Genomic DNA, 144,179 nt, shown 5'->3' on the forward strand with positions numbered 1-144,179 from the left:
GATGCTCAAGACCATTTGGATGGAGCCCTGAGCAATCTCTTCTGGTGGGTGGCATCCCTGCCCATGACAGTGAGATTAGAACTGGATGATCTGGGATTCCATGAGCCTGCTTGTGGTGTATATACACATAAACACACACACACACACACATATATGCTTCTGTATGTGTATGTGCATGTATATATCTGTGTGTACCTACATATCTCCTGCAGACTAGAAGGAAATTAGGAATAATGCCATTTTGGCTGCTGTCTCGCCTCATCAAATTCTGGCATTTTCAGCAGGCTGTTCACACTGAAAGCCTCTTGCCTTCTTTCTGCTTGTTCAAAACATGCATGCCTGTCCCCTTTATAGGAAGCCAGATGGGATACATCTCATCTGCAAAGGGCAGAACAGATTTTGTCTGATGTGTGGTACCATGTCTTTACAGTTATTTTTATAGTTTTCAAAGTCCTAGATTCCAACTAAGGCCTCTGGGTGGTTCCATAATATTAAGCATGTTGATATTAAAATAAGTCCTCTAGACCAAAGGAGAATAACAAGTAATTTGACAGATGTTTCTGGCAATATCCAACATGGGAAATTTTTATTTTAGGATCATATAAATATTACAAAAGTAGCCTAGTAAATTAGACTATGTTAAAATAATGTTTGCTTCATTTTCTTATGATAGAAAGAAGCTAATTGTTAAAATGGAATAATGGTAACTCCAAGCTTTCAAAACCCATGACAAGTCAAATCAGGAGTTATTATATCAGTAATGTACATGCAATCTTATGCCTACGATGTTTGCATCCTTAGCACTCAGGTTGATGCCAATTTCCAAATGTTTTTCACAACCATCAGGCTAAAGGCATTTTTTGGTTGAGGTAACTATTCTTGGATACTGACAAAACCCAATGCCATAAAAAATAATTCAAACATAATCAGGGCTGATGACCCTGAGAAGAGGAATAAAACTGGTTATCTGATCTCTAACCAACCAGCCTGTTCACATAACGGATCAATAATGATATCAAGCTCTAGCATGTGTGACTTTTAAAAGGCCAAGTTAATACAGTATCTTGAGCCAGAAAATCCTGTCGTTCCTTCTAGCCTTTTAGGTGGTGTCATACCTTAAGGCTCAGCTTTTAGTGGCCCAGGCTATCAAAGAGCTCACTAGGTATATTATCAGCATAAGTGATGCTTAGAACACCTCTCCTTTTTCAATTTTAGTCTTTGATCTGAAGAAAATGTGCACAGATAGAAAAAAGGAAAGGCTCTGGAGAGAGCTTGATATTCAAGAGATATTGGATATCAGAGGCTGGATTCAGGTTAATGGCAGGAGAAATAAGAGAGCAGATACCAAGCAAGATGCAGTGAGATGAATGATGCTCCGAAAAAGCTTTGTGACAACAAAGGAAGAGCTCCAGATAGGAAGGAGACATCAATGGGTGCAGGGAGTAATTAGAGCACAGAGCAATCCACAGACATCACCTGGGTTTAGTGCTTCACTCCAATCACCCTGAAAAACAGTAAAGAGTTCATATTTTAGTTTAGTAAGGAGTCCACATTTTAGTTCAGCCAAATCTAGTCTTTGGCTCCTCTGGCTTTTCAAAACAGTTTGCTTCTGTTTCTTAAGGGTGATACTTTGTAGGATCCATGCAACATCCAGTGATTTCAAGCCAATTTCCTTTCACCTCCTTTCCTCAAGAAGACTCCATAAAAAGGAGATGCAGGTGTACTGCAGTTGGCAACAAAAGCAACATACTTGTCCTTTTGTACTCAAAATCTAGAGCCAGACTTGTGCATGTGTATTTTGTATCAGCTGAAAGCTGAATTTGCTGCCTGCCTTCCACTTTTTCCCAATCTCACATACTTGGACTGTGTGGGCAGGGAGAGGTCAGATATGAGTTTAGATACAAATATTCATGCTTTCTCAAACCCTTTGTGCACAGTTTTATTTGCAAAAGGAAAGGAAGAACTAAATTCTTGGGAGTGTCTACATTGACAAATTTTTGGCCAGGAAAGCCTAACACTAGGTTTTAAAGGCTTTTTAAAGTAAGGTTAACTCTTGTTTTTATTTCTCATGAATTACATTTTGTCAGGTTTTAGTATAAATATCCAGAATTTTGGATATTTATTTGGATATTCTATAACTGCACAGAAAGCAGAGGGGTGACACATCCTTTCCTCATGGCACTGCCTTGCAATACTTTAGCTTGCCTGTATCAGTTAAAAAGCAGTTTACTAGCAACAGAGAAAGTCACAGTCAATGATACAAGAGGAGCTTTTTAGCTCTTAACCAGTGGGGTGTGGCATACTTTCTACATTTTTTTAGAGTGAAACTTTCCAAGAGTGGCACTTAACTCTGCCAATACCTACTCAAATACAAAGACTTTAAACTACTTTTAAATAAACAATTTAGCAAACAAATGCATAACTCTTCAGAGGCTCCCACTCAACTGTTTGTTATCTTTCTGCTGCTATATCTGTTTGTAAAACTCAGCTCATGTGAATTACATAAAAACTTTCAGCTGCTGTTCAATATCTTTAAGTTTCTTTTCTGTTGGTCAATTGCAGAAGAAATCTCATTAATGTGAATCCCAAGCACTCCAAAACTATGCAAGTAAAACAGGTTTTCAAGCGTAGCACACTGACTTAAAGACCGTTTCTTATAATTGTGGGATTGTAACTGACAATTTTGGAATACTTGGTGTCACAGGTTTGGCCAATACCACTAGGTGTAAGCAGAATTCATGCCAGGTTAGGCCCTCCAAACTTCCATAGGTATTTTCCTTAAACAAGAAGCTGAAGAGGAATGTGAAAATTGTCTTTTCTTATCTTGCCTTGAGCACTCTGTTTGAAAGTTTAATGTTACTACATATCTTCCCCTTAATTTGCTTTCAGTTACTGAAAATTTGCTGAATATGCAGTGCTAAACCTCATCTAGACACCATTTCTTGATGATTTACACACCACATTTTTATGTAGTGGACTCAGTGAATCAGCAACTGGCTTACTTCTCCCAGCACAGGCTCTCACTACTCCACAACACTGGTGTGTGCAGTGTCTTTCCACTCAGATATGCTGTACTCAAGCCATTTGTGAGTCACCTGGCATTGACAAAGATAGGAACAGTTTATTCGAAGAGGTGATGTGGTTTGACAAGAGAAAGGAATGAATATTACTGTTGCTTCTCCTCTAAACCGTAAATAAGTTGGAGGGCCATCTAGAGGAAAAAATGAAGTCTGAACAGTGCTCAGCTCGTGGAGGCCTGGGGTGAACCAGAGCCCCACAAAATAGTGGGTTGCAGAGACTGGCAGGCCAGTGGCAGAAAGTCCTGCAATTCACTTTTTGGAGTATCTGCTGCTGCCTGTAAGGAGCCTTTGGATCGGTGAAGCTCAGTTTATGGGAATATTGCACAATGATAAAATGTCCTCATCCAATTTCAGCATTTCCAAAGCACAGAAAAGGGATTATATCTTCATTCCAGTTTCCCCTTTAAGTTAACCCCAAGTATAAGCAAACAAACAAGCAACCAAAAGAAAACAAAAATACCCACAGAAAATTGAAATTGGGAGGGATTTTAAAATTTGTCTTATTTTTTCTCTTAACATTTTGTAGTTTTCCCTTATCAACAAAGGAGCGGACTTCGCAAAAACAAACAAACAAACAAACAAATAAACAAATAAATAAATAAATGAAAGAAAAAGGCCAATTTTCCCTTTCCCCCTTGCACTAACTCACTAAGTAAAACCTTGTTGTTTCTATATTCCAAGAGCTGAGAAACCCAGGAATTCCCTGCTAAGTTTGAAGTAGCATCAGAAAAGTAGACAGCAGGATTGGTAAAGGGTTTGTAGCTTCACACAGTACCAGTATCACATCATGTGCTGAACTAGCACTCACACAGTGCCTCAGAGCCTGAAAAGGGCTCATAATTAACCAGACACTTTAAAGAGCAATTACAAACACTGCAAATGGAAGAAGGAAGGATGAAAGCACAGCAGCACAATACAATCTGTGAGGCTTGGGTAATGGCCTTTACTTCTTGGTCTTCATGAAATTTGCCATGGCAGCATCTGAGCTGTGGGACCAGGTACTTTCCCAGAAAATGCCCCAGTCTTGTCCTGGCCTTGTATCAAGACTAGATGTTTGTGGCTGGTTTCTGTGACGACAAGAAACATGCTGACAGGTATGAAGGGCTTGCTTTTGTACTCATTATGATCCCACCTTGGGATATCACAGGATCAGGAACCAAGGGTTCCACCATTAAATGTGCTACAGGTTAGACACAGTCTGCAGAGACCCGTGGCATCCTTTCTGCTGCCTGCGGAATCCCGTATCCAAAGGGTCTGCTCTTAAATCCCTACCTAAAGTGATGCTGTAAAGACTCATGTCACACCTAGTAGCATCAATTTAATTATTCTCTTATTATTTGTTCTTTAAATCTCTGCATTTATTTACTACATTTGTTTACTTGTGATTTTAGACTAAATCTTTCAGTCTAAATTATCCATTGTGACGTGACCCACAATTGTGTCTTTCTCCAGAGAGTGCAGAGCGTAAACTACAGAGCAAGAGATTGGCATTTTCCAATCCTTGTGGTAAAACTTACGAGGAAATCGAAAAATCCAGCGAGGCGAACGTGCGTTAGAGCACACCGCTGCCAGGGCGTGTGCGGGGGTGGCAGTGCCTAATGCTTTCCATCGGAAACCTCATTTTTGTGGTTCCCACCTTTGGGGCTGTCCCAGGCACCACGGCCACCAGCAGACAGACGTGAGGAGCCGGGAGATGCTGCGCTCTAACTCCCAGGCTAAGCACGGGGATGGCTATAAACGTGGCACACGGATTCAGGCACAAAGTGGAGTGTTTCGCTGTGAGTCAGCTGTGAAAACTCCCACCAGCTGTTGCTGGGGCACCGTGGATAAAGGGCAGTGCGCAGCGCCGACGTTTCAGTGGGAATTTTCTCTTTCCCCGTTCGAACCTCTTTCCCCGTCCTACACGTCCCTCGGAGTCAAAAGCCGCCCGTGAAGTGTCCCGCGGGTCTGTAGGCCGTGGCTCGGGGCAGGCTGTGCGGGCAGGGCCGCTCCCGTCCCCCGCTCCGTCCCCCGCTCCCCGGCCCTGCCCGCGCCCCTCCGCGGGACGGCGGCCCCGCAACCCCCGCGTCGGGACGGGGAGAGGCCCGCGGGAGGAGGGCTCGGCTCCCCGCCTGCCCACGTCCCCTCCCCGGCCGGCAGGAGGAGGAGAAAGCGAGAGAGGTCCCGGCAGAGCGGCTAGGAGCGGGTTCGAGAGAGCCCTCCTCCCCTGCCCGCCCCCGGAGGGGAAGAGGAAAGGGCGCCGTGGCGGGCGGCGGAGGATGATAACTTAGGGCCGTGCCTGCCCGTGGGAGCTGCCCGCGCTGCCCGGGCGAGGCCAGCGGGGCGGCAGCGATGTCCCAGGGCACGGCAGGGGGAGAGGGAGCGCCCCAGGTGCTGCCGGAGGGGAAGGAGAGGCAGAGGAGGGGGAGGCGGAGGAAGAAGAAGGAGAGTAAGACGCGGCTGGTGCGCTCCAGCCTGCTGTTACCTGAGGCCGAGCCGGAGAAGTCCAAGAGGACGGTGCTGGCCTGCAACCAGCTCAAGACCACCAAGTACACGGCACTGTCCTTCCTGCCCAAGAACCTCTTTGAGCAGTTCCACCGCCTGGCCAATGTCTACTTTGTGTTTATCGCCCTCCTCAACTTCGTGCCAGCCGTCAATGCCTTCCAGCCGGAGCTGGCCTTGGCCCCCGTGCTCTTCATCTTGGCGGTCACGGCCATCAAGGACCTGTGGGAGGATTACAGCCGCTACCGCTCCGACAAGGAGATCAACCACATGGAGTGCCTGGTGTACAGCAGGTGAGGCAGGGCGGGTCAGGGCAGGGGACGTGGTGGCAGACAGCGCTGGGGTCCCGCCTGGCACCGGCACTCAGGACAGCCGAGCTGAGGACGCAGGTCCATTGTGGAGGGCTTTCGTTTCCACTTCAAGTGCAAAGAAACTTCCAGTAGCCCGTGGGACTGGTGTCTTCCCAACTCTTAACTCAGAACTTCGAGGGTTCATGCAGTTCTGTGCCTACAGGTGAAAGCGAGTCTGCTCTGACGGGTGGGGTCCCACAGTAAATCACTTCATGCAAACACTTCACAGTATGTGCAGTAAATTACACTCGTGTATAGTTTCAGGCATTCATTGTAATTTCATTATAATAATATGAGACCTCACACGTCTGCTATTAAATCTTCAATGAGTGAAGGAAGGCGAGAGGCCAGAGGTTTGTGAATTTCAGTTAGGTGTGTGGCTGCTTCATGATGTGAAATTAGCGAGCCCAAACTTTGCCTTTCTAAAGAATGAGCCAGGCTTTCCATTGAACGTTTACTTTTAAGTGAATGTTTTTTATTTATCAGCTCAAATGTCGTCATTCCCTGTGACTTTGCTATTTCCCAGTGCTTGTGATGGAGCATTAGGTCATTTATGTCTCTCAGAATTAGTTTTTCTAGTGATCTGGGCAATACGTTTAGAGCACTGCCTTGGGTTTGTAAATCAGATGAAATAACTTTTGCATCAACATTTATGTGCTTAGAAGACAGCTTTACAAAATATTTGTTTTGCTTTTCTCACAGTGCCAGTCATCTCTTAGTAGTCTAAGGCTAAGGTTTCCTTGGGAATGAGAGACGAATATATTTTCTGAGAAGGCAGATTTTAGTTTCATTTCTGATGCTTGTAAGTCTAAAAGAAATGAAACACGTGCCAAGAAACTTACACTCTGATTCCACAGACTGTCTGGGAGGGTCTTCTGAGCTGACGTAAACATGAGACACAGAGTAACTCTCCTATTGCAAGAAAAGCATGAGAAAAAGAATACACTGAAAAAAGAACTCAGAAAAGGTTGTATTTCCAACATCTGCAGATTCCACTTGTTGTTTCACAAAGTGATATCACGTAAGAAATCTCACCCAGGGATATTCTTCCACCAGTAGATATGTATGGATGAAAACATAAGTAAAACTGCCTTATTTGTGTAAACTAAACCAAAACTTGACTCAGTCAAGTCACGCACGTAGTTACTGCTTACCTGTGCCTGTGCCTAGAGCCTTGTTGTCTGTGGAAGTCTGACCACTTCTGGTGTTGAGGAAGGTGGATTGCAGGAGGTCTTGTGAGGGACTATTCATGCAGAAAGTAAAACAGAGCTAATAAGGATGGTTAATCTAACCATCCTTTTCCAAACAAAATCAGTTTAGAAATAAGCACTTGTGTCTTCTAGGCTGAAAAGCACTAAGTGCCCAGTGCAGAAGATGCTCAAAATATTAACAAATGCCAGTACTGGGATATTAATTCTGGAATGCTTTTCCCTCAGCAATTTTCCATATCCCTTTCTGCTGCCAAAAAAAAGTAGACATGACTATGAGAAAAGGTGTACCTTTGTTGTTAATATCACTTGTGGTGTTTTGTGAGTCCCAGCTAAGTGCACTACCCTTTGTCATGCCTATGCTTGTCACAGGCAAAGTCAGAATTGTTCCTTTTACTGCAGAGTTTAGATTGCTGCTGAGTGACACCCAGATTAATTTGGGAGTGGTTTTCCTTTGCATTGGCATCAAAAGCACATGTCAGCCAAATCCCTGTGGGGCAGCAAACATGGCAGTGTGAGAGCTCTGTCACCTATTCAGACACAGCTTTCTGACTGGATGCAGACTGAATGATGTGTGCCTACAGCCCACAACAGAAGCATGGTCTCGAGCAACAGCTCATCTATTTTCACCTTCCAGTAGTCCCTAGGGAAAGCTTCCCTTCCACAAGTAAAAAATACAATCAAAACATGCGGTTAAAGTAATTTGCTCACATGTTTTTAATCTACCCACTTTTTCTTCTTTTGTAGCTTTTTTTTAAACTTCACCAAGTCACCTTTTTAAACACCCTCCAGCTCCAGTGAGCAAGATGGGACTAGAAACTTGCTACTTCTGCAGATAAGAGCTCAGATTCTTGCTAACTCGAGTGACGGAGTACCAAGATTGAGAGATTTGTATCAAGGTCATTGAAGTTGCTGGGCGGGAGTTCAGAAAAGCTGTTTTCTTAGAGAGGTGTCATGCCAGGAGAAACACAAGGGATTGATCCTGACTTTTACTTTGTTTCCTTAGTCTCTTTGTTTCTGGTAAAATGTTGAAGCTGTCACATAAGGAAGTAATAAATGACAGCTTTCTCCTCACATGGATTTAATGCTGATCCCTTATCAGTTTTACTACCTTTTGAGTAAACCAGTCTCTCCCTCCCGCTACTTGCCACTTCCTTGTGGTAGGGGCAGACTGATGCAAATGTTGTCCTCGATAGAAATGCTGCTGTAGGTTAATGAACATTGCTGCAGTCCTTTGTTCCCCTCGGACTGTCAGGGAGCAATAACCCTTCTCTTACCGGTCAGTTGTTCACAGCTTGGAAGGAGGCCTTCTGCAAGGTGGGATGTATCTGAGTTCCAGGACTCTGTGCTGTGATGGGCTCCCTCTCCTGTCAGCCTTCCACCCAGCTGCTAGAGTCACCTCAAACACAGACTACAGTGTTCAAACACACTACAGCAAAATAACATTGAATTATAACAGTCAACAATATGAGACAGGGACTTTTGCTTCAGTAGTAGAGAAAAGCCCTCTGTCTCATGTTCCATGTTGTTTAGTGACCAATTAAAGATTTAAGTTGGATATTGCGTGTTCTGCCATGTATCCTTTTATGTATAATCCATACGTGCTTTCCTGTCTGCTGAAGTACCTTTCCTCTGTTAGATACAAGCAGCATTTAGTGATGCAAAAGCTGCAGGACAGAGAGAATGCAGGGTAGGCAGAACCTAGGAGGAGGTTCTGCATGACTCCTGCAGTGTCCACTGCCTGGTGCTCTGGCACAGCCTACACAGGCAGATCATGTCAAGAACTGCTCTGGGGGAAAATAATATTCTTCGGCTATGCTGACTGTTTGACAGGCTGGCCTTCTTCCTTCTGCCTGCTCAGTGGACTCAGATGACCCATTCTCATGCAGCCACTGCGGAATCAATGACTCTGTGGCTCAGAGTTGGCAACACTTATGAGACAAAAAAACAGCAAAGGATGATGCAACCTAAAGTAAGAAGTTGAAGGGAGATGCAGCTTGTTTTGACTGAAAGAGGACAACTTTCATTTAGAAATCCTGGATGTTGTGGAGAGTGGAAAGTACCTCCAAAGATTATTGCTTTCTAGTGTCAGATGGAAAGGGAAAAGACCTGATTCTTTGAATAAATTGAAAGAAGCTGTTGAGTTTGAATTGGCAGCTTATGTCGAGGAGTAAAGCACACAGGAGAATTGCAGATTTGTGATGAACTTTGCAGGTCTGTCTATAAGAGCAGGCAGAGTCTTGAGGAAGATTTCTTAGCCAAGAGGAGCTAATAGGGCCTCTGCTGAAGCCTTTAGTGCACCTCTCTCATATGGCAATACAGAGGAAATGAGGCACTTACTTTAGGAGGACAGCTTCACAGGTCACCTAGAATTTCAATTTTGTACAGGTGCTTAAGATGGGAATGCTGGATGACAGCCAAAACTCTTAGTTAATTTAAATGGAGGGAAGTTACAAAGGCATTAGAGCCTAGCCTGCAGAAAATTGTTTTTGCAAACCTGTAATTACCTTAGTCTCCTCTCTTTGTTCCTCTTCCTCATTTCTATCACCCAGGGATTGAGGTTGAAGACTGGAGATTACAAATTTGCAATCCTAACAGTGAAATCTGTACTACTATCTTGGACTTGGGAGGATGGAAGGGTGAATTTTTCTTTGCAGTTAGTGTTCTCCAGTGCTCACCTGCTCTCATTGGAGTTGTGGATAGCACATGCAAATGTCCATTGTTAAATATTTGATAGAACTAAATTTGTCACTGGGGCAGAAGCTTTGATTTCAGTGTGCTGAAATACAATATATGTTTACATGACATGTAAATAAAAAATGAATAGTGATAACTACAATCACAAGAAATAATGGTACTTGTCCATCAGGGAATTACATTTTATTGCTGTCTCAGGGCTATGCTGGTAAAATAATCTCTGCTAACATTTTTCTAGGAGCCATATGTTCAAAACCAAAGGGCTTCACTTTTTAAATCTACTCCCTTAACTCTTGCTGTGTCCAAGTATTGCTTAAGAGTGTAATGCCTATGCATACTGATCAGAGAGTGATAATGGCTTCTTGTGTCAACCAGTGACTTAGAAATTCCATAACAAATTGCAATTTATGACCAGATACTTGTCACCCCTGAGGTGTGGAAAATGTTTAATGGGGACTCAGCTATCAAAGCAGGCTGGTTTACATTAAATGTTAATTTCTTTCTGCAAAACTGAAGGAGCAGAGAGATGTGGGCAACACTTTCTATAATTTCAAAAATAAGCTCCCTTCTTCCCTTTGTCTACCCATCTGTGAAAGCAATTCTAGCCTTGGAGGACAAAGATACAGCAGTATTACCAAATCCTCACAAAGGCACAGTAGATCCCATTCCTGGCCTCAAAAACAGCCAGGTGATTACTTGCTTACAACCACTTCACTTCTTAGGTGCCTTATTATGTTGGCAATACCAGTCTCTGAAGAATTAGGTTGTGAATATCTCCCACTACTACCATAGTCAAGAGCAGCTTCTTGTCCCAAAGCATGCAGGTAGGTAAGACACTAGAAGAAACAAGCTTGTCCCCCTTTCAGAGCACAAATGTCACTGGATGTGATTCAAAAGGAAACTACCTGGGATTACTCAGTTTCCACTGTGAGTGATTTGGTGCACAAAGAGTTGAAAGCAGGAAGCAGTGGTCTGAATCTGTTGGTGAAGTCAGTGGTTCCTTCCTTGAGTTTCAGAAAGATGCATCTCTGTTCATCTTACTGTCTCTTTGTCCTTCACTTAAGTTTGGGCCAGGATGGCAGTGAGTAAACTCAGTGAGCAATGTAGTAGAGGCTCCTCTGTTAGACTGACAGGGAGCAGTTTTTTCATGCAGTAGAGTTTATCCAAGTAGCAAGGTATGTCTGTGCTAATCTTCTGAGATGTAGCCAGCTGGAATGCACAGGAGAATCCATCTCTCTGTCCAACTGTATGTATGCAGTTTATTTGCTATTCAGTGTAGGGTAAATTTTCTAAGTGCCTGAGCTTCTTTATTGGAAAAGAAAAATACTTGACTCTTGTTACTGAGCTCTTTCATTTGTATTGGATGTCATGAGAGCCGTGGTAGGCTGTTTCACATGCCTCTGGCTGACTGCCAAAGAAGATGCTGTTAATCTTCACTGAAAGACCTGGTGATATCCCCAAATCAATTTTCGCTGTTACACGCTGCCCTCCAGAGAGACACCATAATCTCTTGTGCTAAGCAGACCATAGCCCAGAATTATAGGTGGCCACCTTGTGTGCAGATCTCCTTGCTGTTGTGTGTCTTTATTAACTTGAGACCATGATTATTTTTAGAGATGGCCAAAAGAATAACAGCTCTATTTGATTCTGTCAGAGTTCATTTCCAAAGAAAATACACAAAAGAAAAGAATTGCATGTACTGTTCAGCTATGCCTGGCTTTGTGATTCCACCTTCCCTGTGTCACGTAGGCAGCAGAACTGAAAACCAGAACTGAAACCCATGACAGCCATGCAAAAATCAATATTTATGGAACCGCTCACTAGCTAGCATGGCATAACTTAGCTAGGACATTCCTCTCACAAGCAGATCAGTCCTCCAGAAGTACTAATTAGAGAAAGAAGGGTCCTTGTCACTGGGCAGGACTTTTGCAGGTAGCTCCTCCAGGTTTATACAGCCCTCACAGGTGGGCAGGTTGCTTACCTTGACACAGCACCAGGAGAAGCCCAAGTGCTGCATCGCCCTACTGTGTAATCCAGCATGCTTCCAATTTGTGGGAGAGTTACTCTGTGCAAGAGCAGTCTCAGGAGTACCTCTCCTCTTTCCCTGCAGCACCAGACCTTTTGGGAATGTGGTGCTTTTGTGGATGGATGCAGTAAGGCCAATGCAACTGGGAAGCCAAATGTACAGCTTCAGGATTACACCCAATTTGCAGGATTTGTGCTGTGCAGGCTTGGTTTTAGCAATTGCATATATTGAAAGCAATTAAGTTCATGAAAAGCAGAACAGTTTGTTTCACTTCACATAGTTGTGGAGGTGAACCAGTTTCCACGGCTTACCTTCAGCCTTAGTGTTCTCACTTTGGGAGTTGTCACTAACGTGGCTGTGGTAGCAGTCAGAAGAGATCCAGAGCAGAAACTTGATTTGTACCTGCCAGCACTGCCTCACTTTGTCTCATCAAAATGTGAGGAAGCAAGACAGATTCTCCATGCACTGGGCCAGGGAGAGTGCATTTCAGTGAATGGCATAAAGTGAGGGGCTGCTAAAAACCAGGACACTTGCCTCTCATGGGTAAATTTGTATAGTTATGGGCAACAGCTTCCTCTGTTGCACATCAAGCAGGAAAGTTGACTCGCTGCCAAAGTTCAGCCACAATGCATACTTGTGAAAGATGCTAGCTTGTAGCTTCTCCTAAGCAGGTGCTAGTGGTGGTGTGCAGAGGAGAAGAAATGTAAAGGAGGAGCTTGAATAGCCTTAATAATGAGATCCACTGAGAAAATTTACGCTTCCAAATGTATCTTTGATTCTGAAAAATCAGATAAAGCAGACCTCAGATTTAGCTGGAGATGAGCTGCATGTTTCTGAGTGAATTGGTTTAATCTTTGCTGTGTGTACAGGAAGTGGGAGTGAGGGGGCTTCAAAGTAAGAGCTTACGGTGTGTGTCATATGTGAACCGAGAGGAACATCTTTCTCTTTTTTGCTTTCAGGGATACACAGCCTGTCCACAGCAGATGAGCTACCTACCTAATAGAGTGTTCTGTCCTGTGGGCTGCTGGGGATAATCTAACCCTTTGGAGCTGGCAAAATACTATCTCATTCTTTGCTCCAACAGGAGCAATATTTTAACTCTGTTTTGCAGGTGAACATCTGCCATGGTCAGCCCACTTCCTTCAGGCCACATTGGTTAAAGGACAGTCCTGAACTGACAAGGCACGCATTTGCAAGGGTGGGAAACTTCTTCCATCTCCAGTACTATTTCCTTACAGTTTTATTCTTGTCTAACCACAATTTCTCAAGAATGACAAGTAGGCCACTGTCTTCAGTTCAGTGGCCAACATTTGCATCATGCCCAGTCATCTCATAAACCCGGACTCTGCAGGAGATTTGTTTTAACAGGCATGGAGGTCACTTGTTTTTTTTTTTTTTTTATTTTCTGATTGTCTGGAAATACTGACCTACTTCAAGGAAGAGTTTAACTCCTTGACTGACAACTGACTTCAGTTCTTACATGTCTGTGCTGCTACATCAGCACTGAGGGTGTGAACACTATTGCAGAATATTTAGCATTTCTGTATTTTCCATGGAGGTTTTAGTTTTGACTTTTTGAATAAAAAGAGAAGGTCCACTGTGAAATGACAGCTTTTGTAAGCAGAGGTCTTTTATCTTTGTGTATTATCTTATGCTTCCTGGGCTTTTTCTGGGTCTCACAGCTATCCCAAATATGCCTGTTTTGGCCATGTTGGCTGAGTTTGTATATTCACTAGCAAGTCACTGGGAGAGTTGTGAAATCTCCCAAAATACTGGTGCCAACACAGGAAGGTCAGAGCAGCAGTCACCTTAATATATCTGTGAGAATGTTCTCAATATCTAGACATGGAGTAAGATGCCTCAGAAAACTTGCCAGTGAACAAATTTTGAAATTTTAGCAGGCAGATTAGCAGCCAAACCCTTAGAGATGCAGAAAGTTCATTAACTATGTTGAAAAGATGTAATCTATTTTGGGGAAAGTAGATTATAAGAAATCAAGTATAATCCACCTATATTAGATCTCACAGTTGTAGTTCATTATTTTTGCATGGGCCTACACTTATATTTGAAGGTTTGGATGGTTCTTGTATTTTCTTTTTCTCTCTTTTTAGGATTCCCATGTTCTCATTGTCAGGTTCTCCTTGCTGTACTTTCCTCTGCTGTATAACTGCAGAACTGTGAAGCTAAAGCTTGATCTTAACGCCATTTACCAGAATAAAGACATAAACTGGCTTTATCCACATGTTTGAGAACATGTAGATCTTTCTTCCTTCACAGTCCTAGGTTCCAGTTTTATCAGAGAAGCATAGACTGGCATACATGTCTCTCAACAGAGCCACTGATTTGCATCTTGACTCTTCTGCAAATACCAGTAGTTGCTTTCCCAGTAAACAGTAGTGAGCCAATGGTTGTTACTCCCTTGCAAGAAGCCCTCTTAAATGCTGATTAGGTTCTCGCTGACCTGACAAGGGTCTTTCTTAAAGGAATGTATAATATTCTTTCTGGAACATGAGGTGAGATTTATTTCACATGTCATTAAAAAGGTACATGTCCAGTCTGATCAAATCATAAAAACTTGTGCCAAAATCAGTGGAGAGCATTGAATGGTTTGGAGGAGGAAGAGAAAAATCTTTCTAGCGTATTTGAGACACTTAGCTTGGGTAAGTTGGAATCAAGAGGTCCTTACCTCTCTCCAGTGATGACACAGGTGAAGCTGAACTAGATGGTCACTCACAAAGCTGAGTTCAGGTGAGATGAATCCCGTTAGTAAATTTAGGATAGATTTTACTTCCTGTCAATTAACATTCTATATGATTTTTTGACCATAGAAGAGTAGTAGCTTATCCTGCTCAATATACTTAATGATTTATTTAAGAACTATTATTGGAGACTCACAGATATCTGAGCACGTTCACCTGTCAGGTTAAGAGGATAACCAAATACCCACTGTTTCATCTCCTGCCACATTCTACCTTCAGCAAAGCCATTAAGTTAATGTTCATACTCGTGTAATGTATTTATATAATCTATTGCAGTGTTGAGAAACAATATAAGAGATTAGTTGTCAAGAAATAATTTTTTTCTTTGAATGACTGATTACATTTGCATTTCTGTGGAGTTTTCCAGACTGTCCTCATAATGTGGAGAATCTTGGTATTTTGGGGATCTTATTTGTTCTTTAACTTTGGAGATGGATGTTGAAACATAAGCTAAGAGGTTCCTCATTCTTTCTTCTGTTTGCCTGGATGTATCTAAATACTGGTTCAACTAAAGCCACTTTGCAAGCTGTGTGTCTAAAATGCAGAGGGCGGTTGTGTGTTTGACATAATCATGGATGTTACAAGAAAGAGGGGCTTCACTGTTAGGTGTCTCTTAAATACCAGATAGGGCTTCTGGGTTTTGCCCAGTAGATTCAGATGTTCAGACTTGCAGGTGATATTGCTAGGTGGTCAGGGATTGAATCAGAGGGATCAATGGTGAAAGTATTCTGCATATTTTGAGTACTGCTGATTTACCTGTGGTTACCAATTTCTATGCTGGAATTTTAGTGTCCACCCTTATGAGAGCACAGGCTCTTGCAGATATACCGTGCGGCAATATAAGAGGTGCAGCAACATAAGACATCATGCCACTGTTTGCTGTCTTCAGAATCCTGCAATCTGTTTATCTAATTGCAGCATTTGACACTCTGCTCTTCCTGATCCTTTTAGGCTTAAATCTACTGAATCCTATAAGGTTTTTCTTGCATATCTCTCTCATTTATTTTCAGTGTAGTTCCCTGCATGTCTGCTTGTTGTGGATCCTAGCTGTGTGTGGAAGCTCCTCTTGCTATCAGATCCCCTGGGACCTTTCTTAAATTCAGGCTCAACAGAAAAGGTGTGCCACAGCTGAGCCAACCATCAGTCTAGTAGTGCTGATGTATACCATGTTCCAAGAATGCAGTTTAAAGTCTGTAATAGCTTTTTACGGACTGAACAATCCATTATATATCTTCAATTTGAGAAGTACCGCAATGGAGTGGTATCTGCCAGCAGAAAAATGTCTGTGAGACCAGTAAGAGCCATCTGCAAAGAATATTGCAGTGTAGGACCCCCAGACTGACAGTGCATCTCTGCATGTAGAGCTAACAAAGCTAACGCTGAAATGTAGTCTAGGTTGAAAACCCAACAACCAGTGGATTATTTCTGTATTTACAAAGTGTTTGCTTGTTAATATGGTTTTTATTTTGCTGGTTTTGTGTGTGTGTGTGTATTTGTTTTTTCTTCCAGTTAATAAAAAGGTAGAAATTATAATTTAATACCCCAGTTTCAAAACTGTTGAAGAATCATCCTGATCTTTACCAATTTCACTAAAGATAAAACTAATGAGAAAATTTATGTCCAAAATACTTACTTCCTTTTAAACAGCAGTACTGAAGAAGAATCCAGCATGATTAATAGTGTTTTTGAAGTACAGTCTCTAACTTTTAAAGCCTTTGCTCTGCATTTAAGTTTGAGATTTCTCTAAAATTCCCTATGGTTATTCTAAATTCAATCCTCCTTGGAATGCAGGAGCAGAAAAGGGGGAGAGTTCCTGAGTTTATTTTCAATGGCATTTGGTTTGGCTCGGAGGATTTTTATAATGCTAATTTGGTCCTTCCATATTAATTCATGTTCTTCCTCTGCTGCTCTTAAATTGGAAACTTTCCATTTTACATCTGGCAGTCTTGTCCTCAGTTGTTTAACCTTTATGCTTTATCCCTAGAAATAGCTGTTTTGTGCGTGGAGTCCAGCCTCTTAGTCATAATAACATTCCCTTCAGCTGTCCGATCTGGCAATTTCTAGAAAGGTTTTCAAGTTTGGGTGTGGTTTTTTGGTTTTGCTTTTTTAACCACGATTTGCATTTGCAGAAAGCATGTCTGAGTTGACAGTGATGCACCCTACCAAAATGTTTTAAGCAAGAAAACTACAAGGAATACTGTTTACCACTGGGAGAAAGTATAGAAAGACAACCAAATGTAGACACAGAAGTGGTTAAGACCTGTGATCCATCATCCCTGCTAGTTCTGCAGTATTCAAATTATATGCAAACCTGATTGCTGAACAATTGGGAGCACAGTTCTTATTTTTTCAGTTACTGAACATACATCCCAGATGCCCAGGACATCTTTGGGATGTGTCCTCACTGAGGTCTAGCTCCATTCTGACCTGTTCTTGTAACTCATGAGTTCCAGTCAGATTCCACAGCAGTTCATTCCACCAAGAGCATAGACAAGATGAAAATACAGTCTGTGAAGGAGAAGTTCCCAGTGTTTTCTGTATTACAGTACTACACACCTGTACATGGTTAATGAGAGCTCTAAGGTGGTATGCAATATGCACCAAGTATTTAGAAAGCATAGTCTTTACATCTCTTTGCCCAAGTCTAGCTCAAGTAAGAGGCAAAAGCCAGAAAAAGAGGTTTGTTTCGTTTTTTTTTTAAGTGTGGCTTCCTATGCAGTTGGTTACATGAATGCTGGTTTTAAAACTCTTAGCTGTGAAAGGTGTGTTTATGTAACACACATTCAGCACGAATCACAGCTGTCCCAGTTGGTGCATCTCAACACCTTCAGAGCCCCATGCAGAGGTGTTGCTGCTCTGGAAGCAATTTGGGTCATTACTGCTGTCCTGTCTCTTAGCAGGGTTTGTCAGCTCAAACACAGCCAAGTTAACATGACTAACATTTCCTCTGTGTGGATGGGGCACAGTTCCTCTGATTTATTGGACTGATAAAACCCAGTAAAAAAAAAAAAAAAAAAAGTTCAGTAAATGCATATACAAATTACATGACTGCTTAATTTGGGGGGTTATTTCAGTTTGACGGTGGCTAAATGGATAGTAAAAGATAATTCTAACAGTTAATAAGCAGCACTATTTGCTTAATAACTTTGGATCAGAAAGTAAATTGTAAGAAATAAAATCTTTTTTTTTAATACTGCTATAGCTAATAAGTGTGATTTGCTACATCAGCGTAGATTAAATTATCAAGAGATTTACGATTAAGGGTTGAAAAGCAAGTGAAACAAGCTGGATGTAAGCTTAAAGATATTCAAGTGAAGCAGATGTAAGCAAGTGCTGCTGCAAGTTGTTATCCTTCTATCCTATTTCTGCCATCTCAATTAATTTCTAGTGAGAATTTAAGTGGAAAAGCTGCTGTTAAATTCTTAGGAAGAGAGTACAACATTCTTAAGAGTTTTACAAAGCTTCAAAAAAGTAGCCTCCATGTCTCACAGCAGTTCATGTTCCAGAGTAATGTTTACCTTGCAAGAAGTCTGCAGGAGAACTCTATTTAAGCCATGAGCTTTCACCTGGATTTCAGAATTAAGACGCTTTTTGCAAGTTCAGATCTCCCTTATGATTAGGATCACCTCGGATGTCCTTAAACATCACTGGCTTTCATACTAGACATTTGTATGCATCTGTCTCTGTTGTAAGGGCAGTCCCTGGTGATTTGTGTGGAGAGCTCATTCCACCCTGCAAGGTCTGCAGGGTGGTACAGCAGGCTACTGTGTTGGTGTGGGCACAGCCCTGCACAGAATGGCTCTGATGAGCATCTCTGAGCTGCTCAGTAAGAGCTGACAGCCAGCGTAAGGCACGTAATGCCTTGGCAGAGGCACACTGCTTGGAGAGGAAAGATCTCCGTACGGCACTTGGTTCAGAAGTCTCCAACTCGAGTTTCCAGATTATTTTGCACCTCAGAAGACTCTCTGAGTCTGGTTTACATACACCAATCAAGAAGAAATACTGAGGTTAAAATGTTTACAGCTGTGTAGTGTATACACCATGAAATCAACAGTCCTTGGACTGAGAAAGTATTAAAAATATGATTGGGAGTTGAGTAAGTCTTTAAATGAATATAAGTGGAGTCATAGCTGTTTCTCTGCAAGGAAGCAGAGGGTATTTTGTAAACATCAGTTGGGTGTTTACAACAGGGTAGGTGCAAGAGAAAATGGCTAGGGTGACAGTTTTACTGTCTTGTCAAGAGAAAATGTGGCTTCACACATAGCAAGTTAGCAGTTTGCATGCTGGGACAGCTGTCTTTTGGCATAGCTGTGCTGTATCAAGAAATCTCTGGGCAATAGACAGCAAACAGCCATTTTGGGGAGCCATGATAAAATAGCAGAGGTAGGTCTTTTTCAGCAGGCCTTCAGAGTCCAGAAACTGGTAGTTGAAATAGCCAGTGTTTTCATGGTACTGAAAATAGGCAACACACAACGACCAAGAAATTGGAAATTCGGTATTTTTGTCATGTCCTAGGATTATTCCTTGGCCAGCTCAAACTTTTGGTCCTGGTTTTACATTTCCAAGAGAGGCACTTTACTTCTGAAGTTGTGTTTTGAACTCTCTTGGCACAGAGAGGGCTGATGGTTAACAAAGAGATCAGTCTGCAGGGGTGGTACAGGCAGTCCTTAATTCAACCTGCTCGGAGAAGGAAGAACAGAGCCAAACTTCATGCATCAGTAGCACTGCCTCTGTCTCCTGTCTCAAGTTATTAAAATAACACTTCAGTAGTTTTTTAAAAGGCATTTTCCTAAATATTTTCTAATGCCCATAACAATTTTAGATGCTGAGAATTAAATATTTTTTGCTACCAGTAGATTTATTTTGTTTTTCCATCACTTGGCAAGCACTGGTATTTGTGGAGGGTTTGTATTTTGTTTTGGTTATTCTTCTACAGCATTTAGGATTAAATAGAAATTAGCTTTGCTACCAACACCTTGCAGATACACACACACAGAAACCTTGAACTTGCCAAAACAAGTTATTTTTTGCATCAGAATTCCTGAGTTTATTTTCTGCTTACATCTTTTCACAAACAGAATGCTTCTTCCCAGCTGCTGTGGACAAAACATTGTGTCTGCAAGACTGAAAAAACAGTGACTTTTTGGTTAGTACTGTAGAGATCAGCTATGGAAGTTGAAGAAAAATATGCAAAATTTGATTATTACAAGGCCACCCAAGACCGATGTTAAGCTAAAAAACAAGGAAAAGATAAATGTGGTTACAACCTCTAATATCAGTAAAACTAATTCTTATTGCTTTATAACTGGGTCTTGAAATGAGTCCTGGGAGTAAAGTAGGGCTCTGGGGTTTTGATTTGCATCCCATCCTTGGCTTCTTTTTTGGTAGACACTTGTCTATAGCATGACAAACTAATTTCACCTCAAGAGCATGTGAACTTTCCTTGCAGCAAGGTGAGAACATCAGCTGTATGTAAAAATCAGCAGTCCCAAGGCAAGCTATATCCTCCCCCAAAGTCAGAGCTTCAAGAGCATCAGTGAATGAATATGTGCTTACTGTTTCCTTCCTGTTCACCCAGAATACTTTTAAATAACCAATCTGTGCAAGAGATGTGTTCCCTCCTGCCCTTTTTTTCCCTTTTCTTGTTTGGTCTAGCGTCTTGCTGAATTGCTGAAAGAATTTGGCAATCATTATGGGAAAGAGGACAGTGTCAAATCTTAAAGTCTTAAAGCCACTTGCAGGGAGTCCCCAGGTCTCCACTCAGATCTTCAAAATGCAAGTTGCATGACCCTTTCTGTGTGTTGAAGTCATAGTCTTCAAAATGGGAAAGCTGTGATTTATTTCATGGAGTTTTTGCAGTTTGAGCCAGGACTTTTGAAAGAGGTCTTTGTTGTCATTTGATTCCCCTTAATGCTGAATGGGAGTTCAATGTTTTGATTTTCTCACTTCAGCAATCTTAGGTGAAAATGTCTTTTTTTTTTTTTTCTTGGAGTTTTGGTTTATTAGTGATCTGATTTCACAACCTTTTCAAATGGAGTAGCAAATATATTATGGAAAAATTACAGTTTTAGTTATAAAGAAATCTATATCTACCATCTGTAAGGGCCGGATGAGTCCCAACACTACTGTGGTAAATGGATTATCATTATTGTACTTCTACAATCCTCAGGGAAACTCTGGAATAAAAAAAAAAAATAAAATTAAAAGGCATTGTCAGTCACCCCAGAAAAAAAAGTTGAGCATTTAGTTAAGACAAAGCAAAACATTTGGAGGTGCCATGTGCAGAAATAACCACTTCAGAAATGCCTCTTTACTGAAGAAATGTTACTGCACAGTAACAGTTGCCAGCTCGTAGAGATAGAACACTTTGGAAGTGGAGGTGCAATTCAGAATAAAAACATATGTACAGTAACAAATTACAGGCAGAAAAAGAGAATATTTCAAGTTCTCCATCATGTTCCTTAGCTACAAATAATCCTGTGAAATATTTGTTCCAAAGGTCAAATAAAAAAAGACTTCAAAGCACAAAGGGTAATACAGAAACTGTCTCTAGAAGTTTTATTATGAAAATATTTCGGGAGTTCAGAAACTTTTCTCATGCAATAGTCTGTAACCTAGTTACAGGTTTTAACTGTAGGTAATGAGGAGTTCCGCAAACACCTGGGCATGAGGATCAGTTATGTCATCAGACTGAAAACAAGGGGGAGTGGCTTTGGAAAGCTTGTTTGAAGAAGATAAGTGAGGGAAGCGTTAAGTCAAATTCAGTGTTCGCTTACCTTCCCTAGGACTGGATTATGCAAGAGTTTTAAACTCAAAGATTGGATTGGACATTGAGAAGAGATTCTTTAAGGGTGATGAGGCCCTGGAACAGATTGCCTAGAGAAGCTGTGGATGCCCCATCCCTGGAAGTGTTCAAGCCAGGTTGGATGGGGTCTGAGCAACCTGGTTCAGTTGAAGGCATCCCTGCTCGTGGCTGAGATTGGACTAGGTTGTCTTTGGAGATCCCTTCCAGTCTGAGCTGTTCTCTAATTATATGAAGCAAAATAAAGGACTTGCACATGAATATCTGCTCAGAGGGAAAGCTGGGATTCTCAGAAAGAGTGAAATTAAGGCATAAATTAGCCTATATATTCATCACCCAAGCTTTGTTTATTCTGTTGAAATTGCCTGGTGTTCTCTGAAACCACTTCAATCAATTTCTCTTGCAAGTCTTAAGCCATTTGGATATTAGGCATCCAGTTCCACTAAACTTGCAGTCCTGCACACTATCCTGGGCAAAAAACATGGACATTTCTAGAGAGCTGCTAGTCCTTTCCATCTGCTAAGAAGAATCACCCACCAAAGGTGTCCTCCCCCTTCCTGCCATCTGCTATGGAAACATCTGAGCAAGTAGGATAGATGAGCTCCCTCACAACTGGACAGCTTGAATAAGGTGAAATCAAAACCTTGTGTCACATGGGGGGTAGATGTGGATGTGGATAAAGGTGGTCTTAACAGGATGGTATTTTACTTTTATACTGATGATTAGAATATTGAATCATACTAACAGATTCATGCCATGTTGTAAATATCAAACTTTGTTACCAGTTTTAACCTAAATATCAGCAAGTTTTAGGCCTAAATAGTGCTGTTCTGTTGCTTTATACAAGCTGGGATGTGCAGGTCTTCTCAAGTAGGTGCAAGTATCACTAAGATGCTTTTTAGTACTAAATCCTGTGCTCTGTTATAGGCCAAATTTTGCCAAAAACTCCTGTAATTTTGTTAGTGCACCTGCTGTTTTTCTAGCAATTGTCATGCGTCATTTTTCACTGGAGAGACCTTACTTTTCCTATCAAGTGTGATTGAAGCTAGCAACCGAGCAGCAAGTCCAGACCCAGCCTGCATCAGCATGGGGGAGCCCTCCAATGTCAACTTCGTGTTACAAGTGGATGGAGCCTTTCTGCCTGTGTACCTCTGCCACCATTCTCGTTGAAAAAGCACAGGCTTTCAAAAGCTGTGAGCATATCTGAGTGCTACCACACCTATAGAAGGGCTTTGGACCATAGCAATGCAGGTGTAGAAGTACTCGAATACAGGGACTCAGCAGTGTTAAAGTCTGTTCCCTTTCCCAGCTCTGACAGTCGGCCTGTGTGCTCTTGGATATCTCCTGAAATGCACCCAGCAGTAATTTTCCACCTGCATCTACACAAATCCCAGGAGATGCGGGAGGCATTACGCATAGGTTCCGTGAAAGAGAAAAACAAGCTTATTATCAGTAGGCTTGAAGTGCTGGATGTGTACTTCACAAGAAAAATGCTTGCACATAAAAAATAAGAGAAATCACAAAAACCTCTGCTCTCACTTATGCCAAGTAAGAGGGTAAATTTCCTGCTGTCTTGTCTTTGAGACTGCAACTGGGGACTGAACACTGCAAAGACCACAAAACAGTTGCCTTATTTGATCCTATCCAGTTCAGCTATTTTGATTCATCTCAGCGGAGTTGTTGCCCCAGCACCCTTTTGTGCAATTTTGGAACATTGCAAATATAACAAGTGGATAGAATCTAATTTAGTGTTCTACTGGAAAAAAACCAACCTGTACTCAATCATTCTGTTATCACACCTACTGCTGTCATGCTGTTGTTTATTTCCAGATAGGGCAGTGTTGAACAAAAGAGGTGTTTGGTGTTACTTCAGGCTGAGAAGCTCTAAGTTCATTCTATAAATACAACCTAAGCTGACTTGCACATTTTCTTTAAGGAGGGCTGTGTGGCATGCCTCAAATAGAGAAATCTTTACTCAACAGGTGAGGGTGATGAGTTAAGCCTCTTTACTCCAGAGACTTAATTGCTGTCTCAGGAGGAAAAAATTGCCAAACAAACAAATAAACAGAAAATGGAAGTGTTCCAACTATCTGTAAAAGTTTTGTTTTCACACTGTGCTTCAATCTCATTACAATTTTTGAGGAATAATATTGGTAGTCAGGCATTCCTCAGATGGGAAGTGATTAGAGTACGAATTGCTGTAGAAAAACACTGTTTCCAGTAATAACACAGCAGGTGTTTTGAAAAAAAGCTGCTCTAACCTTTCTGATTGCAGAGGCATCCCAGTAATTCTAAGAATCACAATCAACAAATGGCTGATTTCACTACTACTTTCGTAATTAAGAGGGGAAATGGTGTAAGGAAACTGAATTTTGAAAGATATTCTCCTACAAATTAGCAGTTTCCTATTTCTGATCTGTCACTAGAAATAAAGCATTTACATGTAGTTTCAAGACCTTCATGCTGGAACATATTGTAACATTGATGGGCACACCAGGTACAAGAACCTGTGTTTTAATCCAAGTCAAAAAAATATAAAGGCAGTGCACCATGAAAAACAGATTACAGTTAGTGATATCAAGATAATTGTTGTCTGATAATTATGTTGTCTTCAAGACACAGGATGCAACTTTTAAAAGAGACTTCAGCTAATGATGAGCTGCTTGATGCAGAAAATTTTGTCTTAAATATTACCACTGAATGCAAATCCTTTTGGAATCATCCTGATTGTACAATGAAAAACTTGCACATTGTTTCCTGTCTGAACTTTGTTTAGATTTAGGTCTTATCCAATGGACCTTGTGCTGATATAGAAATTTGGTATAATCCCCATTATGCACAAGGTCAAGGTGTAGTTAGATTTTCTTCCTATGTAGTTGCATATTATCTGTTAAGATTAAAAAACAAAGTTTTAATTTAACTGTTAATCTATTCTTGACAAGCCAAATTATGAATAGTCCCAAAAGAACCTAGAAGCTTGTCCTGCTAGGACTGAATAGCACAAATCTCAGTATTCCTAATGGATGTGGGATTAGTTTCCTCTTTTTGCATTGTAAAATTTTAAGCATCAGAAGTAATGTAAACAGTTAAAGTGAATTATTCTATTTGTCAGGTTTTAAGACCATAGATTACACATTACTTTGCACATGTTCTGTTTTTCACTACTATATTTTGCCTAATAGCCAGTCATCTATTAATGCAGGGGGAAATTTGCTGTGTCAGATATTGTGCAAGATATTCTGAGCACATTCCCACCCATAGCATAGGGGTTAGGTCAGAGACTTTTGCTTGACAGAAGTCTGAATGAAGCAGAGATCTGCTCCAAAGCACACAGAAATCACTGTGAAAAACCTCATTGACATCAGTGAGTTTGGGATAAAGCACTGGAATTTCCTGAAAGGAAAATAAATGGCAAATATTTCTAATTGTAAGTAATTTTAAAGCAGACCACTTTGTTCTCCAAAACTACTTTTAAGGAGCAGCTAGAGACGAAGTACATGTATAATTTGATTAGTTTGATGTCTAGGATATTTTTTTCCTGCCTACTCTTTTTAGTTGATGGAAAAAAATTTTTTCTTACAAGCTTACCCCTGATTGATCACAGATAAATTAAAGAGCTTTGATGTGGCCAGCAAAGCATACTTACTGATCTAATAACAAATAAAAATGTTTTTGGAAAATAAGCTCTTGGGCGTATACTGAAATTGCATGTTTGTTTTTCTCCCCTCTTTTGAATAATAAAAAAATTACATCTTTTTTTTTTTTCCCAAGGAATGTTTCCTCAAGCTGATTGTTCTGCTTCAGTTATGCACACACTCTATAGCAGAAATGATAAACAAGTGCAGCTTTGTACTTGTTCCAGAACAAGAAAACCTGCATTCAAAACTGTTTTTATAAAAGTCACTGAGAACTTAACCTGTCTTAGGTTGCTCTTGCTTGGCTTTTCTTGCATGTAAGGCTTTCTGGTACCAGGCCTATTTGCTCTTATAGTTTCCAGTTTTAGAGAAGAATATGTAGAGATTAGTAAATTTTCTTGTTTGTCCTAAAATTCAAGGGTAAGTGATCAAGTTTACATTCCTCAGGTTTTTGTTAGGCTCTGTTCTGTAGAGGGAGGATCTATGAATTGTAGCAATGCCAGATGATAAGCTCCTATGTGCTCTTCTAGTTGAACATTTTAAAATTGCTGGTGCTCAGCACATTGGAAAATAAGGTACTGGAAACACATAGATGTCAATGCCTTGCTGAGCTTAGTAAGGACAGAAACTTTCCTACCAGGAGAAGACCAGGGCTGTCTAGGGTTCTCTATAATGCCAGGGTCTTCATTTGCAGAAACTGTTACTGTGTGGCTGAGATGATGTGTCATGTCATGTGGCTCATGGCATCCTGTCCATGCTGCCTGTCAAATAACCTCCTTCATGAGTGCACCACACTCTGCCTTGAAGTGCCTGTGCACCCACTGCTATGAGAAGAGTGCCCTCCTGTACCATCTACCAGTCCTCAGAAATCCCATTTCCAGCCTTAGTTTTTTCATGGACACTTCTATACTTACTTGGTCTTATCCAAGGATTTTCCCCTTCGTGGTTAAACACCCGTTCTCTTCCTCTCAAATTTACTTTGATGGGAGTAATCAAGCGACTCACTTGGCTTTGTTTTGTTCCCCAAAAAAACCATAGTTAGTGGAAAAGAAGTGTTTCTTTGATTTACTTTTAGACAATTTTAAAAGGTCAAAATGAAACCAGAAGCTTTCTAATGAACACAAAATGATCACTAAAAAAACTTGAAGTTGTTCTTCATTCTGGATGAAGGCCAGGTTCATTCAAGGGCAGGTTGGATGGGGCCCTGAGCAACGTGATTTGATGAATGGCATCCCTGCCCATGGCAGGGCACTTGGAACAAGATGATTTTTAAGGGCCCTTCCAACCCAAAGCATTTTCTGATTCTGTGAGGAGCTAAAATCATTAGGGAACAGCAATTTGAAACAAAAATTGTTGTAAACCAGAAAAGCATCCAGCTTGTGAAAATGACAAATTTTCTGCCATCAGGCATCTTTGAGATTCACAGTGTACTGTGAAATAGCTTTCTCTTGAATTTTTTTGTTTTAAGATAATCACTGTTTTTCTTCTCTTAATAATTTCATGCCTCTCCTCTTGACTCTCTAATGCTTATTTTTTGCTGGCTTCTTTTTTCCCCCTACCCCCTGGGCCCTGTGTATATACAGCAGGGCCTTGTACCCTCAAAATATTGCTTCTCTACCTGTCTTTGGCACGACAGCTTTTGCAGCACTGGGCTTTGGAAGGATAAGGCCTCTCTAATATTCAATTTGTAGTAAATTATCAGTTGTTTTTGAAAATGCAAACTCCTCCCTTCCAGTGTTAAAGTTCCATTTGGAGAATTTTGGGTTTAATTTGATCCGATTGTCATTTTTGTTGGGGAAGTAACTTATCTGTGTGCTGAATGAACAGTGGCTGATTTTATTGAAAACTAGAAGCCCAAGTGAGATTTTTTGTTAATTTGGTGTTCCTTTTTTTTAATCCCCTGAAGCTATCTAGTTAATTTCTGTTGTGGCTGACTCCAGAACTCCTAATGAAAACCAGAAAAGAATGAAGTTTTTGGGAGACACATAAACCTAATATTAGTTTGGAAGAAGTAAATATTTATCCAGGCAGAAGGAGATGACTTATTTAAAGACTGACCTAATTTATTATTTAGGAAAACCACCTTTCTGTATCCACCCTGCAGCCAAGAATTGTCCTTTTTGGTTTTGGTTTTTTTTTTTTTTCTCCTAGGGAATATTTTTGTTTAAGAAATGAACCACACAACCCAGAATACACTGGCAGGGGCAGTCTCCCAGAATGGAACTACTCATTAAACTTATTTATCCTCCTAACAGAGCATTTTGAGTGTGTTGCAGTGCATTAGGGACAAAGCTGGATCACTGAAAGGTCACAGCTCTCAAAGCCAGTAGCTGTAGTGGAAGTCACTGGTCAGGGTTGAGTTTGTACTAACAGAGATGCTTGTCCATGACAGACGTCTTCATTTAGCAGTTCTGTTAAACACCTCATTTTTGAGCTATGTGCCAAGTAAACCTCCAGAAAAATAGCTCTTGGGGAATGTGGAGGGGTCAGGGAGGTTGTTTTTGTTTTCCTCATGTCACAGTTAAGGTAAAATAATAGATGAGGCAGGGTATCGTAAACAGGGTAGAGTTTCTTACTCGAGGCTGATTGTTTGGTTTTGTTTTAGGGTTTTTTTAATCCTCTGCAGTCTAGTAACAATAAGGAGCATTCCTTATTTGCTGTAATTGAAGCGATTGAAGTGTTGGATAGTTTGTGGTCCTATCTTAGTGAGCAGTGGACAGGCCACCACAGTTACTGGAAACTCTGATGCCTTCTCAGCTGAAAGGGCTTGCACAGACTCAGAGAAAGAATTGCTTGCCTCCAGCAGAAACATCCTCTGTGACATAAAGCAGGGGGCAGCAGTGTGGTTACACATCCTGTTCTAGTTGCAGATTCACTGTGTTCACTGCAGATCTGGTTGCCCCCAGGACCCCCTTCGACTCCATCTCCGCTGCTCAATTTCACTGCTTTTAAGGTTTCTTCCTAGCATAGTTCAGTCGAAATGATCCAGAAGAATTCCAGCACTTCTAATAGTGGGATTTTTTTTTTCCCTAACTGGCCTGACCTGAGAAGCAGCAGTTGTTCCAGCAATTGCAGTGATGATCAGTCACATCTTACAGGAAGGCAGTGGTGAGCTGTCTGCGGTGAGCTGCAGAGCCATTCAGTTTGCCTCAGCTGTGCTCAGGGCAGGCAAAGCCCTGTATTTCTAAAGCAGCACAAGGCAGACATGAAGTTCCACTGCTTCTGTTGTGCTAGTGCTCGGGATGAGCCGTGGAACTATCCAGCCTTCCCCTTTCTCAAGTGTGAATAAAGTTATCAGCATGTGTGGGTTGTAGTGCTGCTTGAGCACAATAGCAGTCCTGATCTAGTAGCCTCAGTCTAGTTTATGCCCAGAAGCAGCAGATGATCATCTGAATGGATTTTCATCCTTTTGCTCTGTCTACCACACTTAAAATGCTTTCCCTCTTTCACTTAACAGCTCCCAGTATCTGTAAGGCTATCACACCTCTGCAAATGATTTGAATGCACTGTGCAACATACTTAGTTATTTTTGTATTTCCTAATAAAGATCTTTTCGTGTTTATGTTCTCTGAACTCTGCCCAGATTCTCATCCCTTTCATTCCAGGGACTGCTGAGGTCCCTGGCAATATTTCAAACTGCAGAGCAGTCAGAGAAATAGAAATCCCTGCTATGATGGAATAATCTGTGTTTCACTACAAATTGTGCTGATCTTCAATTGCTGTGTTTAAAGGTAGCATTGCCATCCACACCCTCATCTTGTGTGAGTGGGACTCGTGCTTTGGTGTGTTCTCATGTCCTAATCTCTGTGTTATCTACATCTGTGACAGTGGATATCATAGCCCTCTTCCCCTCATAGTCTGCAAGTCCATGCTTATATGTTGTATTTAGGAGCTTATTTAATTTCTTCTTCATATGTGTAATTTTCAGAGGATTTTCAGGAGAGGGGTTCTTCAGAGCTGATGAAAATATTTGGAAGTCTTACACTTAACAAGTATGCATCTTGCATCTTTCTGCAAACACTGAATTAAGAACCCCTCTCTGAAATGAGAGAAGTGAAATGAGGGAGCTGTCTTAAAACCAGACTCAGTACAGCCTAGCACTAATAAAACCATCAGTTTAATTTAACATGGCTATGCCTGTGTAATAAAGCAGATAGAAGATAACTTACCTCAGTAGGTTCTGTATTTTGTATTTGATGGGTCTAGTTTACCATGATGCATGCACTGCCTACAGGTCATTAGCTTTAATGGTGACTAAAACTGGAGTTAGCAGGCATTCCTCTGTGACTCTCTCTCTTTCTGCTGCATATGCTGTCATTTATTATTAACCTGTGCCAACAGCCCTTCCAGTAATTTATAAGCCATATTACACTGCTCTTTACACCTGATGCTATTAAAAGTAACATTTTCAGAAAGCTTTTGTGAAATATTATCTTGATGACAGCACTTAGTCAGACTTTTATGTGCTGTCTTTTCTTTTTGTACTTCTAAGCTTTTGGAAATGTAATCACATTCAGAATTACATCCTTGCAGGTGTTTTTCTGTAGTTGTTTAATGCCAGAGAGGTCAGCCAAAAATCTGCAGTTGTCATCAGTGAGAATTTTTCATGAAACTCTTTGAGAAGTCTATGATTCTTTTGATGTTGTTATTCATTCTGACATTTAATGTACTTCTTCTTGTGTTTTACTATCACCCTAGAAATGTGATTGCAAGTTTTGAAACCCATAGTACCCAAGTCTTTTTTAAACTAAAAAAAAACCCCAACCAAACCCAAAATGAAAAGAGTGAAGATTTTGAATGTATCTGCATACTCTATTACTGGTAACAAAATCTAGACTCACATCTCTCATCATGTCACTTCAGTTCACACTTTGACCACCGTAATAGTTCACATCTTTACATAAACTCCAGTTTCTCAAAGACTGCAACAAATTTTTTTTTTAGTTAAAAATTGGCCAGACACTATCAAATAATAATCAGTACGAGACAATCAGTAGTTTTATTCACAGGGATTTATTAGTCTAGCCATAGACATACATGGTAACCTTGCTAAGTCATCTGCTTTTGGCACAGAGTTGAATGAGATGTTAACAGTTAAAATAGTCACAGTCTGCGGACAATTACATCTTTTCTCATTTTTCCACTAAGCTGTTTTTTAAAAAATAGCACATGATTCTGCTTGAAGAAAGGATTGAATATCTTTGTATAAAAAGGAGCCATATGTTTTTAGTGTGAAGAAATCAGAGAATTTACCTCCATAGATTGTAGACTTTATTATTAAATTTTGGCTAATTTCTTAGATTTGACCAAAGTAATTGATCAACCTCAGAGGAACACCTTTTGTATTTTCTGATTTATATGGAATAGGTTTTGTTAGAGAAGGAATAATAGAGCTAATGATACTTACTGATGGTATTCCTTCCTCTGTTGAAATACAGACGTGTTTTTCAGGAAGCCTTTAAAACAAGTTTCCATTAAAAGCAAAATGATGGCAAGGTCATTAAAATGTCCCGGGTTTTTTTTGACAGGGAGATCTGCCACCTGAATAGAATATACAAATCTACTTATGCAGATTTGTTTCAAGTGAGATTACATGATTTTAAAATACTTTGTTCCACTGTTTTATGATCTGGTAACTTTGATTATTTTCTACTATTTCTGCGCTTCTTGGTTGAGAACAAGGTGTCATCTTTGGTCATTTTCTCTGGATTTCAGATGATGATGGTTTTAGCCTTGTGCCAAACACAGCTTGTTCTGGTTTAGGCTAACCAGTCAATTCCAACCACAAACTGTCAGTACTTTGACAGTTCTGTAGCTGGTAGATGCTGGAATTTGGCTAAGGCTCTCTCAGCTTTAGTGCTCTGCTGGACAAATTCACAGTCTGTGATAGGCATAAGACTGCTGGAGTCCCACACTCATATTTGAAACCTTTCATTCTTAAGCAGTTTAAGTGTATGTTAGCTCAAATAAATTAACACAGTACAAGCAGGTTTTGCAGTCCAGTCTGGACTTGTGTGGCTTGAAATGTCTTGTAATGCTTTGCTGGGGAGTTACTGAATCCAGCCTGAGTGCCAAGTACCTGAGTCCAGCTATATACTGGGTAACTTTATGGGTAGCTGTCAGCTGATAGAGCCCTCCTGAACTCAGCACTGAAGTTTGAGGTGGTTAAGCTGAGTACAGAACACACTCCACTGCAAGGTTAAATCATTTGAGGCTTTCTAATTCAATGATAACTATCAGTATGCACATGTGAAAAGACAAAATATTTTAATCGAAGAATGGGATCCTGCTGGATTCCTGCTTTTCCATATACTGCCATGATTTACTTACATCTCTGTTAATGATTACAGGAGACACAGAGACTACTGTATCTGGGCTGATCAATTAGAATGATACAGCCTCATCTTGGTTTTGATTGCTGGATTTATTTACAAAAAAATTCACTCGAATAAGTTGTCTACTGATAAACCATATTAATTATAAAATCCCAGTCTATGGATTATATAATTTTACCTCTATCCTTTGGTAAGACTTTTTCTCATCATCATCAGTTTCCAGATGGATTAAAAATACATTCAAACTCATTCTAAATCAAAGCAGGAAAACTGGATGTATAAATTTTCTGTAATATTTCCCAATTGAACTGATATGGAAGTAAAGTGTGATTGATAACAAAGTATAATAGGATTTATTGTACATACTGGGCACAATTACTCCTGTTTCCTTCACTTTTATAGATCATTATATGTACAGAACTAAAGATGCTTTACTGATTTAACTAAGGCTGGCTGTGCACAAATAGAGAAAACCTTCCTGTGTTTCTTGAGAGTAACTGCACAAATCTCTCTGCTCCGAGGTGGATCTTTGCAACATTGACAGTAAAGTACATTTTGCTTTAGCCTCTCTCTGAAAACTAGTATGCCCTGTATATGAAACTGAATGTGAATAGTCCATTGAGATTGTCTTAAATGTCTCCTGTCAGCTTCGATGAAAGTCACTTCAAAAGTGCAGCCCTCAACATATATTCAGCATGTAAATGTATTTCACAGTCTACATCTCCAAAGACCATTGTGGCCCACAAAATGGTAGCATCTCAAAAACTAACAACAGATCCAGAAAACAGAGTTGCACAGTACTGCCCTGTTCTGCAGGCTTAGAAATATAGCTCAGAAGTCCCCAGCAAAAGTGGATTCACAGAGATAATATTTTATTACTAACCAGCCTTATTTCCTCCCCACTTTCAAACTGGACTGAATTTTTCCTAAACCAGAACTTCTGTGATCTTAAGTTAAATAATTTCTTTAATAGCCCTTCCTCTACGTTTTCAAGTGGCCAGTAGGTCTCTTTCTCTGATTTTAACCTTCTTTACACTTTCCTGCATGTATACCTCACACTTTTATCTTCTGTGTGTGTCTCATGTGCCTCTTCTCGATTCTCATACACTTCTCTTTTCTCTGTTCCCATCTAGCAGACTCTTCTGCTGTCTGTCTCCTCATCAGTGTCTGAGACTTGTGTGTAAAATCAGAGTTCTCCTAGAAAGATACCGATCTGTCCTGGAAGGGATCTGCTTATTGATGCAAAGATGGTAAGAAAGGAGAGAAAATCTTCATTCTTCCTAGTCAAGGGCTAAAGGTAGGATTAGAAACCCTCTTTCAGTCTGAATTGAAAAGTAGTTGCATTTTAACTGCTGGTTTGATTCCACAGGCACCTTTCCCAAAGGTGGTTTCATTGCACAAAGCATCAAATGGAGTCTCTTGCAGGACTCCCATTTGGTGCTGCCTCCGACTGCATTACGAACAATGCATTACAAACAATTACAAACCCTGCACTACAAACAATGGTCTGGTCTTCTCGAGTGGGTTGACAGCTGCAGTGGAGCAGCATGTGGGCAGTAGCACCAGCTGTAAAACCTCTTTGCTGGAGAATGCCTGCCTTTCCATTTGATAGTCTCCAGAATATAAATATTCCTGTCATTAATATGAAATTAATATGTATGCAAAATGCCCTTTAACTCTTTCAGAACTCAGTGGTTTGCTTTTGTTTTTAGAATTTATCAGGTTGGATTTTTTGAAGGCATGCTCTGTAGTCACAAGAGGAATTTGGAGCTGCCTACAGCATTTTCCACCCAGATTAAGATCATGTCACTGTTTCTGCTGTGTCTTGTTTGAAAAGATGAAGGAAAATGATGCTCTGTATGTAGAGCTCTCAAACAAGGTTTTGGGCCAACAGCAATCTTTTTTCCTCATCTTAAACAAAAAATAACTAAAATTCTTTCAAGTGCTTCATAAAACACTCTGCTTATTTTTATGCAGAATAAATGAATGTAAGTCTAAAAATGTCAAGGAAACGTACTTGTTTTGATTACATAAAAAAAATTTAGATAGCTTAACCCTGAAGAATTTGTACGTCTTTCTCATAGCATGCTCTTGCTCTGATGTCACAGCTTATATTAAGGCAGGGGTTTCTAAAGGTGCCATATGACTTTTGCCTCCATAGGCAGACCAAGCTGTAGGCAGCACACAAGCCAGTAGCATGCTGAAAGAGTGACCTGATATATTTTGGAACGTGTCTAGACTGGATTTATGTCCTGGTGGCAGAAGTAACTCTTGACGTATGTTTACACAAGAAATGGATTGTGTCGAGGATAGTCAGGAAAGCATTTTCAGAATTTGTGCTGTGCGTTTACAAAGCAGCTTGCTCTGAATTAGTGCCTACAGATAAAAAATTATTTTATTCTGATGAGTAAGATCCACATCACAAGGGGATTGCATGACTTTCAGTTTTAGGAATTTTACAAGCTGGGGTGTCTTCCTTACAAAGGCTTCTCCTTAATTAACCTCACAGTTATGGAGCTAAATGCAATCCACTTAATGTCTGGAAAAGTGTTTTATCCACTAGAGGACTCCTAAGAAAAGATACATAATCAATCATAAAGTGCTAACAAGATAAGATCACTGTACACAGACATATAGCGAACACTAGATAAGGAGGGAGGAAGGTGTTTTGGAAAGGATTTAGCACTCAGTTGGATGTAGCAACGAGGAGCCATTGCATTCAAATCTATTAATTGCTGCAGATAAAGAAGGAACAAACAAAATAATTATGGGAAAAGGATGGAGAAAATACTGGAAGTTTATATCTTGATAAGAATTTGCTTTAGAGAGAGAAAGAAAGGCCCACAGTTGTGGTTTTTTTTAGGATGGGGTTAGGAGTGGAAAATAACCCTCAGTTACAGTTCTGTGTAAAAAATATGAAAGCGGTCATATGCCAGCTCTAAAAAGTTGAGATTCAAATATTTTGATTTCTTTTGAATTTCTTTCAGACTGGTGGGTAAAAAATTCTTTCATTTGGTCCACAACTTTTATCTGCAGGACTAGACTGGTTTAATTCAGAATACCATATTGTGAGACCAGATTGAAGCTCAGTTTTAAAACTAGTACTCCAACCTTTAAACTAGCTTCTGCTTAGAGGTTGCGACACAAACATCTTGGTCTGTGTTTGCCAGGGTGCCAAATACTGGGTTTTCTCTGTCTGTCAGCAGGGTGGCTGCCACTTGCTGAGGTGCTTCAGGTCTCTGGAGCTCTTTAAGGCTGCTTGTTCCCCTTTCATTATTCAAATCCTTTCAATAGTCTATTTGAAATTGCTTACTCTAAGCCCAGTTTCTGGATGTTTCAAAAGTCAGTAATTTTCTTCTTCTGGCTGCAGTAAAGACCTTGAATTTTTTTTTTTTTTTTTTCTAGGATATTGAACTTCAGTGTTTTATCATTTTCCCCCAAGGAAGGTATGAATGTGAACTACAGAGTTGTCATTCTGGAGCTTGGCCAGAAAGAGTTCTTCTCTGCCCTGAATTTAGACATCTGTTTAGATGCATTTCTGAATTTCAGCCAAGATTTGTAGCCTGGTTTTGGAGTCCAGTGAACAATAAGTGAAAATCATGCATGAAAATTGTTTTTTTAAAACATCTCTGTAAATGTGGGAACAATATTTGCCAATAAATTATTCAGTCATTTCCGAGAAAGACTGAGCTTGATAAGTAACCTTTCATGTAAAAAGAAACAAAGAACAATATACATTCCTATTAGTTGGCCTGCCTAGATTTTAAATTCTTCAAAATTAATTTTAAAAGTTCCTTTGAAATAATGTTCACAAATGACACCATTTCTTTGCAATAGGGCAATAGTGAAGAAGAGGTTATATTTATAAGCTTTTTGTTTAAATATGTACAGATCTGTCAGCTAACAAACTCTTGAAAATATCTGGGTTATAACTGACAATGATTTTTAGAAGTGCAGATAATTACTGTGGGAATTATTATGGTAATATACACTTCATTTTGAAAATGTATTGTCTGGTAAAGTGATGGAAAGAGGCTATCAAAATTTGCACTGATGATGTGTTGTTCTTCATAAATTAGCTTTTTTATTGATGATAGTTCAGTAGTTGTGGACAAGTGGCAAAGATGACGTGCTTCCCTGCAGAACTCCATAATTATAAGGTCTCTAAAGAACTATGTTAACAGGTTGAGATGTACTGTCTGCGTGAGCTGACTGTATCTCATAATGCCATTGGAATTATGAGATGCATAATTCATAGTCATTTTGATTGTAAATTAGTGGGACAGGAAAGGACTACATTTCTCTGTGAAAACATTAGTGTGAAAAGTATTATTCTAGCTTAGTATTTCATATTCAACTACACTCATTGACTGGCTACAGTAAGTTTGGAATATTAATGAAATGAAGAGCATCATCTTTAATTCAGGGGAAGCAGCAGGTACTGTGAAAACACAGTCAAGTCGACATTAAAAGCTTTAAATGAATTTTTATCCTGATTTTTTAATATGTAGATACCTTCAGTATCAGTCTATTTGAATCAAATATTACTAAAGGCAACCCACATTTCCTTTAAATAGAAGAATTTTACATTTCCTGGTCCTCACTTCTTCAATAGCTCAATTATTTACTTTCACCAAGAATTCCAACATAAAATCTGCATCTCTAGGCATACTTGTTTTGATTCAAACCTTCAAGGATTCATGTCACTGCATACAATTTGCATGGAGTTTGGCCTCCTAATTCTTCTTTGATAGAAGTGAGAAGCATTTTCATATTCTGTGAATTTCTGTAAGATGGCCTTATATAAGGCTGAATTCAAATTTCATCTGGACTTACAGCACAGCAACTCAATTTCAATCAGCACACCCAGATTTCAATCTAATGTAGGAAGATCCAACCGTCTGTGTACTCAGGTAGGACTGTTGAGAAGCGCTCCCAGGACCCAGTTTAGATGGGACTTTAATGATAGTCATTAAGAAAGCATTTTTGGGAAATACTTTATTTTATACCAGAATTTTAGAGATATTCAGCTTTTTAAATTTTGTTTTGAGAACCATATGCTAATTTGAACACATCTTAGTGCTATGATGGAGCCTGAGGCTGTTTGCTTTTCCTTGCATTTGTATTCTTGTCTTGTTGGGGCAAGCAGTGATCCAGAAATGTATAGACAGGCTGTATAACCTATGAGAGCAGCTGAACACAGAGAAACTGGCTAGATACAGCTGAAGATAAATCACTACACTTAAGACTTCAACTGTGCTTCTCAGATCAGTCTGAGGTACAAGTTAAGCCCTATTCTCTGCCAGCTACATGGATAAATTAGGATTCTTCTGAGTTGTATTGCCTTTTACTGCTCCTTCCCTATTGCAAATGTACTGATGCTAAAGGTGTTTCTGCTTCAGATCAGGGGGTGACAGTGTCTATGCATCTGACCAGATATTCATCATAGAATCATTTAGGTTGGAAAATACCTCTAAGATTGTAGCACTGCCAAGTCTGTCATTAAAACATGTCCCCTAGTGCTGCATCTGCATGTCTTAAGCACCTCCAGGGGTGTTGATGCCACACTTCCCTGAGCGGCCTGTTCCAATGCCTAACCACCCTTTCAGTGGGCCACTCTTATTGAACAGCCAACCTTAGACTTCCATGGCACAGCTTGAGGCCATTTCCTCTTGTCCTGTCTCTGACTGCCTGGGAGAAGAGGACAACCCTCACTTGGCTACAACCTCCTTTCAGGGGGTTATAGAGAGCAATTAGTTTCCCCCTCAGCCTTAACAAACCCCAGCTCTCTCCGCATTCTCTCATCCTATCTGTGCTCCAGAGCCCACACCAGCTCCATTTACCTTCTCTGGACACACTCCAGAACCTCAGTGTTTTTCTTCTCACACAGCAACTTCAAGAAGCTAAATTTAAGATGTCAGGCAGCTCTCTGGCTACCAGTGCAAGCACGGCAGGAACCTACTGTTCTTCCATGTTTGGTTCAGTCAGCATGATACAGATGTCTCTTCTGAGAAGTCTCATAGCTCTTGTGTGCAAGAAACTGCATGGAAAAATAGGAGCAAAGAAGAGATAATAATAGTAAGTAATTTTAAAAAGCTTTAAAAGAAATCTTTATATTCATATTTTAGGTCCTTAGCCATCTGTTCTGTTTCTCCAGATTAGGAAGAGACTTCTGAGAACTCGGTTACCACAGGCTTGCTGCTCTGCTTTCTGCTGAGCCATAGCCAGTTAGGAGGACATTAGTATGATTGGGCAAGAGCAGTGACTCACAAGCAAAGTTTTACCTCACCCCACTGGGAATTCATCTTGGGGTGTAGAACAGCCAGTCATACCAGTGCCAGAGCTCTAAAAGCAGCATGCAGCATCTGATCAACTGAAGTTCAGCAGATACTGTTGTGATACACATTTTGGCTGACTTCTGACTATTCTGGGGCCTCTTCCATTTGCAAGTCGGCATTCGAGGTAAGGTCAGCATTTGCCTACAAATCCCGCCAAACCTTTCCTTCAATTACCATTAAAAGTGTCCCACTTTGCTTTGCCTGATAGCCAGTAAGCATCCACAACTGCCTGGTTAAACTGCCCCCTTTGTTGGACCTACCTGGAGGTGTTTGGTGCAATTCTCTAAGTGAATGGATGCAGAGATAGACCACAATTTTATCCAAGATAGCACCTTAAATGTCCCTTTATACGCTTCGGTGTCAACATAAGCATTCCAGAGTGTGCCCGAGTTGGAGGTTTTCCTGTTTATTCAGTCTGGATTAAATGTACGCCCTCATCAGACAGTGGAAAGGAATTCCTTAGTAACACCAGTTAAATATAATTCATATGAATTGAGAAAGTACTGCACCAAGACAGTCTTCTAATATATTTGAAAAATCAGTAACCCAAATATTACACAATCCCACACCTTTCTGCTATGAGTTTCACCTCACAGCAGAAAAAAACAAACAAAAAAACTGTTCTGTATATATATCATAGCATCCAGAATTTTCTTCTGCAGGATTCTTCCAGTAATATTACAGCCAAGAGTTTCTTTTTCTTTTTTTTTTTTAAACACAATATCAGTTCTTTAAGCAGTGTGGTACTGTAATAGCAAGGTCTGGTGTATGGGCTAAAGCTAACTTCTAAAACTGCTGCCAGAGGAAACTCTAAAGCAACAATATGGGAATGTATTCTCAGCTGTTCTGAGTGGTTCAGTATTGTATCCTGGAACCCACTGAGATCTCAGCTGGTACTGTCACAGCTAAGGTGAGACAACTAGGGTTAGCAACACCAATCAGCTGTTTCACTGGCATTCATTACTAGTCTTCACACACAAACTCTACATATTTTCATCTTCAGTCCTTATTCTCATACAACTCTGAACTTAACACATTTTCTTCCACAAACCTTTTTCTTACACAACACTGGCTCTTTTTCTCATAAGCCTCTCTGTTAGTTCTGTACAACTCTGGCCCCTCTCTTAATTTTGTACAACTCTGTCTCCTTATCTTACAGGCCTCTCTGTTAGTTCTGACTCCAGTCTCTTACCAGCAGCTTGTACTGGATTCCTTTACCTCTGAGCAGTTTCCATGGCTCTGGTTCCTTCTATCTTTCTCCATAGCTGGCTACCCCAAGCTATCCCTGTCCCAGCCACCTAACCCTGACTGTTCCTTACACAGCATCATCTTACAGTATCTGTCCCTTGCCTCCTCACAGCACAACTAGCAGTCTTCTGAAGCACCCACATCTCAAACTGCAAGTGCCTCTATGTGAGGTGGAAGCTGACCTACTCCTTTATATCCTGTAGGCAGATTGGCCAGGCACAGATGTTTCTTCTTTGGTAATCAGTACAGCTGCAAGTTATCGGGGAAGGTGCCCTCCTGCACTACCCTAGCTCTCCACAATACTCAGTATTTTTCTTGCCTTCTTTAGATGAAAACAGGTAAGAACATCTAAATGAGATAGATGGCATGGATGGATGTTGCCCAGACAAGAACAGAACTGGAAGGAAGATGTAGGACTTAATAGTTTTAGGAGAACCTGGAAAAGGTAAAACACTTACATAAGTCTGAGATGTTGGTTTTGCCTGTTAAATGTGAAAATGATTAATTATTAACCTTCTTGTTAATATTAAATGGCCAAACTGTGTTAACTTCTAAAGTGCTTTATTGCAGTGATTAGGTAAAGTGTGGCCTTTAGAGCTTTAAAGGAGATGTATGGCACAGTTGCCTACAGAAAAATAGCCTCCCCTACTCACTGTCAGTGAAGAACTCCCTCAGGACTGTGCACATAATTAGCATTGGTAAAAAATTCAATTTTTACACATTCATTTAAAAGAACTGGAATATTTTTTTCAAATGAAAACAGTTGCACTTCTTAAGAAGTACGTGTCTTTAGAAGCTCTTTACAAATGGTTTTTTGTGTATACCTAGTGAGTATATCAATGTGTTTTTTATATCCTGGGTCAAACTGTCCTCAGATCAAATGAGACAGATGTGCACAATAAGAGGAATGAGAAAGAATAAATTTTCCATTCAAGTGTCTGAAACTCTTAAAGAGTGGGATTTTCCTCAACAACTGTACAGAGCCATGCCTAATTTACCTTTTAAAATGTACCTTTAAGATATGAAGAGGTCCCTTGGAATGGTCACATGATTGCACTGCCTTAAATGTAGTGGATTTAGTCCACCAGATTTGTTCATCGTCTCGCACCTGAATTTTAGGCACTCAGACAGTACTCCTAAGTCTCCTCAAGCCATTAATTATTCATTTAGAGGACAAGGACCCTGGAAAGCTCCTGCACAGAGCTCATGTCTTACCAAAATTTGGCACCTAAGTTCTCCCTAGGAAGAGTTCCTGCTTTTTCTGTAATTGTTTAGGCAGTAGACACAGATTCAGGAAGTTTATGTTATTAGGTATCTACTATTTCAGTGGATTCCCTTCAGCAGGTTATTATTTCTTCTGTGTTTTCAGAGCACCAAGCTCTGCTGAATCTCTTTCAGTGGTTTGGAGCAGCACTTTAATGGAAATATTCAATGTTAATATCTGTGATGGCTCTGAAAATCAGGATGAGAATCTTACCCGGCTGTGAGCCAGGTCTCATCCAGGCTGTTCTTCCACTTCCACCTCCTTGTGTGATATCATTTAGAAAGCCTCAATACTAACCATGATCTATCTGTCCTGCTCTATATAAAGCAATTGATATGCTTCTCTCTCACAATATGTATGTTTACTGGAAGAGTGATAGGACTTTTTTTAGTATTTTTGGCAGCAAACATAAGAGGTTGAGAATCATACCACTTACAGAAACCTTAATACTAGATGTCTCTCTGCAGCAGTCTTGTTTTAAAATCAAGTTCTAAAAGACAGCTTTTTTCAGTTTGTATAAAGTTTCATTACATGTTCTACTTTTGTGTTCCATGTTGTTACCACAACAAGCTTTTTGGCTGAAAAATCGTTTATTCCAGGTAGTAAATGCTTCATTATAATTAACAATAGTGAGGTTTCTTTCAACATGAGATGTAATGGAGATAACACTGCCAAGAGAAGTTAAATTACTACTTCCACATTAAAAGCCTGAATTGTTGAGGTTTCCTGGGTACCTTTTCATAGCAAGTTTCACTAGTAACAGAAAAATTAGCAGTTTTCAGAAAGTATGAATTTGATAAAAGGCACCTTTATGCCTTATCATCACTATATATGCAGATTTGCTTCTAGCAGCTCTAACATACATTTGTGCATGCTAATCCTCCTCCAAAAAAAAAAAAAAAAAAAGAAAAAAAAAAGAAAAAAAAAGGATATTTGAAGTGCATGAAAATAGTGCCCCTAAAATAACGTGAAGATTACAGAGTCTATTTAGAAACTTCAGTAACTTCAGTTATGGAGAGATTTCATTTTCTTCAGTGTGTCTCAAAAATACACTCTACTAATCTGTTTTGTCTGATCAGTATCAGATTCAGAGTCTCTTCGTGATTTATTTTCATAGAAACAGATGTTATCATTTGTGGTGGAATGGAGACATATTCTGGGCGTTATGTAACCTCCTTTGGCATTAACTTAGGCTACATGTTTTCCCTTCGTTTTGCTGTAACATTGTAATTGTACCCAAATGGTTCTCAACATGTTTCCATAGATACTTGACATGTTCAGGCTTTGTGCGATGTATGCCTCGGTCTCACAGATAGCTCTTGTTTTTAAACTCTGAGGTCTGCTGCACCCATAGTTTTCAAGTCATAATTGATACTGGTTGTAACACAGCAGTTTTATTCACATACTTAGTGCTGTCCAGCAGCTCTTACTTTGTAGCTTGTGGTGAATTATTGCAACATCTCTGCTTGCCACTGAAGTGTTCACAGAGTGCTATGGGCTCCCTTAGTGGGAACTCATCTCCACACCAGCGCGTCTTGGGAAAAGAGGTGGGGGACTGAAGGTGAAGGCTCCAGATCAGGCAAAAGAACAGATCTCCAGGAAGGACAGATGATTTGGGAAAATTGTATGAGCATGAAGGACCTATGGAGAAATAGTTAGATGCTGGAGCCTCCCTAAAGATTGTCTGCCTGATGTGACACTTCTGTGTTTGGATTAGTTGAAGTTCTCCTTCAGAAGTTGCTCTGTTTGGGCCCTGCTAGTTAGATCCCAAGTTTTTTTAGTTACCTCATACCTAACCAGAAGATTTGTCACAGCACTTGTAAGCAATGGATTAGAACATATTTTAAATCACTGGGAGCAGAGATGTACCTGAATCATTCTTTTGTGCTACCCCAATCTATTTCTACCTTCTGAGATGAAAGGGAAGGACCTGGCTGACATCAAGAACAGTTACAAAGTATGCTGTGTGCATTTACAACAGCTCTTTGACTGTCTTTGGTGGAGGGCTTTTCCTCTTTCACAGGCTTAATTTCTGGCTGTTTCTTTAAAATCCTACTGGCCAACCTCAGCTGGCAGGGAAGGCAAAGGAGTCAGATTTCTTTTGAAGTAAAGACGATTGTTACTTCAAAAGCAAGTCAGCGGATGGGCTTGGACTGGGAAACAACATTTTATCTGGATGTTTTGAGAGGCTTGAAAACCTCTGGGTTGCAGCTGGAACATATGTAGGATGGGGTATGCTCTATAAGCCAGGTCAAACAATCTGAACACCCCAAAAAGTACAAGAGAACATCTTCCAGTCTTCTGGTACGTGTGTTTTACAGGCCCTGCTGAGGTGAATGTAGGAGCTTGTGCTGGGACTAAGCTGGGGCAGCACTGCATAGGAGCACTGGTGCCCCAGCCACTGGATCTGATGGAGCAAACCTGCATCAGCCATTCCCACTCATTAACTGTAATTTTTGTCAGTGGAGAAGTACAGGAAGTAAGAAATGACTATCCAGTAGTCCCTATTCTCTCAATTTAATGTATAAAATTTCTAATGTGCAAACCTTACACAAGTGGAACAGATTACAGCTGCATGGTCTTCGTGTTTCTTTGCCAAATTTTGGAGAAAAGACAAGACATATTTTATCTTAAGTTATTATTTTACACATATGCATATTTAAGTAATTTTTAATAATTCCTTATTATGCAAAAAAAAAATAAAATACATTCAAAACAAGTAAATAATTATTTTTGTAATTTCTGAATGGAGACAGTTTGAAAATCTTCAGCCTTTTGTAGATATCAAGTGGTATCTACATGTCCAGAGAGCAAAATTATGAGCACAATCTTCATCAACTCAGGTTGCAAAGGAGACCAGGAGAAGAAAAAGCATAACTGATATGAAAAGAAAATGTCATTTATGAGTTTTTGTGTTTCTAAATTGGAAACTGACATTTTTTGTAAACATCATCAATAGTTTTGGTTTGTTTAGTTTTTGCTGAACAAAGTAGCAGTTTTGCTGCTAACCAAAGTCAGTCTTAAATTTAGCACTCACCTGCAGGCTGTTCTGCTTCAAAACAGAGCATTTGCCAAATAAGCAATAGACTAACAGTAGATCAATACAAATTTTTAATAGTAAAGAAAATAGTTTTCTGTGTGTTCATATGCTTGAAAGGATGTTTCAGACTTTTTGTGTGTATATTCAAGAGCAGATATGACAGGATAATGGCATTTTATCATTGCAATTTGACTCCTTCCAGGGCCACATTTGCTGTTGGCTAACAAAAGTGTTGATGTCAATGCAGCTGTATCAGCTGACTTTTTAGCTATTCATCTTTAGATTTCTGTCAAGGTTTACCTCTAAAAATATGCTCAGAAAAATGAAAGCACTTGAAAATTTTACATCAAGTTTTGGCAGAGACAAGCATGAAGATTTACGTGACTGTGGGTTTAAACCACAGCTGACATACATTCTTTGCATGCAAGTGTGTTGATAAAAATTAGGTTGTGTGCAGGAGGATGCACATTTTTAATATTTGAACTCAACAGAATATGTTATAGTAGCTGGGCATAGCTGTCTGAAATTAATAGTTCATCAATGTGATTTAACTACAGAATAACAACAATATCTATTCCTTCTGCAGAATGGCATTAGTTCATGGCAGCATATTGATTTGTAGGACTTTTATCTAAAACTCCAAGCTTGAAAGATATATTATCTCTGACCTCTTCCTGTGGTTCATCATGGTTTGCAGCATTCATTTCTTGTAGCATCAGCCTTAAGCATATTGTGGGTAAAAAAAGGTATCTTCAGGCTCGTGATAAATGAGAGCAGGTAGAACTAGAGTTGTGGGGTTAGCTTCTGGGCTAGATATCCATGTCACAGTTTCCCATGATCATTGTAGGGAACTGGACTCACTGAGATGCTGCCTCCCATTCCTGTGTTCTTGCTGGAACTCTTTGAGCCGTTCAGCAAAATATTCCAGGAGGTTTGATTATGTTTAAGTAAACTTGCCAAAACATTTTGTTAACAAATCCCTTGCAAGCAGTGCCTGCAGCTGCCATGAATGAGTGACCACTTCAAGAGTAACAATCAAAGGTATTACCAAAAGCAGGTTTTAATATAAATTTGTGAAAGCATGACTTATAAAGAGTTTTATGGCAAGGTTCACTTTATTACAGAGTTGAAGCATACAGGAAAGTAGAATTTTAATTAATTTTGCATGATTTACATAAGGGCCAGAGTAGGGGTACATGGAGTAAGGGAGATTTCCCCATTGAGTCATAGAGTGGACCCCCTTGCTTTCTAAACTTCTGATGGAACCTAAGTGCAACTCAATCCAAACCTCATTTGGCCTTCATTCATGGGATATCTAAAGGATTTAATAGAGAAATTTGGCTATTGGGTCACAAAATTCAGGATGGACTGCCTTGCTTTCTAAACTTCAGATGCAGCCTAGGGTGCCTAGGTGTGGCTGAGTCCAGTCTTACCTTCACACCTGAGCAATGGTTCATGTCTGTAGGATTTAGCAGCACTCAGTAATTGACTAATTTAATATTTACAAAGTGATTAAATAGGATTAACCTTAAATCAAAATAGTAACTCAGTTATCTGTAGGGTGTTTAAATCAATTCTCACGTGCATGCACACAGACATGAAGATGTGTGTGTGTATATATTTATATATATGCACAAAGTTCCACTTTGTTTTACTGGCGTGTCAGTGAATTACTCACATTGAATGTCTTGGCATTTCTCAGTGGGAGAGGCTTGAGTGTCAAGGACTGGGGGTGTTGGCCCAGGCCAACTCATCAGCTTTTGGTGACAGTCCTCTGAGTACTGCAGCTTGATAGTTTGCAAGCTCTGAGTGGCATCCCACTCTGAGGGACATGCTGGTACAGCCTGCCCTGGTCTGGTAGAACTCAAAGAGCCTCACTAAGGACCAGTGTTTATAGGGTCACAAGATAACTGGCATTTTTTTCATTAGTCCATTTCCATCCTGACTGTAACCCAAGTGAAAATTACTGAAATTATTCAAAAGTCCAGTTTCACTGGGATTATGATTCAGGTGGGTAGTGTTCCAAGGCTATTTGGGGATGACTGATTATTTCTCTTTGCCCTGCTTGGTCAGACAGCACGTGTCTCTGATATAAACGGTGCCACTCCACCCTAGCCATGCAAGGGTTCCTGGTGTGGTCAAGGGACATTTCACTGCCCAACTCATTACACAAAAAACAAGGCCTAATGAGAATTATTGAAATCGTAGAACAGACTTGAGGAGGTACAGCAGACCTCAGGAGGGGTAGGGAATGCACCACCACAGAAGCCCTGTACTGAGACTGCAGAGGTCTGCCATCCTTTTGAGCTCCTTCTCCTATAGAAAGTCTGGTTTTTCTAACTCTCTTTATTATATAACTTTACTGGCACAATATAACAGCAAGAATAAACATTTAGTAGGTAATATAAAACTTGGACAACAAAGTCCTGTCTCTGCAGAATCAATGGAAAAAGCTTAACCTTATAAGTGGGGTCACTTGGAGTATTTCTACTGGCTGCAGAATATGATGGCTGTCTGGAGATGAGTTAACCTGCATGTTCAGAGGACTAGGCTGAGCATGTTAAAGGAAAGCTTCATAGGCCCTGATATATTCATGGCCCAGATGGTTTCTGAACCACCTCATGTGAAGACAGTATCATGCCATATTCTGCAGAGAAGGCTTGCGGTGACCATTCACTGGCTGCACTGAGACATATCTTAGTTCAGAGCTGTGCTAGAGGACACAGAGCAGCCCAATCTAAAGAGGATTAGGAAGTAATTTTCCATGAAGACAGTAATTTTTCATCCATTATTGACCCTTGTTAGCAAAGAGCTGACCAAGTAGAATATGGGGCCAAATTGTTCCCATGTGCCTAATGAAGGGGGCTGTGCCCTGGGCCCTGGTGCGTGTCCAAGAGGTGTTCATAGATTTATTGAATTGTAGTATGGTTTAGCTTGATAAGAACCTTTAATGATTGATTAGTCCAGTACTCCTGCAGGGAACAGGGACACTCTTCAATATATCAAGCTGCGCAAAGTCCCATTGTGAACACTTCCAGGGAAGGGGCATCCATAGCTTCACTGGGCAACCTGTTCCAGTGTCCCAGCAGCCTCACCATAAGAAATTTCTCCCTTACGTTTCATCTAAACCTATATTTTTCCGTTTAAAACCATTACCCCTTGTCCTGTGGCTATCAGCACTGGTAATAATTGTCTTTTTTACAAATCCCCTTTTTATACTGAAAGACCACAATAAGGTCTCCCTGCAGCCTTCTCTTTCCCAGGTTGAGCTTCATTTATTCCAGCTATTTGGCCTTGTGTTGCTTGTTATCCACCCTTCCTGCCGCCGTGTATATAGTGGTGGCAGTTGCTAAGCATGTGAGGGATGAGGAAATGCTAAAATAGCAGTGCTTTTCAAACAATAGAAATTAAATAAAAAATAGTAGTGCTTATAGCATCGTATGGGACTGCTTGCTATTTTTATCCTGATCGTGCTTTTGTACTGCTGCTTCTTGTACATGCATTTGTACATCTCCCAGTTTCCCAGTTAAATAAAAAAGGATGAAAAACAACAGACACATGTAAAGGGATTTGGAGTTACAGATTGCAGAGCTAACAAACCCTTCAGATCTGCAGTGCCGTGATTTGTTCTGTATTATGGCACACTGGGTTTCTAAGCAATTCATACTCATTAGCAGAGAAAGCTAAATGTTTGTTTCAGCCTGATTATGAAGAAAATGCGTAATTTCAGCACCTAGTAGGTATATTACCTGCCTTTGTTAGATTATCATTATTTACACTTGGTTTGTACTAATCCTTTTCAGGTTTTATCCAAATAGAAATCACAGCCATATTTTTCATTCTTCCCCTTATAAACTGGATGTTTTGAAAAGACAATGAGGAAATTCTGGGGGATAAAACCTGATCTGATACCTGACCCTTTATTGTTCAGGATTTTGGCTAAATATATGAATAAATGCCAATTAAGTTATTAATTCCTCTAACACCAGTGAAGGCATAACTATCAGTAACTCCAAAGTAACAACATTTTCAGGATTTCCCTGTTTCCACTTTGTTACTAATTTATTCACATTACTGATGAAAGTGATGTTTTTTTTAAATAATGTACTTTAAACAACATAAAACAGCTGCCACTACCTCTCTCCACCCCTCATCAGAATCCCATTCTGCCAGTTAAAGTGCTGTTCCAGGAGATGGTTTCTGGTGACAGTGGTAGCATTGACAATTATCTTGGTCCTCACTGAGCAGAAGGCCTTCTAATGGCTTACAAAAGTATCAGCATGTTAGCTTTCCATTTTCAGGAGGTTTTTTAACAAGTCAATATTGGGGCTGTTTTGAAATTGATTTCTTTCAAAATCACAACAGAATAAATCACTTTCCACAAACGCCAAGAAAGCATGTGAGTCTGTGCCTGCTGTAAAACTAAAATCTGGAATTTTAGCTAAAATTAGTTAAACAGTCAATTAAGTTTTTTAAGTTAAAAACTAAGAAAGTAGCAAACTAGCATGGCCTTTAAAACTAGAGTGGTTTAGTGCTTATACTCCAAAATGAAAGGTTCAGGGTAACTAAGCAGGAGTCAGCCATGTAACAGCACTTCAGCTAGAATGGGAATAGCATAGAAATACTTGAAAGAAATTAGAGTGTCCTTTCCTAGTGGAGTAGTTAGGATTGCATTTTACCACACAGCATGTCCTTGTAAGTTTAGTGATGAATAGTGGAAATTCCTCTCAGTTAGGGATCTCTGTCTAGCTATGACATGCAGCAGTGTACAGAGTTTGTCCCTGTTGGAAGAAGGGAACAAGGGGAAGCTATGTGAGGGTGCATCAGAGGGTGGCACAGGAGGGAGAACATTCAGGAGCTATTCCAAGCAGGTATCCTGTGCCCAGATCTGTTCTCATTTTCTCTCTTGCCCTAAAAGTGACTCCTTTTCACAAGGTGTGGGCACCAGCCCTCTCTCCTTCTTGGGGTCATATGGGTGACTCAGAGCATAGAGGTGGAGAAAGAAGGTGTGAAGTTCCTGTTTACCCTGCTTAATCAAGTGTGACATCAACATATTTTCCTCTGGATCTTAAAAGAGGGTCTTGGTAACTCAGACCTGTTCTGAGTCAGTGGGAAATTGCCTCTTGGCACTCTGCATTGACTTTTCTCAGAGTAACTTGAGAATTCCTGAGAACCTTCCAAAGGCACTCCTGTAACAGGTGCTCCTGTTACAAATCAAACCACATTTATCAGAAGCATCTCAGTCTGTGAAAATTTTTCATTAAAAGTCTTGAGTATGTCCTTTTTTTTCTTTCAGAAATGAGAAGAAATATATAAGCAGATACTGGAAAGAAGTGAAAGTTGGAGACTTTGTGCAGCTCCGCTGTAATGAAATTATACCTGCTGACATATTGCTGCTCTCCTCAAGTGATCCTGATGGGCTGTGCCACATAGAAACAGCCAACCTGGATGGTGAAACTAACTTAAAACAAAGACAGGTGGTGAGGAGGTTCTTAGAGCTGGTAAGTCTCCATTCCTAACTCACATTTAAGATCAGAATTTCTTTCAAGTAAGTAGCTGGTTACCAATAAACTCCACACCAGCTACATCTGCTGGATCTAATAGTGCTAATGAACTACTGTTATGGTTGTCATTAAAATGCTAGCACTTGGCCAACAGCTGACCTCATCATAGTATCACAAGTTTTACAATCATTTTTCCCTGAATCTGAATAGGAATTATTTGGGGCAATTGTGTGTGGTTGGAAAGTGTTGCAGGATTTTAATGGCTTCTATTGTAGCTTGATTCTTGAAAACACATTTTAACTGCCCAAGGAGAAGATACTTAAATATGAACATGTACTTTTCCTGCCTGCAAACCAGATCAGTTTCAATTAGGAATCTGCCTAAAACTCTGTGTGGCAGAATATCCCTCCAGCACTTGGAGCATTAAAGCTTGTAAGATTTAGAAGAACAACAAGCATTCGTTCTGGAGATATCTGCACTCAAAAACTGTTTTACTGCTCTCTCACTGGGCTTATCTCTCCCCGACAGCACTATTTTGAAACAAAACATAATCCAGATCAGTTACTGTCAGCAGAATTAGAGGAAATTACCTGAAGTTTTACTTGCTTTAATGATGTTATTGAAATAGTATTTATTTGTATGCCCTCCTCTCCCATCCCTCTTACCAGCTAACACCAGCTTCCTGTATTTGTCAGGAAAAAGACCTATTTTTTTAAGACTCAACTACATTGGTTCTCCTAGTTACTCTTTTAATTTGAGGGATTTTGCAAACAATGGGAGCTGTTGCCCTTACCACTGTCATCAAAGGTGACTACAGAAGCCTGTGGTTGTACTGAGAAAGATCAGCATTAATGAAGCTATTATCCAACCAACAGGATAAAAGTCAGTGTGCATTCCAAATAATTGTTTATGGTAGGCAAACCTTTTCTCTAAATAGCTTGTAAAAATGTGAGCTAAGGACTTGTTTAATGATTTGTGATTTCCACAAAGAATTTAGACATGACATAGCACCTACCACTGTGGCAAAAAGCTCAATCAGCTATAGGCCAAATATTTCAAAAACTCTTACTGTTTCAAAGTTAATTGAATTGCTTCTCAAACCTCCCATCCTGTTCCTGCTGAGAGGAAATCTCTCCCAGTGGATAGAGCTTCAGGGAGGTGCTCAGATGATGTATCACAGTTTTCTGCCAACACAGACTTCTTACATGATACATTATGTAGGACAAAACCTGTAGATTTCAGTTAGGTAACTGAACACAGGTGTGTTTTTGCATTTATGAGTACGGTTATAAGCTAAGGACACATTCCAGCTCTGTCTCAAAGGGAAGGCACCAGGTCCTCCACTCATCCACAGCTGGTTGGATTTCTGTGATCTGACACCCCTGGATACACATCTCTAGGTGCTAGTAAGCATGGTGAAAGGAATCAATATATCCAACTACAAATTTCCAGAAAACTGGCTTTCAAGACTCTTGCTGCCCGAAGGAGTTCCTTATACTGTCTTGGAATCCCCAGCTCCCTTTAGCAGAGTAGTGATTCAACATTCCTGGAGGCTGTCAGGCTGAGGACACCTGCCAACCCTACAGACTGCCCTGCACCTGTGAGCTGTGGCACCTAGATGTGTGCCTGAGCCCATTAGTTGTGGAGTCACTTCTGTGTCTTCAACCAGCCATTCCATGCATGCACTAATACAGCAGGAAAACCAAAAGGGAGTATCCTGGCAACATTATGTTTGGCATACCCAATGAGGTTTAAGTTGCTGATCCAAACCAAGCAGTTAAAGAGTTCAGTTCTGGGGTTTGTGCAGTTGGCAAGACCTGTAACCTTTAGACTGTTGTGTGGAAGTGAGTGGCAGTGCCGTATCCTCCTCAAACAGGTCAAAAGTTATCAAAGACTGAATTGGGCCTCATTGAGGAGGAAGGCTGAGGAAACAGTTCCTGCCTAGGGAAGCATATATGCCAAGCACATCACAGTATATGTGGCATGGCTAGCTCAGCATACCCTGCTTTACTGAGGAAATTAGTTATCATGTAGATACTTGCAGTCAGCTTTGTAGACACCTAGCACACTTTGGATTTCCAGCCCATCCTCCTTCCATATCTTAGTTCTTTGTATCATAAGAAGATTATGGAACTTCTCTGTCTCAGAAGTGGGATCAGAAAAACGTGGATAAATATTTTTTAAAAATAAATTTCAGATCACAAGGTGCCAAGCTACAGTAGCTATGAGGTCCATAGTAAATTGTCAGGGGTTAAACTGAGGTCAGTGACAAAAAGCTCATTCATTACAATGAAAACAGGACTGGTCCTCAAGGAGTCAAGTATTGAAAGAGAACTTGTAAGAAAACCACATGTGATTACCTCCCCTCTCTTAAAATAGCTGAGAAAGCAGGAAATATTCAAGCCTGGGTTCCTACGTCAACTAAGTTGTAGTCAAAGTGCACACTTGCAAGTAAGAAGTCTTTAGCAGCTGCAGCATCACAGAACCTCTCTGTAACAGCACCCCATATGTTATCCAGCATAATACTTGCCATCCTCATGAAAATCCTGGCCAAAACCTCTCTAAGCATACTGTTAATTCATGCAGCAGCATTAGCTTTCACACTCTGTACTAGTAGGGATAGGCTCTTACTGATTCTTGAAGGTATTGCCTTGCTGAGAGACACTCAGCAGTGGGATAGAGGGAGGTGCTTGGAAAATGTTGGATGAATAGTGGGACCACAGCCAAGTGGCATGGAACAAGAAGGTGATGCCTGTTGGACTGAAGTTCAGTTCCTATCTGGATATGTCTTAAGCTGTCACAACTGGAGAGAGCTTATTGTTATATCTCATCAAATACTTCGCATGGCAAACATTTTCTTGCACCTAGTGTTAACCCTCCTTTTGCCAAGCCTCAGAGGAGCTTATTCCCAAGTCTCTTACAAGACCTACATCCCTACCTATTCATGCATTGTCTGAGAATGCTTTTATATTTTTATATTGACACTCTGCTCAGAACAACTCTGTTATATTTATAGCTGTTTGGTTCTGTGTCATTCTGCAGCCCTGTTGTTCAAGCAGGAAAACAAACAAATTATGTAGTTCTGACCCTCTCTTTCCCACACTGCTAAACACTTTCCCCACCTCCCTTACAGAATGACGTGCCTTGTCATGTGGCTTATCACAGGACAAAAAACTAGATATTTTGGAAGCTTCTTTTCAAAGTATCAGCTCTTAATAGCTGTCTTTGAATAATGTCTCTGTATCAGAATCTCAAGTTGTTTAAAAGAAACTTTTACAAAGGTTGACTTGTCTGTGCTTCATATATGAGCTAACTGATAACTTTGGAGCACATGCCTGTGAAGCAGGTCAATGAAGGATAGCTATTTCTATACCTGTCACTCAGCTGGGCATGGGAATGGAGTGGGGGTGGCAGTGGGAATTGTTGTTTTAAGATAATACTTTCTTCATTCTGTTCCTGCCCTGTGTGCACCCACACAATTTACAGCCCCATAGGTCTGTGCTGAGCTCTGAGAGAGCCTGGTTGCCAGTCTAGGTCACTGAAGTGGCATGTGCACTGGCCACTACATTTTGTCCAAAGGCCAGCAAGGCCAGCACTATTAAGTTAGGTACAACTGTCCTCTGGAAAGACCACTGTTCCTCCAGCATCCTCTGAAGGATCTTTGTGTGTTTCTTTTCAGCAGTAACAGCATATATATAAGTCTCAAAGAGAAAAAGACTTTATAGTCTCCCTCTTCCACACCTTTGTTGAGAAAAGTAGCATTCTGTTATCTTTTTAGCCTGACTCTTGAAGCAATAAGAAATTATAGAGGTTTTTCTGTATCCATGTCTCTGGTGCTTTGCAGGCATTATTGTACTCTGAATATAAGCTCAGAAGGTCCAGGATCAGCATTTTTGTGCTTGGATTGCATCTCCCCTCTTGTGAATTCCAGGAAACTGTTTTCCTTTATAGTGCAAGTGACCATAAATACTGCTTATTTTAGTGCTGCTTTGAATTGTCTGAGTAATTTATAGTAGACTGGGAACATACTGCTTGTTAAATTTGCATGTTTGTTAATGAATGCAATCTGTCAGACATGAGCCTGTACTTTGTGTACGTGATTCCACACCTTATCAGTGCACAAGGTGTGAGAAGAGTCACTGATATATTCCTCTGGCTGCCATGTCTGGAGACACCAGTTTGAATTATACCTTGTTGTTGTAGACTCAAAATAGTCAAGAAAAAAGAAAACCACTCAGTGAGTAGATTAAAAAATAATAAAAGAAAACAGGAGATTTTACCAAAGCCTTGACATTTTTTCCTCCAAGACTTTCAATACCGTGTTCTTGTTATTCTGCTACTACAGCAACAGGATGTGTTAGAAATGTTTAAAATAGCCAGAAACACACTTCTGCATGCTCTAAAAGGAGCAGGATAGTGGACTGTCTTCACCCTAAAATACTGATCAGGTTCATTTGTGCAGCATGACTCACTGGCAAGTGCAGCTAGGAGAAAGCAAGTACTAAACCTCACTGTTTGTGGTCTAACAGTGTTAGCCATGACCTGTAAACATCTCTTGGGAAAAAAAAAAAAAAAAAAAACACCAAAAAACCCAAAACAACTCTTGGTAGGTATTCTGCCTATTTCCTTCTAATTTGAAACCCACCCTCACTGCTGCCAAGTCACAGCAGCCATTTCTGGTGCACTGGGTCTAACAGGAGACACGGTAGGCAGGAGGAATCAATGTGTTTTCTGTGCTGCTCTGCAAGCTGCCGTGCCACCACACCCTCTGCAGTTGCTTATGGAATGTTTTCCATCCATCTGAGACGTCATGTCAGCCGCTCTTCAGAGAGTGGATAAGCAGATACAGCTCGGGCTGCGAGAGCTCAAAACTCCCTTTCAGATTTCATAAACTTGATTTAGGATATTTTGATAGTATGAATCTAGACTCATGAAAAACATTTACATTTCCGTGCTCCACTGTTTTTACTCAGTATGCCTTTTAACAAAATCCACAAAGACTCACTGTGGATTCTGGAGCAGCTTATGGTTTATTAACCACTGCCCCTGTCCTGGATGTTTATGTGGAAAGCTTCAGTTCAGCTGAAAGCTAAGCTAAATGTAGCAGCTGCCATCCCCTGTGAGAAGGTGCATGTATCCTTGTGGGGGCTGGTGGGGGTAGGAGATGCAATTTTTTTCTTCTCATTTTCTCCTAAAAGTAGAACTTCATTCAAAACAAACTTATTACTAGCATGGTTAAACAGGTTTAGATAAGCCTTGCAAATTACTTTGTGACTGCTTATTTACTTCGTCTGAAAAGCACATCTGAATTTGGTGTCTGCCTGTTTGGGAGGTTCATTTGCATGCAGACTAGCACCAAAATAAATGATGAATCTGATTTCCTCACAAGTCAGTTTGTGAACACTTCTGGAATATGTATAAATGCAGAGCCTGTAGGCTGCAGGCATATTTTTTCATCAGTCCCAGCGCAGAAATTGGGCTAAATTGACAGAGCCAGCTTTCATTCCAGCCCTTCCTGGTCTTGCGCTGTGCTGGAAATACATTGGATACAGCTGGACTTAGAAACTAACAGTCCTACAAGCTCCCTGTTCCAAGCATTAAGCCATTTATACCATTTCTTTTTTCCCCTGTGAGTCCCAGGCAGAAGCTGGCCCAGAAGAAAAGATGGTTTTCTAGTAGAGCTGCACTGTAAGCCTGACTTGGTAGCTCCAGACTGCTCTGTGTATGGGGTACTTTGGCAAGGGCAACTGATGCTGATTGTGTGTAAACAGCTCACAGGGCAGTCTTGGTATCTCAGTGTAGATGTTGATTTTGCATTCAATTTTTACTCACTCAAATTTAAAAAAAAAAAAAAGAAATATGTTCAAATGTTAGTTTAGCCTAAACTGAGCTACGATTTCTTGTGCAGCAATCTGCATTGTCTAAACGAGCCCAGTTTGAGTTGAGAGAACAGTTGAAGTTAAACCAGCTCAACTTACTGTTGACACGAGCTTCTTATCTCAAAGAGCCTGAATGAGTCTTCTAAAGCAAAACAAGAGAGGTATAGATATATTCTCCCTGTTGCTTCTTGTCTTACTAGTGTCCTCAGGCAATCATCCACTTGCAATTAGTGGGAATGGTACACTATTATGATCAAGTAGATGGGAATTAATCAGCATACTCACTGTAGTTTGACTCAGTGTTGTTTTGACTGTGAGTACTTTAATAAGATAGAATCAGGCCACAATAACAGCAACTGCCTCTCTGGCATCTTTTGGGGGTTATCCTGTGTGCATTTTTTTTTTTTTTGCAGTATTTTGAGAAGGTTCAGAAGGTGATGAAAATTGGCTTGAAAATTCCAGATATGCACATGTTAAAACATCAGATCAGTGCTCCATTCCACGGGTGTTTCCAAAATTAATTTTCCCAAGGGAAAAGAAAGTTTAAAAAAATGAACCAAACAAGCAAAAGGAAACAATGAGTTTTATTATGCACTACCAGAATATTAAATTAAAACCTATTGGTTTTCAGTTTTATAGTTTAGCTGAAGATTTTAGAGAAAAAAGTATTGTAAAAAGACTTGTGTTTGTCAGTGCAAAATGCAAGCATGTCATACCCTGAGAAGGACTTTTGTCTGAGGTAATACCTTGAACATTCAGTAGGTTTCTTTGATAGGCGTGAATTGTTACGAAAATCTCTACACCTATATTGTTGTATCTTCTTTTGGATAGTATCTGGTTCAGAGATGACTTGTGTGGAAACTGTGGACATGTCTGGTTAAAGAGGAAGCAACTACTGTCTCTCTAACAGAGAAACAAACATATAACAGATATGTGCAGAACGACCTGGTGCAGACAATGACCCAAGTTGGTGCTGTGGCAAACTCTGTCTGAGCTAAATGTGCTAAAGGAAGGCTAAGAACAATTTTTCACCCCACACCTAACTACAGCACATGGTCATCAGTCCCACGCTGGGAGGCATGGGGAAGTAAAAAAACTCAAGAATGATGGTTCACTTCCTTCTTGGTCAGCTTTGGGCATGGTTATCATCTCCTTCTAGTTTCCATTGCACAGGTGTCCAGGCCACAAGTTTGCATTTTGAGACAGCTTTATTAGAGAGACAAAGAATTTGAATAACTGTAAGAGAAAATTTTGTATCTAGTAACATAAGTAATAGCAGGGAGGGGGAGACTAGTGGAAGAGTCCTGCAAGTCTGAAGAGTGCTGAGTAGTTGACTTTTGCCATTGGCATTAGTTGTTTGGTTTTGTGTTTAAATGTAGGTTAAAGGGGCTAAATTGATGAATCTAACTTTGAGTGTCATGGCTGTGAAAGACCTCTCATCCCTAGGGTAATACTTCCAGCACTGGTGGAACAGTGGCAAATCCATGTAAGGAAATGTACTATGCCAGTGCTTGTGCTGCATCAAAGTTCTGTAGAGGCAGGAAATTTCATTCTCTGTATCATTAACCCAGGATTTCTCCATTTTGCCGTTTCTCTGAAAAAGTATTAGAAAACAAAAGGGCATTTCAGGTCCACAGAGAAAATAAAATGCTATACTGCTTTCCTGTTACTCACATTTAAAGCAAGTTAGGAAGAGATTTTCCTTTTTTTTTTTTTTTATTTTCTGATACAGCCTAATTCCATTTTACTGAACAAATGTTTATTTCTAGAACTGTTTATTCCTTAGGCATTAATTGGTCTGAGAACAGGAAATACCTGGAATATATGTTCTTGGAAAATGAGTGTTTGTAATGTAACACTGAGAACTCATGATTTTAGGGCCAGTATTTTCAAGCTGGAACCACATCATATTACACTGGTCTCTGAAACCATAACCCCAGATGGCAGTATCAGTGGTTAGGAAAGGATGGAAAGACCTTCTTTTCCAGAGCAGAAAGGTTTATAGTATTGAGCCATATATTACCCCAATTACATTTGTATGGTCTCACTTTCCTTTGAAACTTAGGTGGAGAAGGGGTCTGCTTTTCTGCCAGAAAAGGCAGAGGAACAGTATGAGGAACTCCTGTATTTATTTCAGCATCAAGGATGTGAACTCTCATCCCACTTCTCTTTTCTCCACCTGCTGCTACTCTCCAAGTCTTTTACGCAGTTTAGTGGTGATAAGCCATGGCGGTCATTAGAAATTTGCATGGGAAGTGGCTGGCTGTTTGTCTCAAAGCTGCTATTTCAATGAAATCATTAACATTTAAGTTAAGGTCGAGGTTCATTGGTTATACTTAGGTTCATACTTTCAAGCTCTGCTATGACTCTGTGATGCTTGGTATTTTCCATTACATGCATGTGCTCATGAGAGAGAGCTGTAGTTTTCCTGCAGGTGCATGACTGGACAAGCTACTGCTCTCCACACAGCATTATAATGCTTACACTTCTATTCAGTGTTGAATTAAAAACATCAGTAGTGCATGATTTATAGACAGCAATGCTAATAGCCTAATTCAGCCTTCTTAATGGTACAGAAGATAGACTGGTTTACATCAAAGCGGGGAACACAACCTTTTGGCTTCCCAGAGAAAGAGAATTTGATTAACATGCAACATGGTTCAAAAATGCATTTAAGTTGTCTTAAGCATCTTCCCTTCCTCTAATTACCTTTTCCAAGCTTCTCTACTTAACTATATTTTTGGTACAACTTGATTTAATACCAGACTGAAAACAATACCCCAAATGGCCTCATATACCTGTACAGCAGTGTGGCCTGTATGGCTGAGATAATGGGGATCTGACTTACAGGCTGCTGTAGGGAGGGGTAAAATGACTTAGTCCTGCTATTATCTACATGGAGGTGGGTCATGTCAGTTACTAAAAATCAAAATGCAATGGACTATCTCCTGGTACTTCGTAGGAAGCTTGTGATCTTTAGGTTAGATAACTGATAATGACGTGGAAGAAAAATTAAACAAACTATTTCATCAATTGATGTTCTCCCTGTTGGTCTTTTGCCTGTCATTTGTTCTCATTGTTGCCCTTCAACATCTCACATTTTTGAATACTTATAATAATGAATATATGCATAAGAATCATATAATCATGGAGTAATTTGGGTTCTAAGAGAACCTTTAAAAAATATTTAATCCAACACTCCTGCGAAAGGCGGGGACATCTTTCATTAGATCGGTGTTCTCAAAGCCCTGTTTAACTTCAACCTGAACACTTCAGTGATGGGATATCCACAGCTTCTCTAGGCAACCTGTTCCATTATCTTATCATCCTTTTAGTAAAAAATATATCTTTTACTCTAATCTAAATCTACTCTCAGTTTAAAAATGTTGCCCCTTGTTCTATCATTGCACACCTTAAAAAGTCTCTCTTGGTCTTTCTTATGAGCTGCTTTTATATATTGAAAGGTCATAATGAGGTCTCCTTGGAGCCTTCTCCAGGCTCAACCACAGCTCTCTCAACCTTCCTTCATAGGAGAAGTGTTCCAGCCCTCGGATCCTTTTTGTGGCTCTCCTCTGAGACCACTCTTACGTGTTACATGTCTTACTTACACCAGAGCTGAACAAAACACTCCAGGTGGGGTCTCATGAGAGTGGAGTAGTGGGGAAGAATCACCTCCCTCAAGTTGCTGGCCACACTTTTTTGATGCAACCCATGATACAGCTGGCTTTCTGGATTTGCCAGCACACAATTCCAGCTCATGTCCTATTTTTCATCCACTGGTATCTCCAGCGCTACTCCCCAGGGCTGCTGTCAATCCATTCATCCCCCAGTCTATATTGATATTGGTAATTGCCCCAACCCACATGCACATGGCCTTGTTGAACTTTATGAGGTTTGTATAGACCCACCTCTCAATCCTGTTAAGGTCTCTCTGGATGGCATCCTTTCCCTCGAGCATGTCAAAGGCACCACACAGCTTGGTGTCATTTGCAAACTTCTGAGAGTGCATTCATTCCCACTGTGTGTGTCACTGATGAATAGTGCTGGTCCCCAGAACAAACCCTTGAGGGTCACCATTCATTACTGGTTTCCATCTGGACAGCAAAACATTGACTGACATTGTCCACTCCTTGGACATGGTCATCCAGCCAGTTCCTTACTCATCTAACAGGCCAAATCAAAGCAGAAGCCCAAGTATTTGTCTTCTACACGAGGGCAAGACAGGTGGTGAGGAAAGCCTGCACAATAGTAATAGACTCTGTTGTGCTGCTGTGATCTATTTCAACAGGTCATATACATATACGTATATGCGTACTTGAATGTTTGATTTCCACACTTATCTGAACAAAGCTGAACACAAGACTATGCAGGAACTTGTAGATATTGTGCTTGCCTGAAGTATGAGGCTGTCTAGAGAGCTAAAAAAGGGAAGCAAACTTCAGTCTCTGCTATAATGATACATTTTTTGTTCCCCTCAGCTCATTTGCTAGATTTGGAAATGACAAGGCCGTTGTGAGTTTCCTTTCATAAGATTCATGCAATCAGCTGGTGTCTGAAAAATAAAACACCCTTGAATTCCTTGAGAAGGTGTTCATTTTGCTAGTGCTGGCTTTAACATGTTGGTTGCAAAGGAGCTTGTTCAGTAGAATAGATAGCAGTTGAAAATGGACCAGAGGGGAAGCTGCTAACTGAAGTGTTCTGCAGCCATCCCAACTTCCCCTCTGTTCTGTGTATGCCAACCGCAGCCTGCTGGCCTCAGACTGTTAAATCTTCACAGCTGCACCTCTGTCTTCTCCACAGAGCTAAGAGGCAAGAACAGAAACAGCTGGGATTAAGTGGAGAAGGTTCACTCTGAATGCCATGTTTGCAGTAGGGCAGACATGTGATGGTAAATATTGATAAAAAGGATGAATCCAAGTGAAGACAGTTTGCCAGTGTCCAGCTTGGGGAGTTTTTACTTGATTGTAACGCCATTTCATGCTGGACATGCTTGTGGAAAGGCTGACAAAATTGTGGTAAAAATTTGTGATAGTGCTGATATAAATGCTGCCCTGTAGTATTTGGAATAAAAAGCATCTTTTCATTAGAACTGCTTCTTTTCTCTGTGCTCCCCTGCAGTTGCAAGGGGCTGGAGTTTCTCAGTTCCCTAGGCAATTGCTGTGTGTTATGGATTTCCCTCACATCCTATAGACATTTTATAAACATGGTGCTTTGTAAGGTAAAGCTGCTTTTATCCAGATTCGCCGTCTTCAGGCTGAGGTAGGGTCATCAAGCTTTGGTGTGTTTAACTGCATCCTGACACTGCAGCTGCTACTGTTAGGTTTTACTTTTCACAAGAAAATCCCTGCATTACTAACCACTCTCTTTCCTGTCAGGACTCTGGTGTTTTGGGTTTTACTTGTGGAATGATGTAAGAGCAGTGCTTGGCATTTCTCTCTTCTGGGTGAAGGATCTTAGTCCTTCCCATCATCATTTCTTCTGGCAGAACTTCATCCCACGAGAAGTCAGACTGTCCAGCAGTCTGAACTAGAGCAGGAGCAGGACAAGGTGTATTCAGAAGGTGACCTAAGCTGTTGTGCTACTAACTTTAAAATGACTGTGTGATGTTTTTGCCACTAATCAACTGGAGTTTTCTTTCAGCACTTAAGAAATGGAGCAGAAAGACTGCTAGAAATCTTTCCAGAAAGGAGAAAGAACTAGAGAGTGGGGAGAGTTACATCTGTGAGCATGAAGCGAAAAGCCTCTGCAGGAGCAGGGTAGTATACAGAGTTTTGGGAGTCCTTGAGAGCTTTTGTTTGTGGTTTAGTTGAAGCGCTGAGCTAATACTGAGGTTGGCTCTTATAGACTATGCACCCATTCATTTATTTCAGTGACTGGCTTTTGGAACAGGCAGATACCGCTTTCTTAATTTTCCAGGTCGAGGTCTGTATTTCAGCCTTGACATACACTGTTCCTTTACCCCTCTCCAGCACCATTATAGTCCATAAATTAATGTATTCACACCACCTTAATTTTCAGTGCGTTGCTAAGGGTGGCCATCATCCTGAGGGACATTAAAACTTTCATGTGTGTGTTTTCAGTGTTGTTGACATATTTTTTTTGGTGTTTCTGTTCCATGATTGACTAACAGCAGTTCCTTCAGCTGGCTGTTACAGAATTACTGCAATCTTCCTAGGCCTTTCAAGCAACACATTTCCTGCAGCCTGGATACTGCACTGTTCCCTCATATGTTTTTTCTACAAAGAGGAAAACTTTGGTCATCCAGAGGAAGATCAGCTCCCTAAAATGTACTTGACATGCTCAGTTGTTCCAGTATTTCTGAACACTGAACACGTGTTACTTTTAAACAAACAATACTGAAAAAAAATCCAAGTATAGTAGCAATTTTAAGTGTGAAAAACAAAATAGTTGAGTTCTGATGTACAGATGGAGCTTCTTAGTTCCTAAACAGCGTAGATTCAACTGTTTCTTCCTTTTCTTGTGAATTAGAGCCACAGATAAATTGTGCCATAGAGACTAATGCAGTTTAGACATGAAAACATTTCAGTCCTTCAGTATATAAACAGTTCATATGCTTTGGATACATAACATCAGTATGTAATTCCAGTTGCATGTTAATAAAAGGTCAGATTAATTTTATATGGTAAAGGCAGGGTACTGCTATAAAAAGCAGTAACAGGATGGACCAGTGCATTAAGAGAATGACTTCTTAGTGTACTTGAAAGCTTTTAAACTGGAAAAGCTATTTTCCTGGCTGAGGCAGATTTTTGTCTATTAAATATTTTCTTTCAGTTGTCCCCATGACTCCATTTCTCCTTTTCTTGTTTCCTCCAGACATACACGCCAAAACAAATCTCAGAGCCCTCATCAGCCCTGCAGTGCAGGGAGAAGTCTGGGTAAGATCCCCAGCATCGTCAATAAACCCAATGTGATAAGCGGGTAGCTGTCACGGTCACCCAGGGGCATTTTTGGTACCCATTGCTGTCCTATTGGAAGGAAGGACTGAGCATCAAAGGTTTCTGCAACAGTAAAGTAGGGCAGATGAATAAAGGAAAACATTTTAATAACTATGCATTATTAATATCACTAGCAGGCTATTAAATCACCCGTACAACAGGCATTTAATGAAGGGAAATATGTTGTTTGAACATTGTGTAATTGTCAAACTGACTCATCTGGCATGCTTTGCTTCTTGAGCTATGACAGTTTCGTGAGGTTGCCAGCAGAACTGAAAAGGTTGGCATTTCACTGTGGAGATTCAGAATCATCTTACAGCTAAAGCTACAAAGTCATGTTGGAGACAGCTAAATTGGGTCTGCTTTTTTTGTGACAAATCTTTATACTGTCTTCATCTATCTACCTGTTGGTTTCCCACTCTCTAAAGGCATTGTAACATTTTCTTCCCCTCAACACTTCGTCTTTTTAGGGTGTAAGACATAGCCCAATTATTTCAGACCTAAGATATTGTTTTAAATTCAACCTTTTTCCAGCTAGTGTATTGTTAAAAGGCTAGTCACAAAACCCTTTGCAGCTGCAATTTAACTTTAATTTGAAATTCAACTTTGACGGAATCAATATTTAGCAGATTTTTGCAGTTTGACTAGGTCTGCTTATGTAAGGAAAACAAGCTTTCCCATTGCTGCATTTTGACTAAGAATGAATTTCCCAAGGTTTTAAGAAAGTGGGAGAAACAAGATTTATGTATAGGATGTTAAAAATCTTCCTAGTAAGAGGAGTCCTGAAGAAATTAAATACATTCCATAGAATCCATGAGTATATGAAATACCCAAGTATCGCCATGTGTCCTCTTGACAAGTTTCAAACTTTCAGAAAGACCTATGAAGGTATTTTGACTTCCTAAGAAGTCAGCATTTTTTTTTTTTTCCAAGAATAGCAGTGAACTAAAGCTACCTTGGCAAAATCAAAAAGTGAAGTCAGGGATTTGATGAAAGTCAGTGTTTTATTGAATCAAAGCCCTTCTTACATTTTTTTCTTTTCCTGTTTTGTTTTTTTTTTTCATTTTGATATGATATAATATGGCAGAAGAGTTGAGCAAGAAGTAGATTTTACTCCTGCAATGTATCTCAAGGATAATTTAATACTCTTCTGAGGCATAGTAAATTATTAGAGCATGGGTCTGGGCTCCAGGTTAAGCATGGTAGTAGCAAGTCATTTGCCTTGAGTGAAAGCAGTAAGTTTTGTATTTTATGGGGGCTTGTCCTTAGAAATAGTCATGGCAAGTAAAATACACATTGTAGCAAAAGTAGAACTGGTTGTTCAACAGAAATCATGTGACTGACATGAATGGAATTTAGCCCTGGCCTTTGCTACCCAACAGTTTTGTAAAATACTCTGGAGAACTTATGTGCAATCAGTGAATCTCTCCCCAGTTTTTATCAGCCAGAGTCAGTTGTCCAGATCAGTGGTGCACAAGGTGCAAGTTTGGGACATCTGCCGAGGTACCAGATAAAAAATGATACATTTGTTATGTATGCCTTCGGAAAATTAAACAAATGCCCCTTGCTGCTTTTTGTGTATGATCGAGCCTTGTTGATTTGCACAGAGGGATGATGACAACACCATAGAAGTCAAGATTTCAGGGAGATTAGGCACTGAAAAGCCTCAGATTGCACTCTGCCTAGGCATGGAGCTTTTCATCCCTCTTGGTACTGGGACAGCTTTAATGCCCAGCAGTTCTCTAAGTGGGAAGTAAGTTACACAAAATCAGGCACAGCACATAATTACTGCACAAAGGTCTGGGCCAGTTTGATGTTTGACCGTATTTTGATCTTGTTTCTCGTGTCTTAACAGTGATGCAGAAATTCAGTGTAAGAGAAAAATTAAAAGTTGTGGTGGAGTTTTTTTTTATGGACTTTTACCAAGAAAAAAGAGCAAATCTGTGCACTGTAAAAGCAACACTTCGGGCTTTAACTTCTGTCTAACTGCAGCTTCTCTTAGCTGCTAATACATGAGAATATCATCATAGTTTGTGTTTCAACTGCTGCCAAAGTGTGAGTATCAGCACTGAAAAGAGCAAAATTTTGATCATTGTGATATCTTACATTAAATTTGTGCTTCTTTGTAACCACTGAAAGCAGCCACACACCTGTTTACATATTTCTTCTTTCATTTACCAAAAGGTATTTTCACATCAAAACAGTGTCATCAGTTGTAATATACAGTGTATATCTGCCCTTCCATTTCACAGGGAAGAGATGGAGCAGTTTGATTTACTAATAAACCAAAGGGATTTTGCCATAAATCAGAATTCATCAGCTGTTTTTCCTTATGTAAACTACTATTCTAATTGGATTTGCACTTCCAGATATTATCTGGGTAAAGACCATGATCACATATTTCAAGTTAATTGTAACAGAACACAAATACACAGACAGATTTAATGATAAAGGACTTTTAGTTCCAAAACTGAGTCATAAAAGAAAAGAAATCAAAAAAGGAGGGAGAAAGACAATATTGCATGGTACTGATGGGGAGATGGGGTACATTTAGTCCTCTCTGAGCTTGACAAGATTTTTCTTTTTTTGTCAAGACTTTAGAAGCTTCTAGATTTAAGTTCCTTTTTTATTTTTATTTGTGGAATATAAACCTTGGTGGCAGGTTTTCTTAGCAGAAAGGGAATTCAGCTGTCCAACTACTCTAGAAGATAATGCATCCAACCACACTCTCTCTGCTGAGTTCAGCATCCATACAAAACCTGCATTTGATTACATTGGATTTTATTATTTGGTGTCTCTAGGATTCCCTCACATTCATGAAAGATTTTAGAATTTATTTCTTTTCTAAGACCACTGAATGAAAATTTGTACTAAATTAAATTTACTATATATATTTTGTTACAATAAGGAGAAAAGAAATGTTTCCCATTCCATCCAATTTATAAATGCAGTTTAAGCTACAGTGGTAAATGTTTGTAGATTATTTTTTCTATACCTTTTATTTTTTTTCTTCTGGCAAGGAACATACTGGGGCAAGGAAGGAAAAGATCATCCTTTGGGACAGTAGAGCAGGTGTTATTTCTTGCTAAGGCTCAGGTTCTTGACTGCCAACATTGATGTAATTTGGGGAGTCTGATTCTCAGCAAAGCAGTCTTTATTCAGAGCTTTCCTTTGTTTTTATTCCTTCCCCCCTGCCCCCTTGTTTACAAGCTGAATTCTGCACATCAAAATTTTTCTTTCCTCCAGTGTGCTGTAGCTGTCTCTAAGTGACAGCCCATTTTCACAGTTCTCTTTATCATCTCATGTTTCTTGAAAATACAGGAAAGGTTTACAAAAGTCTCAGGCGTGGGCGGTTTGAATTGTCACCTATATAGTGTAAGTCTGTCTTTCTTCCAGGTGTAACCAGTAGAAAAATGGAGGATGTTAGTTTTCATGCTGACATAGCCTCTAGTTTCTTTTATCTCTTACTCAAAATCTGATTTCTTTCACCTGAGTAGAGTCAACATCAAAAAAATCCCAGTGACACCTGTGTGTTTCAGAGAAACTGGCAATGAGATCGTGTCTGTCCTGTGATTACTGGTTCTCAGTCAACCATTCTCACAAGTTTACTTTAGAAAGTAATGGTTGGGGTCTCCAGCAGCTAGGCAAAACCATTATAAAACATAACATATGAAGTTCTGCCACTACTGAAAGCTTAATAACATGATAATTCACAATTAGTTCCTTTATTCAAATGGTATTCATAGCAGCTTTATAAAAGTAGTCCTCATTGATGGAGATAAACAGCCTTCTCAGCAGCACCAGGATCAGATGTGTCTACTCTCAGTGTGTAGTTTGATCTAACAAAGAAAGGAAATCCTTTCTTTTTATTTAACAAAATAAAGCAATTCTGCTGTGATACAATGTTTTTTTCCATACACAACAAGGTGCTAACTACAGGTAAACTTAAATAGTCAGCAACAATACCAGTTTCAGAGTAATGACCTAGACTATCAAGAAGGTTTTTAAGTGATAATTAAGAAAAAGTTACTCTGCTATATGTGTGTAATTTACTGTAGTAGATTAATTTATCTCTGTTGGCATAAAGCAATTAAGAAATCTTGCTAATATTTCAGAAGCTCATATTAGCGTTTTCCTAATTGGCAGTGTATTGACTTATATTGTCCTAAATTTTCACTGGCTTCACTGAATATGAAGGATAATGATAAGATTTTGAGATTTTCTAGGTAAATTTCATTTTCCGCTGCAGATCAAATTCATTTGGCATCTTCCAGTTGCAGAACAGAAGTCATCCTTGTAAGGATGATTTTGGGAGGCATCTTTGGATTTTTTTTCCCCAGGTGCCTTTGATTTTCAGTACCAACAGTCCGCATCTTTGCTTTCATTGCCTTTGGAAAAAAACTGGACTTCATTACATTACAAAGACTATAAAGGAAAGTGATTTTGGATGTAATTTTTAAGTCTTTGCTCTAAATAATGAACACTCTTATTATTCCAGGACTCAGAATTTGACCCCTTGAAGTTCACCAGTGTGATTGAATGTGAGAAGCCAAACAATGACTTAAGTAGGTTTCGAGGTTACATGTGAGTATTTCATACAGTATCCTTCAGTATACGCTCGTTTTCTCAAACATGGAATAAAATAAATGCTTGTTTGCTTTGGGCGGTCTTCTCTAAGTTGCATCATCATCACATCTAAACAGGGCTCTATATTTAATGTTCTTTTAGATGATCCTCATTCCAGGGTGAGATAAGAACCTCATGTTTCCATTCCTTAGGATGGATTTATTTGCTGTCTTCAAACATTTTATCCTACAGAAATGAATGTATGAAGCACTGCAATTATAGGCACTCTTCTCCTTTTCCTCCATGGATCAAAAAACCCCATCTGGAAATGGGAAGAAATAGAAAATAAGTCCAAGAGAGGCAACAAACAAACACAATCTGTTGTACACTTTCATGAAGATGGGTCTGTTGGATGTTTCTTTTAATATATGTGTCATTGAGGAAAATCAGAAGGCAAAACTGATATTTCTCCAGCTATGGCACTGTTCCTTTCTTCTCATTCAGCTAAAGTGAAATGATTGGCTCACACGATGGGTATGCTTGTGCATTACCACATCACCTATGCACACTTGACTTAATTCTAAACAAACAGAACTACATTAACAGGGTGCTCATCTCTGGCCAACCAGTCCTGCTCAGAAACAAATGTTTTAGGGTGTGCAAAGCACTTTGCTTCTTATGTAGCCTGGTCTGTAGTGTAAAGGTGTGTTGATTGTAGTGGCTTAGGATATGCACTCTTACATAACTTATTTTTCTAGTCTGTTAACCACGTGGAGAGTAGAGAGCCCAGGATACATAATTTTTGCCCAGATTTAATGGTGAGAGTTAAACTGACACTAATTCTGTTTCAAATACAATGATTTACAACCCATGTTGATTAGGAGTGATAAGCAGTATTAAATTGTGTAAATGTCACAATGTAAATTGCTGGAGCTTGGGGAGTGATGCCATTTACCACAAGAGTTACTACTCTCAGATGTCACAGATTGTGTAGGACGTACTGTCAACTGGTATAAATCAGGACAGTTTCTTTGAGACTACATCAAGTTGTAGTGTGGGAAAATGTGCTCCTTTATTTAGCAGCACAAAGCCCTACAGTTCATGGGAAGAAAAAAGTTTAGTATTAGACATTACTGCATGAGGGTGTGTAATAGAAGCCTGCTCTACTGCAGACATGCCATTTCCAGATATGGAAATGGAAAGCTTGGCAGCTTTTCTAGCACACTTTATGTGTGAATCTTAGTACCCAAAAAATTGGACAGAAAGATAGAAAATATGCATAAATTTTTCTTCCATTATATATTTACTTATTTACTCCATGTGGAAAAGACCTGTGGCATGTAAGTTACAGAACTATTTGAATTGCATAGCAGAAAACATGGTAATATGTTTTTTATGGCTATTGTTTAGTACTGATTATATTTGATCTTCTTTATATTTTATAGTGTCACAAATTATGTGAATATGTTTTGACAGAAATTTTGAATCTTGCAGAAAACATCAGGTGATTTCCAGCTCTCATCAGCTATGTTCCAAGAGATTTACAGCTAAAGGACACGGGCCATTAGAATTAGACAGTGGGGACCAACCTCTCAAGTAAATTCTCAGTCCCCTAATTTAAAACAGAGGAAGGCTTTTTTCCCCCACTTTTTACAGTTCCTTCATTAGTATAATGGAATCAGGAGTCAATTTTAAATCACACATTAACAAGATGAGTAGCAATTAACACATCTGCATTGAAACATGTCATTGTCAGATCAAACTCACATCTTAATTCTTGTCCAAATTTTTTGCCAGTAGTTGCTGCTTGAAATAATGAATCAGATAGCTACCAGCCAATAATAGCTCAACTGAAAAGAATTTATAACAAAATATTTAAATAGGAATCCCATTAAATAATGGACTTTCAACAGATCCATATGTAAAAGTAATGAAACATTACTGCCAAAGTTTCCTGGAAAATTTGACCACTTAGTAGGTTTCCAGTTTTGATACTGATTTTTTTCCTGTATGAAATGTAGTCTTTGGTTTTAATGTCTCTGCTGACAAATCTTTCAGGAAATAGAAATATTTCTGTACGTATGCTGTAAACTTGTAAAAAATTTGTTCCCCACAATTTTCCTGAAAGAAAATCACTATAGGTAGCCAGTGTAGCACAGGAAGGCCAGGATAAAAGGAGACATGATATTAAAAAAAAAAAAAGATACTGCAAAATTCAAAATGCAAAATTGAGATGGGCCTAGCCCTGTCCTAAATCTGAAAAAATGTAGCATGCACATTACTGCATCTGAATTCTTCACCTCTGTTGCCACAATCTACATTGAGCAGACTTGGAGTCTGCAGATGTACAGGGAGATTGCCAGTTCTATTCAGGTACTTGCTTTAATTCTCTTTTGCAGTTTCTGCACCCCCACACAACCCAAGCACATTCCCTCACTTTCATTTCCCCTATAAACATATTCTGTGTAAGAAGAATAGAACAAAACCTAACATGCCCCCTGCCCGTATGTGTCTAGCCAGATTATGTAGAGCATGCATGGCAAACATTCAAAAATTCAATTCCAGTTCCAAAAATAGCAATATTTGCTTTAAAATCTTGTTTGTACCTTTTTTGCGTGTATATGGGCAAGGGAAAAAGAGAAGCAGCAATTGGGATTCTGACTTTTCCGCTTTTTGAAAATATTAATTTTATTTTTAGACAAGAACATAAAATTTTATCTGATCATACCAAAATAAGTATACTTGGAATTGCAAAAAGAAAAAGAAGAAAAAAGAGATGAATACATGTGTGTATTTCTATTTCAAAGGTTGTCATAAGGTAACAAATCCAAATTACAGTAATTTCACGAATACAAGCCGCACCAATTTGACCAAAATTTTGGTGGAAACCCAGAAGTGCGGCCAATATTCCGGGGCGGCTAATACATTAACAAAATTCTAAAAGCTGCCAACATGGAAGTGAGAGCCCGCGGCAGCCCCAAGCCAAGCTGGAGCCCGGCCGGCCCCGGCAGAGGTGGGAAAGCCTGGCAGAGGCGGGGCCAGCAGTGTGGGGGGCGGGCGGCAGAGCCTGAGCCAGCAGGGCGGGGCAGGGGGGCGGCAGAGCCCGGGCCAGCAGGGCGGGGGAGCCCGGGAGAACTGGGGCTAGCAATGCAGGGGAGCATGGCAGAAGCAGGAAGGCCGACGGGTGGGGCTGCCTGGCAGCGGGGGAAGCCCAGCAGAATCGGGGCCAGCAGCGTGGGGGAGCCCAGCGGTGCGGGGGCCTGCAGTGCCGGCCAGAGCGAGGAAGCGCGGCGGCGGTGCAGACGGGAGGGGGCGGCCGGCGAGCCTGGCAGCGGCGGCGGCGGCAGCCCTGCCGGCAGGGCTAGCAAACACGGCGCGGGGCGGCCGGCGAGCCGGGCGGCGGCGGCGGCAGCCCTGCCGGCTGGGTGAGCGAACGCGGCGCGGGGCGGTGCTGACGGGAGAGGGGGGCCAGCGAGCCCGGCGGCGGCGGCAGCACCACCCGGCCAGCCCCGCCGAGCCGTGGCGCTGAGCTGGGCCACCCGGCCCCGTCGGCAACCATGAGCGGGCCGAGCCTTCCTGGCCCCGCCCCGAGCCAGTAAAGCCCGCTATGCCGCGATCCTGTTACTAATTGGCCAATTTGTGAAAGCTGCGCACGGATTCTCGCGACGAACGAAAGTGCGGCTAATATTCGGGGTGCGGCTTATCTATTGACAAAGACAGCAACATTGTCGAGGCTCCGGAAGTGCGGCTTATAATCCGTGCGGCTTGTATTCGTGAAACTACTGTAATATAAAATAATGTTATAATTTTTTTAAAGAAAAAACAATTACAAATCTATAGTTATGTCTCTTTAATGTGCTATAGTAACAGCTCCACTCCCAGAATAAAGAACCAAAATAACCTAGACTAATTTTCATCAATTGAGAGTCCGGAAGTTTCTGACTGATAATGTTCACTGAGAGCATGTTTAAGACTGTTGAATATTTTCTTTGGGAGTGTCAAACCTTGCAAAGTAATGCCAGCTGTACCATTTCCTTTGTAAGACACTTGATAAACCAAAAAGTGAAAGAACATATGAATACAGTTATCATTGGTTACCTTGTTATTTATTGCTGGTAAACACATAACAAGTTAAAACATAGAAAGCTGAAGTGAGCTACCATCAGGGTAATTTTTGCATTGCTGTGTTAAACCAGAGGCTTACTTCTGTATAAACACTTTCAGATTGCTGTAGCATAGTAGTAGTTAACTGCAAATGATCTGCCCACTTCTCCTAATTTGTGGTGCACTTGTATTTTAGATGTGAAGATAACCACATTTATGCAGTGTCGTTGTGAGAAATTGCAGAGAAAAAGAGCATTGCACCTGCACTTTCCCGTCCGTTTCCTCATGGCTTAGCCTTTTCATTCCAGGCATTTGAGTGGCTCCAGCCAGACACTGTTTTAAAGAACGACAGTGAAAATTTTCCTTCTTTACCTGTAACTTACACTGGCCAGAATCCAGAAAGGGGATAAACAGACTGTTCAGCCCTTGTAACAAGCTTAAGGTTTATAACTCTGCAGGGCTAGAAATGGGAACTAGGCTGTCTCTCAAGCCAGACTCAAAGTTAGCAGGTTTGTTATCAAAGTGAGCAGTTTTATCCAACTCTAGTTTTCGTTATTTTTTAATCTAGACCTTTATGTCTATAGTTTTTTCTTCCTTTTATCATCAGTGCCCAACAATTCTATGTGTATGTTGTGTTACTGAGTCACTGGGAGTAATTGTAGACAAGAGGCAAATGAGTTTCCTCCAGCCTCTGCTGGCTTCTTTTGTCCAGATTTTGATTTCATCCATGTTTTCTAAAGGTCTGGTGAGCAACAGTTGAGTTCTCTGACTTCATTTGGATATGGAAAAGTAAAAAGCAGTAGCAAATGCATATAAGGATGAGATGTGGTAAGAATGCTCAGCCTGTGGGTGAGAGCAATAGATCGGTGTTTTAACACCTACGGGTTAACTTCAGATGTTGCACTATTGTTTTGGAGTTGTTTTGTAAGCTAAGATAGTAAGAAGAAATATATAATTGTATAGAGCAAATACACAAGTAACTGTAAATAAAGTTTGCCACATGCAATATACGTGGCACAGTCCACTGTTACTGTGAAGGGTAAAAAATTAACAAAGGTTATAAAACTATAAGCCAGAGGAGGTACCACTTAAGTAGGTTTATCTCTAAAAAGTCCCATTTGTTAACAGGAATCATTGAGAGACTATTGGAAAGTCAAATATTCTCATGATTTGTAAGAAAGCCTAATGTAGAATTTAGCCTTAAAAATCAGAGGAATGTCAGAATCTTGGTAGCAGTGTAATTTCAACAGTATGGCATCATTAAGAAATTATTTCCCACAGTTTAAGCACAGATAAATTGACACCCACTGACATTTTGCCAGAGGGATGTTGGGCAGTTCCCCAACTGATGCTGTTTTGGCAAAAGGTGAGACAGTGGATTAAGGAGGTTTGCAGAAGAGAACAGAAGTAAAACCTCTGGCAGGGAGGATGGGCTGAGCGGGGGAAGTTCTCTCCTGACTACAAAACCACCTTTGACTTTCATGTCAGAATTGCAAGTTTGATTTTATCTATTTCTTTCTTTCTCCATTTCTGGTCCCTAGACAGATATTATCACTGCTGCTGCTACCTCAGCAGTCAAACCCAATGCTTTTTCTCCATCCCTGCAGAGAAAAGCTAAGCATATTTGTGGAAACACCAATACTTTTAATATGTATATACATTTTGTGCAGAGGATGGGTATAATATATTGTGCTGATCTAAAAAAGGCTGTATATGTATGTATACATATACACAGGTATATTCTGCTCACTACGAGCATTGTCTATTAAAGTTACACAGCATAACCAGTATTATAGAACGATCTGCCAGTAGTCCTACGAGACTGGGACAAGTACAAAGAACTCACTAGTGTGAACCTTTTCTTCTTACAAATCTCAGGGTATTTGGTATAGTTCCTAGGCCTAAGATCCTAAAATTATGTACAGTAATTTCACGATTATAAGCCGCACCATTTTGACTAAAATTTTGGTCCGAACCCGAAGTGCGGCTTACAATCAGGTGCAGCTTATATATGGACAAAGAATGAAAAGTTGCTGTTTTAGTTTGGAGGACATGTGTCTGCTGAGAAAGGCAGGAGCTTCTCTTTGAAATGGAGAATGTAAACCCCCTCCCTCCAAATTATTATAATTTTGAAATCAAGCGGCTCTCAGGCAAAGATATGGGAATTAGGAATAACAGTTCTTTACTGGGGAAATTAAAATAGAAATACAGTACTACAAAGAAACAAACTCCAAACCCTGACAAAGTCAGAGTACAACCTGACACCCCGTCAGGCAGGGTGTAGGTAGCAGTCCCATTAAATGGTGGCTGCATCCTCTTGCAGTGACAGATGTGATTCAGTTGAAGCAGTGCTCCTGTACAAGGTGCAGTTTCCCTCCAAAGGTCCAGTGGTGATGTGGAGAAATCCGGTTTTCCTCTGGAGTCCAGTGGAGAAAGGGGCTACCTTAGTGTCCCAAAACCTCTGTTTTTATTTTGGTAAGAAATGTTGGGCTCTTCCCCCTGTCTGGAGCAACTTCCAATGGGATGAAGTAATTTTATCAGTCCCACAGTGGGACTCAATGGGCCATGAGCAGAAAATGACTGGCTGGAGGAAGGATGGGTTGTGAAAAGATAAAGAACAATGCCCACCTGGTTTCAATGGATGGCCCATTAGCAGAATATCTCCCACGGAGATAAGGATCACTGCCCCCACCCTCAACAGATGGTGATAGAACAGATACCTTTTATCACATCCTGTATTGTAACGTGCGGCTTATAATCAGGTGCGGCTTATGTATGGACAAAGAACGAAAAGTTGCTGGCACCCGGAAGTGCACCTTATAATCAGGTGTGGCTTATAATCTTGAAATTACTGTACTTAAATTACAATTTTGGTCCTCGCTTATAAAAAGACAAGAATCGAACAGGGAAAAGCATGAATATATAACCCAGATGGGAAGGCTTAGAAAATAAGAAGCAAATAAAAAGAGCTCCACCTTTACATAAAAAGGACAATTTTAAGCCAGTTGCAGATTTCAGGGGACAGGATTTTCAGTGCTCAAAATCAGGCATACATAAAATTTGGTGTTGCAGCAGCACAATGCTAATTTTACTGTAGTATATTGAAAGTCTGATGATTTTGATGGTCTGAAAGTGAGGACAATATTTAAACAATCCAGACTTTAGTCTTCTCTGAGGCATTGGGGTACTTCAGTTGATAAAATGAGATTTTATTCATTTGAAAGGGGTTTTAAATTATTTGGTTTGTCTTTTTACATAACAAAAATTCAAATACCATTTTTAATTGCTATAATTGTTTAGCATTTCCCTGTTAATTCTCTGTATTATTATTATTTTCTGTATTTCTCTGCCAGCTGAAATTTCAGTCAGTCCATGCACAGCAGATAATAAGTTGTAATAGAAATGTGACTTCATTCCATTTTTCTCCTGTGTTTTGATGTTAGTCAACAAGAATCCTTGGTGTGCAGGCCATTCTTAGATAGTTGGTGAGACAGTTCTTAAAAGAATTTCTCTTGTTCTCACTGATGAATACATGGCATATTCTTCCTTTTCTTTTCACTAAACTGATGTGTCTTATCCCTGGCACAACTTCCTTAGTATCACTGCTTCTGAAGAACAGTCATTTCCCAATTTCACCATATCTCTTTCTAGGATTTCTTTAGTAAGCACACATGAATAGTGGGTTAATTATATCCACTTACACAGCTGCATTTAGGTGGACTGGATTAACTGTGATTGCTCAGTCAGTTTACACATGCACAGGAAATCCAGTGCATTTTCCAAGCATTAGCTAGGCTGCACACATGCTGTTGATTTGGCCCACGTATCTCTAGTGAGCATTTGTCCAGGACATTTGTGTATCCAACAGCAACTGATACTGCTCCAGCTGGGCTGCTGCATGTTGGGGATCCTTGGGTAAGTAATCTCAGTTTTCAAAATCCAACAGAGAACCTTTCTAGGAGGAAGATCTAATGTAATAATTTTCTATCAAATTGAAAAAAAAGTTTTTAAACTTTGAAGATGTTTCCTGGGTTTGTTATATTACAAGTATGATTTAACAAGCTTAATGTTTTGACATGCTGTGTTTTGTTCTGTTTCTAAATTTTCTGTAGTATTCATGAAAGTGGAAAAAGGGATGGACTGTTCAAAGAGAATCTTTTGTTGCGTGGATGTACCATTAGAAACACAGAAGAAGTTGCAGGAATAGTTATCTACGCGGGTAAGAGCTGTTTTTCTGTCTTATAGGGCATTCCACCTTCTTATAGTTTTCTTAAAATAATGGCAAAGTTCCATATCACATGTTTGCTGCAATTCTTTCTGCAGGGCATGAGACCAAAGCTTTGTTAAATAATAATGGACCACGTTACAAGCGCAGTAAGCTTGAGAGACAGATGAATGCTGATGTCCTTTGGTGTGTCCTCATACTTCTAATCATGTGTCTGTTTTCTGCCATTGGTAAGTGTTCTTTACTAGTAGAAACTTAAGTATTACACTGTCTTGGGATTCATGCACTTAGCTTTATCAAAAATATACGTGTCTGCCAATACATAAAATCCATAAAGCTGTCTCCATACTTATCTTTGTCAAAAATCAAAATGTCTTGATACACAAGCTGATCTAAATACCTTCTTAATCTCAATCAAATATATGCTATTAGCACCAGAGATCTGAAGGCTTAGATTATACTACTCTGGATAGCATTCAAAAATGTCAAGCCCAAAAAAGCCCCCAGTTTATATGTAGTCCCCTCAAAATTACAGGTGGTAGAGTGTTGTTATTCAGTCAGTAGAGTGATTTATGAGCACAGAATAAACATAATCAGCACAGTGGGATTCCCCAGTACTACTTATTCAGTTGAGGGCAGAGTGCACAACATGGACTCACTGTCCCTAAGGCTGCCGATTTAACATAGAAGAAATAAGCATAAGTCTGCATAAATCCAAGTAGAATGCTCTCTAGACTTCTTGGAGTGTTTAAGGAAATGGTGCAGTTCAGGTTATGTCTCTTCAGGCTTCTTGTGTTCCTTTGTGAGAAAGAATTGAGTTTTACGTTTGGCACCAAAAATTATTTTTTTTATATGGCATGTGCATTCTGCATCCTTAATATTTGTGTATTCTGTAATGTTTGGATGTGAGTCATATGGTATAAACACCAGAATGTTTCTTAACAACCATGGTGTAGTTTAATAACAATCTTATGCCACTGTAATACATCCCTGTGTGCCTTTTTCCAGGTATTGTTAAACGCTTAAAGATGAGTATTTCCAGCTGTGAATCAGCCAGCTTATTTGTTTCCACTGAGTTTATGACATGCTTTTGTGGTGTTTCAGTGTTGGGGACCTCAGTCCTTAGGGCTGAAGTGTCATGGTAAGGCTTCATAGCAGGGAGCTACTGCCTTCTCTCCTGTCTGCTACAAGGCTGCAAGCCACCAGCAGATGGCCTGAGCAAACTGCTCGAGGTGCTGACAGCCACAAACAGCTGGAAAGAAATTTGCTCAAGCCCTTTGAGTTGCCTGGTGCTCTGTAGAAGTCAGGCCATATTCACACTTTCTGTCAATAGAGTACAACTGAAGATATGACAATTCTTTTGAAAATCTAAGGGTATTTATAAAACAAGTCTTAATGTAGGTCTTTATAAAACAAGTCTTAATGTAGGTCATTCTCAGTGTGGAGCTTTCTATTTTTGCTGTCAAGAATAAAAATATATACATCAATAAAGACCTCATGCATGTGATCTCATATTGGTAGTATAGGGACAAAATGATGTGCTAACTTAGGTGGTTTTATTTTTTAAGCATTCAATACTGGAGTTATGTATCAAGATGTAAAGGATCTTGTCAAAGGTGGTTTGCAGATTACTTTTAAAGTAGACCTTTTTTCTGATTTTCAACGTACAGTGATAGTTTGAATGCTTTTTGTCGCAAAAGAATTGTTCCTTGTTTTTTACGCCTTAAAAACATCAAGCATACCATTTTAGGGATTTTGAGATTTAAAATCTTAGTGCTTAAAAAAGCAACGTTCTGTCTCTTTAGCAAGAATGTAATTTTCCCAAAAGAATAACAATCTCATCTTTATTTAGTTATTGGTACAATCAATTTTAAAAAAAAACCAAAACATTTCAAGTATGACCTAGAATTTCTTTTGTTCTTCATTCCTCAGCTTCAATGCTGTTGACTCTGTTGATACTTTTATTTCATTAGTTCTGTGCACAAGGTGGATATGATTCACAAAGTAAAATTAAAGTCTCTTCTAAAGCTAGCTGGTTGCTGACTGGTGATATCTAGTACAGTCAGTGGAGTTCTTTAATTTTACCACACAGCATATCATTGAAATTAATAATTTTCTGAGGAAGTGTAGTTTTCTTTGGTGATTACAGAAATTTTAAACTACTAATTTAGACCAGCCAGCTCACTTTATTTAGATAAAGTTATGTGAAATGAGTCTTGCATGGCTTAAGACAGCTAAAGTCCTTTCTCAAACCCCCCTATCCCAAGGCGAAAAAAACCATGGGTTTGGGGCATTTTTCAGAAGTCATACAGAATATTTGAAAACAAATACCAATTTCTCACATAACTCTTGAGAACAAAATCATACCATAAGCATTTTTCCTTGGTGTTAACTTGCTTCTTTCTCTCTTCCAATTCTTCTGCAGGTCATGGTCTATGGGTATGGCAATATGGTGAGAAGAAGAAACCAATTTTTGATGTTCCAGGACCCGATGGCAAATATTTGTCACCTGTTTTGGCTTCAATGTATTTATTTCTGACCGTGATCATAGTGTTCCAGGTAATCAAGTTGTACATGCTGTCACCTCTGTTCCTAGTTGGCTGTAATAAAGTTATATATATGCAATATGTAATAGCAGTCGTTTTACCACTGAGGCATGTAAGAAGTTAATCAAGCACTAAACAGATCCCAGAGGGTTGTAATCAGTAGCACAGGGTCTATTTGGAGGCCTGTCACTAGTGATGTCCCCCAAGTTCAATACTGGGTCCAGTGTTGTTTAACTTATTCACCAATAACTTGAATTAAGGGGCAGATGGCCCTCAGCAAGTTCTAGGGACACCAAGCTGGGATGAGTGGCCAATATCCCAGAGGCTGTGCAGCCCTTCAGAAGAACTTTGGCAGGATAGAGAGATGCTCAGAAGAGGACTGCCTGAAATTCAGCAAAGGCAAGTGCAGGGTCTTGCACCTGGGGAGGAAAAACCCCATGAACCAAAAAAACACCTGCACTCTTCCTGTCTACCCACTGTGGAACAATGCCTCAAAGACTGAGGATGCCACTTTGGGTACAGTGTTGTGGTATGAAAATAAATTTTATATTTTCTTGCAGCTTTTCAGATATATTCCTCTTAGCAAAACCATATGTCAGCCAGGTAACAAACAGTTAAAAGTTTCTTGGTCCTGAGGAGGAATATTGTGAATGGTGAAGGTGGTTAAGTTCAGAGGAATAAGAGAACCTCGTGTCACTGAAATATATGGAATTTTGCCTAGTGGGACACTGGAGGAGGTTGCTTTACCAGAGGCAGCAACTTATTTATAAAAGGGAATGAAAAAGACTGTAAAAATAATTTTTGCCTTGAGGGATTGGGTTATTATATTGGTTAAGAAAATTCACCGCAGAGTTCTTTAAACACCTACATTTCACTGTAGTTTTTGTTTAAATGACCACATTTGCCACTTACAGACATGCTGTAATTTCTCCCTTGTATCTAATTCAGAAAACTAAACAATGTAGGCAGTCAGGAATATCTACCCTGAAAAAAAAAAAAAAATCTGCAGGGAAAAATTCAGGTACAAATTAAGTATTTTATGTAGTTTTGACAATCCTCAAGAAACAGTTGAAAGTCTTTTCATATCTCTTTCTTAGCACTTATAAAATGTCATCGTCATTCAAATAGTTTGCAGTACAAAAGCCAAGGTCAGAGATATTGTTCCTGTGGAGAGATTAACATTTCTCATTTTGTTTCTTGTTTTCCTGAAAAGTGAATTTGTAAACAGTCTATTATTTACGCAGAACAAATTTATTCAATCCTTTCACATCTACAGTATTCTGGTTGTATAGTCTGGTTTGGGCTGGGTTTTTTTTTTTCTTTGCCTTCCCCAGCTAGTTTGAAGCTCAGCCTATTAGCCTAAGAAATACTTGCTTCTGTCCATGTTTTGACAATCAGTTTTCTAGACATAATAATGCATTCTAGCTCTGAAATTCAGCATAGGTTTTCCTCATCTAACACAGTAAGTAAACTCTTCAAACACGATAGTAACTAGAGATGTTTAAAGTCCTTCTTTATGTTCCAATCTAGTACCAAGCTAAATAGCTTTAATAATACATTTTGTCTTTGCTTCTGTTTTCTTCTAATTCTCATTCCTTTTGTGTATTCTAGGTTCTGATTCCAATTTCTTTGTATGTATCTATAGAAATAGTTAAAATCTGCCAAGTATACTTTATTCATCAAGATAAAGATTTATATGATGAAGAAACAGACTCTCAACTGCAGTGCCGAGCTTTAAATATCACAGAAGACTTGGGTCAGGTGCAGTTTATCTTTTCAGACAAGACTGGGACACTGACTGAAAACAAGATGGTTTTCCGAAGATGTACTGTTTCTGGAATAGAGTATTCCCATGATGATAACGGTGAGCTCATGGCCACTTTTCTATCTAACACTTGTACTGCAGGCAAACTGAAGTAGTCATAAAAGTTGCCGTAATCTTAAATCAAAAAGGAAAACAAAAGAAATTTAACAGCTGTTTTCAGATCAGTGTAATTCAATGGCTGTGTTCAGCTAGCAACGACAATCTTACTAGAGTGTTCTGCAATATCTACAGTGTGTTGTCAAGACATTTAAATCTTTTGGCTTTAGCTCCTGATGTAATAAAGCACTTGAGTGCATGGCTAAAGAAAATTGAATGGTGCTGGTGGTATCACACTTGTTTTGTGTGTTTGAAGTATACAGTGTAAAATAACACTTTTATGCATACGGCCAGATTTGTGTCTGATTGAACACCTGCAATGAGATTATCCTTTTGTATTGAGAAATAAATGCAGACAAAGATGCCAGTTTTCATATTAAGAAGAAACATAATTGGATAGAATTGCATATTTTGTTACCTTTGTCAGATTCTTTTCAGCACTCCTATGTGAAAAGTGTCTGTCAGTATGTTTGATCTATGAACACTGCAGTTGAGAGAATATCCCGAAGTACCAGCCTCTTAAAACAGTAAAAATTACTGTTTTCACAAGGCAATGTGAGAGTTGTCCTTCCTATGTTATTTCTTCATCCTTTTAAAATTATGAAGTGATTTCCTATTTTATGATGTTTGTAGTTTGTGTTATTTTTCTCTAACATACTATTGTTATAATTTTTGAAAGAAGAGATCTTAACTCTTCAAATCATATTCTGTATGCAGGAAAATATTGACAGCTGCAATATTCCTGTTTGCAAAAAATAAGTTTCTTATTCTACACAACACATAAAGATCTCTGACTAGGAAGTTTTCTCAAAGAACACGACAGAATTTCAGCTTACAGATAAGATACAGACTAAGATAAAGGATCAAAATAGACTGGGAACTGTAAAACAAGCTTTAAAAGGATGACAAGATCTTAAATCAGACAAAGATATTTTTAAGTAGTGGATTGTTCTTTTTTTTCTCCTACTTTAAAGTAGTACTGAGACCTTAGATTTAAGGCACTCTTTTTCAAGAAACTAGATCTTTTGGTAGTGTTATAAGTGTTACAGAAAGGACTTAGGGAGAACTTGTGACTTCCTACCTTTGTACAGTAGGTAAGAAAGAGAAAAGAGTTAGAACTTAGGGTATGTTGCTGGACTACTAAATCTGCTTGTGACACTAATTATTCACTTTTTTTTTTTTTTGTTTCTTCTCTGCTACTGATTGTTTGCTTGTTTATACTAATTTCACAGTGTATTCTGTACCCCACGAAAATGATGTTATTGCCAATTAGTGCAGAAAAGGTATTTTTATGAGCTTGGTATCATCAGATGATATGTTGGCTGAACTCAGGCCCCTGAGTTTGAGTGTTGAATGTTGAGATCTTTTTTCTTCAGTTGTAGTGAATTTAACAGAAAAACAAGTTTTTGCATGCTTTCCTCTTATGATTTCATATTACAATATAAAAGTTTATCAAAACAGAGTGAATGTCACTATCAGCAAGAGTGTCAGATCCATAAACTGATTTTTTTTTTCATTCTTTTCACCTATGGCTTTCTTTGGGCTTCATAGTAACTCCATTCAGTATAAAATTTCTGGTAAACATAATTTTTTAATTGACAGAATATTTACACAGGATTTTATTATTTTGGGTTTTTCCCAAATTATAGAATTTTTTCTATAATTCTTTATATAAATTGTGGTCATGTCTATTTAGTTTGTTCTTCATAATCAGTATAAGTAACTCAATAAATGCTATTCTTCATTCAAGTATTTTGTTAGCTCTATTCTGCAGTTTGATCTTATAACCATCTGTTATCTTTTCTGCTGCTGAAGCCTTCTTGTTTAGATATGATAAAATGTCTAACACAGCTCTTTCTAGTTTTAGGGTGTGCATCAACAGCATTTCATTGCTGTATGCTTACTTGGAAATGATTTGTCAGCCACTTTTCTGCGTCTTATACAAGAGTATCTGAATTTCTTGCATATAACTGATTCCATCCTGCTCTGCACATCAGGTTTTGTTGAAGATATCATGAAATAGAAAATTCTAAAATCTTTCACTTAGGGGGTGATCTGAGTCTGCCATATATGCTAGAAAATCAAGTAAAATGCATTTGCCCTTTTTGATCTGTTTCAAAGATGACACTATATCTTCACACATCCAGGTATTTTTTTCATGCATAGTGATTTATTACTTGGAATCAAACTTTGAGTATCACTTTATATGAAGAAATTAATTTAAAATCATTGTACATGGGTCATGATGCAAAAGCTGCAGATAACAGGTCATTTTCCACTGTAAAAATAGATGTCTAAGGATGGAGATAATCTTGCTCTGAGCTCTTTGATTTAAGATTGTTATTCTGCTGTGGTGATGTAGCAGTGCCTGGCATTCCAGTTGCTTGACCGTGCTCAAGATAAGATCCTGTTTTCACTTTTGGATTGCTTTACAAATGTCTAACTCTTTGGTTCAAATTTATCATGCTAGATGTTTGCCTCAGGCATAAATTTTAGGAGAGAAATTTCAGTTATAACCATACCATTCAGCCATAGCCAAGAACAAGGCTGAGATATAGTGGACTTTTTTCCTATGGCAAGATTTTCTGGCAGTTTTCCACTGAAATCGTTTGGAAGCCCTGTATTCTTAGGCTAAGCTATGCACACACACAGAGCAGAAGAGTTATGTCTACCCTTGCAAATTGAAGTCTGAAATTTCCTAACTTTTGAACTTTTATTTTCTTTTAAAGCATTTTTTTCTGCATAATCAAGGAATACTTTATATCTGTTAATTACCTAACTAACAGATTGTGAATAGCCATCATAAATTTTCTCTATGCTGCTTTATAAGCTCTTGTCCCTAAAATTTATTCAGAGTTACGAGAAATTATCCCATTCTTTTCTGTTCTACAGGGATTGTTATTACACTGCATTTGACATTGTCATATCTCAGTTCCTTGCACTCAGGGAGTGCATTAAGCAATGCACACAAGTTCCATGACATGTAGATTGGTCTTTTCCCTTCTTCGTCCCCCTGTGCATGCAGTGCACAATTTTTGGGAGCTTGGGAGCCACTTTAAAAGTGTATGCTATGCTGTGTTCAGTTTGCCATATTTGAGGCAGTGTGTCTTTTTCCTAAGTGGTCCTAGTATCCTTTTTTTCCCTTGGAAATTCCTGGCACAAAGTTGTATAAATTCCCACGTGAAAGGTGAGCTTTATGATTATGAGGGAGAGTTCTGTTTTGCATCAGACATGACCATGTTAATTATGATTTTCATCACAGAGGTTTATGCAAACCTTGCAGGGTTGAAGCAATTATTACATTTAAATTTACATTGTATATAAAAATTGAAACCCTGCGTGAGACTTAACACATTTTTAGGTAAGGAAATAAGTTTTCATCAATATTCTGGAGAAAATATTTTCCTTCAGAATTCTCCATAAGCTCTAAGTTTCTTATGATGGGATGGTGCTTTGCCCAGAAGTATTGAATTGTTTTAGTCTAGATAAGAGGTGACAAAAACATGAATAATAGAGGGCAATAAATTGCACTTGTCTGGGACAGAATCAGCTGGAGTTAGCACAAAGTATTACTCATGGGTACTGCTATGCAAAAGCTTAGCAGTGAAGAGGAATCCAGGAATGTTGGGGAAATTGTGAGCATACTTAGTAAGAGTTCCATGATGGAAGCACTATGAAATACTCATCACTGTTGAGGTCACTTACAGTATTTTGGTTGTGGATTTTGCACTGATTTGAATCAAACTATGGAAATTTGCACTGCACATTTGGGTCCTGTGGAGACTATTTGGCAAGGATGAGATACTAGTTACCTAAGTGCTGTTATTTGCATGGAGGATAGTAATCTGGTAAATTTACAGTTAGTGGAGAAAATTAAACATTTGTGGGATTTAGTTTATCAGATCTTTTTCAGACATCTACGATGGTTCTCTAATACATACCTATTACTCTGTGGTGTAGAATTCTCTGTACAGACAAAGAGAATTCCCACCTCACATCTGTATGACTTATCTCCTCCAAAGGTTCTTCTTGACTGTCAGAGTGTTAATTCAGGAGCAGGATATGTCATGGACCACTCCATGTAGAAAAATGATTTTCCCATTCATAAATGTCCTGGATATTTACAGAATACCCATTAGCACTAAACTCTGGTTAAATCCCAGAATTATTCTTCCAATCAGTACTACCTTCTAGCCCAAAGGAAAAAAAGTGCAAAAAAAGTTGCAAAAAAAAAAAAAAAAAGTGTTGTTTCTCTATATGTCAAAGGCTAGGAGACAGCTTCTAACAGTTCTTAGAACAACTGGCCATGCCCCAAGTCTGCCTGCTAATCCCAGAGACAGTAGGTGCCCAAAAGCCAACTGTGCTCCTGAAAGTTCTTACATGATTTAGCTACAACCAGATGGTCTTGGCCTGACATTTTTTGAAGCTGTTTTCCAAATGCTGCATGAATCACCCTCTTGCCTATGGGATATGATTCTGTTTCTCTAGTTTTAGCTGCCCATTGTATGAAGTTGTTGACAAAACACAAATTGAATCTCCATGAATACAACCACACAAATCTGAAAAATCTGAATTTTTCATTCTTTGGATTCCTCCCCTTTCCTTCAAATGACTGAAAAAAACTATAGATAACATCAGAATAAGAGAAGTTTATGGAAGTGAAGGTAGATGGTAAAAACCTCAGTGATTTTTCTCTTGTTTAACAAAGATTCTTAGTCACTAAATCTGAGAGACAATGAGTTTCTTTCTGCTGTCCAGTTTTTCTTGATGAAGGTTGGCTAGCAACTAATTTTAACAGGAAAATACATTATGTTAAAAAAAAATCTTTCCTAGTTTGTGGGGCTATTTTGTAGGGTAATTTTCTTGCTCTTTTTGTGTGTATCATAAGAACATAGCCTGCACAGTCCAACCATATTAGAGATTATTAGAGATTTTTTTTTTAAGGCATGGAAATTGAAAAACCTTTTCCATAAATGTAGTGGTTGCTTCCAAAGGGGTTTCTTATCTGCTACCTTTAAAATCTAACAAGCCTCATAAATCAAGATAGTCCATCTTAGCCTCTCCTGAAAAGCTGAAAACCTTTAGCAGAACTGGGTGCTTCAGTCATTCTGTGTAGCTTTTTGGAGTTTCTCTTTACCTTCCTTACTGCTTTTTGAAAATTTTTAATTGGTAGCTGACGAGAGAACCAGTATGACCAGGTGTAGAACTCAATACATAGGGAGTACCCCATTTTAAATCCTGTAAAAGACAGAGTAACTCATACTTAGAGACGAGTACTACTTTTCTCTATGCATATGCCTACACCAACAGTTTCTCTGAAAAATCTCAAGAGAAAAGGAATTCTCTGAGTAAAAAGTTCTTAATAAAGGACTTAAGGTTATTAAGCCCCTGGGGATGCCAAGAGGATAGAGAAAGGAAAATCCTGGTGTTTTCTTATCTCAAGATTTGCTCTTATGGGCAAGTTCTTGCAAAGTAAATTAAGATTATGTTAGCACACTTGTACAAATTTATAACATTCTAGCTGCTTGACTGAATCTTTATGTAGACACTAGAGTGCACTTTAAAGCGAAATAAGCTTGCACTTATAAAATAGTAAGGAAATAAGGTGATGTGATGGTGAAAGTGCGGCACATCTAGATTTACTTTGTGACAGTTCAGTAGCACTGAATGGTTTGAGGCAAAATGGAATTTTTCTACGGTGAAATAGTGCCCACACACTGACAGTTTAAGTATTCTGGTTTAGGGGGTCTGCAGTTTTACGCTCCTTGAAAGGAAATTCTTTACGGGTTCCTAATCTCACAGTTCAAGTTAGTGGAACATCTGTCTGTGTGGCACAGTGTCTCTGTCAGCCTCCAAAATGCACTCCTTGTCATAGAACATATATGGCATGGAGGGTAAAACAGAAAAAAAAAAAATCAAAATTAAATTGAGTTTTAAAATAAAAGAATTTATCTTTAAGAAGATAAACAATTTGTCTTCTCAATACATGGCAGCTACTACAGGAGTTTTATTTATAGCTTCCTTCTGTCTTCTGAAAGATAAAAGAGGGTTAATGGAATAAGTATTAACTTTTGTTTCTTCTTTGTGCCATAAATATAAAGTGAAGTACAGCATAGTGAAATCTGACTTTCATAAATTGCATTGCTATGTTACCAAAGTTGTTTGTGTCTTTGCCCTTAATAAGAATCTGGATTGAAAAAAAGATCAAGGCCATCAATTTTCAGTACTAAAACTGAAAAGTATCTCACAACAATGTCTTTCAGGTTAAAATGTTCACAGGAAAAGGTTCTCAATTGGAGGGAGTTGAGTGGGTGGAGAGAACAGCATGTTCCCAGAGAAGCACGCACTGCACAGCTGAAGCAATGTGAACCTTAGCCATAGCATAACAATTGAACCAGGTTTCATTATTTCTTTAAAGTCCTTAATTCTTGCTGCATAATGTGTAAGACTGCACTTGAGAAAATGTTGAAAGGTGCTCAGGCTTGTTTTTTCTTGTTGTTGTCAAGTTTTCCTTGGTATAAACTGAAATAACACCATTTGTATCAAAGGAATTGCATTTGATTTGGTTAAATGAGATTCTAGTCTTGTTCCTACTTTCCCTTTTCCTCCTTTTTCTCAGTGGCAAGGACAATTAAATGGATGTGCTACAGTAACACCTGTATAGGGAGCAAGAGATAGCTATTATTACATAGACTGAAAAGAACCATGCTGTCAGTGTAATGCTAATAAATAGAGTGCTGCATTAGGAAACAACTTTTGCTATGTTGAATTAAAAAAATATGTTTACATGTAATGCAAGAAAGAAGAGCGATGAGGAATCCAGAGATATGGTATATAGGCATACCTGTGTATTGTACATGAAATGCATTCTCTACTTAACCATAGAGTTTTTATACAGGGAATAAAATTATATTCAGCTTCAATAAAATTATATTCAGGATCTTTGAGGTCTTATATCTCAAGATGCATATTCAGAGTAGAGGCCTTAAGTAGGTATGATTATTAAAGAAAATGTATCCTTTTAAAAAAAAACTCTGCTTGGAAGGGAGTTGAACCAACCGAGTAGCACATTTTGCAAAGCTGAAGTAATTGTAGCCAGTCCTGGGCTGTCAAGGGATGTTACCTGTTAAGAGAAGAAGCAGCACAGGTTTCTATCAGCCTGCCATTCAAAAGTCTAGCATGTATGGTGAAAATATTATTCCTATGGCCAATCCAGACTTATGCTTTTCCTGAGAGTGGCCATGACCAGATGCTGCACCAGCTCTGCTTGAAACTGGTTTTGCTGCTGAGGGCTCTAGTGAAAATGAGGCACAAAAATGTTTTTCTTATGATTGATTTAAATCTTAAATGTTGGTAAAGTGCAGAAAACCCTACTGCTGTGTCATCTTGAGCAATGTTTTTTCAGCCTGGGGTTAGCAGCATGTAACAAGGAGCCTGCAGAATATAATGAAGGCAGAGGTTGCACTGTCTGTCTGGGCACTGCCCACACACAGGCCTCATCCCAGGGTGTGCACTCCATCATTCCTCCCCAGATGTGCACTCCATGGTACCTTCCCAGTGGAGAGAAGGACAAAAGCCCTTCAGTGTGCTGTTCCATTCTTGTTCTGTGATATCCACATGGCTTCCCTTCCCTTCCCTTCCCTTCCCTTCCCTTCCCTTCCCTTCCCTTCCCTTCCCTTCCCTTCCCTTCCCTTCCCTTCCCTTCCCTTCCCTTCCCTTCCCTTCCCTTCCCTTCCCTTCCCTTCCCTTCCCTTCCCTTCCCTTCCCTTCCCTTCCCTTCCCTTCCCTTCCCTTCCCTTCCCTTCCCTTCCCTTCCCTTCCCTTCCCCTCCCCTCTCCTCCCCTCCCTGGAGTCCTTCCTTCCAAGGAACCTGTTTTGCTGGGGGAGCAGTGAGCACTCTGGCACAGTCTGGCTCTCCTCTTGATCCAGGGCTGGATCTCTGCTTAGTAGGTGCTGTAGTTCAGTTTGGGCCCTCAGTGTAGACTGCTTTTGATGCAGACAAACCTGTAATCAGTTGAATTTAATTCACACTACAGGGATCTGCATTTTCACTGGGAAAATACAGAATCAGTGGGCAAGAGCGACAGGAGAGCTTAGAACTGCACTGGCCCAAATACATGAAATTGCAGAAAGCAGCCTTTGGAGGTGAAATGAACTTCATTTATTTGTAGCTCATTACCATGCAACAGAAGGACCAAGGAAACCAGTGACCTCCTAATTCTTTGAGCTGTTCTGTAGGTTCTGACGTCACTAGGCAGGTACTGAAAGGATAAGGCAACAGTGCTGTCTGTTCTCTTGGAAGCTGTGTGGCTCAAGGAGCAGCTGCCTACACAGCAGTGAATGTGCTGTTGCTCAACCTCTTTCCCACTACATAACATAGAGGAACATAAATAATATCAAATAATGCTAATGAAGGAAACTGCCCAGTCATTCACCATCAGTCTACATCAGCCTCAGGATCTGGGCTGGAGGGCTCTTTTCAAGCTGTGGGGCAGAAGTGAGCTGGAGTGTGTCCTGAAGTCTTTGTGTCTCCAAATGTGCTATGGTCCCTTTTGCATCCATGGTCTGTGTTTTTTGCCAAGGGGAGCCAGAGTGCAGTGAAGGACATTGGATGGGTGCAGAGTTAGAGGAATGACCAGGTGTGCAGTCACAGCCAAGACTGAGAAACTCCCATTTGCCACATTTCAGACAAAGCCCATACATGTTTCAAATGGAGTTAAAAATCCTCTGATGCATGATACTGTAGTGATAGAGCTATTACCGTGTACTGTGTGTGGTCTGGTTTCAACTCCTCCAGATGCTTTTTGACAGCTAAAACATGTTTGGAAATTGCAGTGGATAGTGAGGGTGGGTTTTTCTTTGTTGTAAAGCTAGCCACATTGAAAGTGATCATGTGCCAAACTTACCATATATAATGCAAGATTTTTCTCAGGGAGTATTTTGAAATAATTTTTTGTTTGCTTGTTTGTTAAAGGCCTGAATAATTAACTTACATGCTAGTGATTTATCATTTGCTATTAGGAAAATTAATTTGTTACACTGGAGAACTGAAGCAAACTGAGCCACAAGTATGTAACTTGTACTGTATAGTGTGGATTATTTCGAAAGCATAATGGAAAGCTTTTCAATTAATACATAATGAAGGAATAAAAGAGTGGCATTTGCCTGCCTAATGAATCACCCAGATTACTAAATGCCCATGGTCTTTAGGAATGAAAAAATATGTTGTATATCAGTTAAAGCTAAACAGCCTCTCATTAGACGCACAGGATTCCACGGCTGTTTCACACCTCTGCTTTCTGTTTCCCTTTTGATTTCTGTATATCCAATTGCCAGGATTGTTTCCTAGCATTAATTGGCTTTGTTGGATTCTTCACTGAGGAAGCATTCATGTAAAATACATCATTTGGAAAAACTCTTTCATTCTGTGTAAACCAGGAATTGGTCACTGCAGCAGATGGTGATAGGAACAAGTGTTGCAGCAGGTGAGGGTACCCTGGTTTTCATGCTGCATTGTCCAGTTTATCATGCAGAGAAGAAGGGACAGGCTCCACAGTGGTTTTAACACTAGGCTAGCAGTCAAGAATCTGTCTCCACTCTGCAGCAAATGACCCTGACCTTAAGCAAGGTTTTAATGCTCTCTGTACCTCATCTCTGTGTAAAACAAAGGCAGTAGTGCTATGTAGGTGTGTTGTTCTGGGTACATTCCAGTGTCAGTAACTAGTATTCAGTAGATGTGCCATTATTGCTGTAAAATACTTTACTTGAAATTAGTGTTGGAAATGACAGGAAAAAATTCTGGATTGTTTGTTTCCTACTCAGACTTCAAGTGAAGACCAAATTATTTGTTGTATTTCATGAGGCAGAGCTGGAGAATAATCTTCAGGGATGCAATGAATTACTGCAGAGTTGAACTGCCTTTCAGAGAGAATGTGATGATAAGGGAGGCAGTGCATTGTGTTACATTTCTAATCATGTTATCTGCATCCTTCATTAGATACTACCATTCAATTAAGACTACACTGTATCTCCTGGTAATGGAATAATTCATTATTGCTGAGAAAGCACAGCATAATATTAAAATCAGATCACCTGAAGAAAAGTTAACATGTCCCTCTCTTTTTTTCTAAGCCACTTGTAACATATACATTTGTCCCTCTCTATTTTTACTAATAGCCAAACGCTTAGCAATGTACCAAGAACCAGATTCTGAAGAAGAAGAGGCAGCCCCAAAAGGAGGAACTTTGTCCCAGCGTGACAGTATTTGTAGCCATCAGAGCATCAAAGTGATACACAGGAGCCAGAGCACCAAAACCCACCGGCGCACAGGTAGCAGAGCTGAAGCAAAAAGAGCAAGCATACTCTCAAAGCACACTGCATTCAGTAGCCCAATGGTAAGTCATGAGAACTAAATGCACAGTGTCCTGTATCTTGTAATAGAAGCATGTCCTGGAAAGGAAAAGGTGAAGAAATCTGTAGCACATTGTGTGACTCTTTATAGATTTCATTTTGGTGTTTTTACTTCTGTAGTCACAACTGTTTGTACAAAAACAATAAAGTGTTAGCATAGATCTTATCTAAGTGCCTTTGTGGGAACAAGCTGAAGGTGAAGACAATTTGAAACATTTGTTTTAGTTATAGTTTGATTTTGGAAAGAAATGTGTGTCTTCCTTTTATCTACAGAAGCTGAGAAGAGCATTGAGCTCAAGGATTTGAATTGTTCTGCATATGCCTCTTCTCTTTTGTCAGAGGATTTTAAAACTATCAAGTGCTGGGGTGGACACCATGTATTCCATTTCTCAGACACTATTGACATACACCATAGCATAGTTTTCAGTGGTTATCAGTTGACTGCATGCGTTGTATTTTAAAAAGTAAAAATCTTTACATTTCAAAATGTTGGTGACTATGTCATTGCATCTTCATTTGGTTTCTTTTATGCTGTAGTAACTGTGTAAGTTTTACTTAAGATAAATGGTAATAAGAGGAGAGAGGAGCCAAGTCGTGTCTGTTCAGGGGTTTTGCATTGTTGCTCTGTTGACACAAATTCACCCTTACAGCAAATTACAAATATAGACAAAGAAAGATGCGGTTTGCACTGTTGGAATTTCTTGATTTCAGTCAAGAAGAGTAAGCTCTTTTGATAAAATTCCAAGCTGCAGTTTTTATACATGGAGTTCTGTGGTTACCCATATTCATCAGCTGCTGAGCATCAAGAGATAAAATTCTACTGAGAAAAGAGGCTTAGATCAGTTTATCTTTTAATCTTTTGTATCCTTGCCTCCCTCTGTGCTACAAAATACTGGTGTTTGCTCTGACAAGAATTATATTAAATAAGTGGAAAATACTAATGAAATAGAGTTGAAAGGGCCCAATGTTTCAATGTAAAAAAACCCTAATGAATTAACTTAAAATGTGTGCATGATTGCTATTCTCTAAGAAACAGTTGAAGGTTATTTCATTTTCTTGTGCTGATATAAAGCCAAACTTTAAATGTCATTGCTGTCTATTTTTTCCACACCTCTGGTCTCTGCAGTGTACCATACGTTAGTATTAGATAATAAATGTGTTGAATTAAACAGGAAAGAGGGAGGAAAATTAGTATGTAACTCTCCTCCTTTCCACTACCTCCAAAGCAGATAAATATTGCTGCTATAAATATTTCACATAATTTCTACCAGTAGGCTCACTGTTAACTGTTTATTGTCTAAAATGGGTGTGTTACAGTTCTCTCTACTCTGTGGTGTAAGGCCACCACAAAACTCTGGATATTGACACTGCTTTGGATGCTTTAATTGCTTGTTGCTGCTTTGGAAATGTGTAGAAACATAGGTATTAATCACTGGTATTTGTTACTAGGAGAAGGACATCATGCCTGACCCAAGGTTGTTAGAAAAGGTGAATGAATGTGCAAAGCATCTGGAGGTCATGAGGAGCCACGAACAGCCATTATCCTATCTGAGTCCAGAACTATGTGACGTTTTCGACTTCTTCATAGCTTTGACTATATGTAACACAGTTGTGGTTACTGCACCAAATCAGCCCCGACAAAAGGTAAGTTAAAGAGAAAGAGAGTACAGGCTTCTTTCACCTTGGTACTAAGTTATCTTGTAAGTTAGGGAAATGAAAACTTCCTGTTCTAGTGAGCAACAGCTAGAGCAAGTTGTGAGATGACTCGTAGAATCACCATGTGACTGAGTGAGTTTAATAATACATTAGCTGAATGGAGTATGTCAACTGTTTCACTTGCCTCCATGGCAAGATATGTTTTCATCGACAATTTCACGATACTTCTGAAATTCTCCTGATTTCTTGTACTGTAACTTATTCATTTAATAAGCATAAATATGTAAGTATGTGTGGAAACAAATTTGTTATCGTGCAAAACTTAGTAGAAAGGGATATAAGCTGTCAGTGAATAAATATTTCATATGTATGGATTAAATTAAGAAAAGGCTGAGACATTTTTTAAAAGTTTAAAAAGAGAAATACACTTGAAAAACATCACTTAAAACTTTCAAATTATGTAAAATATGCATCCTAGACTCATTGTGAGAAATAATGGTCATTAGTGCTTAAATTGGCTTTTAACTAGTTTCATTGATGAATGAGAATTTCAAGAACGCAATCCCAAGATGATCTGTAAGACAAAACTATAATGGAATGTGATATTAAAGCTCGCCAGCAGCTGCAATTTCCATTCTGGAGAAAATTCTGCACTTTGCTTCTGTTCCAGATTGGAATGAAAAGTGAACTAGTCTGCAAAATGATGTGGTTTTGTGCCAAGGAAGCATTTGGAGAATGCTCAGTTCTGCTGTTTCAGGAATGCTACACTGTTACACAACAATATAATATATATTACTATGAATATGCTATTACTAGTAATGCTACTGCATCATTAGAACAAATTTGTGTGAACTGCAATGGAGGATAAGTCTGAAGCAAAACGCTTCAGTGCTGAAAGGGATGGGGGAAATGACTTATCGCAACGTGTGTCTTTTGAGAATATTTCCAAAATTAGCATATTTTCATTAAGTTTTACTTCTATGAGATACCACCCTTCTCAATAGAAAAATACTGCACTAACTTTTTTTTCACTGCCTTCACTGAGTATGCACAAAGGATGACAAGCTTTCATGCTAATGGTAGCTTTTAGTATGCACTGCTGATGGTGGTGGTGCAACATTGATAGACTATCCATTAGTCATATCTGAGGAAGTGAAGGAAGAAAAAACTATTTTAATACAAACATATGTGCTTTCATACGCAGGTATAATCCTAAAGTTCTAGTGAGTTTTTCTGTTGCTGTTGAGTCAGTGTTGTCCATTACTTTCTCAAAATACAAATACCATTACTTTTTGCTCTCAAAGAAATTTTACTCTTTAGTTGGAGATGCTTAGATGGATTATCAGTGTCAGAATTCTTGTACAGCTTTTCTTTGGCATTTGTTCATTGGTGGGTTTTGTTCTTCTCAAGGTTAGAGACCGATTTGAACTAAAATCTCCAGTAAAAACCATTGAAGACTTCATACGAAGATTCACTCCAAGTCGCTTGACCTCTGGATCAAACAGCAGCAGTTCCTCTAGTCTAGCTACAAGCAAATCAATGCACAGATTTGGTTTAAGTGTGCTTTCATCTACATCTACAGATAGCACTTTATTAAAACTGGAAGAGAAGCTGGCTTACTCTGCACAGATGAATAACAATGGCTACAGCTCCCAGCAAGGCAGGACAGCTGGGGCGGGTGCACCTGAGGAAGGAGAACTCCGTTATGAAGCAGAGAGTCCAGATGAAGCTGCTCTTGTCTATGCAGCACGGGCATATAACTGTTCTCTGGTTGGAAGGCTGTCTGACCAGGTATCAGTGGAGCTACCTCACCTGGGAACCTTAAGCTTTGAAGTATTACATACGTTGGGCTTTGATTCCGTCAGGAAGAGGATGTCAGTAGTGGTCAGGCATCCTCTCACAGATGAAATAAATGTTTACACTAAAGGAGCAGATTCAGTTGTTATGGATCTTCTTCTCCCCTGCTCTTCAGGTACACCTCTTACTTACCTTTATGGGGGTTGGGATCTCATCATATCTTACTGCCTTGTCTAGCAGGTCGAATTGTCTGCTTTTCGTTTTGTAGAATGGCAACCATTAACCTTCTTCTATAATACTTTGTAATTATTGCAAATTTTCTGTCATATTACTGGTTCTTTACCTCATGAGAATCAGTGAGGATAATTTCTGTAGATCTTCTACTAGCAAGCTTTATCTTAAAAAAATTTCTTTCAACTCAGCCAAAGTAATTCACATTTCTTTAGAAAAACCTGCCTGGCAGTGCTTTGACAATTGAGTATTTTATATGAAACTGAAGTACTTCTTATTGCTGCTTCCCTCTGTTTGATTTGTAAGTCCTTACATCCTTTTTCTGAAATGTGTTGCATTAATCAGCACATTTTTTCATGTTTAACTATTATGCTAAAGGGCAGTGTTAATCAATCAGCCATCAAAACAGAAAGGTTTGTGGCAAAAGATGGAGAGATGCTGTTCAGGCAAGAAATCTTGGCTTCAAATGCATAGTTGACTAGCAAGCAATAGACATGTAGCAGTGAACATGGAATTTCCCTAAAGCATGGAAAATTCTCCAGCACCCAGATGTCCTAGGAAGCAGGGACAACTTTAAATAGCTAATTGTAATCAGTTGGTTTCAAGAAGAATCCTGTAAGTTTTCAGAAGTTAGAGGAGACTCATGGGTTTCAGTTTGCATTAATCAGTTTGCATCTAATTTACCGTATTTTCAACACTGAATTTCATCTTGTATTTACAGATTGCCCCAATATGAATGGACAGAGCCCCAAAGTATTAGATTTACTTCCCATGTTTCACTAGTGCATTGACTTTGTGGTTACTTTGACATTAGTTGGAGTAAACAATTGTGAAAGGCTTATACTGTGTAATTTTAGTTTAACGAAACACAGAAAAATGTTGGCATTAGTTTTCTGGTTTCAGCTATATAAATCAAAGCTGAGCCAAAAAAATTAAGAACAACTTGTCCTTAACTAACAACAAAGTATTCATGAATAATTTTCTAGCAAAGATCTGCTATCACAGAAGGCACGTAGAGCGTCTATAGAAACTTATTTCCTTCCAAATTACTAATAGAGAATTTTTAGCACTAAAAATTTGTAATACCTAGAAAATAATGATTGGAAATGAGTCCTCAAAATGAGAACTGAGCATTTAGAAAGGAAAAAATGTTTTATGCTAGGTCTTAATTATTTTGCAACCATATAACAGACTGTGTTCAAAGCTGCAGTGTCCATTCACAGTGGACTCAATGGATCAAGTAATTTTCAGAGAAATTTCAGGCAGATCTAGGACCCACCTAGGTAAAACAGTAAGGTCTGTTAGAAAAATTAAAAATTGTGAAATTATGAAAGGTGATATATGTCAGAGAAGAAGGAAAGTTCCTGAAGGTTACTGTGGGAATGAGCAATGTCTGTAGCTGAGCAAATACAAATTCCATCATCATTACAGGCAAGCAAATTGAAAGTGGTTCTGAAATTGTTTGGGGGGTGTGGGGGTGTTTGTTTTAGTTTGGGCTTTTTGTTTGTTTGGGGTTTCTTTAGCCCAAATTGAACTGTGAGTTCTGGTGTGCTTTGCTTTTGCAAGCAATGTAAAGTGCAGCCACCAGAACACCATAAGCAGTTCCCCTTGTTTTTTCTAGTCCTCTTAAACCCCTGCTGGCTGCAGTAATTCTGTATGTTTCAGCAGATCTGTCTGAAAAACATTTTACATTTCTCTTGAGTATCTTTCACTCCTGGAACAGAATTCACTGTCTCCCTGCAGTATCCTAGTGTCAATAGATGTACAAGGAGCCTCAAAAGATTTATGCTGAGGTTATTATTATTGTGGTATTTATCCTTGGTGTTATCCAGTTCACTGGTGATGGTAGAACGTGTGTGAGAGGAGATGTAATGCTACAAGAATTCAGTCATTTATCATTTTAAAGAAATGACTAAAAATTGAATGAACACAACAATTAATCCCACAACTAATCCCAAATCTTGGTCTTTGCTCTCTTACTGCTTCAGGGACATGTGAACTGTATGCTAGTCAAGTGTGTGTCTTGAGACTTGTGCCCTTAGACTGAAGGACCAAGGCAGCACCATGTCTGTAATCTCCCAGCTCAAACACCACATGGCATGAAACAAAGATTCCTGTTTGGGAGGAAGAGTGTTTTAGAATATGTCAAGAGAAACAGCCTGAAATCAGAAGCAGAAGTATTATGTTTTAGCTTCCTTGCATCTTATAGAAAAGTAGAAATCACCATGCGCTTCAAAATTTAAAAATATTATGAATTTACTCCATTTGCTCTGCCTGTATATCTAGTTAAGACTGTGGAACCTAGTGTATTTTGATAGCAAACAGGTATTTCCAAAAGCCTTGAAATTATTCCCAAGAGTGTATTGTTTTTACTTTATCTCAGCAGTCACCATGTTCATAAATAAGAAAGTTACTGTTTGAGTCAATACCCAGCTTGCACAGGAACTGTGAACATAAATCATTGAGAAAACAATGACTGTGCTGGCTTTCTGCAGCTCGAGATTATGGAAGGAAATGAAGAAGCAGAAGGCCAGTAGCTCTCTATCATTCTTCTGGAGGAGACTTCTTGCTGTTTTTCACTGACATGGTGCATGTGGTCACACTGCTCAGAGCAGACACTGCATCCCAACTAAAAAAAGTCTCCACGACTGGGTTTTGTCTGCATGAGATTCCTTCCTCCCCCCTTCTAATTTCTGAGCAGAAGATAAATCTCAGGGTAGGACTGATGAGGCACATGGATAGCTACAAGGGGCTTTAGATGTCATTGGTGTGCTGGAAATGATAACTTGCACAGAAAATAGCATGCACATCTCTACTTGTAGTGAGCTGCTGTCTTTGTTCAAGGAGGTATGAGCATTTGACATTCAGACAGATTAACACCACTTAACCTTAAAGAGATAGAAACAGATTTTGATGTGTTGTCTTAGTTTGGAGGACAGGTGTCTGCTAAGAAAGGCAGGAGCCTCTCTTTGAAATGGAGAATGTAAACCCCCTCCCTCCAAATTATTGTACATTTGAAATCAAGGGGCTCTCAGGCAGATATGGGAATTAGGAATAACAGTTCTTTTTCTAGGGAAATTAAAATGGAAATACAGTACTACAAAAAAACAAACCCCAAACCCTGACAAAGTCAGAGTACAACCTGACACCCCGTCAGGCAGGGTGTTGGTAGCAGTCCCATTAAATGGTGGCTGCATCCTCCTGCAGTGACAGATGTGGTTCAGTTGGAGCAGTGCTCCTGTACAAGGTGCAGTTTCCCTCCGGAGGTCCAGTGGTGATGTGGAGAAATCCGGTTTTCCTCTGGAGTTCAGTGGAGAAAGGGGCTACCTTAGTGTCCCAAAACCTCTGTTTTTATCTTTGTAAGAAATGTTGGGCTCTTCCCCTTGGCTGGAGCAACTTCCAATGGGATGCAGTAATTTTATCAGTCACACAGTGGGACTCAGTGGGCCATGAGCAGAAAATGACTGGCTGGAGGAAGGATGGGTTGTGAAAAGATAAAGAACAATGCTCCCCTTGGTTTCAATGGATGGCCCATTAGCAGAATGTCTCCCACAGAGATAAGGATCACTGCCCCCACCCTCAACAGATGGTGACAGAATAGATACCTTTTATCACACTCTGTATTGTAACCCAAGACATGTGTCTAAGCACCTATTGAAATTTGCATCATTTGAAGTCAGTGAGCCACTGAAATAGCCACTCCCATAAGATAATTTCATGTAGGATATGCAAAAAATATGACATTTTTCTCTAGAATGTTAATGTATCACAATAAATTAGGAAGAATGCTTGCCTGCTTTATTGTTCTAAAGTTTAAAAAACTCACTAATACAAGAAACCTCGAAGAAGGTTTGCTGCACTACTTCTCCCAGAAGTCATGTGTGCCAAAAAAGTTATAATACACTAATAGAAAGGTAGCAAAATAAAACTGCATTAAGCTACTTGTTCCTTATATGCATATTTCCATACATAGTGGAAGAAAGGGCTTTCCAATTGCAAATAATCCAAATAGGGATGTCCTTCAGGAATAATATATCTGTATCATCCCTTTGAGGCAATCAATGGTGATAGCATAGGTAGTGTAATAGGTAAATGGACAGGCCCGTGAGAATATTCCTACCTGTCAGTGTTCACCACATGACCTTTATCAGATGGAACTGAAATGAACAGGAAATACCACAATCTTCACAGAGTTCCTTAGGAACAACTGTGTACATATATTCCCAGCTTTGCAGACCTAGAGAGGATGGACAAGTCTTTGAAGGTGAGAAAATAGCTGTACAGTGAGTAAAATGTTATGATACATGGTTGAGATAAATGGAACAAAACCCAGAATATTTGGATTCTGAATTCACAGTTCCCTTATTTCTACAAAATCAATACATCTATATGTTTGTGCTGGAGCATCTGAATGCCCAATTGCTCACTCTGCTGCTAAATAAATATGAAAGTGCTGAATGCTAATTTATAGACAGACAGATGCATGTAAACAGTCAACATACAGCAAGATCAAATTCAGTATGAGTGCACACTGGGTAAATGGGCACTGAAAAGTATAAACAGTAAGATACTTATGCCATCTAATTTGTATACCTGTATTAAGTGCTTAATATAATGGCATAGTGCCCGTAAGCTCTCAGAATGAGAGGTGAAGCACACTCAGTGCTGAACTGAGTACATAGTAGGTCTCTTGAGGTGCCCAGACTTCTGGTGAGGAGTGGTCACCTGACTCAGTGATTGGTTACTGTGCAATTACTGTTCCCAGTAATTCAAATATTGCACTTAGGAACAGTTCCAGGTACAGAATTATATCCCAAAGCTATTCTACATCCCCTGAAAATATTCAGACTTTAGTAAAAAAAAAGTCTATCACATCAGGGAGTAGGAAAACCTGCCAGAAGGTACCAGTCATTCTCACTCAATGGTTCCAATCTAAAAATTTGCCCCCTTGTATGTTTACTTAAGTGCTAACCTTGAAATTAATATTATTAAAGATTACTAAGACAGTACCTTTTTCATGAACTTGTCTCAATCCTAGATGATAAAAAAGATGCATTATCTCTTGTTTTTAATTTTTTGGAGACATCATTTCATGTAATAAGATGGAACAAAATGTACTGCCATCATATTTATTACTCTATGTTGATCACAAAGTGAGCATACTGCACCAGTCCCAGCTAAAGAGAGAAAAGAAACAGATGCTCAGTCTTCATTTTGAGTAGTTACACATGGCTTTAAGTGGAGGGTAAAGCTAAGTAGTTTTGTTGATGCATCTGAGGTTGAAGCTAGCTGTGAGGTCTGCAAGTACAAATTCTCCTCTAAATGAAATCACAGTCATACCCAGAACTTCCTGGGTTGGCTCAGGCTGATAGGAAATATCAGTACAACACTAACAGACAAAAGGACCTTCATGCACTTAGATATACAAAACAGAGCACTATTTCCATCTCTTTCAAGATATTAGCCTTGGTGGAAGACTGAGTGCTATTTTTAAGTGTCTTTTTTCTGCACATAGTGAGCTGTGGAGACGCGGAAAAACATTTGCTAGTAGTGTATTTGAAATCATACTTCTATTTCTGACTATTGTTTGCTGTGAAGATTATCACGATTTCTTAAAATACTCAGGCAAAAGAAATATTTAAGGATTAAAAAAAGGTCTTTGTCACGTACATTGACAGTGACTTTTTTGAAGAAGGAAGACAGAAAGGAGAACAAAAAGACAAATTTTTTTAATAGAATGTTTTACTTGAGTTTCCCAGGAAATATCAACACCTCTTTAAAAGTATCAATTATAAAGTGCTGGTACAGTGAGTACTGTATACAAATTTTTATTCTCTGAGGCAATTCAGCTGCTGTTATTTTTCAACAAGTAATTTACGGTTTTATTCTTATCTAGATGACCCTCGGGGCAAACATCAAAAAAAAATCCGAAGCAAAACCCAGAATTACCTTAACCTTTATGCTGTAGATGGTCTGCGGACCCTCTGTATTGCAAAAAGAGTAAGTAAATGCAGGCTTTTAGTTTGCTTTTTAGGAGAGTCTTGACAAAGATTACTAAAGGTATTCATTTATTGTTCTTGATTCATAACTTCTTTTTCATTTTATTCAATAAAGTATGAATGCCTTTGCATCATATTGACTGTGCCCTCACATACTCTTTGCAATAGGTTCTCAGCAAGGAAGAGTACGGCTGTTGGTTGAAAGCTCATTTAGAAGCAGAATCCTCTATAGAAAATCGTGAAGAACTTCTGTTTCAGTCAGCACTGCGGATAGAGAAGAATCTGCATCTGCTAGGTAATGAAATGAGAGCTGGACATGAAATTAAAATGTGATAAAATTTCCAAAAGCTTGGCTATGAAATCCGTCCTTTCACTTAAATTGTTTCTGACAGTATAGAAATTGGCTTCTGTGGGACTTTATCATGGCTGTCCCGTGCAGCAGCACAAAGGAATAGGATATAATTACATAAAAGATATACCCTGTTTTCCTTGCTCCTGCCAACATTTTATCACTAGTGAAATAAGTGGAGTAATACCAGGGATGAATTTGACACAATATCATAAATGGGAACTGCTGCTCTAAACAAGAGGAGGACTTGGCACAAGCTGTCTACAGAATTACATTACTTCAGTGCTGCTTCAACATGTCAGAGACTTCCCTGACTCCAGGGCCACCAGAGACACACATAAAGCAAAGCTCACAAACTGATCTCTGAGAGGCATCAACTTTCATATACATCAGGTTCAGCACATGCACTCAGGGCCTTTGTATTCTGTGGCAAGGGGTTGCAGTTAAAATCAGTGTGTGTAAAAAGTATTGCAAGAGCTAAGTCATGCTCTTTCGAGTTGAGATGTTGAAAGCACTGGGATTCTAAAATACATTTGTATACACTGGTACTCCATGCATACAACTGCTTTCCCTGGCAAAGAAACTGAGACAGCCATAACACTGTTGGAGAAAACGACCTTCACTAATTGCCAGTATGGCTGTCTCTGGGAGACAGATCCACCTCACCCAATTTTTGATGTATCTATTACAGATCTCTAAGGCTCAACATAGAACCAATGGGGAGACAAAACATGTGTAGTTCATTTGGTCTGACTTAGATATCTTCTTTAGGATTAGATAAATCATGTCCTTGAAGTGTCTGGTTCTCTTCCCTGACTTAAAGGGGGGCATGAGTTGCCTAATTCAGACCAGAGTAATCAAGATCCTGCCATGAGAATACCTGTTGGCTCTGGTTGCAGTCTGAAGTGGGGGGGAAAAAAATAGTGAAACTGAGCTGCTAGACAAATAAGTGAGCTCTGGCCAGCAGTAAGCTATCAGTTCAGTAATTCCCCAAGAACCTCATACTGTGGTTTGTACCTTGCAATGATCAGTCATCATTAGGTTGAGGGAATAAAAATTCAGTCTGGAATATATTTTTCTTTAATGGGATAGCAATAGCTTTCCCAACATTGCCCTAAGAATGTGTTTTCATGTAAATTACTGGTGCTCAGACTTAAGGGGACTTCTATTGTTAACTGTATTTTTTTCAAGGAAGAACCATTAGAAGAAATAATTAGCTGAGAAAAAAATATTTTGTTTCTCCTGCTGTTCCAGGTAACTTGCATGTCTGTCACTTCCTCATTTGCTAGTGACAGGGCTTGCATTTGCTCACGTTGAAGTCTCTCTGACATTCAGTGGAGCACTTATGTACCAGTAGTGACACTGAACTTGGTCCTGAGTGGCTTTTTTGCCACTTTTCATATATATGAAAATCTTGTCTCAGTCAATTGATTTATGTAAGCATAAAACAGATATCCAGTCTCTTATAACAGGTAGAAAGATGCACTGAAAGCATGAAAATACACATTTTACTCTCACATCACGGTCACAGATTTATGATTTATTCTCTACTATATCTCATTTGGTCACCAGTGTCTTTCTGCAAGAGCAAAGAGCAGCAACAAGGCACAGAAAGGTTTATGTTTGCAGTCTAATCTGTTGTTGCCAAGCTGCAGACCTGCTGTTATTCCCCTTCAAAAGAGGAATTTCTAGAGACCCACTCTCTTCTTGCTGAGAAAAGGCAGTTAAGATCTTTAGGAACTGAAATTATCTCCAAGAACCAAGAGCTTCTCTAGCAACATTCAGCAGAGATGAACTAGATATAGAGCATAGAGACAATTGTGAACCTCTGGGACTAGGAGTGGCATCTGGTTGCTTTTGACATTTAGAATTCTGAATTTGTTGTTTATTGTTGATGCAACTGTTTACCCCAGCTGCTTTCCTTTCTTCCTCCTCAACACCCCCAAAAAGCTGCCCAGATCTTGCAACCATTGGTAGTTTAGCTGTCTCCCAGTAAAAGTGGCTGCCGGTTGTTTTGGGTTTCATTTTGTTTTTTTAATCTAAGCTTAAAATTTAAGGGCAACCCTAGGTGTTCATTTAATATGGAATATTTTGCTTTTTTTATGCATTTAGGTGCAACTGGCATAGAGGACCGTTTGCAGGATGGTGTTCCAGAAACCATTGCAAGCTTGCGCAAAGCTGGATTGCAGATTTGGGTTCTTACTGGAGACAAGCAAGAAACAGCTGTTAATATTGCATATGCCTGCAAGCTACTAGATCATGATGAAGAAATCATCACTCTGAATGCTGAATCACCAGTAAGCAGATCCAATATACAAGTTGACTAATGAACTAGTTTTGCTGTATTTTCAACTTGTACAATTAAAAGTTTGATGGCTTTTTTCCTTTCCCTCTTTTTTTTTTTTTTTTTTGCTTCTTTTCCTGCTTCATCTAGAATTTTCAGGTAGGACACGTCTTTGAATACTTTTCAGTGAATCGTGCTTCTAAACCATAGCCTCATGCAACATAACCTTACTGAAAACATGTAACTGTATGTAATGAACTCCACCATGAACGAAAATGTGCCATAGCAGCATAAATCACTTTCTTCAGTATGCATTCTCAAAACATCCCTATTTATGTTTATTGGCACTAATGGGTCTAAAAAGCAACCTGTTATTAAATACATGTTGAGAAAGAAAGCAAATGATAACCTGTTGAGAATTTGTACTTTATTTTATGCCACTGAAATTAAGTATTTAGATAACTCAGTCATTCATGTTTTCTCAGGTGGCTTTTTCTCTGGAGATAGAAGCAATATTTAAATTTTCATGCTAACAGTGAGAGGCAGAAAAACACATCTACAGTAATGCCTTGCTTCCTAACAGACCTTTTCTAATCCTTCTGAATTACTGATCTTTCCTGTGCTCAACTTGTTGCAAGCAGTCATAAAGAGTTTACTGATACGGTCTAACATACAAGGAACCAGACTGATAGTGCTGTAGTCCTTTTATGGGGTGATAAAATTGGACTTCAAATCAGCAGAGGAGAGGTAGGCCATCAGTATTCAGCTCCAATTTCTTTCAAAAAGGAAGAAAAGATAACAGCATTTTCCATTCTTGGGTGTATCAAATGAACTGGTAAATTAATTTTCCATGGTTTTTCTTTTTAGTCATGCTTTGCTGTAAGCCCAATAGCATTTCTTTTAAATGTTCATATATTCTCAATAACATCTTCTAGTTGAGTATGGCTAGGAGAGAGATTTTTAAAGGTTTAAAGGTTTAAATAACCTTTAATTGGCCTTTAACAATGTATAACTCTTTGATCTGAGTTGTGGGCGTATACATGGTGTTCATCACCATAATGGTGTTCATCACCATACTTAACTTGGTACCAATTATATATCATTTCCCAGTACTGTTATTCTGAGAAGGAGCTAAAAGAAATTAATTTACCATACAAAAGTGCATGTTAAAGAAGAATTAGATTTTAAACCTTTCTACTCTTTGCTGTTGTCATATCTTCTGCAAGAATTAAGTGTGTTCAAAACAAGTAGAAGATTATTAGAAATTAAATCCTCAACAGCACAGCAAATAATACATTCCCTTTATTAGTTATGCCTAAACATACAGCAAACAGAGCCTTTGAATACCTGTTCTTTTCTCTCAAGCCTTTTTATTTTGAATTTTTTTTCAGGAGACATGTGCTGTCTTGCTCGAACAGTGTCTGCAATGCGTAGAGTCTAAATTTTCAAACAACACAATAGACGGAGCTACTGGAAACATGACTGTTGGGTTCACCCCTCTCTATCCACCCTCTTCCTCTGTGCTTTCCAGCTTGGGCCTAGTCATTGATGGAAGGACTCTAGCTTATGCCCTGGAGCCTGCTCTGGAAGATAAATTTCTTGCACTAGCCAAGCGATGCCGTTCAGTACTGTGTTGTCGCTCTACCCCACTCCAAAAGAGCATGGTAGTGAAACTAGTCAGAGACAAACTCAAAGCAATGACCTTGGCAATAGGTAAATACCTCAGTCTATACAAGCCTGCCTTGATGTATACTATGTCCTGAAAATTTTTATTTTTTTTATATAGGTCCCTCCAAGCTGAACTGAAACAGATTTCCCGTTTTGTCTGAAAACATATTGGACAATTCTAATGTATTTATTCTAACATATTTACTCAAAACCAGGATAGAACTCTGGTGCAGTATTTGGGATTTCTTCCTCCAGAGGTTAGGTAATAAGGATCCAGTTATGCTAAGAGGTTTTGGCATGTCTGAACACAGCTGTAAAGAACTGGGTTATCTTATGCTGTGCAAAACACCATTTTGCAATCACTGTATTACACCCCAAAAAATGTGCTCAGTGCTGTTTCATCCAACCATGCTTAAACTCAAGGTTCTGTGTTTATCATCACAGGTCAGCCATACAGCAGAGCATATATGATTTGGCCTTGTATTATAGAGAGTGGATTTACAACTGGTGTCATGCCAAGACTTATACTTCTTCCCATCTTATCACTCAGTTGGCAAAGGGGAGACTTTGACAGTCTGCCTGTCTTAAGTTTGATAGGATCTTCCACGTTTCTATGATTTTTACACAAGTCAACCAGCTCTTCTTTCCCTATCTTAAGTTTAGGTTCATGTTTCATTAGAAGATATGATTTCAGCATATACTGTCAGAAATACACTTGCTTTCATCTGCCTGTATTGGTTAATTATAGCTGGAATACATGTGGGTGGGACCTGTCCATGAGAAATCCTAAGTACATATAATAATTGCCAGATTTGTGTGACATCAACATCACCAAGTATGTGCTGATTATCACCATCTTCATGCTCAGTGTATTATATCTTGCTCAAATACGCCTCCCTCCTACTGTAGACATAATCATTTGCATATTTTGTAAAAAGACATCTGGCTCATTAACTTGAATTGTCCAGAATACTTAAAAACACTAGTGGAGACTAGGCAGCTTGTAATTTCATTCTTTCTGAGCATCTTGAGTCTACAAGTTGAGCTTAAGCTCCTGCTCTGGTTTAAAGCCTAGCTGTATGCATTCTCCCTTTAGACCTCCCAAAATGGCTTAACTTGGGTTGTAGCTTGGAGAAAAGGAGATCCAGAGGTCCAGACCTTATCACTCTACAGCTTCTTGAAAGGTGGTTATAGTGAGGTGGGGGTTGGTCTCTTTCTCCAGGCAGCAACTGACAGCATGAGAGGACACAGTCTTCAGCTGCGGCAAGGGAAATAGAGGTTGGATATTAGGAAAAAGTTTTTTACAGAGAGGGTGATAAAGTACTGGAATGGTCTGCCTGGGGGGATGATGGAGTCACCACCTGTGGATGTGTTTGAAAAAAGACTGGATGTGGCACTGAGTGCCATGGTTTAGTTGAGGTGTTAGGGCATGGTTTGGACTTGGTGATCTTGAAGATCTCTTCCAACCTAGTCATTCTGTGATTCTGTATCACACAGTCACAAAGATAACACCTCTGCCTGGTGAGCAGATACTGCTCTTATCCGTGCCAACAGCCAGGGAATTGGTGACATGTGATGTGCACCTCAGCCACTGAAGTTTAAAACCAAGCGTCCTGTCATAAGCTAATACAGTATAATTTTCCATTAGTACACTGGCTGTAAATTTAAGAGGTTAAGAACTAGATACGTATCTCATTCTGGTATCCTGTCTATGGCACCTATCACTTGTGGTGTCATGATTGGAAGCAGAGTAGAGGGTGGTGGCTCTGCACCCATTCCAATTAAATCTACCAGTCTTGGGTATATTAAAGATCTCAGACTGGTCAACCCTACTCTCTTGACTTTTTATTTAATTCATCTACTTTTTAACTTTCTTTAGTATTTTTACAGTGTAGACTTTTTCATTGGCTTTAGGCCGTCTTGAACATTTATTTTCAATATACCTGATTGCAGGCAGACTTAATCAGGAAGCAGAAGTGTTTGGGATGCTTATTCTAAGCCTTCTACTGTTTTACTATTTGTGAAGTTCAGGCCTGATACCTGAATTTTAGGTATTATTAAAAAGAGACGCATTTGTTTTATTGTTACTTTTCTATGATAAAATGGTCTAAAAAGATCAGAATGTCTTGGAAACTTTGCAAGCTTTGAACCTTATATTCTAAAGGTGTATCCTTTCTATGCACAGCTCCCTTACTGTACCCAACCAACACTTAGTAAATGTGTCTCTTAACTGTATTCAACCAACACTCAATAGCAACTGTTTCTCCTTTGTTTTGTTGCTGTCAACTATTGTTTGTCTTCTAGTGATAACAAAACTGCATTTTGTTATCTTTAGGTGATGGTGCTAATGATGTCAGCATGATCCAAGTGGCCGATGTTGGTGTGGGGATCTCTGGTCAAGAAGGCATGCAGGTAATGCTCATCTAGTGGAAAACACTCCCATGAGGGCATGAAACAGCCACTTTCTCTAAGTCAGATTATTCAGACTGCCTCTGGATAGTCAGAACAAATAAAGGAAAAGCAGCAGGTTGTGCTGAGGAGTGCCAGTTGTGTCTTATAAGGGTTCTTTCAGCTTGAGTATGTGCTCACGCTTATTCTGAGATCTGTTCTGAGTTTACACACACTCTGCTTTCTCAGAAAATTGAACTTACCAGATCCCTGTAAGCAATATGATTAAAGAAATACTTAGCTAAATAATTGTTTAAAGTGGGGAAAAAAAGCTCAGCTATTCATTCTTTAGGAAATAAAGGTTCATCTTATTCTGGCTTTTAGTCTCCTCTCTCCTATATTGCTTGGGTATACTTCTATGGAGTGGCTACCCAAGCCAATACAACTAATGTAGCTTATTTGTGTGGTATGGTGGTGACCCTTAGCCCAGCCACTCACACATCTCACTCACTCAGCTTATTCAGACAGCAAAACAATAAAGAAAGTAGAGATCATGGCCCTTTGCAGAAACACTGCTCCTTACACCTTATAGAAAGTCTTGGTTTGGCCACATTTCCAGTCACAGGGAATAGCAGGATGAGGATGCTTGCCTTGTAGTATTCTGGATGTGTTCCACCTATGATTACTGCATTTATCCCTGTGTAAGAGGCACTTCTCTCATCCCTAGAAGAGAGGATGTATATGTGTAGGATGTATGTATTATCTCAGCCTCCTCTACTGCTACTGCAGATCACTTACAGTGTTAGGACCAGACGTGGCCGTAAGACACAGAGAATGAGGAGCATGCCTCATTTCCACAACCTGCCCTGTATTTGAGCAGGCTGATTGCATGAGAAAACAGAATAGCTGAGTATATGTCAAATAGCTCTACAGGGAAAGTGGGAAGTGTTTCCATCCTAAGGACCTGAGCAGATGAGCATGCTCCTTAACTTAGTTACCAGTGGGTGGTTCTCTGACCCAAATTGCATTTTTTGCAACATTGGCTGGATGTTTTGCTCAAAAGGGAAGAGAGGCCTCCTTCACACAGTGCTCAAGTTGGCTATAGAGTTTTATTTCATGGGATTTCATGAATGCTGTAATTTATTTGGGTCAACACACAAACTCATGAAACAAAAAATTGAGTTATGAACTTGGGTATCAACTTTATTCATTTTCTGACTCCAGATCAGCAGAAGCTAGGACAGGTCACTGGAGAAAAGTCAGTAGATATTTTTCTTATTTGTTATATGTCATGCATATGTCATATTTTCAATGTATATGCATCTTCAAATCCTGCATAACTTCTGCAGTATCACTCTGCAAGGCAGTCCAAGCTCCAGAGAGCTCAGAGAGGGCTCCAAACCTATCAATTCAACAAAGTCTGCTGCAAACTTTTTTCTTGGGTCTTGCAACCTCTTATGAACTTACTAGTAAGCTCTGTCATGTATATATTAATTCAGATCACTTTTCCTCCTAATGCAGACATTGCTCATGCAGGTTTTTTTTACTCCCTTGGCCCTTTATGCCACTTTCAGTTGAGCTCATACACTTACAATAACCAGTTCTCAAATCCCCCTGGCTTTTGCAGTGTATCCAGGACTGAAAGCTGTTTTCTCATTAACTCATTAAACTACCTGGTTTTATTTCTAAATGAAAGTTCAGCAGACTGGAAAATGTTTATAGATCCCTTCCCTTACTGCAAGTCCTAAGGAACCACACAGACCTCTTTACTATAAACAACTGTCAGAATTGTACACATGCAGGTACTCAGAAGGTGTTGAGCATTTAGATGCCTAAGGCAGCAATACTTTCTGATTTATTTTCTTTCCACATTCTGTGGAAGCATGTAGAGCTGGAAGAAAAAAAAATGAAATGTGAAAATCAAGTGGGTATTCTGAGCCTAAGTAAACATGCAAATGTAATTGGATAACATATCTTTCTCTCCATGTTCCTCACCATAATAAAAATGGAATAAAAAAAGAAAAAATCGTGACACTTCTCACAGTCTACTGAAAGTATAATGTTGGAAGCACAAATGAAGCTAACGGTTTTGTTTTGACATTGGAATAGGCTGAGATGGGGTGGAGGACAAGGAAGCAGACATAGCATAGCTGTGTTCTCCTGCAAGATAGCTGTGTGTCTGCAAGACAAATCAGACTTCTGTGCAGGGAGGTTATAACAAGTGTGTCTCAGTACCTGAGAAATCCTAGGATGTGTCAATATATTAAAAAGTGCCTGAGACCTTATATATATATCTACTGCTTAAATTGCAATGCATTCTTACACCTTCTCTTGCATACTGTTTTAGAGTTTATTTTAATAGCTTCTACAAACACCTACTTGGGAAAACTGATCCTTTTTGATGTTTTACCAAGAAGGAAAACTTAAAAGGAAAAATGTCTCTCATTTAAAAATACAGCCAAAATATACCCAGCAGAGTGTAAGAAAGATACTGCTCCTTTGGAGGTTTTCACCTTTTCTCCTGTTTTTGCTGAACTGAATTGTGAGAAGAAAGGTGATACCACAATAGAAAATTAATAGTAAAATAATTTTAAACTAATATTAGTGTGATCCTAGGGATAAGGAAAGTCATGAAACAACAATATAACACAAGTAGGTCTCATCTAGATGTACAGTACCCTGAAATTTAGTCAGAATTAGAGAGAAACTGTGATTCATTTTGTCAATGCTATCTGACAGTCAGCACAGTCCCAGAGGACTCTCATCTAGTGTGATTTTTTATCATACAGTTACAGAAAATGTGTGATTTTAAAAATCCCTCAAAATACTGATACCTCAGGACAGCCAAGTAAACTGTATAAACCAGGTCTGCAAATTAAATTAAAATTAGTATTTTTATTGTTTTGTCTTTTGAAGTCAAATGATTATGATGCAACCACTTAAATTGTGCTGTTCTTATCTTATTCTCTGGAAATTCATTTAAACTACAGTACATTGTAGTTTTTACAGAGAAAGATACAGCCACCAAGTTCTTCACACATGAACCCTGAGCCTTCATGCAACTGTAATTGCCAGCCATTCTCCCACCTGCTTTTTTGTGATTGTTTGTCACCATCTGCAATGTAGGTTGTAATCTCTTCTTGGTGAGGACTGGGTTGCCTTGCATGTCCTGCCAAGCTGCTGCATTTGGATATTTCCAATGGGTGTTTTAAATCCATGCAGCAATAGCTGCATTTCATAAGCACTGTCATGAATTTCATTCTTCATGAGTACAACTTCCAACACTGTAGGAGTCTAGAAGATGACTAGATTCATTGTTAGTGTTGAAAGTGGTGCTTTACAGTAATGATTCCAACCTTTGTTTCATTACAGGCAGTGATGGCAAGTGACTTTGCAATCCCGAGGTTCAGGCATTTGGAGAAGCTTTTGCTTGTTCATGGCCACTGGTGTTATTCCCGACTCGCCAACATGGTGCTGTATTTCTTCTACAAAAATGCAGTAAGTGTTTAACTTGGCAACTTTATGGCACCACATGTTTCCAGGGTTTATTTGGTGCTAAGTGAGCATTAGGTCAGCCTTCAAATGGTTTATAAATAAGCTGCAAAGAAATTTGCAGAGCTGAAAGACAGCTGGCTGCCATTTGCAGAAATACAGGACCCACTCCATAACAGCTACAGTGTGCTGCTGAATGTGCAAATTAGGTAACACAAATAACAAGCACTGCTGAAGAAAAGTTTCTTTACAGAGCAGTTTTGCAGAATTTAGCTGGCTGGATACAGGAGACTTCAATGCCAAAGCCATCAGCATTGGCCCCAAGTAGCAGTTGAGTGTGTTTTCTCTTCCTGACTGTATCTCATCATTGTTTATGAATCACTGTACATATTTCCTAGTGACTTGAGATAATTTGAGTCCTCTCTGTGTCTCAGATGCAGAGACTGGGAAGGTTTTTTCCTTGATTTATCTTATTTCCAACTAATCAAAGAGTTCACTTGAAAGGAAGCACACGGTGGTAAAGAACAGACGACGGGTCTGTATTTCCTCCCTGGTGTATGAAACAGGACTCAATCCAGTACTGGGCATTGAGCCAGAAGCAGCTCAACTCCTTGGCCTCAACAAAGGCCCCTTGCATTAATCTTGGAGTACAAAGATGATTGATTGAAAACAGCCTAACAAGGAAACCAAGAATACCACCAGCTGGGTGGGAGTCACTGGCAGGCACATATATTTGCTCACTTGAAACAGCTACAAATTGCCTTGGGAGCAAGGCATATGAAGAAGCAAGAAAAAGAGGAGAGCTAGAGCTGTTTCAGAGGGCAATGTATGAATTGTGCAGAAGACTGGATTTTATCTTCAGTATCAGAAAAAAAAGTGGCTTTCAGTTTTGTAAAAGTTTCTCTCAAATTTTAATCTAATCCTCAGTTTTTATCAGAAGAAAACCATAATTTGTTCAAAATTTATCACCGGAATACCTAAGGGTCTGAGCAGGGACTGCATGCAAATGCCCTTTCAGACACAGAAGAATGAAGGGACTTTGTGATCTGAGCTGCTGCTTGAGTCAGAAATAGCAAGCAGTGCTACACTGAGTGGAGAGCCACCTGTTGAAGTACAGCAGTGAAATATGTGGTGGTGTTCAGATGCATCAGTTTTAAGGCTTGATCCTGAATGATGCTGAACATCTGTACTCACTCCCACCCCCAATGCTGGATGTTTCCAAGATACTCATTGACAGTATCAAATCTGAACTTCCAAGAGGTGTATGCATAGCCATGTTATGTTGAAAATTAAAAAAATAAACACAGAAATAATGCACATAAGACAGTCCAGAAATCAGCAGCCAGAGATGCTGTTTATATATCAATGCTTTTGTTCACCTTGGGTAAAATCTTCCATTTTCTTCGATACAAATGCCCTTGATTACAAGTATTATTTCTCATGCCATTTTTAATAAGACATTTTCAGAAGCTACTGCCTCAAGGCTAGAAAATAACTGAAGAGATCTCTTTGTGTTGGCAGTGTTTTGGCAGCCTTCAAAGCTTTCTGAGAAATACTTGTTGCTTCTGACTCTAAACTGTAGTTGGATATCCAGCATATGGACATTAATATGTCTGACATTGTACCCTTAAGGAAAGATTGTTAAAAATGGAAAGACAGAGAGTCAAGATAGCCACACTGCAGATGTTCTGCAAGTTTTCTGTTTCCTCAAGTGTTTTTTATCCCCTATACTATGCAATTTTCCGTTCTCCACTAGAACCTATATAATTTGAAATTTAAACTTCACATTGCTGCAAAAGCCATTTGGAAACTTAAATGACTTATCCAAGAAGATGTTTGGCTTCATGGAGATGATAAAAATACAAGTAAAATACAAACTAAAACATAGCATGACTGGAAATACCTGAGCTTGATGAAAAGGGATTTCATGTAAACAAAATTTTACCTGCACATCTTCTTCCCATTTATGTATTGTCTCTGCAAGACAGCGCTGAAAATTTTTTGACATATACTTCATTCACTGAGAAATTCTCTCTGGGACCACATTCATAAAAAAGTCTCATCTAGCAGGGGAAGAAGGGAAACCTTTTTTATTTAAAATCTTTATGTAAATTTATTTTGTCTTTTTCAGAGAGATAATAGATCATACACAGAGGCAAGAGAAAACATTTTAAAATTAAAAACTTGTTCAATACAAAATAAAATTTCAGGAGAGAAAAAATCTGATTTAAGCCTCATTTATTTGTATAGCTTTCTTCAGCAGCATTATAAAGACCCATAGTAGAGGTGGCAGGATGGTAGGAAAATTTTCAGCTGACTGTGTTTTCATCAAACTACCTGTTTTTGCCAGAGACAAACTGTTTCCAAGACAGGTTAGCAAGGCTCTAGAGAGAAAATGTACTATGTCCAGTATTGGCTGCATTTTGTTTTAAAACAGTGAGAAAAAAGGACATAAATTCACATGTTTATTGCAATTTCTTTTTGAGAAATTACTCAAGAAATTTTGCTTGATTTTGTGTGTGGCAAAGAAATAATTTTCAAAATATACTCAGTTTTGGAAGGAAACTGCCATGTCCCAGACAACTTTACTAAAGAGGGTAGGCTTTACTAACTCAGTCTTGTTTGGGCCAGAGGAGGATATTTTTCTTGAAATACATTTACAGAAATATTTCTAGAGATTGTGCTTACAAAAATCCTACTATTTAACTTTTCCTAAGTTAATTTACAGAATAGGCTCACTAACATTGAGGTATATTTGCTGCTCATAATACAAGCCACTATGTAGTGTGTAAACTTTGCCTGATCAATGTGTACATATATATATATACACATAGATGTATGTACATTTATGTGACCTCTTATTCTGTGGCAATTCCCCTTTACACGACAGGTTTACTCTCCTTACAGCAGCTTGCACTGAGTAAGCACACCCATGGCCTTTTTTTCCTTCTATGTTTAATTTTCAACCACATTTGGGCACACAGATAGAATAGATCTGTATTTTCCTCTGTATATCTAAAATTCATGAAGGATTAACATTCTCCATCTGACTGAAAGCTTTTTGAGAACAGAACACAAAAAGAAGAGAAAGTTAAAGGAGAGGTCATGTCATTTCCCATCTTCATCGTTAAAAGGAGGAAAACCCTCAAGAGTTTCCATCAGTTTTCTGGTTTTAATCACTTTACAAAGAAAAACAAAAATTTTACTTTAGGAGAACCAAACCTGGGAATTTATTTCCTTCTCTAGGAAGTTGGCCATTTTTTTCTAGGCCTGAAATCCTTCATCAGCATCTGAAATCAGCACCTTTCCTGAGCCCTCTGGATTCTCCATGCTGAAAAGATAGTAGAAAAAGCTATTTATGTGGTTTGTTTATTTTTGGATGACTCCAACCCAAGTAGATGAACACCCCCTCTGCAACTGTTGGAAGCTGGTTTCTTCATAGAGCTGAAGAAGAAGGGAGATTGAGGAATCCTTACAGCAGTGCTAATTTGCTGAATGTCAAAGTACAAAGATTGGATAGTTAAGACAACTTTTCTAAACCTTTCAGTTTCACCTTCCTTACTGCTGCTGGTTTCATGTTGGTCTTGCAAAAAAGGTCTGCATTTATCTGTTGTAGACCACAAAAGTCTCCCAAAACATCTTCAGCCAGCAAAAGATATTATTGTGGAAATTCTTGTTCTTACAGTAGTCGTGTAATTGCTATGACATCAGTACTCATTTACCTAGAGGTCACTGGTGGTTGGGAGAGCTTTTTATAGTTAGTTAAATTGCATCTCAGTGTTTCACTTGAACTGAAAGTTAATTTTGTGGGATGCCCAAGATCTGAGGTTCCAGCAAGATTTGCAGGTGTGCCAGATGTTTGCAGCTTATCCAAGTGATCCATGCATCAGGAAGTGAGTTAAAGAGAGGTATCCTCACAAGGATTGCTCACATGTTCGGCATTCATAGATAAGTCCTTGCAGAGCTGGAATAAGAATGGTTTCAGAACAAAGTGGGATGAGGGTTCTCCTTATCTTGTTATATTTACAGTATTGCTTGTTCTGTTTCAGATGTTTGTGGCCCTTCTCTTCTGGTACCAGTTCTACTGCGGGTTCTCTGGCTCATCAATGATTGATCAGTGGTATCTGATCTTCTTTAATTTATTCTTCTCTTCTCTTCCACAACTGATTACTGGTGTGCTGGATAAGGATGTACCAGCTGAAGTGTTAATTGCTGTACCTCAGCTTTATAAAAGTGGACAGAATATGGAGGTAAAAACTTCTTGATTACTTTAATTTCTTTCCTGAACATCTTTAGTTTCGACTGAAAACTAGCTCTGCTCCCAAAGGATAGATGACTGGTAAACATAGTCTAAGTAGTAAGTGTTATTACTGTGTGATATTTCTTATCTGAGTTAAAATGCCAAAAGTACACCTAAACAAAAGACTCACAAACAAACAAAGCCCCAACTGGCCATATTTTTAATACATATCAGGAGAGAAGGCTGGATGATTTCATTCAACCTAAACTGAACACCTCCTTCATGGTCTAGACTCACAAATAACCACAAAAATAAAATAGATTGCACTTTGCAGCTAGTGCAGGCTTTTACACAAATAACATCAGAGTACTTATTCAAAACTTCAGTTCCCAGCCCTGTACAAAAAGAAGAGAAAGATGGCCTTGGTAGTAAGCATGACAAACTTAGTCTCTGAGGGAGGTAGTCACAGATGACAGATTCAGTTGAAATATCTGTTGAAAACACCTTGTCTCCATCTACTTGAATTGCACAATGAAAACAGAAGGAATTGCAGGAGGAATTTGAGCCAAATCATTCCTCGTAATCACAGGTACAGTGTACTGTGGGAAAATCTTGCTGTTTGGCAAGACTATCTGGATGGGGATGTTTTGAAGGCAAAAGTCTTCTTAAAAGTGTCTTAAAAGCTGTCCTCTGAGAGGACACAGTAAGTGGTTTTTGCCTCCAAGTGTACACCTGTATTTGGTACCCCACACATGTAGTGGCATAGCTAGATACTCTCCTGGAAAGATGAAAGGAGAATTTGAGTGTAATTCTTTTAATCCGTTAGTCCAAACTCTGTCCTTTTCATCTGTTGTTTTCTGTTTTCTACATTTCTTCTGTTTTAATGCATCACACTTGAAAGATCTGTACTATTAATACCTTCCTCTCTTGCACATTTTTAGGATGATAGAAATGTTGTAATGCCTTAAGGTTTGTTGGGAGGTTATGTCTGCCTGTCTTCAGCTGGCAAACTTAGAAGTCTCCCAGGCTCACAGAACAGTTATTTCTCACAGAGAAGCCCAGAGATCATTCTAAGTTGTTTTGGGTTTTGTTTTTGTTTTTTTTTTAATCTATTGATCGTATTCTCCTTAAGTAACCTAAAAGGCATTTTAAAAACTTTAAAATCCTGTTTTAGGTGGGATCTCTTTCAAAAAGGGCCCACAGTATTGTAGAATAGTTTGGGTGGCTCTGAAGGCCATCTGATCAAGACCCCTCATCAAAACAGCTTCAAACCTGGATGAGGTTTCTCAGGTCTTCAACTAGTCCAGTTTTTAATGTCTCCAACACTAAAGATTCCACAATCCCTCTAAGCAACCTGATGCAGTAATTAACCATGTTAGTTCAGGAGGCCAAGTAACACCATAATTCTTTCTAAGCATCTTCCCATTGCCATTTTTAGTCTGCAATGATATTTTCACAAAAGAAGACTTGGTGAACCCAGTTGTTGGAGATGTAGAATATATACCAAAATTATATAAACATTTTGCCATTTATAAACTATTTTTGCTTGTATCTAGGTCCCTTATATGACCATCCATACCCCTGCAATTGTATATTTCTGTAAACAAAATGTTAGTTTAATATTGGTTTTAGCAAGCAATTTTATGCGCATACTTAGAGATTTGTGTGTGTATATATATATATATCTATGTTTCATATACATATTTATAGCATATATTGCTGCATGAATTGCCACTAAAGACCTTTGTTGTGGATATTCTCTAAGTACATGTACATTTTCTGTTTTCTCTTCTGCTAATAAATACCCTGTGGTTGTGCTTACATGGTGTAGAACCCATTTATTCATGTTCATTAGTGGTCTGACTGTCGTGCATAAAATAGGGCACCTTCATAAATGTTTCCTGGCCTGAGCATCAGATTCAAATTACACCCTCTGCCAGGGAAAAAAAAAATTTAAAAAAAGTCAAAATAGTTTCATCCCAGAACAGAGTGACTTGCAGGTAGACTTTTCATGCTTTATCCCACAGGGTAGCTAAATGGCAAAGTTATGAAGCTATTTTCCCAAGCCCTTAAAACTGCCCTTGAAATATGCCCCTCAAAATACCCATCCTCACAGATAGAATCTTCATTATGATCTGATTTTCTTAATTTTTTTTTTTAATGACACAGGAGTACCAACCACACATGTTTTGGATGAACATGATTGATGCTATGTATCAAAGCCTGGTTTGCTTCTTCATCCCCTATTTTGTAAGTGCTTGGTTTAAGCCATTCTATTTCAAGCATTTGGAGGAAAACTGGCAACACAGCTTGGGCTAAATTCTGTCTTCTTTCTTACAGACTTACTATGATTCAGAGGTGGATATCTTCTCTTGGGGGACTCCCATCACCACAATAGCTCTTTTCACCATCATCTTGCATTTGGCTATTGAAACCAAAACTTGGGTAAGGTACCCACAGCCTACATAGAAACTCACTGGCACAGACATAATTTTTCTCTTAGTGCCACCTTTCAAAAACATAAGATGGTTGCTTCTTTCCCTCAGCACATTCTATTTTTAGCAGACACTTTAAAAAAGCATGGAAAAGGTTTTAAAATATGATCTGCAAACAGCTTTTTAGTGTTGTATTTATAATAAGAATTTTTAAATATACAAGGATCTAAACTCTGCTGTGCATGGATTTGACTCCATAAATTAAGAAGTTTTATTTTAATTAAGTCACAGCAAATTTCTCAGAAACGTAAAGAATTGTTATACTTATGTTGTTGGGTTTTTTGGTTGTTCTAGACTTTCCTCCACTGGTCATCTTGCATCTTCAGTATTGTTTTATTCTTCTTTGTGGCTCTGGTTTACAATGCTTCCTGCCCAGTCTGCCATCCTCCATCCAATCCCTACTGGACCATGGAAAGGCTGATGGGAGACCCTATGTTCTATTTCACTTGCATTATATCACCAGTTGTTGCATTGCTGCCCAGGTATTGTATCTTCTCTCATATCTCTTCTTGTATGTAAAGGCACTTTATACATATGATTGGGAGAGCAAGAACATTTTCCACTCCTTATTTTTTGTTTTGCCTGCCAGCCAACTCAGTTTCTTTCAGCAGCTGATCATTTGAAGTCAGGTTGTCTAACCTGTTCTGTGCTCCTGACCACAGGAACATACCACAACTCCTGGCCAAGACCACAGGAATGGGATAATTGTAGACTGTTGATCAAACCTCCTGGCCATGCAGAGGTTTGCTACCCTGTGAGGTTTTCTGTGATGCTTCTGAATTCATCCTCACATAAAATGCACAGCTCCCAAATTCTGATAGTGTGTTTTGAACCTGCTTGCCTATTTGTAGATGTAGGAGGCTTACTCTGCAGATGTATCCCCATTGCCGTTCCTCGTCAGGAAAGATGAAAGACTGTGTGTAATCACAAGGTGGATCACTGGCTAAAGATACAGATTTATTACACTGCCTAATTAAGTTATCAATCAAAATACTAGCACAGCATTCAGAGCTGTCCATTTGCAAGCTTTCTTGTGTAGAGCATTATTTTTTTATTTTGTACTTCTCTCTTGGATATTTTCCCTTAATAACTTATTGGGTATTTCCTTCTTTCATTTCTTTTCACATGCCCATTCTCATCTTGCAGATTCCTGTACAGAACCCTTCAGGGAACACTATTCCCAACCCAGCTTCAGCTTGGACGCCAGCTGAGTAAACTGTCCCCAGAGACTCGCACCCAGCTTCTCACCAAGCTGAATGGAAAGGAGACAATGTGTCAGACACAACTCTTTGCAGACAGCTTCTTCCCGAGCCTTGGCTCAAATGCTAGTGATTCTTACAAGGCTGATAACCAAAGCACTCCTTTGCCAACCTCTCCTCAAACAAGGGAGTCATTTTTCCAAGAGCACGCAAAGGCGGAACATAAACCAGATCAGACTGCGGCTGCCTCTCCCCAGGGTGCTTTGTTGTATGAGGGAAACAAGCTCCCCTCATCAGCAAGCAGTCTGGAAAGGTCCATGGGGTTTCATGAAGTTCGATGTGGCACTGCAGAGGTGGAGTCATTGCCTGTAGGAACAACATTCCCATGGAGCTCAGCAGTCGACCAAGCAGACTTCAGTTTGTTGAAGTGGATCACATCAACTCCGCTGTTCAGTCACATTGGGACTGTTTTACAGGTGTCATCAAGCAGTTTACAAAATGAAACACAGGACAGTATGTGTGTGCTTGGCTCTTCTTTGCAAGTGGACTTCAAAGGCTTAAAAGAAGAGAGCTCAAATAACTTGCAGGACAAAACAAAAGGAACCCCAACTGATCACTGTAAAAATGATAATTCTGAGACCACCTTTTTATGACGTGGGCCATAAATATATTTATATATTTTCTATTTGCACACATTTATAGTGAGATTACTCTATTTGTTTCCAAAGATGAAACAGAAAATCAAAGGTACAGAATGATTATTTAAGAATGTTTAAATACAGTATATTGAAATAAGAGCTTTAAATATAAAAAGAAACACTTGAAAGTTCCATTTATATTATTTTATTTTTTCATCTCATTTTGTAAAGAAATGCCTTTTCTTTATTTTTCAGATGCTTCTCTTTTATTCTGACACATACTGTAAAAGCAAAGGATCTATCTACCATATTCAAAACTATTAGATTCAGCGACAATTATTGATACCATTATAGGCCATTCAGTAATCAAGGAGGAAAAACCATGATAATAAAGAGTCACTATATTCCATCCATCATCTGCTTGCCAGTGTATTTTGTCACTGAGGCAAAGCTATGGAATTATTATACACCTCTCTGTAAATGTTAACAGTACCTTACCACCACATTAATAATACTGATATTTTATAAGTGACACCATGTTCTGATATTGCAGCCATAGTATTTGATGTGTCATGATAAAACAATAAATAAATGACCATCCATATTGCAAAGTGACTTCTCAGTCTGGCATTAATTGTAACTCAGCCCTTCCCTTGGGGGAGCTTGTGTTTGGCTGGGCATGGCCTTACACCATGCTGCACAGAAAGCTTGCTGCTTGTTTGTAAGGAAGGATTTGGTGGCAAAGAACTGGTGTCTCATGTCTGCTCTAGAGTTTAAGCTGGGAAGCCTGTGAGCACTACCACAGCCACTGCTACTGAAGAGGTCTGTTCTGCTTGCTAAGGACTGGCAGAGTGGAAATTTGTAAGACACTTCTGCTGTTGTTTCATCCAGATTAGATGGAGTCCTCGGGGATGGTGAAGCCGAATGATCAGCTGTGAGGGTACTAAGCAGAGGTATTTCCCACCCCAAAAGCAGGAAGCTGCACTGCTTTCTGAGGTTATCTCTGAGCCAACCTCACATGGTTGTAAACCCCAGACTGCCACTGCTACATGGGTGTGCAGCTGCCCTGTGCCAGCCTGATGGATCCCAGGGGCTTTAGCCTGGCACATTGCTTGGTTCTTCCACACCTGGTCACCCTGACCACATATGAACTATCTGCTGCACTTCTTTTCCTCATCACAGGTTTTCATGGCCTTTGTTTTGCTTGCCATCAGTTTTTCTAAGGCCACAACTTGTTCGTGCCATGCTCTGTGCCTGGCAACCTGCCTGCCATGTGGATTGGCTCAGCGTGGTAAGACACTCTACCCACCATCTGTCACTTGCTAATTCACTCAGGGATCTATTTTTTTTTTCAAAGATTTATATACACTGGCCTCTTTCCCAAAGACTGAATTGATAATATAATACTGTAAAATGCCAATGAAAGGAAGAGATGAAAGCAACGAAAAGAAGAGCAATCAGCCCATAAATATGTTACCCTCATGAAACATGACACATCTGCATGTAACTAAACTGCATTTGGGGATTAGAATTGACTAGGGACAGGGGAAAGGCACTAAGGGACTTGCTATTGCAGTCTCCTGTGAACAGCTTTTAGCATATGATTGATTTGATAAAACAAACCTGAAGCTGAACTTCTTCCTTTTACCCTTGAGATAAAGAGGAATGTTGGTTTGTATGTATAGACTTCAGTGGAGGAAAGCACACCTATTGATTCATTTGTTAGTGGCTGAAAATGAGCTAGCATTCCTCTGCTGTGTTAACTGTGATAGAAATGGGGCAGTTCGAGTGGCCACTCAGTTTCCACAAAGGCAGGTGGGCATCTGTCCTGTCAGTGCCAACATGAGCCAGGAGTGTGGGTCTTGGCACACCCCTCTGAAGCAGGGCAGATGCTGTGCCCTCGGAGCACTGGCAAGGGAGCCTGCAGGACTCAGCTGTAGGAACCTCCTTTGCAAAGGTCTCTAGCTGGGGGAGACAGCCCGCTGTCAGGTATCTCTGCTTGCTCTACCAGCCTGCTCAGTCTTGATAGCCATTGTTGGTACAACTTTGCAGGTGAGTTTTTCGCAAGGTTAGCTGGCTTTAACACATCCTGTGCAGAGATTGCCACTGTAAATAACTTATCTATGTGGAGATGCAGTGTTTTTTAATGTCAGAGGAGAAGTCAAATGACACTTTGAAATGTGTAAATGTTGCCATCTGGTTAGAAACCTTAATCTGCTTGCAAAACAGGATCTCACAGGAGGACACAGTGTCAGATAGCAGGTGGGCAGAGTTCATAGGTTAGCAGGATGTTAAATTCAGTCTAAGAGTGTCACGGGGTCATAGCAGGAGTTTGCCAGGGATGTTGCAGGTGTGTGCCCCCTCTCAGTTATGGTAGCACCCTAACAGCCAGGTGAGGCTCTTCTGAGCTTACTGACTCCTCTGCATCAGGAGTCACCTCCTTTTCACAGCAGGATTGGTGCCCCACGGGCCCCCGTGGGATTTGCTGGCAGTAGAAAGGGCTGGAGCATCACTGGGCTGTGGCTCAGAGCTGCATTTCATGATACTCTTTCAAAAAGAACCTAAACTCTTCTCTGGCCATGCCTTTGCAGTACAAGATTCGGTTTAGTTGTGCTTTCAGTGTTTCGAAGATTATTTCTGTAGCTAAGGGATAGAAGGGTTCCTTTGGGACTGAGAGGTGGTCATAAATAGATGTGTTAAGTTGCCACTGTGGGTGTTACTTGTACATCTGCATCATATATTTAGGGAAACTGTAGATCTCATTCCCCAGCTGCTGCAACTATCATAGCAGCTCCAGTATCTGCAAGCTGACTTACCCCAGCCTCTACATAGGCCTTATGAGGTCTCTATAACGGCTCTATTTTGTTGAAAAATAAAAAAAAAATAAAAAAAAAAATCCTTAGAGATTTATTTTGAAATACCTCAGGTATAAATTAATCCCCTTGTACTAAAAGATAAAATATTGTGGCAGCAATCCTTCAAAAATGTATCTTAATTTAATCTTAAATAAACCAAACAATCCTGCTGACCTGAATGGAGCAGTGGCCTCAGCAGGGTTGCTGCTGTGCCTACAGATAGGAAGGAAGATGTGCCACAGTGAGGCCAATATGTGCCAAACCTGGACAGGGAATTACCTGAAGGCAAGAACCAGGTCCATTGGATGTCAGCAAATGAGTTGTCTCCATTTTCTTTTGGGAGATACATTATAAAATAATACCAATAAAGTGTAATTTAAACCACAGTTTGGAGGGGGGAAAAAGCCCAAACAGATTTCACATTTGGAAAGAAAATATTAAGCAAACTAATTATTTACATTTTTAAATCAGTTCTCTCTTTAGCTGCCAGAAGACAAACACATCAAAGCATATTACTTGCTGGGCTTTAGGACTTGTCAACATTTTGATGCTGCTATTAATATTTGAAACATTTTAGCTAAATAAATACCAATTTCTTTTTGGAGCTGTATAAATTGACTTTAATAAAATAGAATAAACTTGTAAAGTTATTCCTGTTGGTGCAGTTGAGGAGTTGTTATATCAGGCAACGCAAAGCTTTAAATGCATGAGGCTAATCCACAAAAAGCATGCAATTCTTTACAAAAGGATTCCACAAAGCAATTAAAACAATACCCATGTTTGTGGTCTTTTACCAACAACAGCCCCCTGTACACTGTTTGAAATATTTGCATTGAATTCTGCAAGCACTTCTGTGTCTGCTCGACATTTCTGGTTGAAGTAATCCTGATGAAATTAATGACTGAGAAGAAGACAGTTGTGAATTAAGCATCACAGTGTTCCATCCTTCTTAGTCTTGTTTATGTGAACCAACTTCTCAGTGATTTATCCATTTCAAAAAATCCTTCTGGATGTATAAAAATATTTTAGAAACAGCCAGAAGTGTTCTATCAGGATGGTTCCCTAATCTCAGAAATTATATCTCACGCATATGCCAGAACACTAGAACTGGGCATATAAATCTCAAAACAGGAACAAAACAACCTTCCAGTGTTTTTTTCAGGCTTTTTCAGCTATACATCACTGTTCTGTGTGCCCAGTCATGAATCTGCTTGCCACCCTCCTGCACTGGCTGTGAAACCACAGCCATACACCCAGACTGAAATTTCCTCAGACCTTTTCAGATTATTCAGAGGCTGCTCTTGCTTCTATTACATTACCTTCTCAATGACCTTGCATTGAACTTTGACTTATCATTTATTCACACCCAATTCACTGCTCAGGGCAGCAGTCTGTGCTTGCTCCTAAAGGCTCTACCCACTCAATCAACAAGAACTGCTTTGTTGTGCTTTGAGCCACCTTTCTAGTGTCACGCTCACCTTTTGCTCCACTCCAGGCTTATACATCCTAAATATTACTGACTGCCCAATCCACACATACAATATAGGGAGGATTTGAGGAGGTTTACTCCTTCAAGTTGCCGTATTAAACGATTCTGCATGAATACTGGTTTCAGTAAATGGAGATGTTCAGCTTAAAATAAACTGTCAGAACTGTGTGTGCTTGAGTCATCTGGGAGTGACAATTTATAAAACATAAACATAAATCTGCATCAAAACTTGATCTAAATAAATACATTTTTTAAAGTCTCATGTTTTTGCAGCAGCTGCTTCTTGATCCAGACTGATCTATGCCTTGGGCATTTTTCAGTCCAGCATTAAGTGTAGCCATGTGCTTTTGTAAGGGAGTACCCATGACAGTTCTGAAAACAATGCTGATAAAGCCATGCACTGTGATGGCACAGTAACAGATACCTTTGCCAGTAGCAACAGCTCTATTGGACACCCATGTGCCTCTCATGAGGGTCCTTTCTGCTGAAGAAGACTCCATGTGGTCAAAGCCTGTGTATCTTCAGCTGAAAAACACAACAACAAAATGTTTTGCCCTGGCATAAGAGGTTCAACAGGTAAAGATTTACAAATGTCTCTGGGTCTGGACACCCATATCCAGACAAGGATTTTCCAGCTGTTGTGGGCTGTAGTGTATCACACACTCAAAGGAGTCATGGTGCTTTGCGTGCTTTAAAATTTCCTGTGGCTTCCCAGAAGCCTGGCCACCCCTAAATCTCAAAATCTAGAATTATAAGCCACTGTTGAAAATGGCAACAGTGCCATGAGGACTATGCTTTACTTACATGGAAGAAGAGCAGTAAAAAGAAAAGGCTAACTTTTAATGAAGGTTTTTCTATACAGCTGCCTGAGGAATTCTCTCTATTTTGAGCAGCAGCTTCCATGAGGCTTGAAGTACAGATGTTTGCTCTGTGCAGTAATGTCTCTCTTGATACATGAAGTGCAGCACTACATAAATCCTTCCAAGATGAGGTGTAGAATATCCTGGCCAGGGCGGGCAAAGACAGCCAGGTCCTGCAGCCAGCTCTGCTGCTGGGAAGACTTTAGTTGGGTCAGTGTTGGAACCCTGGAAACTGAGAATTTTTGACTTTCTGTGCTGACATGCACTGACCCCCAGGAAAACACTGCTTTTGACCTGAGGCCATGGAGAAGGCTCCCAAAATTGAATAATAGAACTGGGATCACGAGTGTGTAGTTTGAATAGAGGTGTGTAATAGCACATGGTAGAAAACTTATAATTTAAGGTTTTAGAATATAGCAATATATAAAAAGCAAGATGGAAATTTTGGAGTGGAAGTTTTGTCCTTCTTCTTCACCTTCTACTTCATAAGTTTGAGTGACCTTGTTTAATTAGGTAAAAAAATCCACACTGCAGTTCACAAATGATTAGTTATTAAGTTAAAAGTAAAAATTATTTAAGTGTCTGTTCTTAATTGGATAATTTGGCCTTAAAAGGTCTTGTAAAGAGAGAAATATGTTTCCATTTTTAGCTTGTTAGCTAGAAGTGCTGTAAAACTCACTGTAATGTAAATAAGAATTAATAAATCTCTGAGTCCAAACAAAAAATACCATCTCTCAAACACTTAATCCCAACTCTAGCAAAAAAAAACCAAAAAAAAAACAAAAAAACCCCAAACAAACATAAAACAAAAAAAAACCAAAAAAACCCCAAAAAACGCAATTAAAAAATAAAACCTCTAAAAGTCCTGTTTCATCAGCTCATCTTGCACAGAGCCTGTCTGTGATATAGTCCTGTGCAAGGTATGACTAAACAAGAACCTTCTTAAAAGCAGGTTAAAGGCATCAGCATTTAACTTGCTCATGGTTGCTGTGCAGCATGGAAATAGTCTGTTAGTGAACACAAAATGCTTGAAAGAGCCTTCTGAGGGACTTGGAAGACTTGGAAAAGTGTCGGGAAAAGCTGGCCAAAGCGAATAAAAGCCACTCAGACGAGGTGGAGTGTCCATTCCCTCTGTAGGGAGTGATGCTGGGGCTTCAATTCCTCTTCACTACCTGGGCAATTTCCCTAGTCAGGACAGGGTGCAGGTTTCCAGAAGTAGTGTTGACTCAGAGCTGGACCAAGGGGCCTCTCATTTTGGCTCCACACCTCCTAAACACAGCACTGCTGTAGCTAAAGTTAGCATTTCCTGGCCCAAAATTCCCTGGGGAATATTGCTGGTGCTTGTTCATCACATTTTCCAAAAGCTGCAGGTTTTTGAGTCTGCAGTTTGTTCCTGGACCACCCATTTTATGTGCATGAAGGCACTGAATTGTCCCTGCAGCCAGATTTGCTTGAATGCAATTCCTACCATTTCACCCTTCCTCACTTTCCTTCCCAAAACACAATGCCCACAAAAACCTACTTGGACTTTTAGAAACCCAAACCACAACAGAGATATTGCTCACCATTTGCATGCCTAGAAACAAACTAGAAATGTGCTAATGAAAACAGCAGAGATGCCTCTTGTTTAAGCAGCATTTTGGCTGACACATCCTTCACATCCCCCACAACTGCCCACTGAAGGGCCTGATGCTATTTCTTATCCTATTCTTTATGTGCAAATGCTTCAAAACTTGAGAGCAAGAAGGAGAATATTGAGCTTTTAACTTTAAAAAACCTGAAAATGCGAAGCTCTTCTTTTTTTTTTTTTTTTAAATCAAATTGCTGATGAAAATGTGGGGGTTATATTTACTAAAAACCTAAATTACCAACAAACTCTCAATCAACCGTGTGTACTGTTAGAGCTGCATGAACCATTTTTATCCTGAGTGGGCTGGGTGTTTGCAGTTTGTAAGATCCCTGTCATTTTGCAGACACAATTAACTTCATAGCTGGATTGTTTTGCTTAACACTCAAGAACTCAATAAAACCATTATAGCTAAAAGCTCCTTGTAAGACGATGGAAAGTTTGAGTTGGCATCATCTGGAAACTGAGGGCAAATGATGACTTCATGGGAGGCATTGCAGGCAAAGACTCCTCTCCCCTGGGGGCCCATGGAAATTACCCATCAGTTTTAGGTACCAAGACCTGCAGTTCATCCGAAGTTTTCTGAGTTTTGAAGATTAAGAGTGAATTAATTCATTTATATCCAAATGTACTGGTGGTGTCTGCAACCATCAAAAACAGGTGGCAGCATTTCCTGCCCATTGAGTGTTGCTTTCAGCAAGGCCCACAGTGCAAGGAAGCCAGGCTCTTGGATTATTCAGTGCTAAAGAGAGAAAGAAAGATGTCAGCTTTTCCAAAAATACCCCATGTGGTTTTATTGCATTCAGTTGGCTGCTGTTGTAGCCCACCAGCAGCCGCCCCCTTGCCAGATGGCTCCTGCTCATCAGGGACTGAAGTCAAGCAGTGACTCTTGTCATGAGGTTTTGGGGACACATCGAATGCTGAGAGGTCTCAGTGGATACCTCTACCCCTCCCTGTCCCCAGGAAGAGGTCACAGTGGGAGTGGGGGACTGCCCCAGCCCTCTCCCAGGCCCTGGCAAATCTGCACCTTCTCCACTGCATGGAGCACCTTCTGGCCCCACACATTCCCCTCCAGAGGCAGCAGCACAAGCAGAGCAAAGTCTTGTCCAAATACTTTTCCAAACAAGCATCCATGAACCATTCTCCACCCTGCAGCTCTCTGTTTTCATCCTAATCTGAGATAAACTTTCACTGGGATCTTGCTCCAGCCAGTTTTACTTCTCCACATAGCATTACCACAATTTCATCCCATGCAGCGCAGCCAGGATTTGTTCTTTGTCATGGAGGCTCTTTAGAAAAATAAAATACAAAAGATCCCATTTTTGGGAAGGGTAACTGACAAGGCACAGCTCTGGGACACAAGCCCTAAGTCTGTGTGCACAAGGAGGTGCTTTACCATGTAAACAATTTTACAGGTATAGGTGCACCACATGTATTTTCCATTCTGTGGAATGTGCAGAGAAAACCTGCTTAAAAAATGAATAGGATTCATCCTATCTCCTTCTCTTCTCCAGCACTGCTCTGAGTGTGGAATTTCTCCTGCCTGGGAGCCCTGTGCCAGGGACAGCTATTCAGCTCATCATCCCTGTCCATCCTCAGGGATGGGTCCCCAGCTGGCCCCTCCAGCACAGTCTGGAGGTCACTGTCTCTAGCTGGGCCTGGCCAGGGGGAGCTCTGTGCTCAGGAGCTGTCAGAGCCCACTGCTGTGTTTGGAAGAGAAGAATGCTTTTGTTTTTCAAAGAAAGCAAAGGAAACATGCAGACTTTGTCATGTTTAAATAACAGACTTTTGAACACTACTTAGAGGCAATTCAGTGTTGTCTGAAGAGAGAAGCAATTTACATTTTCTTTGTTTGCTGTTTGTTTGGAGTAGGAAAACCCAAGAAATATAAGTGAGTGTATTACCACACTGTGGCCTTTTCTTTTTAATCATCTGCTTGAAGTCCAAAAAGCCCTTGTATCCTTCTATTCCCATCTCTGGCTTTCATTTCCAGCCACTTGTTATCTACAAAGAGAAAGTGCTTCTGCATAGAGAGAGGGAAAAATAAGTTAATTTAAAAAAAACAAACAAACAGTGTTTGAAAGCAACATGGAGATTTTAAGCCTGTAACTAGGTGCCTTGACACAAAAGCTAAGCTTCAAGGGTCTCCAAACAGGAAAACCCCATTTTGCTCCTTACAAAGTCAAAAAAGAAAGTGCTAACTAAAATCTGTAATACTTTAAATTATATTAGCTGCAGATTTAAGTGAGGCTTATCCTTAAGAAACCTGTTTGATACAGGTTTGTGAAGACTATTTAAAAGGTTGGGATATTTTTACACCACTGTTAGTCTGGAAAAAGGCCATGCTACGTTGAAAATTGAGCCTCCCAAAACAGCACACACACTGCTAACTAACCCTATACCTAATGACTACTTTTGTTCCATCCTCCCCCCATGTTTTAAGGGTGTGGGTTTCTGGGAGAGCTATCCCCAGCTCCAAGGCCCCCAGGGTCCCTGGGCTCTGCACAGGGCACACCCAGGTGCTGGGTGGTGCCTGGGCACAGGGAGTGCCTGTCTGTGTCAGGCTGAGACAAACCTCCAAAACAAACCACTACACAAAGGCAGACTTGTCTGCTGCCCCATGCCACTCACCAAGAGTTTCCCATGCAGGACTGCTCTGTTCTAGAGCTTTTCCTTGGCAGTGCAGGGCAAGCAAAAGAGCTTTAGACTCAGTGAGGAAATAACGTGCATGCCAGGAGAAAAAGAGTAATAGTGGGGAGCATTAATTTTTTTTTTTCTAGCATTAATAAAGAAGAAAAGATGCCACAGTGCTGCTGAACTTTAGTAAGGTGGTTTTTTCTTTTCATCTCCTTGATAAATATGTGGATCCGTAAATCTTGCACTCAGCATTCTTCTCTGCAGTCCTTTGCAACTGAAGAGATGCCTTTATACACTGGCCAAGGAGTGAGCCATCTCCCTGCACTAAATTATCCCAGTACATACAGTCAGTCAAAGGCCACAGCTGAATAAACCACTCTCTAGATGAGCCAGGGAGGGCTGGTTGGGAAGGCAGAACCTTTCCCCTGCACCAGCACAGCTAGAAAGAGTAAATGAATTCAGCTCTAGTGACAGGGCAGTGGGCTGTACACAGATATGACGGATTCAGCAGGATGCTACAGGATGCTGTGGAGTGCCACAGGATGCAGCAGAACCTGGTGGAGTACAAGATGTGCTCTTGTGCCACAGATGATGCCGTGGGCTCTCCAGGCTGCTGGCAGGGACAGGATGTCACCCCTGCAGAGACAGCTGCCACCATCCCTGTGTAAATTCCTGGTGCATAAAATAAATGCCCAGTGCCGGTGCAGAGGAGCTGGGCACTCAAGCTGTTTGAGCCTGCTCAGTGTACAGATGCCAGGTTTACTCCCTTACACAAAACCTGAAGGGTTTGCAGGCCCCCAAGATGAATGCATTCCTGTCCAAGGCATATTTCTCCTCTCACTGAAAAGGGCAGCGCAACTTGACATCTCATTTTGGCACCCAGCATGGCTCTATCTTGTATTGCAGGCCGGAGCAAATTGCCTCAAGGCCCATGTAAGAATTATAGACTGAACTGATCATCTATCAGACCACCAGGATGGAGGCTCCCTGCTTGTTTCAGCCACTGGGCCAGGAGGAAACCTGACTGATGGCTCCCATTCAAACCACAAAATGAAGCCCAGCAGGCACAGAGCAGCTGTCCTGACTCTTGTGCCACCTCCCACCTCACAGCCAAGAGTCCCAACCACCTCTGCAGACAGAAATTCTCCTCTGGGAAGCACCCAACAACAACCCTTCTTGTTTGTTCCACATGTGCTTGCTCCAAGGAGGTAACAAGCTTGATATCAAAGCAGGACCTTCTGTTGATTGTTGAAAAAACAATAAAATTTAAAAAAATAAAACAAAATTTTAAAAAGAGGCTGAACTAGACACACAGACTGCAACTACCCTAAGAGTGAAGTTTTTATGCTCAGCATCCAGCCTCTGCATCTGTGGGGAGACACACACACACACCCCACACACACATCCTCTTTTTACACCCCTATTCACAATCATCCATCTCTTTCCACCAACCTGAGAAGGCACACACCTTAAACAATGAAGCTGCTGTTAGCTGGGGAAAGCTTGATCCTTTTTTTTCCCCTATTACTCCACAGGCTACCTTTACTTGGGAACACTAGGATTTTTTCCCACAACTCATAAAAATGTGTATGATTTTTTATTATTAAACTACCAGCACTTTAATTTGCTTTCTCTCAAGTTAATAAATTCATCTGGGCTTGTCTGTGAATTTCAGGTTTCTTTTTTATTTTATGTTGGGGTTTGCATGGTAAGGTTTTGTCAATGGGGGACTGCAGGGTGCCTTCCATGAGAAGGTGCCAGGCACTTCCCCTGTGTCCAATGAAATCAGTGCCATCTGTAACACACTTAATTAGTGTCTGAAATTTCTGTCTTCACTCAGAGCCAGGATTAAAAACATGAAGGAGACGAATTTTCTCATGTTTGAGCTTGGTTGTTTATTAAATCTTATCTAAAGTACAGAGAGTTCTGCAACACTTCTAGCTACCAGCTAAGAGCAAGCAAAATGAAGGCAAATCTAGCTAGCTACAAGGTCTCCTAAAGCTAAACAATCCAAGAGAGAATTAACATCTGTATTATTTATACTTTTGACCCAATAACCAAACTCCCGTGACCTTCAGTGCAGCACTAACTGTCCAACCAGAAACTACTGCCTGAAACCACGAAGAAGGAAGAACACCAAAAGGAGATACCACCCAAATTCCTCCATCTTGTCCCATACCCAGTACTATATGACTCAGTACTATATGTTACTATATAAAACTCTCAAATTCCAAACCCTTCACCATGTGAAAGCACACACTTTTATTCAACTACACACCCGTGACTTTAACTCCATCACTTAAATTTGGAAGCCTTCTCCAAAGCCTCAGGTCAAAAGCAGTGTTCTCCAGAGGGTCAGTGCCAAAAAGCACAGAAAGCTCAAAAATTCCAGGTTCCTGGGATCCAACACCATCCACCTCCAATAAAGACCTGCTGCTGTCCAAGGCCAAGCCCATTGGTGACAGTGGGATAATAGATTAAAGACAAAAAAAAAAAAACTGTGCAACAGCAGCTGAAATAGAGAAGTGAGAATCTGTGAGAGCACCAGCCCTGCAGAAACTGAGGCCAGTGAAGCAGGATGGGGAAGAGGTGCCCCAGAGATGCCCCTGCAGCCTGTGACAAAGACCATGGTGAGGCAGCTGTGCCCCTGCAGGACCTCATGCCAGAGCAGGATACCCAAAGGAGGCTGTGATCCTGTGGGAAGCCCACACTGGAGCAGGCCCCTGGCAGGACCTGTGGCATGGGTCCCCTGTTGGGTGACAGGTCCTGCCAGCAAACCTGCTCCAGCATGGGACCCACTCTGGAGTGACCTGTTCCTGAAGGACTGCATGTAGTGGAAGAGACCCATGCTGGAGCAGTTTATAGGGGAAGGACTTGTTTCAGAGAAGTTCATGGAAAACTGAGCTTGAGCCTGGGAAGAAGAAGGAGGTGGGGGCAGCTGTTTTAAAATTTGGGTTTGTTCCTCGTTACCCTACTCTTATTTGGTTGATAATAAATGGAAATAAATTAAACTAATTTCCTCAAGCTGAGTCTGCTTTGCTTGTAATGGTAGCTGGTGAGTGCTGTCTCCCTGCCCTTATCCTGACCCACAAGCTGTTTTTTATGCTTTTTCTCCCCTGTGTCCAGCTGAGGAGGAGAGTGACAGAGCAGATTTGGTGGGTACCTGGTATCCAGTCAGGGTCAGCCCACTGCATGTTTATTCATCTACTCAGTAAAATACCATCAGGTTTTTCAAGTGCTTGTTACTCTAAAAAAATATCCAAAAGCATATAAAATCAAGTACTTTTTCTTTACTTTGATTGCTGTAAGTTGTATTGACTTAGGAAGGTGCCAGCTTATTTCTGTATATTTTTATTATTATTATTTTTTAACTGAGGTACTTCTAGAGTTATTGGCCACAACACACCCCTGAGGTAGAGCCAGAACCTGGCAGTGCATGACTACAAAGCATCCCACACTGAATAGTGCTTTTAAGCTTGGTCACTCCCTTGTTTTTGTTTTTCCACTTTTTATTTTTTGGGGGCCTGTGTTCATAGTCACTTATTGAAGGAAAGCTTCTGCCTGAGCAGTGGATCCTTCCTCATGCTCTTAAAAAATGAGGGCCCTGTTTTATTCCCTCCTCTCACTGTAGGAAGCTATAGTCCAATCCTTGCTCCATGAGGAAATTCTGATCTGCTTGGGTAGCACTCTGCATATAACAAAAATCCAGGAACATTTTTGCATTTCCTCACCAGAGCTGCCATTACTCTTAGGAACCTGTCACCCTCCTGGGCAACGTGACTGCTGGGGATACCCTGGCAGCATAAAAAAGGCCAGCATGGCCTGATTCAGAGTAGATTAAAGAGGGATTTTGCTATCAGGAATTTTGAAAAGAAGGGTTTTTCAAAGTATAGTAACTTCTGGTAGTCAGATCATCTGACAAAAGAGAAAGGATTTAGGAGGCTTGAGCTGAAGCACTGCCCCTCCTGATGTCCGGGTTTGTCCTATTTCCTTCAGCCACTAACTGAAAAGGATCCTTTGTGCCAATAAAAATCCCTTCATTAGCTGGTGTGCTTACTTGAAGCCCTGAAAATGCTGCCTTGGGTATTTAGATCACAACTACGTCATGCAGCTGGGGAAGACTGTGGAAAACACTGCATTTTGCTTCCTCTTTTATTTTTTTTTAATTTATTTTTAGGTATGGCTGTGACAGTACAGCCAAGAATTTTGCTTGCTAGGAGGGTGGTCCCACCCTTGGGCCAGGGCTGTGGGGGTGAGGCTGTCTTTGTCCCCTGAAAAGCTACCATGGCCCATAACATCAGAGGAGCTTCACAGAAAACTCACCAAAGGATCTCCTTCCTGGGGAGTGATCAGGGTCTGAGCCCATCCTGGGCAGATGCAGAATACAGGGGGGTGCCAAGACTCCCAGAAAAGAAGAGTCTCTTTCTTTTCCTCCTCTTCTCCTGAACATGAAGTGCCTAAAAAAAAAAAAAAAATCTACATAATTTCATTATCATATTGTGTTACTTTTCTTCTATGCAAGAACTACTTGTCTTGGAGGAAGTTATGGCCAGTGGGGAGAAACTTGCTGACTCTCTGGGCTTCACCCAGGTTGCTCCTGCCCCGAAGATTTGAGTTGTGTCTTGGCAAAGAGTCAGCTGCTGAGGAGACCAACAATGGCCTAAGAATTTTTCTATATACTCGGCCAAAAACTGAATACAGTCTTTTCCCTTTCCACATTCCCTCAACCCCATGCCCTCCCAATCTCTCCTTGGGAAAATATCTCCAACAGGGCTTTAATGTATTTTCTTTCCTGGGAATCACTTTCTTCTTGCTGGCAAAAGGTGGGAAAATGGAGCTGCCCTTACTGAGAATGAGAGATTTTTAAACTCCAAAACACCACCCTGGGGATGTTTCAGCAGCTACATCGGAACACAAAGCTGAGGGTGCTCCCCAGAGCCCTCTGAAGATGTAATTATTTCAGTTCAGCCCATGAAAGAAGTGCAGGTTGAGACCAGAAGCCAAACACCAGGCAGAAATCCCGCAACCGGGAAACAAAACTCTTCTTTCTGTGGAGCAGCACCTCACTGCCTCAAAATGAACAGGAATTTGTCAGGAATTGTCCTGGGTTTCTCTTCATGAAATAGTACAGACAGAGCCTATAGAGCCATTATTCTTGAGGTTAGCAAGAGAACTTTAATTTGTGCTAAAAAAAGCAGATTTTTTTCCAAGTTTCACCAGTTTCTGGTTGAAGTTCTGGACAGAGCCCATCACTCAGATGTGAGGAGGCAGAGCTGAACCTGCTGCTATCAGTGGTACCACACAGCAGCTGCCCTGTGAGGTGGCTGCCATGCCCTGAAGTGCCAAACCACAAAGCCCTGTGCTGTCTATGGCAGCACAATCTCCACTCCTGCATGCAGAGCTAGGCACAGACTGGCTCCACACCTTCAGCTTTCTTTCCTGCTTGTCCAAAATGCATCTATGCTGGAGCAGAAATATGATGTCCCTTGCATTGCTTCTCAACCCTCCTCAGAAAGCTGCTAAGGGGAGGACAGTAGAAAACCTCTGTATTCCCTTTTTTCCTTTTAGCATTAAATAGAACACAAACAAGAAAACAGATTAAATAACATGCCTTTCAGGGCATATGTTGCATAATACTATAGAGAGCACAAGCTTTTAAAGCAAATCGCTCCACTAAAATTAAAACAAACTGCTCTAAATAGCATTTTCTAGGCTCAGCGGGGGCAGGGGGATGCCGATTTCCATGCTACTCCTCTGCAGCTTGTTAGCAGGCATTGTGAAACATATGCACTTTCCTTTAAAAATGCACTTAGGCAGTTATTATCCAGCCTTCAAATTATCTGACAACCTGCGCACTTGCATCACCACGGCAAGGATATTCTGCATCCTCTGTGCAGGTGTACAGAAAACAAATAAATCAGAGTTTTATCCTTTTTTTTTTTTTTGTCCCAGCTCTCAGCACCTGGCCTTCAGCCCGAGGTACAGATGGGGAGGTTGGTCCAGAAGCTGCATGTCTGTGGTGCATGTAGTTATTTGTCAGTGGGGCTTGTTTTCATCCCTGCAGGGGCAATAACATAGAAACTGCATCAAGACTGAGATGAGATACGAAACTGCAGAGGGCCTGGAGTCTTAGGGAGGCAGATGGGACATTAACAGTTGGAAATGATGTGGGGTTTTTCCAATATCCACATGTTCCAACTAGATTTTTGCAAACCCTGCACATCTTTCAGAAGAACCCTCCCCACAAAAAAAAAAAAAAAAAAAAAAAAAAAAAATTATGAAGGACCTTAAAAGTTTACAGTATTAAGGCATTAAACACTTCAATTTTTTAATTTTTGAAAAGTTGATGGTTACAGAAATCCAAGTACAAGTATCCCAAGAAGAGAAGAAAATCATAGTTACATTATTTTCAAAAAACAACCTGATTTTAGGGCTCAATAACATCTTTATAACCCAGTAACTTAGCAGGACTGAAGCAAACACTACGCCTGACTTCCATTGTCTTACATCCCTTGGTCAGAAAACACCAAAAAGCTGAAGGACTTTCAGAGGTAGCCCAGTACCCTTAGCATCAGCATTTCTCTAACCTCTCCCTCAGTCTGAGAGCAAACAAAGCCCAATGTGAAATCCTAGACTGAGTAATTTTCATTTCATTTGTCTTCCAGCAGAGACCCCGTTTGATTTCAAAGAGCAATATTGATCCATATATATTTTGATAATAAAAGTATGCACTATGTTTGCCCAAATAAAGCACTTTTGGTTTTTGGAACTTGGCTGCTTTAAATTGTATTTTGACTGCATGGAGAGACCCAAGTTTTCCACATTTAACTCCTGTATTTTCACCCAGAGGGGAATTTTGTTCTATAGCAATCCTTTAATACTGTTAGCAACATTTAACTCAGCATGGAGCATAATCATAGCAACCATCTATTTACTTGATGGAGCTGGTAAACTGGAAGGAACACATACACAAAAGGAAGGAGAAGAAAGGGGCTGAGCCTAGAGAGGTACAGCAGCTGCCAGCTGCATTCTGAAACTACAGACTTTCACTGGTAAACAGTAAAAAGCAGAGAACTGGATTTCAGGGACAAAAATACAACTAAGAGATTTGATTCTTGATTTTTGAGGCTACAAGTCCTGCAAAGATGTAGAGATTATTGCCTTTAGCAACGAGCAGCAGGAAGCTTTCATGTAAAAGTGTAGCAGGAATTCCTACTTGGTTTGTAGACATAATTCAGAGGCTTTTTACATGGTTAAACTGAACATACTTGCCCTAAAAATAATTAAAACTGGATCTGAATATCATCTAGTGCTCCAGGGACCATCCAGACTTCCCCAGCCTGCCTTGTTTGCAGACCAAGCTGAATTGGAAAGATTTTCATTCATTTCAATATCCTTAAGTTGGAGAAGACAGCCCTGTGTCAAGGGGATGACTGCTGCTGGTCAGCACAGTGATTCTCAGCCCTAAGTCCCCTGAAAGGCTGCAAATGTCCAGCCTCCAAGACACTGCTGGCTGGACCTCCCAGCTGAGCAACCAAGAACACACCCAAGGCAAGCACTCAATACGACCAAGGTTTCTTAGTTCAAGAGCATCCATCCCAGTCCCAAAGATCTTCATTCTTTTTAAGAGGATCTAAATGAGGAGTATTATTCCACATTGTCAGATCAGAGGCTTTACTGGAGAGGGTTTCCTTATTAGAGAAACAAGATTGTCACAGGCTTCATGCCAAGGCCAGAGGACATCTCTTGGGCAGGTTGTGAAGTGCTTTCAGGGTCTGCCCCAGAGGGCTATCAAGGAATTTTGAGGAAAATGCTGCACCCCTAGGAGACCACCACAGCAGTGTGTGACTCCCACATACTCTTGGATGTGGAAATTGCTCCATGCAGCTATTTCCAGCAGAGCTGTGGTTTGCTGTTGTCAGGCAGTGTAGGTACTGGAAGGAGGTACATGCTTCTCTATTCATTGTAGAGGAAATCTCCACTGTTCTGTAGAATGATGAAGCTTAAAGGAAAAACTCTGTATTTTCTGAGGATTTTTCTCTTCATTAAAAAAGTTAGTGATTTGAGGGCCAGCAGCCCAGAACAATCTGGTCGTGCTTGGGAACTGCAAGGGTCAGCATGTCCATCCTGGGGCCTCTGAACTTCTGAGTAAGCTTGAGAAAAGGACACTCAGAAATGCCTAGGCTCTTGAGATAGCTGCATGTGCTGCAGTGTAGTGGCTGCCTTACCCTGGAGGGGTGTTTCGAGGCAGAGGCAGCTCCAGGGCAGGCCCAAGAGAGCAGCTGCTCCAGGCAAGCAGGTGGGTGCCTCTCTCTTAGGGACTGGTCACTCCCACTCTGTTATGTGCTCTGTGCCTACTGATGTAAGGGCTTGAGCTTCAACAACCTCTAGAGACATGTGTAAGCTTCCTTGAACTCTCTTACTTTTGTCCTGCATCTGCCAAGGCATGATACCCTGCTGCTCTTCTGGGTGTTACTGCTGTGATCAGACCTAGGCTGTCCATCCATCCATCCATCCATCCATCCATCCATCCATCCATCCATCCATCCATCCATCCATCCAGACTGCTATGCACCCCCTGTTTACTGGTTCTAATGCAGGTTTTCCAGAGTACTGAAGAGGTTTATTATCGTATAATGCACTCAGCCTGATCAAAGGAACTTGGTAGAGTTGAAGAGGGGTTGATGGAGCTTCCCCAGGGGTAAGTCACCTGCTTGGACCTGGCCTTACAAGCAAGGAGTGGTATTTATTCACTCTGTTACAAGACAAGAATAAGCTGTATGGAGCAGATCCAAGATTACCTGCTTCACTACTGAAAAAAAAAAAGGCATCAAATCAAACTGTTGCGTGTGCCTCTGCTCTCAACCATTAGTGAGAATTAATTAGGTTGTATTTTTCATGCAACCTCCTTGTGTCATTTTGTCTTCAGACACTGGCCCTGGGCTGATGAGCTGATCCTGATAGCTGACCTGAAGGTTGCTTCCCCTGTCTTGTTCTGCACTGTGGGAGTGCTCTGCTGCAAATGTGGGAAGTGGGCACCACTTCCTAATGGCAGAGGGAACTAAGCAAAGCACGCAGATGGACAGTGCACCACAGCACCTGCTCTCTGCCTTCCCAAGGAAAAGCAACCCTTCCCCTCTCCAAAAGTCCCATGTTGCTTCCAGATAAGCAGTTCCAGAGGTGAGTCCCACATATTGGAGGAAAGCAGGCAGTGCGATTTTTGTAACTTACACCTCTGATTTTGTTACAGGAGAGAAAAGTGCTTTCATTGCCCAATTCTCACCTGGATTTCTTGCCTCTTGTTTTCACCAAACACATTTTTTCAGTGTGCTGGGTCTCACCTACCTCAAAGTATAAATACAGTTAAAGTGTGTTTCACAAAATATGCCTTCCCTACTGCTCACAAAAAATGGGAAGGGGGATAGTTTGTCGAGGAATATAATAAAATGTCAATATTTTTCCTCCAAAAATGCAAATCAAACTTGTTTTCCAGTCAACCCTCCCTTCTGAAAATCAAAAGACTTCCTCTTTCATGAGAAATTCAAGACCACAAAACCTGTTATATTTTAAGCAGAAAATACAATTTCCCATGAGGACTGGAAAGCTAGTCACAATACATCCCTTTTTCTTCTGTGGTATTCATAGACCTATGTACAACATACATTTTAGGAGCAGGTAACCAAAAATCTGCACTGCATAACTCACATTTGTGGACATGCCTGTGACAACAGAGATAGACTGGACTCGTAATTTCCCTCTGAGCCTTTCTAAGATGCAGAAGTTTTAAGCCCATGTAAAACTGTCTGATGATCTCTAAGGTCATTCTATGATTCCATGCCATAGATACAGGTACAGATATAGATAATTTTTTTTTTAGATAATTTTTTTACTCTCAGGAGATAAATAAATGTATGCAGGGATTCCTGACTATACCAGCCTCCAGAAAAATATATATCTAATCACACATGTTGTCTATGTGTAGTATTATAGGAAGATTAGTTTCAAGCTTCCTCTGTTTCATAAGTGCCTCAGCAGAACTGCATAAACAAGCACAATACAAGGATATAAAGGGTGTGGGAGTCATTTTTTATAACAGACGGTAACTCAAGTAGCTGATAACAGCAAAAAATAAGTGATTGCCTCAGAAACTGGAAGTCTCCATAGCTGAATGGTGCATTTTCTCCTTTTTGACCTCAAGAGCATTCAGGAGTAAAAGGTGATTGTCTGCTTTGCTGTCTCATTCAAATCTGGGCTGCAGCTGAATTTGAGCACTGAACGTGTGCTCAAGGATGCATTTCTTTCCCATTTGTGCTCTTGTTTGCATACAGTCAGAGAGCATTAAATATTACCAAAAAGGGATGCCAAAATTAAATTCTCAGAGGAAGGCATTTTTCAAAGATTCCTCATCATTGATAATAATTTCATCTAGTAATATTCAGGAGAAAAAATATCAGGAGTGTTTCAGCTGGTACCTGAGTTCCATGAATGCTCAAATTAAGGAAGCTCAGAAGTGAAGGGTACATTATCAATAGTAATCATTTTAATAGATGTGATTGCTGATGGATGTGGCTGGTGGCCTTGCAAATATTGTGTACAATGTCCTTCTTTTCCTCTTTTTTAAAATATATTGCTTGGCACAGCTATCACTCTCATTTTTCTGAGCAGGTTTCAGGGCAATGTAGTCTCTGTGACATTGAGGTGGTGCAATAAGGCCAATGTAGGTTTGACAGACCATGTTGCCTCTCAGTAAAGCACCTCCACATCTTGCTGTGCTGCTCCTTAATAATGACTGATCCACTCCAAGAGAGCTGCCCACCAGATGATACCTGTTACAAAATCTGACACGGCCTGTGCTGAGACAGTTACAGGATTGGGTCTGTTCTCCCACTTCACAATGTCACAAAAATATAGGTAACAAATGTTCAGGGGATGAGAAACTGCCCCTTTGCCTGTGTGAAGGGGCAGTGCAAACAGCAGCATTCAGATAACTGGGAACAAAAAGCAAGGTCAGCTCCACATTCCAGCAGACATGCAATGAGCTGAGTGTGTTTGTTATCTGCTAAAGGACTCTAGATGACTGTGCAAGATCTGAAGTTAATGAGATAAATCCCACTCTAGGGAAATCCAGTGCTTTTTCTGTATTGCAATCACTTGGGCTCATCACTTAGGGTTTTTATGCTGCAAGGGCAGTGTACTATACACTATCATCTGGTTCTGCCATGGGTGCTCCACCTGCAAGCAGCATATCCCTCTTCAAACCTGTCTTGTTTAAATATTTTGTATAATGTTCAAATATTTGCCGTTTACAAACAACATGTGAGGTCTGCTACTGACAAGATCTAATTTTGAAGCCATTTTAAGGTACAACTAAACATATCTCTTTTTTTTCTCCAGAAAATACACACTTGCAAAAATAATTATTCCTCCCCAGCTCTGAAGTCAGATAACACAAATTGCAACATTGCAAACTAAAATAATTTCATTAGGAAGATAAGCCATATCCATCTCTCTTTTTTTCAGAACTATGAATTACTTTAGCTCAGCAATGAGGTATTTCTCTCCTTCCTTCCTCCACTCCAGTAAACAAGTATTCAACACACTTGCTGCTAGATCAAAGGCAGCCAGATGATTCAAAGATTTATAGTATTACTTAGTAAGGGCAAGTGCGAAAGTCAAATGGTAACTTCCCAAGAGACTGATTGCTCTGAACTGCAGCTAATACAATTCACTGACAGAGAGTTATGAAGACATTAGTTCACACCAGGGCAAAATAAAACTGCCATGTGGGCTCTGGTGTTATTACCAAACCCCTATCAACACTGCTGGCAAGTTACCATTCAGAAATGTGGCTGTTTTCAGCACTCATGGAACCCAGTATAGTCCACCTAAAATTTCTAGGAAATTGTGGGTTCCCCTGTATATTTGATTGGTACTGGGTTTTCATAGCTTGAAATGGTGAAGGGCTCTGTATGGCATTGCATGGCCATTTCACCCTTCAAAGCCCTTCTGCAGTTCCATTGTTTACAACTCCATTTATTCCATTGTTTACAACTCCATTCAATCACTGCAGAGGCAAACTTTACTGCGTGTTCCCATGAAGCCAATGTATCTGTGTGTCATTCCACTTCATCCCACCATAGCTGGTGCCAATCTGAGTGCATCTGCTGTCACTAAATGGCAGCTTAGGCTGCTGGTGGACACACTGCCTGCACATAGCTCTGCACCCAGCAGTGGCCTGGAGCTTTGAAGAGGACATACGTGCCTCATTCCTGTTGTGCACCAGCTTATCACAGGGCTCAGCATCCCTGCACCCACTTCTGAGACTGTTTCTCCTTTCTTGGTCAGTCCAGCTGAAGTCTGGGTGGATGGTCTCACTGCACCACGGCTCAGCTTGGCCTTTCCCTGTAGTGAGCAAAACAGGAAACTCCTACCTTTTTCTATTTCAGTTTTAGGATTTTTTTTTTTAACAGGCCAGATGGAGAGGGAAATAACAGGGAAGGGTTGAACATTTGTTTTCATTTAATGAGTTTTGCACTTGCCCTAAGAGTCTGCTCAGGAGAAAAACCCTTGCAAGCTTTAATTTATACAGCAGCAGTAAGGGAAGTTATGGGGAGTGGGGGAAGGGTGAATAATTCTATTGTAGCCTTTCTTCCACTTACAGAAATAAAATGTATTGAGATCGTGGGAATGTCTGTTGTCTTCTGGGAGCTTTAATTCTCTGCAGTATCACTCAGTCCAGGGAAGACTAATAGCTGAAGGACTCCTCCACTGATCACCTCATTACCCTTCAAAGACCATCGAGGGAATAGGAACCTCTGGAGGAGTTAACCACCATTTCTAGGGAGACACAGGGAGTTTCATTTCACTGTGATGCAGGTTTTCTGTTTTCTTACAATAAAAAATAAAGTACCTCCATTTGCAGAGACTTCCTTGTAGTTCTTTTCACAAGAGCTGCAGGTGCTCCTCTCAGCACAAACCCACTCTGGTCTGTGTTCGTGTCTCTTCATTTATTCTGGCCACTTCTTGTTGTGCATCAAATTCTTCCTGCTCAAGCTTAGAACAGTGATTTTTAAACCCAGCAATGAGACAAAAAAAGGAGCCTTATCACTGAATATGTTTGCTCTAGCCCTGTCTCCCTGGATAACAGCTATGCAAAACAGAAACCTATTTATTCCCTGTTGCTGCTATACAGTCTTTACCCTAGTTTGCATTTTGCCTGAGAGAGTGAGTCACAAAGATAGCACCTCCCATTCTTTCCCAAATGCCCTAACAAATCAGACCCCATTTTCTGAAGCAGAAGCAGATTTTCACCGTGGCAAACCAGACAATTTAGTGTCCTGAAGTGATGGTTTACATCCACACAGAGCTGGCACAAGAACAAAGTGACCTTTTAAGCCTTTGGAGCAGCCTTAAGAAGGACTTGAACTGCTGGAAGAAAAAGCTATCAGAAATAAGTGCTGGGACTTCTTCCTCTCATCCAAGACATCAAGCTTGACTCCATCTCACAAGTTCTTTTGCCAGAGGAAAGGAATGAACCCTGAGGAGTCCAGTTGAGAAAACCCTTACATTTAATCCTGACCTTACTGAGCAGAGCTAGACCATAAGTGAAGACCTTTCAATTAGCATCTCACTAATGGATTGGATAAAGGGAGGACCAACAGCTTTTTTTGTGGTCTTCCAAGGTTAGCTGGGTTGTTTTACATACAGAATCAGTCACGAGACAAAGCCCTGTACCTGTGACATAAATGCTGAAAGAAAGTGGCATTTCATAGAGACATTCATACAGCAGGGATAGCCTTACAAAAAGAAATGGGTAAAATAAATAAATGTTCACAGCACAAGCAAAAAATTAAGGAATAGTTTTGAAGCACTGGGCTGTGTACCATTTATTCTGTTAAACAATCAGCAGTGACTTCTCAATGTGACCTCAGCTGCAGACATACATTGCAAAACACAGGAAAGATTACCAATTTTTCAGAGCCTACTCTTCATGACAGGTTAAACCATAATTTTGCCACAATTCATTCCGTCGCTGAAGTTGCTGACATTTATGACTGTGCTTGGAAATGTTGATATACCCAAGGATTTCGCAACATGAGCTTTGACATGCTGAATTAGTCCATTGGCTCCTTCCAAAGTGAATCTGCGGTGCAGTGGATGAGGACACAGCAGCTGAGGGCTGTGTGATGTCAGACAAGAGTTGTACTAAAAATCAGACACTCAGAGCCTCACATTCTCTTAGCAGTGTATTGGGAACTCCCCATTTAGCAGTTCCCCATACATAAAGGGAGAAAAAACTTGCCTATTGTTCATCAGAAATTACATTTAACTGTAACACAGCAGAGATATGGCAAGTGTAAGGTGGCAGCATTAATATTACTATAGATGTGAACCGTGGGAGGAGACCTCAAGGAATTTCCACCTGTGTAGATGATGTTCTGTACCATCCCTATGGTAACTGAGAGAAAAATAAAAGGCCAAGGACTAAGTAGATAGCGTTTTTGTAAGAAAACAGGGAACAGAAGAGGCATGGCCTGCCCTTTTCAAGGTGTCACAGGGAGAGCAGCAGAGACCCTTTTACATTTCTCTGGTCATGGTCAGGGAAAGCCACTTACAGCAGCCACTCTGAGTGCACAGTTTGGCTGTACTTCTCATCCCCTCTTCCAAAAGGAAGAAAACATGTTGATGCTGGATTACACCTGCTGGCCTGATGCCAAAGAGCAGCCCCAGATGTGACATCTGTGTCCTGCCCTGTTATGAATATCCCAGTAGGCATATTGGTGACTTGCTGTGTTGAGTCTGACTATCGGGAATTTATCCTGATATGCCTCTGCTGAACAAGGTGGTCTTTAGCCCATGCTGCAAACTCTTTCTGCACTTTCACTGTAGCTTTAATAGGATATTTTAAAACACCATGAGTGATAGTTTATTTGCTGTGAATCTCATTTTGCACTTCTTAATCAGCAGCTCGAATTCTACATTTCGCTGATGAGCTTGGCACTCGGGTGAACTGTAATGCTGCTAGGTATTGTCATTGATAAAGCCTTTTATTGGGCCTGCAATAAGCCCTCAAGTGAAAATGAACCTTTCCCAGTGTTCCCTTGCTATAAATTACAAACTTACATTTTATTCAGGACAGAAGAAAACTGGAGGATTACACTGGTAAATTCATCTTGCTTTATCAGCAGTGAATTTGTTGTTCAAACCACTTAGGTCTAGCTACTGGAAATTCCTGTTTAATTATAATCCAGATATTCTCAAGGCCCTCTTACTCTCCGGCATAACTTGACGAGTGCTGCCCAGAGGAAATGCAGTTCTGCAGTTTTCAGGGTTAAGATGCCCTTTGGAGAACACACTAGTAGAGCTGCTCAGCTCAGAGGAAGGGTGGGGTGGACCTTAGGTCATCCTGGGGGGTCCCTTTAATCAAGGCAAGATGTAATCCTGAGCCAAGAGGTAGTTGCCATAGGGGGAAGAATAAGCAACTTCTCAGTCCCTCACTGGGGTTGGCCATATGAGCTACTGCTGTCTCCTGAAATGCTGCTCCAGCACGGCACCTGCCGATATACAGGGAGATTTGTGCTTCACAGAATGCAAGTGGCATCTCCAACCCTTCCAGAAGTGTTTTATTTGCACTCATACTGCCCTGTTTACTTTCTCTTTTATTTTTTCTAGGCTATCATAGGTATTTTGTTGATGAGAAAGCAACTCAAATGTATATTTAAGTTCCTATCAGTCAAAATGCTAATTTGCCTTTAGTTTATCAACACACCTTGGTTTTTCTCCTTTCTTGTCTATGCAGATACTTTTTTTTTTTCTTTATAAAAGCTTACCATTTGGGGAAATTTTTTCATTTGAACATTTTAAGAAGTTCTCTCAAAAGAAGGATTTCCAACTGTAGTGAGATTTATTTTGAAGGCTATTCAAATCTCTGTGAAAACCTTCATATGGATATGCCCATGGAAGTAGAACTTAGAAAAGAATCAAAGTTGTAGATTCTTAACAATACTCAAAATTGCTTAATGGTCTCTGCTAATAGAAACTAATAGTCACAGCTTGATAGAAACTCATTCCAAGCCCTCTAAAGGATGAAGTTTGTCTTCCCACTTGGCAAGGGTGAAGTCTTAATTAATTTCAATATTCTCCTTTGTCTCAGGCTTCTCAGTGTATACTATAAGTAAAAGAAGCAATGGGGAATAAATAAATTTATTTTTCCCAGTTTAAAAGTAACTTCTGAAAAGTTCCAAGATTTAAAAATATCACATCCTCCCTATAGATATTGTACATACATTTTTTCTTTTCTCATATTTCCATTAATAGTCCAATCACTATATTACTTGAATTTCAGCACCTGTACTTACTATTGTTTGTGTTTTTAAGAGTATATAATATTAACAACTGCAGCATCTTCCTAAACACATCTCCCATGTATGCAGTGATTTCCCTAATTTAGACATTTAATTGTGTCACAATATGGAGTTCATGAGAAAAAATATTCAGTGTAGATATAAACACCATGTTGATAAGGTGACTAATGTTGTGGGACACTGACAAATCTTCAGAAGAGCAAGTGTCCAGTAATTCATGTGAACAGGACAGATATTGAAAGGTCAGGTGTTATAGTCAGAAAGGAGTTTCTAAAATATATAACTTCTGCCTCTGGAATTACATTTCCAGTAGATCCTTCTACTTTGATCAGACACTGGATTGATTATGACAGATCCAATTTCTCTTTAATTTTAGCAAATTGTTCTGCTATTAGATTGTTAGACCAGAGGAAAATTCTGCCATCCAGTGGTGAAAAATTTCTCTTTTAAGGTCACCATTTCACTAAAAACATATTCTACCTTTAATAAAATGAACGTGTGTGGGCAACTGTAAAAACTTTTCTTTTTGTTCCTGGA

General features: G+C 39.9%; 1 protein-coding gene across 2 annotated transcripts; it reads left to right on the plus strand.

Moving 5' to 3' along the window:
* Positions 1-5,287: 5,287 nt before the first annotated feature.
* Positions 5,288-118,425, plus strand: ATP10A (ATPase phospholipid transporting 10A (putative)). 2 transcript variants are annotated; one of them, XM_033053000.1, is made up of 22 exons: positions 5,288-5,854; positions 48,560-48,764; positions 66,101-66,186; positions 74,385-74,491; positions 74,596-74,727; positions 76,923-77,056; positions 78,655-78,907; positions 89,141-89,358; positions 90,824-91,018; positions 92,441-93,002; positions 98,955-99,058; positions 99,226-99,352; positions 101,519-101,703; positions 101,841-101,849; positions 103,082-103,403; positions 105,694-105,770; positions 109,119-109,244; positions 113,288-113,488; positions 115,648-115,728; positions 115,819-115,923; positions 116,268-116,455; positions 117,120-118,425. In XM_033053000.1, the coding sequence occupies exons 1-22, from the start codon at positions 5,412-5,414 to the stop codon at positions 117,823-117,825; spliced, it is 4,566 nt and encodes a 1,521-aa protein (XP_032908891.1). In that variant the 5' UTR covers positions 5,288-5,411; the 3' UTR covers positions 117,826-118,425. The 2 variants fall into 2 exon arrangements, with proteins under 2 accessions (XP_032908891.1, XP_032908892.1); XM_033053001.1 differs by lacking the exon at positions 101,841-101,849.
* Positions 118,426-144,179: the final 25,754 nt, after the last annotated feature.

The sequence above is a fragment of the Catharus ustulatus genome, chromosome 2 (genome assembly GCF_009819885.2).
Source record: "Catharus ustulatus isolate bCatUst1 chromosome 2, bCatUst1.pri.v2, whole genome shotgun sequence".
Classification (NCBI taxonomy): Eukaryota; Metazoa; Chordata; class Aves; order Passeriformes; family Turdidae; genus Catharus; species Catharus ustulatus.

What these genes read in the sequence shown, in the direction of transcription:
- ATP10A (XM_033053000.1), top strand. Translation starts at nt 5,412, where the DNA reads ATGTCCCAGGGCACGGCAGGGGGAGAGGGAGCGCCCCAGGTGCTGCCG. An exon ending in GAGTGCCTGGTGTACAGCAG is followed by an intron (nt 5,855 to 48,559) that starts GTGAGGCAGGGC and finishes TTTTTCTTTCAG; the next exon opens with AAATGAGAAGAAATATATAA. An exon ending in GTGTCTGTTTTCTGCCATTG is followed by an intron (nt 74,728 to 76,922) that starts GTAAGTGTTCTT and finishes ATTCTTCTGCAG; the next exon opens with GTCATGGTCTATGGGTATGG.